General features: G+C 35.4%; 11 protein-coding genes, 1 long non-coding RNA gene and 1 pseudogene across 20 annotated transcripts in view; 6 read left to right on the top strand and 7 right to left on the bottom strand.

Annotated features, from left to right (window-relative positions):
• Positions 1-2,236, top strand: part of LOC109180496 (AP2-like ethylene-responsive transcription factor AIL6) — a 4,676-nt gene extending 2,440 nt beyond the window's left edge. The window contains exons 4-9 of the mRNA XM_019330118.1: positions 623-631; positions 744-832; positions 923-996; positions 1,087-1,137; positions 1,244-1,320; positions 1,392-2,236. Coding sequence (XP_019185663.1) covers positions 623-631; positions 744-832; positions 923-996; positions 1,087-1,137; positions 1,244-1,320; positions 1,392-1,837 — 746 coding nt within the window. The 3' untranslated portion in view covers positions 1,838-2,236. The remainder of the gene's footprint in view (positions 1-622; positions 632-743; positions 833-922; positions 997-1,086; positions 1,138-1,243; positions 1,321-1,391) is intronic.
• A 2,562-nt stretch (positions 2,237-4,798) lies between these two features.
• LOC109180497 (receptor-like cytosolic serine/threonine-protein kinase RBK1) lies at positions 4,799-8,952 on the bottom strand. The gene is made up of 8 exons (XM_019330119.1): positions 8,716-8,952; positions 8,143-8,640; positions 6,421-6,678; positions 6,104-6,258; positions 5,900-5,979; positions 5,685-5,820; positions 5,430-5,579; positions 4,799-5,193 (listed from the first exon to the last, which is right to left on the bottom strand). Exons 1-8 carry the CDS (start codon positions 8,729-8,731, stop codon positions 5,047-5,049), a joined length of 1,440 nt encoding a protein of 479 aa, XP_019185664.1. The 5' UTR covers positions 8,732-8,952; the 3' UTR covers positions 4,799-5,046.
• Positions 8,953-19,170: 10,218 nt separating this feature from the next.
• On the top strand, positions 19,171-31,936 carry LOC109180576. Its single transcript, XM_019330226.1, has 6 exons — positions 19,171-19,523; positions 19,663-19,748; positions 20,867-21,681; positions 22,210-22,345; positions 31,017-31,402; positions 31,527-31,936. Exons 1-6 carry the CDS (start codon positions 19,223-19,225, stop codon positions 31,642-31,644), a joined length of 1,842 nt encoding a protein of 613 aa, XP_019185771.1. The 5' UTR covers positions 19,171-19,222; the 3' UTR covers positions 31,645-31,936.
• A 7,467-nt stretch (positions 31,937-39,403) lies between these two features.
• On the bottom strand, positions 39,404-53,201 carry LOC109180628 (UDP-glycosyltransferase 91A1-like). Of its 2 annotated transcripts, XM_019330321.1 has the most exons (4): positions 51,805-53,201; positions 48,747-48,751; positions 46,965-46,982; positions 39,404-39,422 (listed from the first exon to the last, which is right to left on the bottom strand). In XM_019330321.1, the coding sequence occupies exons 1-3, from the start codon at positions 53,198-53,200 to the stop codon at positions 46,977-46,979; spliced, it is 1,407 nt and encodes a 468-aa protein (XP_019185866.1). In that variant the 5' UTR covers position 53,201; the 3' UTR covers positions 39,404-39,422; positions 46,965-46,976. The 2 variants fall into 2 exon arrangements, with proteins under 2 accessions (XP_019185866.1, XP_019185865.1); XM_019330320.1 differs by lacking the exons at positions 39,404-39,422; positions 46,965-46,982; positions 48,747-48,751 and having other exon boundaries at positions 51,549-53,201.
• LOC109180629 lies at positions 41,321-42,803 on the bottom strand (annotated as a pseudogene).
• A 10,237-nt stretch (positions 53,202-63,438) lies between the features above and the next one.
• Positions 63,439-68,847, top strand: LOC109180524 (KH domain-containing protein HEN4). 2 transcript variants are annotated; one of them, XM_019330149.1, is made up of 7 exons: positions 63,439-64,287; positions 65,429-65,851; positions 66,026-66,304; positions 66,792-67,019; positions 67,127-67,209; positions 68,037-68,157; positions 68,354-68,847. In XM_019330149.1, the coding sequence occupies exons 1-7, from the start codon at positions 63,748-63,750 to the stop codon at positions 68,480-68,482; spliced, it is 1,803 nt and encodes a 600-aa protein (XP_019185694.1). In that variant the 5' UTR covers positions 63,439-63,747; the 3' UTR covers positions 68,483-68,847. The 2 variants fall into 2 exon arrangements, with proteins under 2 accessions (XP_019185694.1, XP_019185695.1); XM_019330150.1 differs by having other exon boundaries at positions 68,049-68,157.
• A 150-nt stretch (positions 68,848-68,997) lies between these two features.
• On the bottom strand, positions 68,998-73,683 carry LOC109180525 (probable glycosyltransferase At5g03795). Its single transcript, XM_019330151.1, has 6 exons — positions 73,364-73,683; positions 72,950-73,282; positions 72,389-72,675; positions 70,960-71,192; positions 69,825-69,982; positions 68,998-69,480 (listed from the first exon to the last, which is right to left on the bottom strand). The coding sequence occupies exons 1-6, from the start codon at positions 73,541-73,543 to the stop codon at positions 69,379-69,381; spliced, it is 1,293 nt and encodes a 430-aa protein (XP_019185696.1). The 5' UTR covers positions 73,544-73,683; the 3' UTR covers positions 68,998-69,378.
• A 700-nt stretch (positions 73,684-74,383) lies between these two features.
• LOC109180179 (uncharacterized tRNA/rRNA methyltransferase YsgA) lies at positions 74,384-77,515 on the bottom strand. The gene is made up of 4 exons (XM_019329665.1): positions 77,079-77,515; positions 75,700-75,997; positions 75,147-75,197; positions 74,384-74,871 (listed from the first exon to the last, which is right to left on the bottom strand). The coding sequence occupies exons 1-4, from the start codon at positions 77,399-77,401 to the stop codon at positions 74,473-74,475; spliced, it is 1,071 nt and encodes a 356-aa protein (XP_019185210.1). The 5' UTR covers positions 77,402-77,515; the 3' UTR covers positions 74,384-74,472.
• Positions 77,516-79,702: 2,187 nt separating this feature from the next.
• LOC109180155 (kinesin-like protein KIN-14R) lies at positions 79,703-86,571 on the top strand. The gene is made up of 19 exons (XM_019329629.1): positions 79,703-80,169; positions 80,444-80,742; positions 80,838-81,009; positions 81,124-81,194; positions 81,271-81,454; positions 82,410-82,519; positions 82,614-82,713; positions 82,793-82,879; positions 82,989-83,159; positions 83,312-83,591; positions 83,886-84,047; positions 84,157-84,372; positions 84,450-84,487; positions 84,624-84,787; positions 84,893-85,144; positions 85,221-85,286; positions 85,391-85,465; positions 85,542-85,610; positions 85,702-86,571. The coding sequence occupies exons 1-19, from the start codon at positions 79,842-79,844 to the stop codon at positions 86,275-86,277; spliced, it is 3,420 nt and encodes a 1,139-aa protein (XP_019185174.1). The 5' UTR covers positions 79,703-79,841; the 3' UTR covers positions 86,278-86,571.
• A 7,617-nt stretch (positions 86,572-94,188) lies between these two features.
• Positions 94,189-116,526, top strand: LOC109180309. The gene is made up of 3 exons (XR_002054051.1): positions 94,189-94,199; positions 99,989-99,994; positions 116,332-116,526. It is a non-coding gene; the product is annotated as an uncharacterized LOC109180309 (long non-coding RNA).
• Positions 96,674-111,099, top strand: LOC109180301 (elongator complex protein 4). Of its 6 annotated transcripts, none has more exons than XM_019329794.1 (10): positions 96,674-96,687; positions 106,568-106,727; positions 106,918-107,144; positions 107,254-107,323; positions 108,985-109,141; positions 109,606-109,684; positions 109,935-110,094; positions 110,180-110,271; positions 110,543-110,788; positions 110,839-111,099. In XM_019329794.1, exons 2-9 carry the CDS (start codon positions 106,595-106,597, stop codon positions 110,708-110,710), a joined length of 1,086 nt encoding a protein of 361 aa, XP_019185339.1. In that variant the 5' UTR covers positions 96,674-96,687; positions 106,568-106,594; the 3' UTR covers positions 110,711-110,788; positions 110,839-111,099. The 6 variants fall into 6 exon arrangements, with proteins under 6 accessions (XP_019185339.1, XP_019185340.1, XP_019185341.1 ...); XM_019329795.1 differs by lacking the exon at positions 96,674-96,687 and adding an exon at positions 105,511-105,515 and having other exon boundaries at positions 106,570-106,727; XM_019329790.1 differs by lacking the exon at positions 96,674-96,687 and adding an exon at positions 106,095-106,241 and having other exon boundaries at positions 106,570-106,727.
• On the bottom strand, positions 112,267-114,850 carry LOC109180300 (8-hydroxygeraniol dehydrogenase-like). Of its 2 annotated transcripts, none has more exons than XM_019329788.1 (5): positions 114,453-114,850; positions 114,163-114,335; positions 113,330-113,859; positions 112,793-112,946; positions 112,267-112,710 (listed from the first exon to the last, which is right to left on the bottom strand). In XM_019329788.1, the coding sequence occupies exons 1-5, from the start codon at positions 114,707-114,709 to the stop codon at positions 112,508-112,510; spliced, it is 1,317 nt and encodes a 438-aa protein (XP_019185333.1). In that variant the 5' UTR covers positions 114,710-114,850; the 3' UTR covers positions 112,267-112,507. The 2 variants fall into 2 exon arrangements, with proteins under 2 accessions (XP_019185333.1, XP_019185334.1); XM_019329789.1 differs by having other exon boundaries at positions 113,330-113,837; positions 114,222-114,335; positions 114,453-114,842.
• Positions 116,527-116,618: 92 nt separating the features above from the next.
• LOC109180308 (8-hydroxygeraniol dehydrogenase-like) lies at positions 116,619-118,424 on the bottom strand. The gene is made up of 5 exons (XM_019329812.1): positions 118,105-118,424; positions 117,882-117,995; positions 117,296-117,797; positions 116,913-117,058; positions 116,619-116,818 (listed from the first exon to the last, which is right to left on the bottom strand). Exons 1-5 carry the CDS (start codon positions 118,203-118,205, stop codon positions 116,800-116,802), a joined length of 882 nt encoding a protein of 293 aa, XP_019185357.1. The 5' UTR covers positions 118,206-118,424; the 3' UTR covers positions 116,619-116,799.
• Between the last annotated feature and the right edge of the window lie 3,022 nt (positions 118,425-121,446).

A 121,446-nucleotide genomic window follows, 5' to 3' on the forward strand; every position in this document is an offset into this window, starting at 1 on the left:
CGATTTCAATTCAAATTTTATGATGTAGCTAGTGAATGTGAACTCTAGTTAGTGTGTTTCCAAGAATGGAAATGAAAGTGGGGAAGAAACATGCCTACATTTATTGTCATCTTATGATGTTCTGATCTGGTGGTCAAAATTTATACCACAAGTTGTAAATATTACAGCTCAAAAGTTGCTTCACACCTCAGCTTTTGACAACTAATTTGCTGTTTACTTGGTATAAAATAATTAGGGAAAAAACTTTGGTGTCACTTTTGCCAAAAAAGGAAATATGACATTTTTTGTTACATGTCACTTTTATTTTTTTTATTCCGTCTTTTTGGTTATATCAACTTGGTTAATATAACCAAAATTTCCCGACCACCCTTTCTATTTTTGGGTAGGTATGGGAGTAAGCAAACATCCAATTATTTTTTCAAAGTTAATAAGTGTTGAGCATATAACGCAATTAACTATCAACTTAGACTTTTAGTTGAAATGGAACATATGCTTCAATTTGGTATCAGAGCCAAGTTGTATATTTTGAGTGTCAATTACCATGCACTAATAACTGTTTCCCTTTTTGCATGAAATGCAATGGTGGTTTTTTGCTGGTATTCAAACTTTCGTTCGAATGAAGTGTATTTGGGTAAGTTGTTTCTGAACTCATGGAAAATACTAATTTTCTTTCACATGTGATTCATAAGATCCATGTAGTAGTAGTATTCTAGGATTATTTAATGTCGGACTGAAATATGTAGGTGGGTACGATAAGGAAGATAAGGCAGCACGAGCATATGATTTGGCAGCTCTCAAGTACTGGGGTCCCACTGCCACCACCAATTTTCCTGTAAAGATATCTATAATTCCTTGTGTTTTTAATTGGAACTTCTCCCCTATCTAGCACTCACTCGAGGCTGTTGGAATTCTTATCCATCAGGTTACGAATTATAGCAAAGAGCTGGAGGATATGAAGCATATGTCTAAGCAAGAATTCATTGCCTCGTTAAGGAGGTTTGTCTACTTAACCAATCTCGTTATTTTGGAGTGACAGAATATGATGTCTGGTCTGATTAATGCATATTTCATTATTGTGGGTACCAGGAAAAGTAGCGGTTTTTCACGAGGAGCTTCTATTTATCGTGGTGTGACAAGGTTTGAATTGAAGAACATTCTATTCCTTCCATGAAATTAATTAAGGATTGGATTGGGATTGTATAGTCAATTTGTGTTATACCCCCGAGGGCTGTTATTTTTGCAGGCATCATCAACAAGGACGTTGGCAAGCGAGAATTGGTCGTGTAGCTGGGAACAAAGATCTCTACCTTGGAACATTTGGTAAGTTTATCTAGTCGATTTAGACGATAATGGCGGTTTTTTTGTGGCAATTGCTAATACCGTGATGGCAGCTACCGAGGAGGAAGCAGCAGAAGCATATGACATAGCGGCAATAAAGTTCAGGGGAATAAACGCAGTGACCAACTTCGAAATGAACCGATACGACGTTGATGCCATAATGAACAGTTCACTCCCCATTGGCGGGGCAGCGAAGCGCCTAAAGCTTTCCCTCGAATCCGACCAGAAAACCTCCATGGCTGTTTCCCAGCACGAGCAAGTAGGCAACAACAACAATAACAGCAGCAGTAACATCAACTTTGGTGCTATCCAGCCGGTTTCCGCTATTCCCTGTGGCATTCCATTTGACACAACAACTCCATTCTACCATCACAGCCATCTTTTCCACCCCCTCCATCCCACCAACCCCGTCGGTGCTGATTCTTCCGGTGCAAACGCTATGGCGCCATTGCAGCAGCCAACATCTGCCGGGTTCTTCATTTGGCCTCAATCCTATTAATAAATTCCAATTCTCGGGTAACCTGTTCTGCTAATTAATATTGACCACCTTTAATTTTAGCTGTTATTTTTTTGTATTACTTGAAGCAAGCTGACATATCTGACCCACCCCGGTAAGCCACTAGCGCAGAACTTAACCAAGGCAGGCTGATCCAAAACTATGATGCCATAAGAATTCAAGGATATGATATGATATATATATATGTATAAAGGCTCTCTTAGAAGATGGAGTCTTTGTAATGTAGTGTAGTAGATATGGATAAGTTTTGAGGGGAGATCTCACTGTGGAAAATTTTTGTATGTTGCCCCGTTTCCCATCTTTTGGAGTTTCTCCCCTCATCGGTTTTATGCTCCCTTTTATCGAATTTCCAAAGTTTATATAACTTCTCATCTCTTGGCTCTTGCCTATCTTCTTGTTCAATTGCTTTGTGTTTTGCCCTATTGTTTATTGAATGATATTAGTATTTATGAATTATCAGATAAGAACTGGAATTAAGTCTTTTTAAGTAAAGGTTAGAGAGTGTACGTGAATGAAATAAACTAAGTAATAAGACTAGTGAGATTACGATTGTAGGGTTTTGTATCCCAAGGTGCAAGGATTAAGCAGTTGCTTAGGTCAAGAAACTGAATAAACAGTGAGTTTAACAATATGTAAAGAGCGGTAACATTTAAATAGGAAGTAGGAGTAAGATTCTTGTTTAGATTAAGTAATTCGGTAATAAATAGAAATAGAAAAAAAAATATGTGAAATTTTGAAAGCAACAATTATAGTTTTAAAATAAATAGTGGCACATTAAAAGGTTTCATTATGTTTGTTGTATTATTATGTACGAGGTTAAGCTTCTTGGAAGCTATTAATATGACATTTTTTTATGAGGAAAAATGAAGGGGAAATGAAGAGCCAAAGGAGAAGAAAAACGACATGCCATAGGTCTGCTTATTTGCTACAACTAGAGAGAGAGAGTAAAAAATAAGATTTTTTTTTTAATACCTTGCAATGTGTTATTTACTTGCTAGTTTTCTTTCTTTACTTGTCCAGTTGTCCTCTTTTCTTTTATATAAAATGTATTTCAAATAGGTTTAACTGTTTAAGCATATTTAATTTTTTAATTGGATTCTAATTTCTAAGGTCTACGCTAATCTCTTAAGCTAATGACTAGTTTGGGTTAGGTAGAGTGATTTGATATCTTATGTATATTAAGTATAATTTAAAAGTGATTTTTATCTCAGTACAAAGATAATTAATTAGGTAGTAACAAGATTAGTGAGAGTACAATTATAGGGTTTTGTATCCCAAGGTGCAAGGATTAAGCACTTGCTTATGTCAAGTAACTGAATAAACAATGAGTTTAACAATATGTAAAGAGGGGTAAAACGTTTTAAGTAGGAAGTATAAGAAAGATTCTTGCTTAGATTAAGTAATTCAGTAATAAATAGGAGCACTAATGCCAAGCATCGTGTGTTCAGATGACACTCGGGTTGGACTCCTATATGGAAGGTTGTAAGAAAATAGAAGTAGTTATGAACATATACTACATTGTAATAGAGTCAGTACCATTCCAAAAAATAAATAGGAGCACACATTTTTTTTTTTAATGAAATTTTGAAAGGAACAATTATAGTTAAAAAAAAGAAAAAATAGTGGCACATTAAAAGGTTTCATTATGCAATAGTTATGCTATGCAACCGAGTGCACCATGCATGGTGCACACGATTGCAAAACGACGTCGTTTTGACTAAAAACGCGCGTTCCATTTAAAAAAAAAAAAAACAGTTTCGATTCCCCTTAAAAGCATTATTGTGAATATATAGTTATGAATTTGTGGATATATAATTATGAATTTATGAATATTTAGTTCATTCATTCTGAATTTTGTGTTATTCATTCACTGTGGATATATAGTTATGAATTTGTGGATATATAATTCAAATTATGCACAAAAAAAACTATTGCCGAGAATCAAACATGAATTTTTTTTTTTTAAAGTGGGATGCACGTTTTTAATTAAAACGATGTCGTTCTTGCAACCGTGTGCACCATGCACAGCATAATTTGCGTCCATTATGAGAGAGAGCAGCCAACGGGCTAGAATATTTCAAAATCTGTGCTAAATAATACATTATGGGCCTAAACGAGCCATCCCTTGACGGGCCGTAGCCATGTCGGGTTCGATCTTCAGTGCGTGTTGAAAGGAGCTCCGAGCCTCTTCCTTCAGGCCCTCTATCTCGTAACAGCGGCCCAATAAGCAATAGGCGTTGGCATTATCCGGGCTCAGCTTCACGGCCTGCTCCAGGTCCGCCACCGCGGAGGCCACTCTCCTCCTCCGATTAAGCGCCACCTGCAACTCCGCCCGCTTGAACAAAGCGTCCCCTCTTTCCCTATCCGACAGCTCCTTCACGGCCGGCGGAGACAGTGCGGAATCCAGCGATTTCAGCGCGGCGGTCTTGTGGCCCATAAGGTCCAACGCAAGTGCCTTGAGAATGAGCGCGGCCGGGTCCCTGGGATCGAGTGCCAGCGCCTTGTCGGCCTCGCCGCCGGCGGCCTTGGCGAACTTGAAGGAGGTGGACTTGCTCCGGCTGGATCGGGCTCGTGATAGTAATTGCGCCCCCTGAATGAAGTGCTGGTGAGCTTGGTTGTCGGATCGGTCTTTGAATCGGATTCGGGTAAAAGCTCGTTTCGGAAGATTGTAAATGGCGTAGAATATTCCCAGCGTGAATACCAGAATCCCTAATTGAATTAGCATCTCCGTCGCCATATCCCATATGTAATGGAAACTGGGAAGTGACTGATACACTATACAACTTCAATATTATGTTTTTTCATACTGACATGTCTCATTGCTATTACGGTGATTATCAAATTGAAACATGTGTTTCATTTTATAGTTAGATTGTACATTAATAATTATATGCTCAATAAAAACGACTCGGGGTTAATATCTTCTATTGAGGAAAAAAATAAAAGGAATGACAAAACATTTTATTTGTAATATTTTTTCTTGATTTTTTAAAATAAAAATATTGAAAGTAACAAAGCATAAAATTGAAATGCAGTACATATTACATATAGAGACAAAAACCCAAAGCTTTTTTGTGCTTAGCTTAGCTAAGCTGCAACAATACTCTCACATATTGAAGCATCATATCATATGTACAACACAGGCAGAAGAAGGAGCCAAAAACAAACTGGGAGCAACGGCGTTTAAAAAATCATTCCATAACAAGCTGCTTATGGCGATTGAGATCTTGGAGATAAGTTGTGGTGGTGTTGTAGTCATCCATGCATTGAGATTCCGGGAACACTGCACTCGCAACCCTTGGCACCACTTCTTTCTCCCCTTTCAGCCTTCGAGTAACCTGCACATTTAACCAATTCACTATCATATCTCCGAAGTCTGAACTCTCATCTTTTCCGTAATCACTATCCGAGAGTATGACCCTAGCCGGCAAAGGATCACAAGAGAATAAACCAGCCTAGGTTACCCATAGTTGATCAGCTCAAACCAAAAGGACGAGGATTTGAACTCGTGACCTTATAGTTACCAGCGTGGATCTCTTGTCATCTTGTTTTTGGAGGTAGTAATCAATCCTACCTTAATCATGTTGGGGCGCTTGCTGGGTATGTGATTAATGCAGGTTGCAGCTGCAGTCATGACGCGTTTCATTTCATCCACATCATATTCATCTCCCAGACGGGGATCTGCTATTGCTTTAATGTCATCTTTCTCCAGAAGTGGTTTTGCCTGTATAGTTTCATTGGTCACTTTTCTAAGATATGCTGCACACACACACACACACACACACACAAAGACACAAGCTACAGGCCTTGAACTTAATGAGCAACATACCCACATCACAAGGCTTTGCATTGATGAATCAACTGCGCGGCGACCAGTTATAAGCTCCAGCAGCAAAACCCCAAAGGCAAACACATCGGTCTTCTCATTCATAATTCCATGCATAAAGTATTCTGGGGCCATATATCTGGTAACAACTGGTATTTCAGTGTACAGCAAATGAATTACACTTGAAGAATGCCATGCTTCAGATACTCTTTCCTTACCCGAAAGTGCCTTCTATTGGGGAAACTACATGGTTAACCCATTTTTCTGGAAGCCATTTTGCCAGCCCAAAATCTGATATCTGCACAATAGCTAAACACAAATGAGCTTTGCTGTGTTCTGAGTGAGAGAAAAGCTCATAAAAAAAGGGAAAGTAAATTCTAATTTATGATTTAGTTTCTTCGTCGAAAGGGTGCAATCAAAACCTGAGGCTCAAAATCATCTGTAAGCAAAATGTTTGAAGCAGTGATGTCTCTGTGGATTATGCGCCTCTGGCAATCAGAATGAAGGTACTGCAACCCTTCTGCTACCCCAATAGCCACTTTTAACCTTGCTTTCCATTCCAACCTCTCTTGTGAACCTGAACATGGAAGACTCAATTCAGTCTAAGAGTAAAACAATATATAATTACACCATTTTTGCTCCTAGATCAAATATCGGTCTAAAAAATTTGAGCATTTTTGTCTTAACTAAAACACATAAAAAAGGATGCAGTTAATTTGAAAATGATGAAGATCAACACCGTGTAAAGCAGTAGCGAGGCTGCCATTAGGGAGATACTGTAGAACAAGGTGCAAACCACTTTCAGCACTGAAACCAATTAACCTTGATGCATTTGGGTGATTGATATGAGCAATGATCCCCAGCTCAGACAAGAAGTCTCCAACTCTGTCCTCATCGTTTTTTTCATCTTTTGTTATCCTCTTCACTGCAACAGTTTGTCCATCAGCAATGCATCCCTTGTACACTTCTGCATGTCCACCTTTCCCAATCAAGTTATCTGCAATAAATCATTGCATGTAAATTATATTCTAATTCTAACTAGAAAATTTCTACAAGCTAATGTGATGTTAACCTTTTTCCACTTTAGCCCTGTATATGGTTGAATGTAGTATTCAATTCAGAGTAAGAAATCAACAAGATTGATGTGAAATTGCGGGAATGCCAACTCATTCATTTAACAACACCACTTTTGCAACCCTTGTTTGTGGACTTTTCCAAGTAAATGAAAACGACAGGTGATTGATACTTGAAGTTCATTGTAAATCAATGGACAAAAAGTGGCAGTGAATAAGTCGTACTGTGGAACAACCATGCTTTGATGTTCCAACTCAATTATCGAAGGGGACAAAGGTACAATATTAAGGCCCATAAACATTATGAAAAATTTAAGTTGGTTACACTATCAGGTGAGTGGAAACCTATAGTTCTGAACCCAATTTAAGTCTTTCTTTTTCAAGTGGACAGGGACACAAGGTATTCAATTTTCTCTTAAACATCCAGCTATTAAAGGGCATGTACCAGCAAACAGGACCTGAAAACCTTCTAATAATACTTCCAAAGAAAGAAAAAAAAAAGCCTTCAATAATACACAGACATGAGACTAAATCATGACAGCAGTGACAGACTATTTATCAGGACTAACATTATGCATGATCGTTTCATGTTCCAAAAACATACCAGACACATAAACTAGTTTAGGGTTGGTCCCCAGTTAACCAACTCCCATCTTCAATGGCTCAGTTACTACAAAGCTTCCTCGTGGACTACTCTATTCAGGACCATACGGTTACTTCCTCATCTTTACACATGATCAAAGGGTCCAAAGAGTATGGTCCCACAGCAGCTTAATAATCTCTATGGCCAAGAAAGTTTTATGGGTCAATGTTCTGCTGTACTAAAGAAAGTACTACATAGTAGCAATAAAGTGCAGGCACTTTTAACTGTTTGTTAGGAGTAGTTGATCTTTCCACCAAATGAAAAATCAATGAATTTATTCTGGCATTCACCGAGAAAGGCACAAACTACTCAGACAATGTCCCCTACCTTGGTTTCTGTTTGATAAGCAAAAGTGTAAAAAAACTGGAAAGAAGAAAAGAAAACTGGAGATTAACATTTAACATACATGAATTGTTGCACATACAAAGATGAGTCTTGTTATATAAACCTTATTATACAAAAATTGTATCAGGTAATTGTCAACCACCCACTTCATGTATAATATTAAGTCATTAGGATCTCTAATCCTGTGGTTATCCATCTCAAAGTCACATTAAAACAGGGAATTTTATCTAATGAATATGATACAAATTGAGAGGAAAAAGAAAAAAGAGAAAGCAGGATGATTACTATCAATCCCCAACCTGCTCAAACATATTAAAAAAATATTACTATGAATCACAATGATTTCTATTTTGATTTTAAAATATATATAATGATGTAGAATGTGAGTGGTAGATCTTACCAGGACTAAAATTATCAGTGGCTTCTGAAAGCTCTTGGAAGCTAAAATTCCTCCAAGAAGGCTTGGGAACCAAAAAATCACCACAATCCTCAGACTTGGATGGCAACAGCTTCTTCCTACTCTTCCTTGCGATCATCTCAACCCCTCCAAACAAGGGGATGATTGAGATGCTCCTGGCAGATTTCCTCTTAATCGAACTAAACAAACTCTTCCATTGGACCGAATTCGGGTCGAACAGCTGCTCCCTCAGGTTGTCGACCTGAGAGAAGACCGACAAATGCTTTTCGTCTCCTAAACCACCGCCGATGCCATTGCCGGTATCACATGTGCTCGTGATCTCCAGAACTCCCCTCGGCGATGGCTCATTGAATTCGCTGTATCCGTCTTTCTTCCCTTGATTGTCTCCAAAAATTAAATCCTCCTCGTCTTCCTCCTCCTCCTCCTTCTTTTCATTACCTTCTTGCCCAACACTTGGCGGATTTTCGACAACCACTTCATCTGCATAGGAATTCAAAGGCGAAAATTATAAATGTGTAAATACGAGGGGGGAAAAACTAAAAAGGAAAAGCTTACCGGTATCCATGGCCATTGTGATTAAAGAAAACACAATCCAAGAGCGAGCAAAAAGCAATACGTGAAAAATTTTCCAGGAAATTTCACATTTGGAGCACCTGGAAAATCTCCCTTCCCTGTTTTTGAAGCAAAACAGAGAAGCAGAGAAGGGATGGGGAGGTGCAAGAGAAAGGAGGTAGCTTTAGCGTCGTTATCGTTTGAAGAGAGAAAGAGAGAGAGGGAGAGAAAATCGGATTTGAATTGGAAGATGGATTGGAATTTATATGCGCCTGTACATCACCATAATGTGAGAATATGTGTGATCAACGGCTCAGAATCAGAGGGATAGGCTTTCATCAAATCCCATCCTTTAATTGTGAATTTTGGCGCAACTAACGCACAACAGGAATAATAACCAACCCAACTAACGTTTCTTATTTCTGGTTTCTGGATTTGGTCCTGCCTTTTTTGTTAATTTTGTACCCTTCTCCATGCTTACCACTTTCATGGCATTGCCATATTTTATTTTATTTTTTTGTTACTATTCCAAGAATGCACGGAGAGAATAATGTTTTGACACGCTTAGTTGAAAGTTGAAAAGTTAGTAGTTGAAGCTCAAAAACAAGTAGTTAATATGTTAATCGATTACAAAAATAATAATATTACCTATCTTAAAATAGGGAGTAAAAATTTTAGGCAAAAATTGAACCGAAAATGCACTGGAAGGATCAAATTTGCTAAGAGCATCTCCGACCCAGTTCACACCAAAACACTAAATTTCTCCACCAAATGTCACATCAGAAGAAATATTCTCAGCATATTTTCACATCAAAATTTATTTATCTCCAACCTATTTACACCAAAACACCAAATTTTTACACTAAAATAATTTGATTTCTCAATTATTAGTTTGAATTTAATTAGTTTAATATAATTTAGTTCGAACTTAATTAGTTTAATATAAAATATAACTTGTGATGTAAATAATAATTTTTATTAACATTAATTTTTTAAAAAAAATTGAATCTAACAACATTTTTGAAATTTTAATTTATTTCGCAATAATAATATAGTATAAAACATTTAGTACATTTAATTATGCCGTATGTATTTTAAATTTTATTATGTTCTTTGATGTATTTAATTTTTAATTAATATATATTCAATATTAATCTTGTTTCGTTTCAATAAGATCTTTAAAATAATATAATTTATATTTAATAATAAAAACTTTAAATATACTACGTAGGTATTTAACAAAATAATAAAATTTTATATAATTTTTATTATGTTCTAGTTATGTTTGATTATTTGAAATTTTAATTAATATATATTTAATATTAGTCTTGTTTCGATCGTCTCATTGAGATCTTTAAAATGGTATAATTTATATTTAATAATATGAACTTTAAATATTAAGTATTTAACAAAATAATAAAATTCGATATAAAACATATAAAGGATAAATTTAGAATTAAAAAAAAAAAAAGGACAAAATGGTCCATTTCTTTCCCTCTCACATTTGTCGTGGATGAACAGTGCCACGCCATACATGGCGCGGCACTGTTTATCAACGCCAAATAATTTGGCGATTTGCCGCGTTGATGGCACACCTTGGAGAAGTGAAATTTGCTGCGATGGTGGAATGGCGATGATTTTTGCCGTTTTGAAGACAAGTTGGAGTTGCTCTAAGAAAGCCAGACTCGTAGACCAATTCTACAAGTTTTAAAAGTGGTGGATCAAAGTTGTTAGTAGTGACACTATAGTCGTGAGATCAAAAGTGCAAAAAACTCGTTTTTTTCATACTTCATACTATATGTTGTGTTAAATTAAAAATATATAATATTATTTTGAATACTATTGACTCTATTACAAGGTAATATATATCTGGTCACCTGGTCACCGGGGTTTGATATTGTGACCTTTTTTTAAGCAGAGTCACATAGGTGTCGTTTGAGTACAAGATGTTTGGCAAAAATAAAGTATTATTGATCGAACTAATTGGTTTATGAGACGATTAGCATTGGCTTTATGAATGTTTCTGCCAATAATCTAAGCATGCATGCATGCATGCGCGTCAACAATTTAATTTACTATATATGCCCACCTGCAATTAATTAATAAGATTTATTATCTTCTCCATCCTATGATTCCTATCAATTGTATTTTTCTGTTTGACCAAATTAGGTTAGCCTCTAATCCACAATTTAAGGGAATATTACACGATGTGAGACATCACATCAACGACAACAAGTCAACAAACTCACCTCGCTAGCTCCTGTTTTTATATATAGTCTCCTACGTAATGTGTTTAATGAAAAGAATAACATGATTTTCATTTGTCATTTCATTATATAATTCAATCTTTTGACAATACATATGACATAATCACATATAATATATTTGTCTGATCTTAACTTATACTATATGTATATATTCTTATTCTACTCTTTTTTTGTTTGTGACGAGAAAAATTTATAAGCATTATTTATGACTTTCTAGTTATGAGAATCATGTTGCACTCACTCAACCGTCCGAGGCAACTACTTAATAAATTTGTAATATATTTGTCTTGACTTATACTACATGTATATATTCTTATTCTACTCTTTTTGTGACGAGAACAATTTATAAACATTATTTATGACTTTCTAGTTATTAGAATCATGTTGCACTCACTCAACCGCCCGAGGCAACTACTTAATAAATTTGAATTGTAATAATGATGCATATGTTGATTGGTTATTAGTTTTAAGAAACAACTCATTTATTCTCATTTTTTTTCCATTGTTTAATACATGTTACATAATAAATTATAAAAATAATACGGAGTTAGCATTTTTCATCTAGGAAATATATTCAAAATAGCCCGCCACTAAATTATAATTGAAAATGCATTTGTTTCATTCAATTACAAAAAAAAAAAAAAAAAACAAAAAAACAAAACAAAACAAAACAAAACAAAAAACAAAAAAACAAAAAACAAAAAAAAAAACAAAAAACAAAAACAAAAACAAAAAAAGCAATTGGTCCGATCCTTTGAAATACCTTTTCTCTTAAAAATCAATTTGGCATACGGATGCAAAAATGACGTCGTGCATACAAAAACGACGTTGGAATTTTAGTTCATATGTTGTTGCTGGGAATCGAACCTGAATTCTTTTTAAAGGGGAGACGCGCGTTTTTTAATAAAACGACGTCGTTTTGGTATCCGTATGCACCATGCATGGTGCATACGGATGCACAGCATAATGATTGAATACTTTGCCTCTTAATTATATTGGGTCGGTCAGGTACGAATGTGGATTAGTCTGAGTATGGTACGAGTTTAAAGGTGCCTCATGCAGTTAGCCAGTTAGAGTCTGCTCAGGATACCTCATGGCTTGACAAAAAAAATACCTTTTTTCTTTTTCTTTTTTAATATATATATATATATATATATATATATATATATATATATATTTGGGAAAAATATGTTCAATTTAGCCTAATTTAATTTTAGAAAAAAATAATTTCAAACATCTTAAATATCACGTTAGCTATTCTACCCATAATACCGATCAAATTGGTCTGATTGCAAGAATTTAACTTGTTTGAGAGATAAATTGTATTTAAAAAAAAAAAATGGATAAACCACTTACATTTTTGAGTATAATTGAGTCATGAGTGAATATTTTAAACTTTTTCCTTCTCTTTATTAATCCACAATTTGAGTCTTTTGACAATAAATTATTGAAAAAACAACTTAAACATATGCATTTAAGATAAAGACGGCAAATAATATTGGCCGCATGCAAACGTTAGGTTCTTCACTTGAAGTTAGCTATTAATTCTTTGACTGAAGCATCCCACTTCCCAAACTTAACCAATTCCCTTCTTCTCCCAACGGTTGAATCCCCGACCCCAAGAGTCCCTACACTCTGATTCGATAGAACATTTGAGATAATGTAAATCACGGTGACTCAGTGGCTCAGCAGACATGCCAAATGTCGGTCTCTACTTTGGACATAATCCCCACACTGTTGTTGTTGTCGAGGTTCGAACTTTGGTCTCTTCTTTCGAATATTGCCTACTGGATCATTATGTTAAACCTGTGGCAACTTAACCAATTTCCTAACAATATCTACTACGGATTATTTTGAAGGATTACTTCTTCTCTTGTCATTTTCACTTATAAAAGAATGATTATATTGAAATTAATTAAACCACAAGCTCTTAATTTACCAGGTGACATGCGTGCAATGCAATTTTACGAATACCTCATTTAATTACACGATTTTAACTTAAACAAAAACAAAAAAAAAAAAAAAAAAAAAAAGAAGAAAACAAAAACAAAAACAAAAACATTGGTAATAGCTGAAAACTCAAATGTTATGTTTTTTAACAATCACAAATTAATGAATTAGTTATGTGTGTGACTGTGCAGGGCAGATAGAAACGAAGACCAAAACTAAAAGCTGTTGAAACGGAGAGGATTTTTTGTATAGTGGGTGAACTAAACCTAGTATTTTTTATTATAGTTATATTAAAACAGAAATTCCATAGGCTCATCAGTCATCATCATCCACTGAAGTTCGTTTAACGGAATTCTCCTTGGCACTACTTGAAAGTCAAAAGAGCTGCTAAAAATTTCATCTAAAGATTTTGTTTGACATTATTATTATATATATTGTTCTTGATGGTATAGTACATGCATATAACATCAACTTAATTTGTGCGTGTGTTTTTTTTTTAAAAAGGAAATTCGTAGTTACCATCCAATGATATATACTGGATAAATCCTCGCTTCTATATAATAGTTCGTAAACCAAACAGGAGAGCGACAGTTCGATTGAAAGAGTGTTGACAATAATTAAATTTATAATAACTTTCTTGTACACACTAAGAATCATACTCTATCTACTTGGTCATCCTCATTTCTCCAATGAGTATAGTTTGAAAGAGTAAATTTCAATTTTTGTCCACTAACTATTGCACTTGTGTTAATTGCAACACTTGACTTTCAAAAATGTTAATTTAGTACCTTGACTATGCAATTCTTATCAATTTTGGTCACGCCGGCCAAATATGACCGGAATCTTTTAATTCATTTTAATTTTTTTTTTAATTTAAGGACAAATTAGTCATTTCCTTCTTCTTCCTTCTTCTCCACCTTTCTTCTTGGTTCTTCTTCTCCATTCTTGGTTCTTCTTCTCCTGATAAAAATGTCACCGGCCAAACTTGTTACTAATAATTACAATCGTGCCCACTACAAGAGATTAAGCGGCAGCGGCGGAGGGAAGCCGGGAGACTACCAGAAGAAGAAAGGGAGCGGATCACCAGTGAGCATAGACTCCGCCGCAGTCGACTCAGGGAGATTCCACAATTATATTTGAAATAAACTTTTGTTTTTAAAAAAATTAGTCTACAATTATTTTAAGCCGAATTTGATATCCATGTAGCAACCATGTGACAAAAGCAATATTGCATGTCATTTTTAATGTCACCAGCCAAATTACCTTGATGAGGCTTTGACATTGAAAATGACATGCAATGTTGCTTTTGTCACATGGCTGCTAACGGGAAATCAAATTCGGCTTAAAATAATTGTAGACTAATTTTTTGAAAAACAAAAGTTTATTTCAAATATAATTGTGGATTCTCCCTGAGTCGATTGCGGCAGAGTCTATGCTCACTGGCGGTCTGCTCCCTTTCTTTTTTCGGCACTCTCCCAGCTTCCCTCCGTCGCCGCCGCTACTTAATCTCTTGTAGTGGGCTCGATTGTAATTATCAGTAACAAGTTTGGCCAGTGATATTTTTATCAAGAGAAGAAGAACCAAGAAGAAGGATGGAGAAAAATGAAGTAGAAGGAAATGACTAATTCGTCCATACATTAAAAAAATTAAAAAAATTTCGGTTACATTTGGCCGGCGTGATCAAAATTGATAAGAATTGCATAGCCAAGGTACTAAATTAACATTTTTGAAAGTTAAATGTTGCAATTAACACAAGTGCAATAGTCAATGGATCAAAATTAAAATTTACTCCAGTTTGAAATCAATTTATTATTCACCTATTATTCATTTTGAATATATAATATATTAAATTCATCATCTCAACTAGGAAAATCCAAATGCACTTTGATCCAATTCAAATCGAAATTAACTCTACACAAATTAATACCTCAAAATAACCCCTAAAATGCTATTTTTGCCAAATGTTCCAACAATTGCTCTGTCTTCTCAAGTCCAAGAGAGAAACCACCGTGGAGCCGACATGATATTGTATTGTATCCCTACAATGGTAATAAGCAAACTACCTACCATATATTTTCCAACAAAAAGAGCAGAACATGTGAAGGCATGTGCAAACACAACTGAGTTGTTTGTTTAACTTGAATTGGGGCAATCGACAAGCATGTTTCATATTTATGGCTATGTCTCAGAAAAAGATCAAACATATAGGGTTAGGTGTGCTTCTGGATAGCACTGCCCAGATTTATCAGCTGGCCGGGTTTTGAAAAACTAGCTAGCCATTGTTATTCTAGAGTTGATACTCTGGCCAATGCAAACATTCAGCTCCAAATAAAATCAAATGGTCATCAAAAATGGAAATTTCTATAAACTTGCTCATACCATTCCGGATGGATCAGTTTCACAAGACATTGTGAAATGGTATTTAAGCTCCACTCATGATCGAGTCAGATAGTTTTTTTTTTGGTGAAGTTAGGATTATCACTTGAGTGTCATATCATTTAGTGCTCTCATGTTTAATAAGGTTCAAAGGGAACCAAGACGAGTCAGGAACTTTATTATTATTTTTTTAAAAGTAAGTCAAACAATAAAATAAACTTATTTTTCTACCTAACAAAATAAGTTCATCCGTGTATATCCTCTTTTTTCTCTTATTTAATTTATTTATTTCTATGTAAGCACACAATTAAGTCTATTTCTCTACATATATAACAAAGGCAAATGTGAGTCATGTCTAACAGATGTGTGTAATATATATATGAATTTGTTTGCATTATTAAACAAGTTCAATTCACAATTTGAACGTAAATAAAACTAACATGAGTGCACCCTTTTAGAATCCCGCACAATAAGTAAGTACACACACAATAACAAATGTTTGCACATATGAAACCCAAAGACAAGAACAACATAACGACTTGACATAAATGACGACATGCACACTAACAAATCAACAGTGCACACAATGTCCGATTCAATGCACGCCACAACTAACATATTTGGATTAAATGAGCAAATTAAACTGAAATAGAATCACATACACAATCCTGAAATGCACATAACACTACAATGCACTAGACACATACCACATATCTTAGCCACCAGATGCACACATTTAAATTAAAAATGCACAAAAATCCATACTAGATTGCACACAATACAAATTTGACTAGACAATTGCACCTATCATTTTTTAGTAGAGGTTGAGTAAAAAGTGTCATATCCCAGATGTACTATTAGTACTGGTATTAACTGTAATTTTATTATCTAGCCTAAATATGTGATTATGAATCAATTAGAAATGAAAATAAAAGAAAATCATATCAATACCCAAGACAAGTAGAGAAAACTAATCAAAATTGAGGAATGCAACCAATAAACAAATAGTACTTGAATCTATGAATTCTCCTAGAGCCTCATTTACCAATAAATAATTTTCCAAAACAATTGTATATGTCTAAGACTGTCAGACCTCCTAATTTATGCTAATATCTTTTTTCAATAGTATTAACAACTAATCTCTAGATTGATTAATCAAAATCTCTTCTAAATTAACACCCTAAAAAAATTACATTAAAGATTTGACTCGAAAGCAGAGGATTGATGTTATCCTATCTCTAAACTAAGGTTGCAGTCCACTCATTCTAATCATGTTGGATCTATGCATACAAATGATACCTCTATCGCAAAATATATGCACCAAACATGAATTTAATAAGGAGGCAATTATTAATTCAAGAACGATTCAGAACATGATTGGATCAAAGGATAAACAATTATTTAAAGGCAATAAAACAATCAAGAACAATGTATCATCCTAGGGTACGGTTCATCATCAATTCAAGTAGTACTGAATTTAGCCTCTAAACATAGATGCTACTACACAAGAAATCAAATAAATGATAAAAGAATTGAATAACATAGAAAAGTCCCTTTAATCTACGAAAAAAAATCTTGGTTTTAAGCCTTCATGAGATGTAAAGATGCATTCTCAAAAGTGGTTGAAATCCTAAAAATATCTTGAAACGTTTATTGAAGTTTAGGGTCGAAAAGTCCTCCGATCCAAAAAGATCTAAAAATCAACATAAATACACATTCCTGAAAGTTGACATGACTTGCAACATAGATGTGTCACAGGCTATGTCATTGTTCGCATCCTACGACACCGTCCACGCGACACAGCTGTGTCATTGGACATGTCAAGTTTTATCCTCATTTTGCCTTATTTTGCTACAAATCTTGAAAAACTCTAAACATAAAAGTTGTAGTATATTGTATTCCCCCGTCCCATTTTATGTGTCTAGTTTAACTAATGATACTTGATTGAAGTTATTTTTAATTCAAATTTTCATAATATTAAGTTTAATATTAGTGTGTGTGTATATATATATATATATATATATATATATGTATATGTATATATAATTAGATTTATATTTATTTATTTATATTTAGTAACTACATTAAAAATATTATTAAACAAACAAAAACAAATTTAAAAATAATTAAAATTGCTAAATAAAATAAGCAAAACAAAATAATTAGTTTGACCAATGAATAGTAAACAATACAGGTAAATGAAACAGAGGGAGTATTAATTTTTCACGAGCACTTGGATAACCTTATGAAGGAGATATGACTAACACAGTAACACATTATCAATAAATCATCACATGATGGTATCCTTGGAGCATGTCAGATTCTTCTCAATTTTCTGGCATTGATTTGTTTCAAATCTTTGAAAGCTACCAACATAAAAGTTGTAGGGGACTTCTTTGAATTTTTATTGACACTTTAATCACTTCAATTGGACTTTGTACGATATAGTTATAACCAAAATGGTCACAACATGTTGCAGAGTATCTTATTTTATCATCCTTACTCATAAATCTATGATAATCAAATGTTAGTAAGCTAATCACCATATTCTATCAAGCTAAACAAAAAATGTCAACTTGATATAAAATAACTATTGAAAATAAGTGCATTTGAACACTTAACAACTAAAATTTTTCTAAAAGTTAGAATTAAGAAAAAATAACTTAAAATGTAAATTTATAGTGAAATATAGCCCGTGAAGACAGGGCCGGATTTTAGACTGTGCAAGTTGGGCTACCGCACAGGGCTCCCAATTTTAGAGGGGCCCCAAATTTTAGAGGCCAAATATTTAATATTTACCTAGCTAGTTTATAAATAAAAATTAAAATTTTTCAATTATACTTAAAAGGTTTCATGAAGAGATGGTAGTAATGTGTATTTATTATATTTTAACTTGGAGGTCAAAGGTTCAAAACTCGCAAATGTTAGTTTTAAAAATTATGATTTTGAAGGGTCTAAGTTATTTACCAGAACAGGGCCACAAAAACTTAAAATCCGGCCATGTGAAGTGACTATGTAACACAATAAAAAATTAGCATATTGATGCATGTTGATGCACTAGTTGCCTTATTCAATTTTGGTTGCAATTTGGAAGGGAGAGGTGCATGGCCACATGCATAGATGAGTAGCTACTTGTGCACCTCTTTCCAATGAGCTTTTGAAATCATCTTTATAGAACAATTGTGCACTATTCTTTAATGTATTCTCATCTAGAGTAAAAAGTTGAGCTTTACCTATGACTCACTTTGAGTAACGACGACATGCTTTTGTTTGTAAACCAAAGAAAATATTAAAATATGCATTAACAATAAGGTATCAAATTCCAAAGAGAGATATAAAAATAGAAAAATGATTACTAGCCATAACAATTAAATATCTTAAAATAAGTCGGCCTATTTCTTGACGAGCCTCAAAAATTTAAATCTATCTCAGTGTACGTGTTATAAAGTAGGATGAACTTAACTCGTTTTGACAACTATATCAATGATCACTAGTCAAAACAATTAAATATCTTTAATACTAAAATGGACTGGTCCACTTCTTAACGAGCTGTTTATTATCCTATATTACGGAACGAGCTTCAAATTTTAAATTTATCTCAGTGTACGTGTTACAAAGTAGGATGAACTTAACTCGTTTTGACAACTATATCAATGATCACTAGTCATAACAATTAAATACCTTTAATACTAAAATGGGCCGGCCCATTTCTTAACGAGCCGTCTATTATCCTATATTACGGAACGAGCCTCAAAAATTTAAATCTATCTCACTTACGTGTTATTGAGTAGGATAAACTTAACTCGTTTTGACAACTGTATCAGATTCAAGATTAGATATTTTTAACCAGTGAATAACGGCGCCGAGTCCGCCGAATTGTCGTGAATTAAGGTGTGATAGAGATCAGATAGCGACATATGGCTGCCTTACTCGGCGACGATGGACGGGGCTATGAGTTGGCCCGGAAGCTGGAAAGCCTCGGCGTTTGGCGTTCATGGCTCGGTGATTCACTTTACCCCCCTTTCGCTCGCTTCCTCTCTTCGCCCACCACATGGGAAGCCTTCATGCGAACCGACGACTCCAAGACTAGGGCTCAAATTCAGCTGCAGCTCCGTGTTCGAGCTCTTCTCTTCGACAAAGCTTCAATCGCTCTCAACCTTCGCTCTGATCAATCTTCTTCGTCTTCGTCATCTTTGGTTTCTAAGCTAAACCCTAATTGTACGCGCTCTCTATCTATATGTGTGTGCGCATTATTAAACGCCTCTAATTTAGTTCCGGGTTTCTAATGGGTCATCGTCTTGTTTTCTTTTACTCCTGTGAAGTTATTTTCAAATATAAACAATTGTTATTTTCCTAGATTTGCAATTACATGGTGATGATCTGTATTTCACTCTGGAGGATTCTTCTCAAGATGTTGCTGCTACAAACGCTATGTCATCAAAGGTTAGTTTTTGATGGTGTGTAGACAAATTGTTTAATTGGTTCCTTGTTCTTTGAAGCCATTTCTTGTGCAGTTAAGTGGGAAGAGAGTCTACAGAAGGTGAAGTTAATTGGGTAACATGAATTTGCTAGTAGCATTTTTTATGTTTCAAGCACTAAGATGTGGGTTTGCCACACTTTATGAACAATGGTTTTTTGTGAGATAGGAATTATAGCTGTACTTTGTTGTTTTGCTTTGGTGACATAGTCTTTTCGACTTTTCTTAACCAAAGTAATACTCCATGCTTTGTGTCTTGTCTTGAAGTGATAGAGAACTGGTAGATGAACTTGCCATAAATGTATTGCCTGTCAACTTTTATTAATAAGCTAATTGCTGTTTAAGTAGCTCCATAACATTTGGAACTTTATTATGGAGCTTTATTTATGCTCTGTAGGATTCATATTTCCCTGTTTTTCACATGTTATTAATGGAAATGTTCCATTAGGGGTGTGCACAGTTCGGTGAAAAATTGTTAACCGATTGAACCGAAAAATTTCAGCTAACCATTTTTTAACTGAAATATTTGGGTTCTGTGAGTTTTTTAAAATTTTGGTTATCGGTTAATTTGGTTCAAAAGTGTTAGTTAACTGAATTGTGTGTGTGTGTGTGTGTGGGTGTATGTTTTAATATTTTTTTAATAATTCATAAATCATACTACTAGACTAGTTTTTCAATTTTTTATCATTTATATATTGATGTAATGATTATTTTGTGTTGTGAAACTATAGATTGAAAATTTTTATTTATAAAATTTAAAGATTTTAAAATTTTACTAGAATATTTCAGTTAATTGGTTAACCACTGATTAATTGGAAAAAAATTTGGTTCGGTTAATTTGGAAATAGAAAGTTTGGTTCAGTTGACGGTTAAGACATTTTGCAAATTCGGTTAATACGGTTCGATAATAAACCAAATGAACACCCCTATGTTCTATGCGTCCCCTTTCTTGTCTTGTTATTTGAAAATAAAGTTTTGCTTCAGTTTCTTTTCACAAAGTGAATATAAATTTGGGATATCTATTCTGTTTGATTCTATGTCACAAAACATTGGTGCTTTAATGATTCTGCTGAAATGTTTTCAGGTTCAACCCAAGTCAAATTTTGGTGTTGGATCAAGGTACAGTGAGCCAGAAACTGATTTTGCATCGCAGCAGTTTAAGGTTGAAGATTTACCGACAAGTTGGTATGACCAATTCTTTGAGAAATTCAAAGCCAGTGAATCATACAAGAAGTCATTTGGGGATAGGGAAGCAGAAAAACGAACACCAGAGATGATGGCTGTTTATCTTAGAGTTCTTGAGAATCATAAGAGGAAGAGGGTACCTTTTAGGGGAGATCAGAGTTTTGGTTTTGGCATGTTGGATGATGGACCAACCAAGCAATCGAACATGGTTTTGGATGGCAGTAGTGTACTTGATCAAGAGACATTGTTTTTCCCTGAAATAATGTTTAGTTTGAATTGTGTCCCTGACAGTGCATTATTGCCATTAAGCCAAGGGGAAGAAACTCAGAGAGTGGAGTTTAAAGGGGTTCTGGATACTTTACCTCAGATAGCGACAAAGAGTCCTATTATGATTGAGAGGCTTGGCATCAGACCTGAGTACCTTAGCATGGAACAAGGAGGAAATCAAAGCCGTGGAAAGAATGGGTTTGAGGGGAGCAGGAAAGTTCTTGGTGCAGAGCAAGCATCAAAATTGTCAGAAAAAGTGGTAGCTCAGTTACTAACAAATATTGGATTTGAAGCTTCTTCAGAAGTTCCGTTAGAAGTTCTGGCTCAATTGCTGAGTTGCCATATTTGTAAATTGGGGCGTATCTTAAAACTCCTTTCTGATAGTTATAGAAAACAGTGTTCGGCCATTGAGCTACTGAAGATGTTCCTTCAAACAGCTGGACATAGGTTAGTGCACTGCATTGGTCACTAGTGCATGTTTAACTTATAAATTGCCATATTATAAAAGTAATTTTATACCTTTGTTTTGTTGGCTCTGAAAAAAAATTACCATTTGTGTTAAAAGTAATTTCATTGCTGATGCTTTTATTATTATTATTATTATTATTATTATTATTATTATTATTATTATTATTATTATTATTATCATCATCATCATCATCATTATTATTATTATTATTATTATCATCATTATATTATTATTATTATTATTATTATTTTGTTTAATACTTTTTATTTATTTATTTATTTTATTTTATTTTTATGTCTGAATGTATGTGAAGAATGAAGATAGTAATTTTTGAATTGGGATATTCATTTTGGTCTACTTTTTCTTCTATTTATTTATGTTTTGGTCTTCACAATTTAATGTTATTTGATCTGCTTTTTAATAGTACCTCACCAATATGAGAAGTGCAATAATAGTTTGTGTTTGCCGTTTCTTAGTATTTTGTCCATTTTCCCCTGCATTTTCAGTAATCTAGGAGCCTTGGCTGAGCTTGTGAAGGATAACAGTAGGAATATTACCCATCAAACTCCTCAGCAACAACAAGGATTTCAGCCACAGTTGCAGCAACCTCAGCACCAAGCTCCGATTCGGCAGCCCCAGCAGGTATTAGAGACTGAATAAGTTGACTTTGTTTTATTATTATAATTATTAGGCACAAGTGTCAAATAGGCCCATCTACCAGCTAAATTTGTTCGATTGACATTTTTTATAGGTTGCTAGTAGGTTGCCTATCTAATTATTAAAAATAAATAAATAAATAGAATAAAAAATTAAAAAAAAAGAAAGAATATCAGCTGTCCGGCGAGGACAGCCGGTGGCTGATAATCTTTTTTTTTTTTTTTTTTTTTTAAATTTTTTTTTAATTTTTAAAATTTTAAATTTTTATTCTATTTATTTATTTATTTTTAATAATTAGATAGGCAACCTGGTAAAAAATGCCAACCGAACAAATTTAGCTGGTAGATACGCTTATTTGACACTTAATTTAGTTCGTGGTGAGAATTGAGCACTTCGCAGTAGTAGATGTGTCTATTTGACACTTGTGCCTAATTATTATTATTATTAATTAAACAACTTTTAATTAATAGACATTAAAAATGACATAGTCTAGCATTCCTATTATCGTTTTTGAGACTTCATTTTATGACTTTCATAGTCTGAGACACATAATTTTAAGTTTATTACGATGGAAGGAATGGGATATGTGGTATTTCTTCTTGGTGTATCCAAGAAACATAGGAGTATTTCATAATTTTTGAACTTTTGTCTCAAGTTCAAAAAAGCTAGAAGACTGGTTCTTTAAGATTTGATCTCAAGAACACTTTCTTTATGGAAGGATTTTACTCAAGGTTCCCAAGTCTCTAAATGTATGATCATGGGCAAACGCACGCATCAAAGGGCGATTAACACTATTGCGGGTTGCCTATGTTGAGAGATGAATTGAGAGAACGAGGAAAGTAAGACAAATAGTTGTATGTAATGGAGAACAAAATACTAGGAAATGTTTACCGAGCTTTTCTCCTCTTTGTTTAACGTAACTTCTTGCTTGTTTTATTTACCTTCAAAATTCCCCTTTATGGACCTAGAAGTTACAAGCATGCAACTTTAATAAAAGGAAATGAATAGAAATTGCCACAACTCTTGAAAAATAAAATAAGCAACTACTAAAAGGAAAGAAAATAAATAAAATATTCAATCAAGAATACTCGGAATAAATCCTTCTCATTTCGGATCAATCTTCTTGATTTGTTGCCTTGTGATGGTAATACTTTCCTATGCATCATTACACCCCTCAAAGACTCCAATACATTAAGCTTGTCCTCAAGCTTGAAATTATGAAATTGGTGTTAGAAGTTGTGTAATGACTACCAACTACCAAGTGGCATGTCTAGTGAGAATCTTTTCTAGTGAGGTAGTAACTTTGAAGGTCCACGATTAAGATGCCCCTTTTTAATTTCCAGTGATCGTAAAACAAATCAATCATAGGCGAATGGTGGGAGAGCTAGGGCATTAGACTGAATCGTTCCCTTGAATTCCTTTAACTTTGAAACATTGAAATCAATAAGAAAATCTAACTTGGTGTGCTCGTTAGACACAATGGGCTTTGGTATACCATGAAGGTTGATGATGTTGCTGTAGAAAGTGATGGCTAAGAAAATAGCAAAGTATAGATGCGCTAGAGCCATGAAATACACATATTTAGATAGTCGATCAACAACTATCAAGAGAGTGGATTTGCCACTTTAGGAAGTCCTTCAACGACATCTATGGAGATATAGTTGCAAAAGTCTTACCGGTGTGTGCTCCCCCATTTGTTTTTTGTTTTTTGTTTTTTTTTTTTTTTTTTTTTGGTAGGTTGCACAATTGGTGACAAATTGCTAACGGAGGAGTGCATGCATGGCCACCAATAAAACTCCCTTTTTATCCTATTTATTGTCTTTTGAATCTCTTAATGGGAAGAATTGTGGATGTTAGCTCATACCATTGGTATAATAGTCAAGGTAGGAAATAAATATTATCCCATTATTTCGGAACAAGAGTTCACCCAAAACAACCCATTGTCCATTCATCATATTGATATTGGCCAACATTTAATGTTTATAACCTTCTTAGGAGTCACACAACTTGGTGCAAATAGCATTCAATAATTCCAAAAATTGCATGGTGATGAAAAAAATAGTGCTTTGGTCTTTGTTTTGGTGAGACAGAGCATCTAGTGTTGTTGTGGGGATGTTGTGAGGGGCTGTAGGAGATACTTAAGGCTCTAATGGTCGGTTTTGATGGTGAAGGAACGACAACATAGTTAGTGTTGCTAATGCCAAATGGTTTGGGTCAACCCGATCAATTAAGTAGAATTCGTAGGTCAAAAGCTTAAATGTGTTTACTTTTTATTGAAGAAGGTAACATGTTGGCCATTCTTATTGTAATATTGTGCCTAGTCTAATCCCATAAATGTTGCATTCCACTATGAAAGTAACATTAAAGTTAGGAAGTTGAAGTACTAGGTTGTTGATAATGGTTGTTTTAGTTTAGTGAAAGCTTTCTTGATCTTAGAATTCCACAAGAAGGAATTCTTTTTAATAAGTTAGTTAATTTAGTAGCTATAATCCATATTCCTTGATAAAATTGCACTAGAAACTTGCTAAGCTAAGGAATTCCTGCAATTCGGTTACAAAGTTTGGTTGTGGCTAGTCCACAATAGCTTTTATTTTGCTATCATTTGTGGCCACCCCTTTGTCCTTGATAATATGACCAAGGTAACTTGTGAGTTTCCTATAATGCACTTGGAATGTTTGATACAGAGTGCAATCATAATAATACAAGTGGTGAAAATGTTCGGACAAACTTGCATAAATATTGCCTGAGTACCTTATTCATGAGTGCTTGGAACGTGAATCGAACATTGGATGGACCAAATGACATAACAAAGGGCTCAAAATACCCATGACGCGTTTAGAAAGCCCTTTTTTCCATGTCTTCAAGATGTATCCAATTCTGATGATAGTTGAAGTGTTAATTAAGCTTGGAAAATATTTTAGTATTGCGTAGTTCATTGAGTCGTTCATCAATCATCGTAATGGAAAATTGTCCTTCATTGTCCAAAGTTTAATTCTCTACAATCCATGTAGAAATGCCATGTGTCTTACTTCCTAACCAACAATACCGACGATGGAAACAGAGACTGTCCCGGGCGGTTGTGAAGCATTTCATTGCACTCTCTCAGTATTTCATCTTTCAACATTTGATTTTAGGACATCTATAAATCCTAACTGCCATTGGCATAGTTATCAATAATAGCCCATGTTAAGGCACTAGGCCCTGCTTAAGAGGGCGCCTAGGATGAAAAAAATAGTGAAACCAAACCAATGAACAATTTTGCACTGCCACATATCACATAATTCATAATTAATCATTTAATTGATTTAATAATTTTAATTCAATCTCCACATCCTCCACATACATTGCGTCATTGAGGGGAATGATGGCTTAAAGCATTACAACCCACAAGTCACACGTCCACAACCATTCAAGTCAGAAAAAAATTGAAGTGAAGAACTTGGCGATGACTATGAGCTTGTTGCGGTGACTTGGCGAAGTACTAGTGCGATAACTACGTGTCGGGTTTTGTTCGATTCAATACTAAACTAATTGACTAGTTTCGAAGCTTACTACCAATGGCAGATGGGGTGACAAGTGAGAGTTGAGAGGAGTTGATGATCATCGATTGGGCACGATGATGAGTTGCCAAGTTGGGGCGATGAGTTGGTGGTCACTGATTGGTTTGTGGGAGCCAAAGACGATGACGAGTTGCGGGCTAAGGTTGTGAGGGGCAATGTTTGTTAGCTGACGATCTGAGGTGCAATTGATCTCTTTCTTCTCTTCTCCACAATAATTTGCTTAGTTATTTGGGGTTAGTTTTGAACGAAATAACCCACTTAAACAAAAAATGAAATTGGCTTATTTGGCCTCGTTGGCTACCTAGTCTAACGGCCGCCTACCAGACACCTAACATGGAAATCCCCTCAGCGTAGAGGTGTAGGGCTTAGGCGGCTCCTAGGCCAATTTTTGCAATATTGATACTAGCAAGATCTTGTGATGACACGGCCGTGGGAGAGGAAACATCATGAAAGATATCCCTCAAAATTGGTTAGCGTTGCTTCCAAGTTCCCCATTCTTGGTTGCACATTGTGCATGGATGAAAGTTGCATCAAGGAATCCCCCATCCATGATATGCGTTGGCCATTCCATAAAAATGACATCTACAATGTCTCACAATCCAAATAATCAAGGTTTAAAAAGGCGGAGGCGTGCCTCAAGGCGTTTTGTAATGCTGAGGCAAGGCGTTTTGAGACATACGCCTCAATTTTTATCAAAAGATATTAATATTGTTATGTTCTCCTGTCATGGGTAATAAAAATAAGGAAAAATGAACAAAGAATAATAGTTGGAAAGGAAAAGAAGAAAACATTGGGTTTGCTTGAGACCCAAAAATCTCTTAGACTCTTTTTGCGATTGAATTTCTACTTCCCTTTCATTGAAATTGGTTCCCTTTTTACAGGGTAAAATACAACTCATAGAATGTCTAAACAAGCTAAGTAATCTATTGAAATCTTCCAATTTACTTTTAAATAATTAAACTACCTAAATTAATTTGAAGACTAAGAATAATAAGTTAAATAACTATTTAGTAATTTCTAAATAACTATTTAGTAATTTATTAATATCTAAACAATGTAATATAATAAAATAAGACTTCCAAAAAATCATGCCCCTAGCATGTTTCAAATAACCTTCTTGCTGCACCCTCCTTGATAACCTTCTCACGGTAATTTTATAACATATTTATAGTTTTTTTTTTTTTTTTTTGACTTTTTGACTTTCATGCCATGCTTATCACGGCATTGCCTAGGCGTCTTGTCGGTGGAGACAAGACTCCTGGAGGCTTCGCCTCGCTTGAAAATGGCGAGGCGAGCTCCAGCGTCGCCTGAAAATATATATTGTATTTTTTAACTTGTCGCCTAGGTGACAAGGCGGTCGGGGGGCACCTCGACTTAACAGGGTGCTGTGATAAGCTTGCTTCATGCACTTCATAGTAAGCGTCTTCGGTCTTTGCACTTTGAGTCGCGAACAAGATTCTTTGGTCTTCACAAGTTGATTTCTTCCCAGTTCATTTTTCTTTTCTTCTAATTAAGGTCGGGTCGGGTCTTATTGGACTCTAGGAAAATAAATTGAGCCTAAATCAACTAAATTTATAGGCACTTCATAGTAAGCTTCTTCGGTCTTTGCACTTTGAGTCGCGAACAAGTTTCTTCGGTCTTCACAAGTTGATTTCTGCCCGATTTCTTCCCAGTTCATTTTTCTTTTCTTCCCATTAGGGTTGGGTTAGGTTGGGTCATCTCTTATTCGACTCTAGGAAGATAAATTGAGCCTAAATCAACTAAATTTATAGGCACGCCTGAAACACGTGTTGAGGCACATGAATGGCGTACGCCTCTACTTCTGCCTAAGAGGCGTATGCCTCAGCACCTTTCCTGTACACCTCGGTGTTCACACTGAGGTGATCCTCAAAACCGTCTTTTTAAATATAGGGCCTATCACACACAACTATTTAATGCCAAAAAAGCTTGATGCCCACTAATGAAAGGATAAACAGATTTGTAGCAAATGAAATTCCCTCGTGTTGTAAGGTGACACCTTCCCCAATGCCTGTGCTGGTAATTCTTTCACCATTCATTTATAGGTACTTGTAGTTCAGCATGCTTAAAAGCAGGAATTTCGAGATGTCACATGGTATCTTTATTGATAAAGTTGTGTGTGTTGATCGTGACACCTGCTATTTTGGCTCGGAGTCTCATCATTTGGGAGGGATATCTTTGGTTCTTTAGAATCACCCTCATCGTCTTCTTCATCCTCTTCAAAGCCAAGTATATATAGTTGTCCTTTGTATCGATAGCGTCAAACCCATGTCTCATCACAATTGTAGTGTTTTCCCAACCTCTGTCATTCCATCATTTCTTTCAGCAAGAGCCGCTCAATACAATTGGGTTGGAACATAGATTGCTGTGTTACTATAATGGAGTTGTTGGGTTGAAGCTAGTGTCATGGTGTTTATGTGCTAAACGATTGCGTTTTTCTAGCGTAATCCTAGGCCATATAAATTGCTTCATTCAAGCATGATGGTATGTTTCTTTTGACATCAATATGGAGGAATTGATCTAAGCTTGTTGGAAATAATACACCTGTTGGTCGTTATGGGCTTTATCTGTGCAAGCATTGTTTGGTATTCGTCAATGTAGTTGTCGAGATGCTTGTTGATTTCTTTTAGTTTTGCCATTTCCCCTAGAGGGATTAAGGCTACTGGGAAGTCCAAAACAAAACAGTACATGAATCTCTGAAGGTTTGCCATGAGAGTTGCTGGCCATTTCAACCCGTTTGGAGTAACAAAGTTTGCATGTCTCAGTCAGGTGGTAAGCTGTTGTGTCCACTTTCTCTTGCTTTGATGTATATGCGCCTGGCGAAATAGAGTTTGCAGTGGTGGAGCTAAACTAGGGTGTTTTCTTTGCCCAAGAAATTTGGGAACTCCCACTTAGTTTTGCGAGTTTATGGCGAAGTCTAGGGTTGGTGTGAGGAGATGGATGTGGTTTGAGTCAATGGTAAAATGATGGTTGATGTTTTTGAAGAACACGGTGGGTTGATCTGTTTGGTTAACCGAGATTCCACCATCTTGCCCAAGTTATCAATTGTGCTGACAGAGTTTGGATTGAGTCTGCTACGACCTCCATTTTTAGATGGTTGTATGGATTGCACTAAAGTTTGGAGAGCCCTGACCTTGGCTTGCACTGTTTTGATATTGTCCATGTCGATGCCCAGCAACAAAACCAAAATGTTATGATTGTAGGCAAACTCACACACGTCATAGAGTGATTAACACTACTGGAGGATGTTTATGGGTTGCCTGTGTTTGAGAGTTGAATCGAGTGGATGAGGTAAGGAAGGCAAATAGCTGAATGTAGTGGAGAACAAGATACTGGGAAATGTTTTAGAGAGTATTCTTCATCTTTGTTTGACTTAACTTGTTTTATTAGCTTTCAGAATTTCCCTTGTAGACCCAGGGGTTACAACTTACAAGCATGGAACTTTTATAAAAGGAAATGAGTAGAAGCCATAACTCCAGGAATAAAATAAGTAACAACTAACAAGTAAAAGGAAATAAAAGAAAATATAATCTACAATTAAGGATGCTTGGAATCAATCCTTCTCATTTGCGATCAATTCTCTTGATTTGTTGTGATTTTCTACCTTGCATGGTAATACTTTCCTATGAATTCATCTCCAAACGACTTTGTGAATGCTGTTGAAAACTAAAGAGTTAGGTTTATCTATAGGGTTGTGTCTGTTTATGAATAGGTGTCAGTTATGGGTAGTTACGGGTAGTTACTTAAAGTTATGTATTTGTGTATATATATGTACTGTGTTTCTGTATTAGAAACAGAGAGAATATACCAATATAATTTCAGTTTTATATTCATTTCCTAGTCTTGATTCTTTATATTGTTTCCGCCTAACTGGCGGGTGGTATTATTCTCCACCCGCCAGGCCATTCCATCTTCCAAATTTAACATGGTATCAGAGCCTACTTTCTTAGGATATTTCAAACATCAAAATTGTATTTTTCCTTGTGATGTATTCTCCGGTGAAAATTCCAGATTGTTGTTTTGCCCTTGGACATTTTGGTGAAGTTTGAAGGCTTTTTGGGTTGGTTGCCAAACCTCTTTCCGGGGTGTTTTTGGTATAACCGTATTTGTTTCTTTATATTCGGTATACCATACTTAGTCCCTAGGGTTTTCATGTTTGGCACCTTGTTTATTTCCGGAAACTTCTTTTGTTATTCACTTATCCTATAAGAGGTATAAACAACAATCATGTGGTTTTCTCGGTATTCATACAACAATCTATGGGCTCTACTACATCCCCTTTGCTGCTCATGATTTGGTTGCTCTGCCGTTCTTGATGGAGATTGTTGATTGGCAAATCCTAGAATGCTTATGTTGTTGTGAGGGTGTTCGTGTTAATCTTCGCCCTTTTTGACTTCATTCCCAAGGTTGTTTGTGACAAGCTTCGCCCTGGTGCCTTCATTCCCAAGGGTTGTTTATAGCATTGTTCCTCCGAAGCCATCCAACACTGTTATTCTCTAGCTGCTTTTAATCTTCATTTGTAATGTAGAGTGTATGTTTTAATCCAAGCTTGGAACTTCTAGATGTTCCAGCTTGAGGGGGAGTGTTGAAAACTAAAGAGTTAGGTTTATCTATAGGGTTGTGTCTATTTATGAATAGGTGTCAGTTATGGGTAGTTACGGGTAGTTACTTAAAGTTATGTATTTGTGTATATATATGTACTGTGTTTCTGTATTAGAAACAGAGAGAATATACCAATATAATTTCAGTTTTATATTCATTTCCTAGTCTTGATTCTTTATATTGCTTCCGCCTAACTGGCGGGTGGTATTATTCTCCACCCGCCAGGCCATTCCATCTTCCAAATTCAACAAATGCCATTATAGGCAAAAGTGAGTGAATATTGGTACTGGGCCAAACCTGAGGGGACTACTGCCCCATTTCTTTGTGCCTGTTATTTAGATTTATATTCCTATTGCCTTCCACATTCTACCATGAACGGTTTAACCATTTTGTTGGAGTACAGGTTTTTCTACACTGTTTTGCTACTTATTCTGTTCTTTTATAGATTAATAATTAATTTCTTTGCCACTTTGCAGATCCTAAGGCAAATGCATCCTCAGATGCCGCAGATGATTAATCCTCAAAATGTGTCAATACAGCAACAGCAGCAGCAGCAATGGGAAAGAATGCGTAGACGCCAGCAACAATCAACCCCTCGCCCTGGTGGTATGGGTGCAAACATGAATGTGAACGTGAATATTGAGAAGGACAGGCCACTGGTTGAAGTAAAGCTTGAAAATCCTAGTGAATTTCCAATAGACAATACAAGTAATGCTATTAGTGCAATGAATGCCAGAAATAGCCAGTTAATTCAAATGCAGCTTCGTCAGCAACAATTTGCAGCAATGCAAGCTAGCCATCCTCAAAGTGGAAACCAGTTTAGGCCAATGGCTAGTCCTCAAATTCCTCAAGTTCACTCACCGTAAGAGATCTTTCTGTCTCTCTGTGTCTCTTTTGATCTCTATAATGAACACTCCCTAACAGCTGCTGAGATATTATTTATTATATATGCTGGATATTGAATGCTCCAAGTTCATGTGTTTCAGGAATATGGGAATGGTTAGGGCGCCACCGGTAAAGGTTGAAGGTTTTCAGGAGTTGATGGGCGGGGATCCTACAATGAAGCATGATTCTGAAGAAAATAAGCTAACTTCACCAAAATAGTATTGCACCAAACAACCAATTCAATTAGGCACAAGAGTTGAGTCAGTCGGGTATCTGTAGGTTATATGTATTGTCTGTACTGTAGCATACTTTGTTCTGCATTATATAATATAATTTATATAGAAAGAGATACATGCATGTATGTATATCTTCTTTACTTTTAACTGTATAAATTATGTGGACAGAAGCACAGTAGAGATATTGTGACAACAATAGAACCGTTGGATATCAATGTCTAATAATAACCTTGCATTAATGCAGATGGCCCAGGTTTCTCACACCTTTTTTTTTTTTTTTTTTTTTCTTAAATAATAATACACAGCTGCCTTTGTTTTTGCTGTTTTGGATTATTCCTCTGCTGGCATGGTGAGCTTGTTTTGATTTGGTTTATAGTGAGAACAAATTGCATCTTTTAGTAGTGATTAAAATTGCCAACTTGAAGTTTGTTTCTTATACTCTGATCCATACTCTTTATATATGCATGTTTAAAGGCTCGCTGTGTTTGCTCCTCAAGGATCGGATATATAAGATAGTCCTTAGCTTGATGTGGGTGCTGGTATTGGCCGGAATTCTTTAACGCCCGTTTGGTTCGAAAAAAATATTTGAAGGGAAATGAAATTTAAATTCTACGATGGGATGGATGTGGTTGAAATATCAATGGAAATGATTTATTTGTACTTGAATTTGTACATGATGGGATGGATGTGGTTGAAATATCAATGGATATCCATATTACATGTGAGGAGCTTGATCAAAATCTTTTTTGGACTCATCTCAAACTGTGTTTAGTCACTTTTCAGCATGCACTCATTTGGGCTCAATCTATCATGGGAGCTTTTAATCGCATGGTATCTTAAAGTTCTATCGTTTCAGGTAGTGTTTTAAGGCAAAAATCATATATGCATCTGAGATTAAATACGTCCTATTCTTCTTGCAGGCATAGATATAGGGATGAAAGTCGTAGACATAGATCTAAATCCTATGACAGAGATAGAGAGGAAAGACGAAGACACAGGTCCAAGTCCCATGACAAAGATAGAGAGGGAAAGGCATAGCCATAGATCTCACTCAAGGGGAAGATCTGGGCATAGGTCAAAATCAAGGTCTCCATCACTTACTCAATCTCGGTCCCCATCTCGCTCTAAAAGGTAAGTTGCTTATTAGGATTAGGAACTTTTTGGTGGCCATATCTGTGCTCTCAATCTTTGTGTTTTTGTGTTTAAAACTACAAATTGGAGTATAGATTTAGCCCCTTGGATATTACAAACGTGATTGCTGAGATATCATGTCATTAGTTGTGGCTTTAATTTCTTTTGAATAGTGTTTCTTTTGTAGTATGATGCCAGTTTTCAGCTTAGTATTTCTAAAGCTAAAGCTTGCAGTTTAGTTTAGATGCATAAGTATGTTCAAGAATTTATATACCCTTCTGGTTATTTATTGAATTTGCTAAAATTTTTATAGGCTACTAGACACATGCATGGCGAGTGTATGTTGGTGGACCTTCCTCCATCTCCAAGTGCTAATGAACAGGTAATTTGATGGATAATTGCCATTATGTTTTCTTTGGCTTTATTTTGTTGCAATGAATATAATTGGTTTCAATTTCTTTGGTTGTCCGAGAATTCTTTAACCGTGTCATGTCTATCATTGGAGGAAACACTCCAGGTTAGTTGTATTAATATATTTTGTATAATAATTTTTCAATACCCAATTCTACAAGATCAAGCTTTAGCTATTTTATTTCCAGGTGATGCAGCAGTCGATGTTTATATTAATCATGAGAAAAAGTTTGCATTTGTTGAGATGAGATCAGTTGAAGAGGCTAACAATGCCATGGCATTATCTTTGAGGTACCTCTGGATTATTAATATGTTGTTTTCTCATGCTTGCTAATTGTGAATGTATTTGAAGACTCATATATGTCAAGTTAATGTCAGTATTCCGTCCAATGTATGTTGCTACTTGATTACTGAGCTTTTTAAATTATGCGATTTTATTATGCATTTAGAAAGTATAGTTTGAGAATGGATTTAGTTCCTTATTAAGTTGAAATACACTTAGTTGCTGTAGTGTCTGAATTTAAGCACGTTTAGCCCGATAATTTAACCATAGGTGAACTCTCCTTTTTGGTTTAGAATCAATCAAACTGCTATACATTGAATGTGAGAAAGCATTAACCAGGGAAAATTTCTTGGGAAGCAAACTAGAATAGCCAATACGCGGCAAGTTCCCTTAACCCTGGCCTACTCTGTCTAAGGAGTTGATTTTTAACGAGACTTTGTTCCAACAAACTTTTCTCGGAGTATACTTATGATGAATTGTCTATTACATGCCAGAATAGTTTGTTTGTTAGGTTTTAAATTTTCCTTTTGCGAAGTGATTACAATTTTAAACTAATATTTAACCATAAATCGTAAATTTTAAACCCTAACCCTAAATCGTAAACCTTAAACCCTAAAAAAAAATCCCTAAATCATAAACCCTAAACCCTAAATCCTAACCCTTAAATTGTAAACTTTAAATCCTAAAAAAAAAAAAACCCCTAAACCCTAAACCTAATTAAATTGAAAACCCTAAGCCCTAACCCTTAAATTGTAAACCCTACACTAAATCTTAAACCCTAAATTGTAAACCCTTAACCCTAACCCTAAATCCAAAATTGTAAACCTTAAACTCGTGACCCTAAACAATTGTAAACCCTAAACCTAAACCCTAAAACACTAATCATTTAATCTTGAACCCTAAACCCCAACCCTAGATGTTCAACCTAAACCCTTAACCCTAAATTATAAACCCTAAACCCTAACCCTAAACTGTAAACCCTAAACCATAGCTCTAAACCCTAAAATCCAAAAAAAAAAAAACCCTACTATATAATTCTCAACCCTACCCCCAACCTTAAACCCTAGACATTCAATCTAAACTTTAAACCACCTTAGATATTTAACCTTAAACCCTAAACCCTAAATTGTAAATCGTAAACCTAAACTGAAGGTGGACAAAATTTGGTTGGAGATTGATGGAGAAGAATGAAAAGGTTTTTGGCAACAAATTGATTATGAATTTATGCAAAAATTCTGTACTGGATGTCGATGGATTGGACACTCTTCGATCGAATGTAGAAGGGGTGAAGTAGTAGAGTGACGAAGAAGATTGAGAAGGGGATGGATTTGGCGATGGAAGGTGCCACAACGACGAATGTGGTGGTGGAAGAAGAGGTTCGCCGGAACGTGTCTCAGACGGCTGAGGTTGAGGCGGTGGTCCGACTGCAGATGAGACGGTTGAGGAGGAAGGTTCTAGACTTAGACTCGGTCGGGGCATGGCGCCCGGGTCTGGAATGGCAGAATGTAAAACATTATCTACTCCTATCTCTGTTTCGAAATTTATCCCCTTCAGTGCAGATTTATGTGAAGATCTTACGCAGTACAAAAGTCTGGCAGGAGCACTACAGTATCTAAGCATCACTCGCCCAGATCTATCGTTTGCATCAATCAGTTGTGTCAACACATGCATGATCCTATAGTATCACTTGAGGTATGTATTCTCAAGAAAGTTAGTATCAAAAGAACTCTATGCATTATTTGATTCTGATTGGGCTGGATGTCTTGATGACCGCAAATCCACGAGTGGTTTTGCTGTGTTTCTTGGATCTAATCTTGTCTCTTGGGTCTGTAAGAAACAAAGAATTGTTGCTAGATCTTCTATTGGGGCAGAATACAAAGCTCTAGTAGATGTCTGTGCTGAAGTAACGTGGATAGTCTCTTTGCTGCGTGAGATTAAAGTGTCAGGTATATCTGTTCCAAAATTATGGTGTGATAATCTTAGTGCTACTTATATGTGTACAAACCTCATCTTCGATGCCCGTACCAAGCACGTGGAAATTGACTATCACTTCGTTCGAGATAAAGTTGCTTCTGGAGACATCCAAGTTAATTTCATCTTTACAAAATATCAATTTGCAGACATATTTACTAAAGCTTTACATAGTCCTAGATTTTTTTTCTTAAGGACAAGCTACATAGTACTAAACACTGTATAGTTGTAATTATTGTTCATTCAATACAGTTTATACTGTTCTCATCATATGTGTATATTTTGGAAATCTATTTTGAGAAAAAAAAAATTATATAAGTATGATATCGGTAATATGTTACTTTGAGAATGATATGATATTTTGATAGCCTAACGGCAAAGACTATTGAAGTATACCTAATCTATTTTGGAAATGTTATGATTGAGAAAATCTTTTTTTTTTTTTGAGAAGTATGTTATTATGATTATTATTATTATTACTATTTTGGGAGGATATTTGTATAAAAATGTATTATTTTGGAGGATTTATGATTTGTGGGCTAAAACTCTATGTTGGAATTATATCCGGTAGAAAACATCCTGGATAATTGTTTAATGGGTAACCTGGTAAAAAATATCCTGGGTTATTAGGGTTGATTTACCACCCATTGGGTTTGGAATCCTAATTAGGGGGTGTGTACACTTAAGGTAGTTGTCTTGTTTCCATCTGTGGTAAATTGTGAGTTTGTGGTGTGTTCAGTATGGAATTACTATTCACCTAGGACTTGGTTGCGATGATTATCCTACTCCACTATTGAGATTTGGATTCCTCTATATGTATATATGATATTGGTTATGCTTTGAGAATATATTTGGAATTCCTTCCCATTTGTATCTATATGAGTATATACTTATGTATGACTATTTTATGAATAATATTTGAGATTCCTATCTTAAACTTATCTATGTTTATTATAGAAAGAAAGGAGGTTTTGAAAATGATTATATCTATTAATATGCTCATATGGTGTGAGTTGCTATTCTTTTTAAGTAAATGTATCTCTTTGAATTGTTAAATAATGTTTCGTTCAGGCTAATGTTTTAAACTCTTTGGGGAGAGTGTGAGTATATAAGTGCTTAACTGTGAAACTTGTGATTTTGAAATGAAAAGCCTCTTATTTTTAAAGTATAAAAATGTACCTATTTTACGAGGAAGAGGGTTCTTATTTAATATTTTTATGCTAACTGTTATTTCTTTGTGTTTTGAACTTATCCCTTTTCAAGTCAGGAGTAATACATGCCTTGAGAGCACGTTTTAGTAGTTGAACCTTCTATTTGATTTCCTCTCCTTTAGATTTGATCCCTTTGGTTTAGATGAGACTGTGATGTTACATTTTGAAACATGTGTAGACGTTGTGACTATAGACATTTGTTGTTCCTCTTTAGCTGCTAGCACTTGGGTTGTGTATGATGCATATGACATTGGGTCTTGTAGAACCCGTGTTTTTGAATTATGTTATTTTTAGTGGTAGCCTTGCATCTATCCGTAAGTCTAGTTGCGGCGGTAACACTCCCTTGACTTTTAAGGAGTTTAAATATTATCCTAGTGATGAAATTTTAAGAGTACTTATATTGTTTAAGTATATAATTTCCTTGTGAGTTTGCATTAGAATATGAGGGTGTTATTAGCCATGGCTTTGGTGATGATTTTGTAGCTTACTATACATTACATAAGCTAATGGGCCGAGTCAAGTGAAACACTCTTTCCTTAAAATCTTATTTGCTACCTTCCAAAGGTGCTAGAAGTGTTGTAGGCTTGTAGCCTAAGTTTTCCAAGATAAAATGTACTACGATTCTATTTTGAGCATTCAAACAAAAGAATCCAACGAACTAGAACATGACTTTGAACACAGAAATGAGGAGGTTGGTTTTAATATCCATACTATAACCTCTAACAAAATTAATATGGAGATTAATTATAAATTTAAAATTGGATTTGATTTGCACCTTGATTGCGCGACAGAGCCTCTATTTTATACATTCAACATCCCTCTTAAAGGGTCTGGTATATATACTAGTGGTGGACGTTTCGGGTTTCAGTTTCGGTTTTAAAAAATTAAACCATTCGGTTTTACAATAGAGTTCGGTTCGATTTTGGTTTTGGTTTCGGTTCGGTTTTGGTGGAAGTCCACTATTTGAACGTTTCCTTTTTTGCTTGCCCAAGTTGTTCAGTTGGCTCACTTGGAGTGCTACTTGAAGTGTTTTGTTGATGAAAATATGAAGAATCATCCATCTACATAGTTAATATTTGAAAAATAAGAATTATTAAAACACCGACTTAGAGTTGAGGTTGAGGAGTTGAAATTATTAATTATTATAATATTTATATATAATACTAGCATTTTGTACGCGTGATGCAAGAAAATTTATGCCCAACATTAAAAAATTGATAAACGCAAATAATTACAAGTTATAGTTCAAATTATATTTCACAATTACTTAAAGTAGTAAATTTTAATCATCGTATTTGAAAAATATAGAGATAAACAAAATTTATATTTTGTTTATTAATAATGCAAACAATTTTGATATAATTTATACTTTATTTTTACAATAAATAATATATAATAGTAATCTAGTACCTGGTCACATATATTGGTGCGTGTGCGTGCCTATATATATATACACACACATATATGATTTATCATTCATAGAAATTTAATTAAAATATAATCAACAATTAAAGTAATTATATAATGATTTTAATAAAATAATAATTAAAGAATAGGAAAAAGATATCATAGATATAGGTGTATGATAATAATGGTAGAGTTATGAAAGTTAGAATTAAATAGTAACGGTGTTATGACGGTGTAAGGGTACTTTTGTCTAACAATAATGTAGTAGGTGTAATTTTGTCCATTATAATTGAAGTGTACAACAATTAATGAAAAATGTATACCTTTATTAGCATACAAATGTAAGCATTGAGACAAATATGCTTATAGCTTAATGGGTAAAGCTCTTACTTTTTGACTTGATGGTCAAGTGTTCAAACATCACCTTGAATATTTAGTAGATTATACTATATATCTATTTAAAAAAAAAAAAACCTTATCGGTTTTTTGGTTCGGTTCGAAAAACTCGAATCGATCGGGTTCCTTAAACTGATGAGTATCGATCGGTACTTTGGTTTAAGACCGAACCGGTTCAGGGAACCCGAACCGAAATGCTCAGTCCTAATATATACTAGTGCAAATCCCCTTCTTCTTCCAATGTGGGACAAGTGCTTTTTACAAGTCTTTCCACCTTTCATTTTCCAACTTAAAATAGGTCTACTTAGATAATCAATTTTCCATTCACCGATTACTTATTTTGAGCATACAATATATCAATGTAATATACTACGAATAACCCAAATATGTATTGACCCGACCCAAATCGAAAGTGGACGCACATATATTTGTACCACAAAATAACCAATTACAAAGTCATTTATATATATATATATATATATATATATATATATATATATATATATATATATATATATAGGGTTCCAATGAGAACACTTGCTTAGGTGAGAACGTGAGAACAAATCATGTGCATTCATCTAATACTTTTTAATGGTCTAGATTAGATTCAGTGTGTGCGGACGTGAATTAAATGTGTGCAAACACACTTAATCGCGTTCGCACACACTTAATCTAATCTAGACCATTAAAAAATATTAGATGGATGCACAGGATTTGTTCACACGTTCTCAGCTAAGTAAGTGTTCTCATATGATTATATATATATATATATATATATATATATATATATATATATATATATATATATATATATGTGTGTGTGTGTGTGTGTGTACATTTTATTTAATCAAATTAATTAAACTACCAGCGGACAAGTGGAGCAATATTATAATATATATGCCCATTTTATTCAATCAAATGGAAGGCTTAGTTTGGGTGCCATATTTTATGCTTACGAGTTACGATTTGCAAAGATTCAGCCATTTTTAGAGATTATCTAAAGCGTTCTACTACATAGACTATCAAATCATACTTCTTAAATTTTATTTTCTAATGTAACGAATATTAATAAATTACTTTTTTATGTGAATCTTAATATAAGTGTTTATATCAAAATTTTATGTATAAAAATAAAAGTTAAAAGTGAAAAATAAAAGTACATCTAGTATTTTCCTTATTTGGTTGCCATATTTTATTCTTCTTTTGCTTTTTATGGCAGTGAAGTGTAATAAATGGTCCACCCATTTGCATTTATTATTCATTCAATCAATTATGATGGCCCATTTACTAACAACCCCATGTAGTCAACAACAATATTGTTTCTGGTTGTCTTCGGTGCATCCATAATAGTGGAGATGGTGCATCCATAATAGTGGAGATATTTTATGGTTTTTGAGAAATTTTTATAAATATAATTAGGAAAGAGAATATGGACGTGGAGAAAGCACCAACTAGGATGGTTCACGTCTAGTCCTGTTGTGACCGTTGATTTTAATTCAGCTATTACGGAATTAATTTTGAATTAATTTCTATTTTAAATTTTAAATTAAAACTCAATGTTATGGCTGCTGTTGTTACAGGAGTTATATGCGTGCTTTTGAATGCCACAATGAATGCTATTAAACCCTCTATTCCCTATATAAGAGTGTTGTAGGAGTAGCAGGCTTACTACGAACAAGGAACACTCTCACACACAAAGAAATTATGGTTTTCTTCTCAAAACTCTGCTCCTACTACTTTCTTGCAACTGTGTTCTGCGTGTGGTCTAGTTCGCTGGGTTCATTCGTTTTGGTGCCAAACGTTGAACTGTAGTACGTTTTATCCTGGGAAACCTAGGCTACAACGTTCATAGCGCTTTTCAAATGTAGCAAATAAGGTTTTAAAGAAAGAGTATTTCGCTTGACTCGTACTAACCACTCTTCTTCATCTCTTTTCTTTTGGTATATATATATATATATATATATATATATATATATATATATATATATATATATATATATATATATATAGAGGGCCGTTCCGATAAAAATAGAGGTCCTGTACGACATCGTAATTTGGGTCTCTTTTCAAGTATTTCATACATATAAATAATAGTTGTTCAATTGTATACATACGTTGCACTACTGTAAAGGAATCCCTTGTTTTGCCACAACTATTTGCAATCTCATGCACACAAAGTCAAGTTAAGACTGTGACTACCACTACGAGTATAAAATGCTCTACAATTTACATCCAAAGAGTCTTTTTTTGTACACCTTGAACCACTCCTCCAGACCCTAATTAAACTACCTAATGAAGAACTTGAGTCTTCAAAATTCAGAACTTGTATACATTATACTACCGGCCGACGACCTCCACTCAGACCACTTCTAAAAAATCAAAGAATCTAAGCCCCCACAACAGGGATTCAAACCTATGAACATCCATTTAGAATGGTAACTGGATTGAAAATCCTAATAATATATATATATATATATATATATATATATATATATATATTTTCGTGTAAATATATATATTATATTATTTTTGGTAAATAGACATGGTTCAATATTTCCCTACAATTGACTTGCTGAAATAAGTTAAATTCGTATAATTAGATTAAAAGTGACTGGTACTCCAAATAAAGTGATGATGTAGCCATAAAATTTTAAATTAAGAATGTAAAAACTAAAAAGGAAAAAAAAATCCACTCAACCCCGGCACCTCATTCATCTTTGGGTTAAAGATTGAGAGAAATTATTACTCAACTTGCAAATTGCATATATAGAACAATACAAAGGAGTTGGAACTTCCAGCAGACAAGTGGAGCAATATTATATTACAATAATATATTTAATAAAATTAATGCATGGCTTACGATTTGCGGAGATTGGATGAATGCATGTAGGTAGCTAGCTAGGCATATCCGTGGAGATCAGATTCTTTATTTTATGCTTTTATGGCACTGAATATAATGTAATAAAGTGTCCACATAACCATCTTGCCTTGTCTGGTCACAGAACAATCCCTTCATTTCTTTAATTTTTTGCCTGTAAATATTCCCTTCTTTTTCGACCACCACTAACCTCAATGACTCGGCCACTGCCTCTCTCGTGAACCGCCCGTCTCGTTCGTCTCGCGGCACAGAGTAGCCAATTTTCTTCTCCTCCAAAACCCTAGCGTTTAGCCCCTGGTCTGCCAAGAAGGTTAGCAGAACTAATGGCTTCTCGAACTGTATGGCCTCTACGACTGAGCTCCAACCGGAGTGAGTCAAGAACCCGCCCACTGACTCGTGGCTCAGTATCTTGAGTTGCGGTGCCCAACTCGTGCACACAATGCCGCGCCCTTTGGTGCGCTCTTCAAAGCCTTCTGGGAGGTGGATCAACTCGGGATCGGCATCTCCGCGTCTGGTTCTTAGAACCCAGAAGAAGGGGAAACCGGAGAACTCTAATCCGAGTGCGATCTCGGTGAGTTCAGTTTGACTCGGTTTGGCCTCGCTGCCGAATGCAACGTAGATAACTGTTCCGGTTGCTTGTTTGTCAAGCCACGCTTTGATATCCTTCCAAGAATCATCGGTGGGTTCATGGCCGGCGTCGTAAGCCGTCGTGGGAAGCTGCCCGACGGGGAAGACCGGTTTCTGGTGAATATTCTCCAGGAGCTTTAACCATTCGGAATCGAACTCCGAGCAGCCCCTCACGGCCACAATATCGCACCGTTCTATGCTCGAAACCAATCGGAAACTATCCGAAACGTTGTCGTCTTCCTCCGTCACGGCGTCGACGATTCTTAAAATCTCGTAAAGCCGAAAGGCAACGGTTGTTTTGAACGGGACCCACTTCGGCGGAACGTACGGTGTAATCTTCCGGTTTCGTCCGCTCGGCAAAATCAACTAATCGCCCGAAGAAAGCCAACATCGGGGGAGTGAAGATACTAAAAAAAACCGTCGAAACACCGTGCTTTGATGCAACAGGAGCCAACCAGTAAGAGTCGAAATCGTGTAAAATCCAATCCGGGGAAGACTCTTCGAGAAACTTAGCCATGGTTTCCTGAAGAGCATCACGAGCTAGCTTAAGGTACTTCACTTTATCATACGGCAAGTCGATGGTTGCCTCTGCATTTTCCGGCAAGTTTTGGTGGGGCGGCAAAGGGAGCTTGACGAAGTTGATAAGGGAAGCGAGATTTGGTGGGAGTTTGGGGAGGCGGTCGATGTTTGTGGGAGTAGAAACAAAAGAGACTTTGTGACCTCTTGAAGCAATATGCTTGGAGAGCTCTAAATATGGAATCATGTGGCCAAAGGCCAGCCATGGGAACATCATAATGTGAAGCTTGCTACCCTCGTTATCCGCCATGGCTCAAGCCTCAAGCTCTCAAATTTCTGCCTTTTAATTTGAAGTGGAATGCCTATTTCTATATCTATATATATTAAAGCAAAATGATCATCCAAAATATAAAAGTATTTATTGTATTCATACTAATTTATAAGAGTAAATACCAAAATGATCCATCGACTATAGCTAAATTCATAAATTGGTTTTCGACTTTTAATTTCAACCAATTAAGTCCTTAACTTTGCAATTTTAACACAATTTGGTCATTTTTCTATTTGACCGTTTGTTTATTGCGCTTTTTTAGGATATATATGTAATTTCATAGTCCATCGTCGGTTTTTTAAGGTTTCGGTTGCATTTCTAGACCGCACTGTTACATTTGAATCCACTGTCGGCACTGCACCCCATGCCGGAGAAATTATAGCTTTTGATAGATAGATCGCCGAAGTCCCTGGAGTGTCTCTTCGAGAAAGCCGTGACTCCAAGCGATGTAGGCAAGCTGAACCAGCTCGAGAGCACCAAGTAGCAAGCGGAGAAGCACTTCCCCCCTTCAAAATGGCGCTGTCACCTCCAAGAGCGTTCTCTAAGCTGAACCGGCTCGTGAACTCCAAGCAGCAAGCGGAGAAGCACTTCCCCCTCCGAAACAACGATGTCACCTCCAAGAGCGTTCTCTTGAGTTTTGCACGTGAAACTACATATATATCCTCAATGATCGCGGTCAACAAACGGTCAAATAGATGGAGGACCAAATCGGGTCAAAATTGCAAAGTTAAGGACTTAATTGGTTGAAATTGAAAGTCGAGGACCAATTTGTGAATTTAGCTATAGTCGAGGGACCATTTTGAGTATTTACTCAATTTATAAATTCATGTAATTTTAGTTACAAATCAAATCAACATCAACATAATTATTAAATTAGTCATATCATTAATTTATAAAATATTATATATATTATATATTATATATTATTATATCTCTATCTGTTCTCTTCTTTTCCCTTCTCTTCTCTTCTCTTCTCTTCTCTTTTCTATCTCTATCTCTATCTCTTCTCTATCTCTATATATATTAAAGCAAAATGATTAGGGGAAAAATCTTTATCTCTATATATATTAAAGTAAAATGATTAGGGAAAAATTTTCCCTAATCATAGTCATCATAAATAATTTTTAAAAAAATGAAAAGAAAATCAAAGTGAATAATAAGCAAAAAGATTTTAGTAGATATGAGAGTAATTCACAAAATTAATTTGAATAATAATTGTTGATTCATAATTAGCACGCCTCCTATAGTCATAAAGCCAAAAGTGTAATTTGCTTATTTGTTAAATTAATAATAGTCGGTACATCGCACGAAACACTTACTAGTCTATACTACTATTAAAAATAAAATCCTCCTTTGTATTTTTTCCGCCAAACACTTACACCCAATAATAATTAATTAATTAAAAATTAATAATAATAATAATAATTTAATAATAATAATTTAATAATAATAATAATAATAATAATAATAATAAAATTTTAAAATACATCTATAATTTACTTATAATATTAGGAGTAAAAAAGAAAAAATGGAAGAAGAAGAAGAAGAAGAAGAAGAAGAAGAAGAAGAAGAAGAAGAAAATCGAAAAGGACATGAAATTCAATTAATAATAACCACCACCACCACCACCACAATAACAACAATAACAACAATAATAATAATGATAATAAATGCGATAGAGTGAAAATGCATATACTTATAGTATATTAGTATAATTCTCTACTAATTATTATGATAATTAAGCTAAACATGACCATTATATTTATTTTATAATAATTATAATTAAATTATTTATCGTTTTACCCATATTAATTTTAGTAATAATATAATTATATAAATCATATTACATATATATAGTTTTTTTCTTAAAGATAATTGTAGACAAATGACTCCTATATATATTATTCAATCAATTGAGTGATACTTTTACACTAATCTTATAATCAAATAAATGTACACTTTCAAATATTAGTATTGTTTATAATTTTCATCTTTAATTTTATTATCTAAATATATAATAAAAATTTTTATCCGCGGATCACATTAGTAATTGGATAATTATTTGCTCGAATTCAAGCAAGGATAAAATCAAAAAATCTAATCAATCCAACCTATTTCATGAATTGCACTATATAATATTCGTTGTTATAATTTATATAATTGTATATCGATCAAAATATTCGTAAAATATTATAACAAATCCTTTCCGTGCAATGCACAGGTGAAAATACCAGTATATATAACAACAGAACCTTACTATATTAATAGGGTCATCAGGTCCTTACTATAGAACTTTGTTTAATTTAACCCTTTTAGTAAGATTCTAATCAATTTAGTCCTTTATACTTTTTTTTAAGCAACCAAGGGAATTATCATTAATAAATAGAAAACTATCTTACCACAGAAATTGCATTATTCTAACACATAAACTACATTATACATTATGTTAACTTATAAAATATTATATTAACGACGTCTATTTAGACCATGATCCACATAGTTGTGTAAACCACGTTGATGGGATATATACCTCGAAGATTGGACGGCCGATACGATCGATCGGATTAGATATGGACGAAGGCGAGTGTCGAAGAAGAAGAAGAGATATGTATTACCAAGATCGAAGATGGTTAATACTGATCTTGCTAGAATCATCAACTCCGGAAGAAGTCGTCTGGTCGCCGACTCAGCGAGCCGACTATAGGAAGTCGGAGGTATAAAATAATCAGGAGTCCACCAAGTAAGGAAGGAAGGCATTTTGACACTGAGCAGAAAGCCGAGGAAGAATGGAAAGATGAGACGATGGTGAGTGATGAAGGAAGTCGGCAGAGAGCCGTTGGGAGGTGAAAAGTCTAAGTGATCATTTGAGACTAGTTAAAATACCTAATTAATGAAGAAATAAATGCCATTATGAGGCACGTCGTGGAGGGCAGCGACCGGTGATGATTAACGACATTTAAAGCATTAATTATCTATTATCAGCTTATTAAATGTACTTACGTTGAATCCGAGTCCAACGATCACTCATATTCCTATAAGAGCATCTACATCAGAGGAGAAATAGGAGAGAATTCACTACTTTTGAGGTCAAAATGCCATGGTGGCAGAGAGAGAATCAAGAGAGAGAAGGGGTGGGGAGCATCAATGATGGAGGAAAAAGAACCAATAGAGAAATGACATGCTTATTTTTTATATATTTTTTTATAAAATCAGTTTTGATTTTTTTTTCCTCCCCTCCCACATTATTCTCTTTCCTACTCACTCTTACATTCTCCCCATAATATCTCCAACTGATATGGATGCTGTAAACAACCTTGTAAGACATTACAAAAGGGGTTAAGCATTTTCAATATACACAAAAATTGTTTGAGAGAACATCTAGAATATTAAATACACCTTTTCCGGTGAGCAGTCATTTTTTCCGACGAACATATTTTCCATATCCACATGTCTTTCAACTACTTGCAGGATCTTTGGATCGTACCCACAAAACCATTAGAAAACAATTCAATTAAGTTTACCCACATCAATCAATTATTAAAATTTAAAAACCAATCATTGCATTTGAAGCACGGGTCCTGGCGAATGGCTAATTGCGAAGGAAAATGTTATTAGGAAAATGTTATTGGCTCATTTTTTACTTGCACACATAAAATTTTGATGTAAACAATTGTATTAGGACACACATGAAAAAAATAGTTTATCAGAGCTAGCCACATTATCAAGAAGTAAGATTTGAAAGTACATGTAATATAACTCTTTATAATTATAGTTGGTGATTATAAACTCTCAATCTGGTCTAAGAGTGTGGTCTCATTCTCTTCCCGTGTGTATTAGTACTTTGGTCCTGCCTCTTTAATAAGAATCAAATTAACTATTGAACTACATATAAAAGTGCAATTATAATATCGAACTTTTAAAAAAAATGCAATTGGCTTGCTGATATTAGGACTTTATGTATTTGAGTCAGTTTATAACGCCTTATCCTAGTCATCATGTGACTCTTCCCTGCATATATTAATTACCACATTAAATACAATTGTTACAGTTCTCATCGCTGAACAAGTCAAATTTGTGTAATTAGACCAAAAGTGACGGGTACTCCAAGTAAAGTAATGAGATAGTGATAAAATCGTATAAATTTTTTATTTATTTATTTAATTTTAACAATTTTACATTAAGAATGTAAAAACTGAAAAAAAAAAAAAAAAAAAAAAACACCCAACCCTCATTCATCTTTGTGTTAAAGATTTAGAGAAATTATTAATCAACTTGCGCGAACTTACAAAAGAGTCGGAACTTCCAGCAGACAAGTGGAGTAATATTAGAGCATCCACATTAGTTGGAGAGATTTGGGAGATAATGTAAGAGTGATTAGGAAAGAGAATGTGGTAGGGAGAGAAAAAGAAAGAAAAAAAATAACAAAACAAAAATTAAAAAATAATAATAAAAAAAAATCTGCCGCGTCAGGCGCGCTACACGGGCGCGTGCATTGCACGCGCCTGTGTAGACATGGCTGTGCGCAAACGCGCACAGCCAGTGTTCTTTTTTATTTTTTATTTTTATTTTTTCTTTTTTTCTGACATTATGCTTGAATTTGCAGAACAATTATTTTCACAAATAACCCCACCCCACATTTGTTATTATCCCCACCCAAGTTAATAGATCTGACATTATCTCCTCTTTCACCATTGATGTGGATGTATATATATACACACACACACACACACATTTTATTTAGACCCTAATAGCTTATCAGTCAATTTTGATCACTATAACCGTTTGACTTGATTAAACAATAGTGTTTGATTAATTAGTCTTTTGTAACAATTTATTGTTTATTAATTCCAACAATAGTCCTCCGACTATTGTGATTTTCCAAATTTAGTCCTCGTCTTTTAATTTGGACGAAATAAATTCTTGACTATCAAAATTGTTCCACCATTGGTCCTTCCGTTAACCAACAGTTAAATAAATGTTAGTGTAGGGTTAAAATGGTAATTTTCTATGCTGGGTTTCTTCTTCCTGCACGTATACAATCAATTTGGAATTCTTTTCTCTTGCCGATGAGACCCCATGTCGAAGATGAAGCATTTACTCTGGAAACTTCACAACGGCGGGAACCGATCACCATCATCACTCGCACTACCGCCCACCACCAATTGATCTGCCGCCGTTTCTGGAATCGGTCTCTGCATTGATTCCGGCTTCGTCCTCTTCTGAAACGATGCCGTCTTCGTCCGCGATTCCCAATTGGCGTTAGCTATCAGCGTTTCCGACCCGGATTCCCATGAAGACCCGGAAACGACTCAGATCAAGGCTGCAGAGCATGTTAGCTTGGGATGTTCGCCTTCCAATACCGTCGTCAAGTTTCTGTCACTCCGTTACTGGGGTATCTATCACAATTTTCTTTCTATTTTCAGTTCTTAACTTAACTATTTTATTGAGGAATTTGTTTGAATTTTTGCATTCAGTGTAAAGAGTTTCAAAAATTATCTAATTATTGGCTCATAGGAGATTATTAGTAGTGTAGAGTGACTACACTGCTTCTTAAGTTATTTCAAATTGCTAATTGAATTAATAAATTTAATGCTTAAAGTTTTGCCAAGAGTTTGATTTTTCTAATTCTGTATTATTTATTCATTTTGGTTGATCAGTATTATTTATTCATTCTGTATATATCTCATAGATCACCCCACCTCTCAGCTATTGGAAAATGTGAATTAACAAGTTTGAGTGCACAGTATGGTGTGGATGCCTTTTCCACTGCATATACTGGTTATCTGTATACTTAGTTCCCTGTGGTCTGTTCTTCATCTGTTGAATCATTAGAAGCCTTATTGAATCTTTGTACATGGAACTGGTGCACTGGATAATACTAATCCCCAAGTTTGGTTCTGCGGAAACTGAGGTTGGATTTTTCTTGCTCTCAACTGCAAGTCAGCGCTATAAAAAGTACTCTTTTACCAGGTGGAACAATTTCTAATAGTCAAGGAGAAGAAGAGACCTAGTTATGGAAAATACCCTTTTACCCCTTAACTTAACGTCTGTCTAACTGTTGGTTAACGGAAGGACCAATGGTGGAACAATTTTGATACTCAAGGGTTTATTTCGTCCAAATTAAAAGACAAGGACCAAATTTGGAAAATCACAATAGTCGGAGGACTATTGCTGGAATTAACTCTTTTAAAATGCTAAAATTCAAAAAACTGTTCGAAATAGCTTTTTTTTTATCAACTTTTTGATAAAGTAATTTTGCATAGTGTTATACATTTGTTATCAGAGCCTTTATAATCTATGCCTGGTTGATTGTTTTGCCTAAAACAATATTAAATAGTAGTATACGAGAAACCTGACCTCGTATAAGCGGAAGCAATAGTGTGTTAATTTCCAGCCACAGTTGATGTTCATGTTGTATTGCCTCTTGAACGGTAGACCGGCGTATTGGTGTCTACTGAGCAGTATGAGTATCGCATCTGTATGTGCTATATAATGAATATCCTGAAGCCGATTGATCCAGATTTATATTAGGCACAGAGTCTGGTTGAATAACAACTTCTAGTTATTCAGTCCAATCAGACCACTTAATAAGTCTAGTCAACTTGTCCCACTTAATTAATTCTCAATCGTTATGCCATGGAACCGTGTTCACCATTCATGGTGAACACGGTTCCAACGGTGTTAGTACACTGTTATCTTTTTTTTTTTTTTCTTAATTAATTGCGTGACTTTTCTTCTTCATTTTCACATTTCGCGGTTTCACTTTAATTTGAGGTGAGCAATGATTTCGGACATTCATAAATTATGAATTCATGCCTGCACATTCACTTTGGAACCATGCCTAAACATTCCCATCCGAAATCACGTACATTCATAAATTATGAATCCATGCCTGCACATTCACTTTGGAACCATGCCTACACATTCACTTTGGAACCATGAGATTATGAATTTTCTGTTATAAGATTATGAATTTTCAGTTATGAGATTATGAATTTTCTGTTATGAGATTATGAATTTTCTGTTATGAAATTATGAATTTTCTGTTATGAGATTATGAATATACATTACATTCATAATCTCATTCTCATAGCAGAAAATTCATAATCTCATAACAGAAAATTCATAATTTAATAAATATTTTACTTTTATGCGATTATGAATTTTCTGTTATGAGATTATCAATTTTCATTACATTCATAATCTCATAACAGAAAATTCATAATTTGATCAAACGGCGCCGTTAACTCCACATCCGCGATTTTTTTTTTTTTTTTTTTTTTTTTTTTGCGTAAAAACGAAGTGGTTTGGACTTGTGTTCACCATTCACGGTGAACACGTTTCCAGGGCATAATTTGCGATTCATTAATGCCCAAATATATAATATACAATATATATTATTAGGGAAAATCTTACATTCTCCCACTTGGTGCAAGTACTATCACAACCATTATCAAAGAACAAAACACACGAATCATAGTGATATGTCCTCTATTTAATCAGAGTAGTATCCATTATGGTCACATGCATTTTAATTCTCTAACTTAGGTCCTTTATAAACAAACCCAATGTTTATTCTCGGTACATTAAGAGATGTTTCTCAAAATATACTATGTACACAACTTAAAAAAGAAACACATCCAAATTGTACAAAAGAATACACTGTATGATCTCTAAAACCTTACAAGCATGCCTTAAGTAGAGATCTCTTAATGTTAGCATAATGCTAACTATATTCTATGACTTCTTTATAAGTTAACATAAGGCACTAGGTATACCCCTAACAGCTAAGAGCTTGAAGTTGACACGTCTGCCACTCCCACCCATCAAAATAGCCAAAAGATAGTCAAGTGTTAGCTAATTTATCAAACATTTTTCTACAATCTGCTAATGTTAGCAACTAGTCAAACTCACTAACCCAATCAGTTAACATCTATTTACCAAACACACCCTTAATCAAATTAAAGGCTTACGATTTTCCACCCATTTATATTTATTATTCATTATTCATTCGATCTGTTATGTTGGCCCGTCAGAAGGTTTACCCCCAATTAGTCACCATACTGGTTCTGATGGCAAATTATGATGTGCATCCGTGTGCATCACACGGTTGCAAAAATGACGTCGTTTTGACTAAAAACGCACGTCTCACTTTAAAATAAAATTCAGTTTCGATTCCCAACAACATCATTATGTTGTGCATAATTTGAACTATATATCCAGAATGAATGTACTAAATATCCAGCATGAATGGAAAAAAAAAAAAAAAAAAAACCAGTTTCGATTTCCGTCTAAATATCCAAAATGAATAAACTAAAAATTCAGAATTATGCACTGACGAAAATCAGAACTGATTTTTTTTTTTTTTAAAGTGAAACGCGCATTTTTTAGTTAAAACAGTGTCATTTTTACAACCGTGTGCACCATGTGCTCAGCATAACAATTGGTTTCTGATTGTCTTTATTTAATCAAATTAAACTACCAGCAGACAAGTGGAGCAATATTATAATATATATGCCCATTTTATTCAATCAAATTAAAGGCTTAAATTGAGTGCCATATTTTATGCTTACGATTTGCAAAGATTTGGATCAATGCAGCCATCTCTAGAGATTCGTTGGGCGCCATATTTTATGTTTTTTTTTTTGCTTTTTTGAGGCAGTGAAGATAATGTAATAAACTAATTAATAAATTGTCCACATAACCATCTTGCCAAAAATTGGGGTTTAAAATAAGCACAATAATAGGGAAATTATTATTCAATTTGCACACTGCATATATAGAACAATACAAAGGAGTTGGAACTTCCAGCAGACAAGTGGAGCAATGCATAATATATATGCCCATTTTAATCAAATTAATGGCTTACAATTTTCAGAGATGAATGCAACTAGTCATTTGCATGATTAAAAAAATAGCTAGGCGCTACTCAGATGCTCGAAGCTCTGGAGTGGAGATTGTTTGGGTGCCATATTTTATGCTTTTGTGGCAGTGAAGATAATGTAATAAAGTGTCCACATAACCATCTTGCCTGGTCTGGTCACAGAACAATCCCTTCATTTCTTTGATTTTTTCCCTGTAAATATTCCCTTCTTTTTCGACCACCACTAACCTCAATGACTCGGCCACTGCCTCTCTCGTGAACCGCCCGTCTCGTTCGTCTCGCGGCACAGAGTAGCCAATTTTCTTCTCCTCCAAAACCCTAGCGTTTAGCCCCTGGTCTGCCAAGAAGGTTAGCAGAACTAATGGCTTCTCGAACTGTATGGCCTCTACGACTGAGCTCCAACCGGAGTGAGTCAAGAACCCGCCCACTGACTCGTGGCTCAGTATCTTGAGTTGCGGTGCCCAACTCGTGCACACAATGCCGCGCCCTTTGGTGCGCTCTTCAAAGCCTTCTGGGAGGTGGATCAACTCGGGATCGGCTTCTCCGCGTCTGGCTCTTAAAACCCAGAAGAAGGGAAACCCGGAGAGCTCTAATCCGAGTGCGATCTCAGTGAGTTCAGTTTGACTCGGTTTGGCCTCGCTGCCGAATGCAACGTAGATAACTTTACCGGTTTCTTGTTTGTCAAGCCACGCTTTGATATCCTTCCATGAATCACCTGTGGGTTCATGGCCACCGCCAGCGTCGTAAGCCGTCGTGGGAAGCTGCCCGACGGGGAAAACCGGCTTCTGGTGAATATTCTCCAGGAGCTTTAACCATTCGGAATCGAACTCCGAGCAGCCCCTCACGGCCACAATATCGCACCGTTCTACGCCCGAAATCAATCGGAAAATATCGGAAACGTTGTCGTCTTCCTCCGTCACGGCGTCGATGATGCGTAAAATCTCGTAAAGCCGGAAGGCAACGGTTGTTTTGAACGGGATCCACTTGGGCGGAACGGTGTAATCTTCCGCTTTCGTCCGCTCTGCAAAATCAACTAATCGCCCGAAGAAAGCCACCGTCGGGGGAGTGAAGATGCTAAATAAAGCCGTGGAAACACCGAGCTTTGATGCAACGGGAGCCAACCAGTAAGAGTCGAAATCATGTAAAATCCAATCCGGGGAAAACTCTTCAAGAAACTTAGCCATGGTTTCCTGAAGAGCATCACGAGCTAGCTTAAGGTACTTCACTTTATCATACGGCAAGTCGATGGTCGCCTCTGCATTTTCCGGCAAGTTTTGGTGGGGCGGCAAAGGGAGCTTGACAAAGTTGATACGGGAAGCGAGATTCGGTGGGAGTTTGGGGAGGCGGTCGATGTTTCTGGGAGTTGAAACAAAAGAGACTTTGTGACCTCTTGAAGCAATATGCTTGGAGAGCTCTAAATATGGAATCATGTGGCCAAAGGCCAGCCATGGGTACATCATAATGTGAAGCTTGCTACCCTCGTGATCCGCCATGGCTCAAGCCTCAAGCTCTCAAATTTCTGCCTTTCAATTTCATCTGGCATGCCCATATATATAACAACAGAACCTTACTATATTAATAGGGTCAGGTCCTTATTGCTAATTATTATGTGTACGATAATAAAAAAATATATTATTTATATATTAAATCTATATTATACAAAATAATATATTTTCAGTATTCAAATAAGATACTTTCTCTTAATATAATATAATATACATAGCTTTATGGACCAATAATGATTGGTCATACTATATAAGTTTAATTTAACCCCTTTATAAAATTCTAATCAATATAGTGTGTATATATATATATATATATATATATATATATATATATATATCACATCATTTTGTATATTATCAAATAATGTATATTTAATATACAAATAATATATTTTTAGTATATTAAAATCATTTTTTTATTTAGAGAAAAGTACATTTTTTTAATACTAAAAATATATTATTTTGTATAATGTATATTCACTATACAAATAATATACTTTTAGTATATTATTTTTATAGTCCACACAGCGTTGTGTGAATCATGGTCCGCATAAAAATTTGCTTAATATTAGGGCAAATTATATCGTGCGCCTTAAAAGTTATGTCTATTATGTTAAAAGTTTATGTGTATTATCTTAAGAGTTCATATGTATTATGTTAAGAGTTATGTGTATTATGTTAAGAATTTATGTGTATTATCTTAGACTATGCATATTATGTTAAGAGTTTATATGTATTCTACTATACAATTATGTACATACGAAACATGAAATTTTGAGAGTACACAATAAATTATGCGACATGGTGCACGATATAACAATTGTAATATAAGATGGTAGGCCTTTATTCCACTCCCCTAAGAATATTTGAGAGCCCGTAACCCAAGCCAACACATGTGCTACCTGAATTGTTTTTGTTCTAACATGGAAAAAACTCAATAGTTATTGCGTAGACACCACGTCTTTTCATTATAATTTTTTTTTTCTCTCCACCACTACATACAACATATATTTTTATAACTCATAATATACATTATTTTAAAACATAATATACATTATTCTAACTTATAAAATATATTATCTTACCCCATAAGTTTCATTATTCTAACACATGCATAATGTACATTATTTTAACATATAAAATACATTATTCTAATTTATAAAATTTAATGATGTCGCTTTGAACCATGGTCCACACACTTGTATGAATTGTAATTGGCCCCCAATACCTACCACATGTCTTTCAACTACTTGCAGGATCTTTGGATCGGACCTACAAACGTAGTACTTGAACCATTAGAAAACAATTCAAGTTGGAAAATACTTGGTGTACTCCCTTTTTAAACTCTCAACTTGTACTCCCTCTCACATGCTCTTGATATAGACATTTTCCTGTGGACCCACATGATAAAAATAACCAATCATGATTTGCCACCTCAGGGAGTATAAATGAGGGAGTATAATTTTGGAAGTCTATGTAGTAGAACTCATTCAAGTTTACCCCCAATTTGGAAAAAGAAAACAGTTAAAGTTTACTGTTTACCCACATTTTTTTTTTTGAGAACTAAAGTTTTACCCACATCTTTGCCTTCTTTGGATGGACGTCCTCTTGCATCTCATTTTTACGACAAGACGTACGTATTGTGATTCTCGTGAGACACAATGTACAGCTTGCATTGTAGTATATATTGTACACTATTACCCTTAGTGAGGATGCTCTTATTGTAAAAACAAAAATACTTTCTTGATATTGATATTTTTATTGTGACTCATAGAATGAAGATAACTACCAAAAACTGTCAGAGTAAAAATGAGAGAGTAAAAATATGAAATACATATAATAAAACTCTTGTAAAAATGACAAATTATATCGTAAATATATAGGGTCCACCATCTTATGTAGTGGACCTTGATTTAAAGTTACATTGTTTTATACAGAGTAATAAGTATTAATTAATGTGTCATGTTTAATAACATTATTTTGTACTCTGTTGATGTGAGCTTAATTGTGCATATTTGTAATTTTAGTTTGACTCTATTTTGTGGGGTTTAGTTCACTCAGTTGATACTTTCAGTGCATTTTCCTTTGCTTTCTCATTTAGATATGGTATTACACATGTTTTGAATGTTTAACGGTGTTTGTTAGTGTTTTGGAACCATTGTAGGTCAAGTGCAAAGGCAGGGAAAGTTCTAGGACAAGTTTGGAGCCAAAGTGGATCGAAAGGCGAGTACACAGAAGATTCGACGCGTCCAAAATTTCCAGAAGTTAAGATTTTTGAGTTCAGAGAACTCAACGCGTCGAGACGTCCAGCCTTGATTCCGGAAAAACGACGCCTCAAACTCGACGCGTCGAGTTGTCGATTTGGTAGGTTCCGATTTTGCGCGGTTATTTCCTATTTCGCCCCTGCTGTGCTCCCGGTATAAAATCCCCCCTTCCTTAACCCTAGAAAGAATCATGCTATGTTTTGGAGAAAGATGAGAATCAAGAGCTATAAGTTGTCTTTGGAACCAAGAAGAAAAGCTAGGAAGGTTTGGGAGAATCACTTGGTTTATTCTTTTACTTTCCTTGATTGCTTGTAAACTTTTTCTTATTGGAATGAGTTCTATATTAGCCATGTGTGGATAAGTTACTTTAGAGATTCTTGGGTAAAAGTATTTATGAACCTATGTGCCTAGTTCTCAGATTTCTTTAATATATTGATATTTGGGTTTGTAACTTGTGTTTCAGTTGTGATTTATAATGTTGATGCTTGTAATTAGTGACCATAGTTACTTATTTCATAGCTATCTTTATGTCATAATGGGAGTTAGGCATAATTTTGGACACACACAATTGCACTTAATTGTTGTACATTGGAAGATGGCATATTGGTTAAGGAGTTAATTATTGATTATTTCACATCGGGATCAGAGATGGTTTTAGTTATGAGTGTGAATTGAATGCTTGTCATTTCATTGTTGAGTGTTTATATCACGGGAGTGGATATTCACTTAAGTTAGAGATTACGGGAGTAACTCTTTCCACTGTTTGCATTCTCACACTTGTTTGAACACAGATTCAATATCGCACTTTAGATTGGCACTAGGTGATTAAATACTCGAATCCTAGGAATCTCACACTCTCTCTGTTGTTTTCAAAAACCTGTTGCTTTGCTATTTAATTTGGCTTTATAATTAATCAACCAACCATGATTTTCGTTAGGATTAGCTTCACAAGAATAAATTAGTAACTAGTGCTTTATACGTCTCGCTTCCCTGTGGATCGATAACCCGATATTCTGGATAATTATTTGTTTGAGAATTATACTACAATCATCTGTATTATATTTACAATAATATTTGTTCTATATGTTAATAAGCATAAATCTTAATGTACATAAACACTAATTAAACTAAATATATATCATATTTATTATCATTCTCGAGTCTATAGTGATTCTTTCTATGTGTTCATAAAACCAAAGGTTAATATACATAAACATTACAATACATGTGCATCGTGCATGTTTAATAACATTCATGGTGTATTATATTGTGTGTCTATGTTTACCATATTTGTTCTATAAGATAATAAATCTGATCTAAATTTTAATATACATAAACACTAAATTACAAGCACATCACATCTATTCCAATTCACTTTGTAGTAAGTTCATAATTATTTCTTTTATATATTTATAAAAACAAAGCTTAATGTCGATAAAATTGTAGGAAATAATGGTTGGTAAATGCCCAATAATAATCCTATGAAAAGGATTATAATTTTATAGAAAAAATTGGGAAGGAAAGGATGAAAGGAATATGGTTCGGGTTGGTGTAAGTGGTTAGCACTAGTCGAGCGAATCATTCTTTCCTTAAAACCTTATTCGCTACTTCTCAAAAGTGCTAGGAGCGTTGTAGCCTAGGTTTCTCAAGATAAAATGTACTACGGTTCAACGTTTGAGAACCCAAACGAATGAACCCAGTGAACTAGAGCAATGGCAAGAACACAATAAGCAAGAAAGGACTAGAAGCAGAATTTTTAGAGAGAAAATCATATTTTCGTTGTGTTTCAAAAATGACATGCTCTACCACTGTTTATATAGGAGTTTGAGGATATCACTAGCTTTTAATATGGAACTTAAAACTGATTGAAAACTAGATTGTAACTCCTGAAACAGCATGCCCATTATCTGAGACTTAAATTCGAATTTTAAAATTGAAATTAATTCAAAAATTAGTTCCGTAACTGATGAATTTAATCCCAGAACGGTCAAAACCATCAAGTCGTCCCGAACGACTCTGGTTGCAGATGGTAAGCCGAACTGACATGATTCGGCCTGATGGCTCGTGCTGTTCCGTGATTCGGCCTTCCAAGGCCAAATCCACCAGTTCAGTACGCTGATTCGGCCTTCCAAGGCCGAATCCACCAGTTCAGTACGCTGATTCGGCCTTCCAAGGCTGAATCCATGCTGCTGTTTAACTTCGGCCTCCAAGGCCGAATCCTCCATGGTGGCTCATGTTGATTCGGCCAGGCTGAACCATCAGCACGAGAACACGGCTCATGATGGTTCTGCCTTGGCCAAAGTTCAGTACGCTGATTCGGCTTTCCAAGGCTGAATCCATGCTGCTATTTAACACTTCGGCCTAACTAGTGGCTGTGCTGGAGAATGATACGAAAGTTTGCTGTTGTTTAACTTCGGCCTCCAAGTCGCGAACACGGCTCATGATGGTTTTGCCTTGGCCAAAGTTCAGTACGCTGATTCGGCGTTCCAAGGCTGAATCCATGCTGCTGTTTAACACTTCGTCCTGCTGCTGTTTAACACTTCGTCCTAACCAGTGGTTGTGCTGGAGAATGATACGGAAGTTTTCTGCTGTTTAACTTCAGCCTCCAAGTCGCCTTCCAAGGCTGAATCCATGCTGTTGTTTAACTTCGCCTTGCTGCTGTGAATCCATGCTGTTGTTTAACTTCGCCTTGCTGCTGTTTAACACTTCGTCCTAACCAGTGGCTGAACTTCAACCTCCAAGTCGCCTTCCAAGGCTGAATCCATGCTGTTGTTTAACTTCGCCTTGCTGCTGTGAATCCATGCTGTTGTTTAACTTCGCCTTGCTGCTGTTTAACACTTCGTTCTAACCAGTGGCTGTGCTGGAGAATGATACGGAAAACTTCGTCCTAACCAGTGGCCAATCCATGCTGCTGTTTAACTTCGCCTTACAAGACCTTGGCCTACCAATTTTCGGACGACATTCGTGCCGGCATACTCGTGTTTTGGGATTTGATTTGCACACCCCCTGCGCGTGAGAAAGAGCATATATGCTATACAATTAATAAACCTTATAAACACTCTTGTATAATTGTATAAATAGTGGTGCAAACCCACTTCCCAAACCAATGTGAGACAAAAGCTTCTACTTTTTCCTTTCATTTTTCCAACTCAAATGGGTCTACTTTAAGAATCAATTTCTCATTCATCCATTATCCATTTTGAGCGTACAATATATCAATGTCTTCGTCTTACTACGAAGAACCCGAATTCACCTTGACCCGACCCAAATTAGAAGTGGAGCCCACTAATAATTATACCACAAAATAGTCACTTATTATGATATTTTATGTCATTTTAAGCTAATTTTTCCAACAAAAATTACATTATACATGCATTCTGTTTCATAACATTTATCATATATATATATATATATATATATATATATATATTATGTTCATAATATTTATTCTATATGATGTTCAAAAACATAAACCTTAATGTATAAACACTAAACTGCGAACACACTATATCTTTTTCATTCACGTACTCTATATATAATGGATTCATAATGTTCCTTCTATATGTTCATAAATCAAAGTTAATTTAATTTACATATATAAACACTACACTAATTAAAGTAATTACTTTAATTATGTACCTATAGCTTTCTTTTTAAAAAAAATTAAATATATTAATATGGATGTCATTTAAAATATCTCAATTACATCTTTTTATAGGTATATTTTCTATACATTAATTTTATTTGTACAAATAATGTAGCAGCATGCATCTTGACCCACGATATATTGTGTTAAAACAAAATGTGTTGGTATATATCAAACAAGCTAAAAGTACAGTTCAGAAAATTGGGTGGGTGGGTGGGTGGGTGGGGGGGGGGTGCAACTCTAATTATATAGTGAGTACAGTACCTATACTAGGAATAGTCATGTAACCTAGGAGAAAATCGATCACGCTATAGAACGATCGTTCTTTAACTTGCTAATCTTTATACAACGTGCTTCAAAAGTTCAAGCTCCAAGCTAGCAATGAACACCCACAGAAATGCCTATTCATCATAGGCAAATTAAAACTCTTTTCTTTGCTATTTTTAACATCAAAACTATGCTTAATGGTCTTTATGAAAGTTGTAATCATTGAGTTGACTTTCCAATGGTGTAGTAATACTCAATTTGAACATTTTTGTGTTGAGGTGTAATTAAAATACTTTGCAGTTGTAATGTTAGACCAGAATTGCAACTTCTTAATTACTTTTTGATCCACTTTGGATCTCCACGTAGGGTAGGGAAAATGTTTTTATTGATTAGTTTTGAACGTATATCTATTACATGCTTATTAAACATTGATTTTCTTCTATATACAAGACCAGACGTTGTTAATGTTTTGGTCACGATGTTTGCTTCAATTATTTTCCTTAGTTGCTATTAATTATCGTATATTCAACGGATAAACACACACATATATAAACAATGCTAAATGTCTCTACAAAAATCACTTTTTCTTTTGCCAGATGTAATAATTTTAAATAAGTTAAAGATTTAAAAATTAAAAAAAAAAAAAAAAAAAAAAAAACTAATCACACAAATAATAGTCACATCATATAATACGAAAATTTATGTGGTTTTGTAGGGATGGAAAATTGATGCAATTCTTCTTATAGTTAAAAAAATAAAAAAATAAAAATAAAAATTATGAAGTCATTTTTTTTTTTTTTGGTATCTGGTGCATTAACGTTTAAAACATTTTATAATTTATTTAAGAATTGTTTGTAAAATTAACATTTTAATAAAAGAAGCTAAGTATTATTATTTTTTGAAAGCAAAGAAGCTAACTATATAAACCTTTTCAGTGTGTCAAGTGAAATAAATGTTATTATTTTGTGAGTGAAACATGGAAACATATACTTGCCCACAAGGAAAAGTGGTTTGTCTATTGAGTTCCTTTTAATGATTTGTCCAGTATATATGAGAGTTTTTTGCACTTTTGGTCCCACGACTATAGTGGCACTGGCAGAATTGATCCACGACTTTTGAACCTTGCAATTTTAGTCCACGATTATTGATTTTTTTGCAAAAATGGTCATTCCAGTCACTTTTCCGTCAAAATTTCACCGGGAAAAATTCTCCATTTTTAGCCGGGTTAAAATTGACATTTTACTTTTCCAATGTCTTCGGATGATCCGGCAGACGTGCTGAGCGCCTCCAATGCTGCTGCTGGATAACCCAACTAGCCCGGGGAACGCCACGGCCGCTCCGCCGCTTACTAACAGCCCTGCTTGCTCCAGGAACTCCGCCGTCTGGGGCAGTAGTATGTTGCCCAGTAATATTGTATGTAGTCAAATATCAATTTTTTTCTTTTAATTTTTTGAGATAAGTAAAATGTCAATTTTAACTCAGCTAAAAATGGAGAATTTTTCCGGTGAAATTTTGACGGAAAAGTATCCGGAAGGACCATTTTTGCAAAAAAAAAAAAAAAAATCAATAGTGGGAGGCTAAAATTGAAAGGTTCAAAAGTCGTGGATCAATTTTGCCAGTGCCACTATAGTCGTGGGACCAAAAGTGCAAAAAAACTCGTATATATGATTGTGGACTTTTGTGGACTTTGACTAATTTTTTTTGTTAAACTAATCAAAATGAGATCAATATCTTGAGCAAATATGATAGATTGATAGATAAATAATTACTTAGATTGATCAGGTACTATTAATTAACATAAATTACTAGCTACATCGCTCCCACTTCCCACTAGATTTATCCATTATTAATTCATTCTTTAACTCTATTCAAATTATTTTCAATATGTTTGATTATTTGAACAGTTCAATAAGGATCCACAAGTTAAATCCCATTTTTGAATTTGATTGTTACAAAAAATAGATGCTTAGAAAACACTATTTTTAATGACTTTATTCATTAATGAGATAATAATTTATTTTGATTTTAGACCTCAAACTCTACGAACTTAGGTTAAGATTATCCCTGCCAATTTAACATTGGTAGGATGACATGACAATTGTTATAAACATTTCTATTTTTCTTAGTGATGGGTTGGATTGCAAATTTATAATCCGTAGAAAGCTACCGCAGCAGCCGCTGCTGTGATATCTTTTGTACTTTTTTATTTTATTTTTAATTTTGTTTGTTTACTTATTTTGTTTTGTTTTTTTTTTTTTTTTGAAAGTTACTGGCTCTATTACATTGTAGTGTAGTATCTGTTCATATACTTTCTCAACCTACTGAAACACAAAGAATCAATAACGCCTCCACTGAGGCTTGAACTCATAATCTTCCAAATGGAAGTTCAACCCGGATACCATTAGACCACATAGTCCTGGTAAAATGATGTAATATCGGAGTCCATTTTCAAAAAATAGATTAAAAATTTGTAGGGATGTAGTGTAAATAGTAAAATTAAGTTACACTTAGGCTCTGTTTGGCAGAGTTTATTTAGGAACTTATAGCTTATTTTAAGCTACTAATAAGTTATAAGCTCTGTTTGGTAATATTCTCAAAATAAGCTTCTAGCTTAAAATAAGAGCTTATTTTGGAACGCTACCTAAGGTAGCGTTTCAAAATAAGCTCCTAACTTCCTAACTTTTTTTCCATCTTTATCCTTATTATTTTAAAGAAATGACATAATTCACTCTTTCCAATTAAAACCATTTTCTCTCTTCCTTTATCCGCAACATTCACCGCAAGTCCGCAAATATTATTATTATTATTATTATTATTATTATTATTATTATTATTATGAGATTTGCAACAATATTGTTACTTCATAAGATGCTAGATCATGATTATGCTAATAGTTTTATTTCAAAATGTTAATTTTTTTTAAAGATAAAATGTTAAATTTTAATATGTAAACAAACTAATTTAAATTTTGTGAAGATGACCTTTTTAGCTTTTTTACTTTTATCAACTTATCACAAAGTTAATTTTATCAAATACTTTCAATCATAACAGCTAGCTTTACAGTTCTCCAGTTTTCAGCTCCGAACTTATAACTTTTCAGCTTTCAGCTCCTAGCTTATAGCTTTTCAACTTTCAATTCCTAACTAATAGCTTTTGAGTTAGGTTTACCGAACAGAGCCTTAATATGATAAGTTGAATGGTCCACTCTAATTATTTGCTCTTTAAAAATGAGGGAGAAAAGGGTCAAATAGACCCCTAAACATTACCCTAAAGGTCAATTAGCCCCCTAAACTTTATAAAAGGTCAATTAAACACTCAAACATGCTAAATTTGGTCAATGAAGCCCAAAAACTGGTAAATGACCTGTTTTTACCAGTCATTTTAATTCCGGCGACGAAATCCGGCCACCGGCGAATTTTTCCGGCGGCCGGCGAATTAATTTTCCGGCCGTCCGGTCGTCTTCCACCGGAGAAGACGACCGGACGGCCGCCTTCTCCAGCCTTCTCCAATGGAGAAGGCGGCAGGCGACCGTCTGCCGCCTTCTCCAGTGGAGAAGACGACCAGATCTGGTCGTCTTCTCCAATGGAGAAGACGTCCGTCTGGTCGTCTTCTCCATTGGAGAAGATGACCAGATCTGGTCATCTTCTCCAATGGAGAAGACGACCAGATCTGGTCGTCTTCTCCACTGGAGAAGGCGGCAGACGGCCGCCTGCCGCCTTCTCCATTGGAGAAGGCAGCCGTCCGGTCGTCTTCTCCGGTGGAAGACGACCGGACGGCCAGAAAATTAATTCGTCGGCCGCCGGAAAAATTCGCCGGTGGCCGGAATTCGTCACCGGTGGCCGGATTTCGTCGCCGGAATTAAAATGACCGGTAAAAACAGGTCATTTACCGATTTTTGGGCTTCATTGACCAAATTTAGCATGTTTGAGTGTTTAATTGACATTTTTTAAAGTTTAGGGGGCTAATTGACCTTTAGGGTAATGTTTAGGGGTCTATTTGACCCTTTTCTCAAAATGAGGGAATAGTTTTTAGTACATAGGAATAAAGTCTAAGCTCAATTCCCAAGGAAATCTTGCGATTTTGCACTCTCTTCGACTCTTCCCTTCCAAAATCAGACAATGAAACAACCCTCCAAAGCGCGTCGCGTCTGACACGTCATTTACATTTACTCCGCCATCCTCCGCGCTCCACTTCCCGGCAAAATGCATCTCCGCCATCCAAAGCCACCTCTCCCCTCATACAAACCAATTCCTTAATAAGATTTCTCGTTTATATGTATATATATATATGCACACATATAGGGACTTGCTTTACTCTCATTCTCTCACTCGCTTCACTGGCGAAAAGGAAACAGTAAAATGAGCTATCAAAGCAACCTCCGCGGCTCCTTCAAGCGCGGAGGAGATCCATCGCTGGTGGCGGCGCAGCCGGGGCAGGTGAACTTCCGACTGCTCTGCCACATCAGCACGGCCGGCGGCGTCATCGGCAACAATGGAAGCATCGTCAAGAGCCTGGAGAACCAAACCGGCTGCAAAATCCGGTTCGAGGAGCCCCTTCCCAACTGCCACGAGCGAGTCATCAATATAACGGGCGATGCCGTTGTCGAGAACACGATCTCGATAGACCACGATACAGAGGAGGTGTATGTGCAGGTTTCGAAAGCTCAGGAGAGTTTGGTTAGGGTTTATGAGAAGATTTTGCAGGTGGAAGGGAATGGAGGCGAAGGTGCCGGGGCAATCGGTTGCAGGTTGCTTGCATGTTCCAATCAAATAGGGGCGCTTATGGGTAAAGGCGGGAAAATTGTTGATGCTATCAGGAAGAGTTCTGGGGCAAAGATAAAGGTTTCGAAGAAGGAGCAGAATCCAGCTTGTGCTGGCTCGGAAGAGGAGTTAATTCAGGTCGGTGCTTTCAACTTTCATGAGTTTGACTTGTAGTAGTGCAAAACTTCTGGTTTTCTATTTCTACAAAATTCTCTTCATCATCATTCATGCAGGATTGGTGTTCGATTTCTAACGGCAAACTGAATATCAGCTGCTTTGACTGATATTGACTTCAATGTCTATGGCAGTTTAACCAAAACTCTGAAACTTCTCTTTTTTAGAATGTAAATGTGGCATCAGGTTCCTTAAGGTAGACGAGGTCAGTGGCATATTTTGACATTTAGCTAAAGAATGGAAAGTTTAGCTCACAAGTGAGGAACTGATATAAGGTGCTTGATGCAACTGAAACTTGAATTTAGAATATTGCTGAATGTTTGATAATCAAATTTTAAAAGTTGTAACCAGCTTGGTTGGTGTGAGTGGTTGTGCACTCTTGTTCCTTATGAGAGGTTGGGAGTTTGAACCTCCTCTATTTTATGGAAAAATCAATATGCCTAGCACTTTGTCTCTTAATTGGGCCGGCCCGGTGTGAACGGGGATTAATCTGAGTATAGTACGGGCTTACAATTGTTATATCACAATGCATTGTGTGCCCTAAAAATCCCCTGTTTCGTACTGCATTGTGTGCCTGTGCATTGTGCGCCCTAAAAATCCCCTGTTTTGTACTGCATTGGTTGTGTGCCTGTGCATTGTCCGCCCCTGGTGCACGATATAATTTGCCACGGGCTCTGACTAAAAAAAAATTTCGACAGTTGTGGAGTAAAAGTATTTAATTGAATTCTACCAGTTGTAACATTATATTCCTTAATTGGAATGGAAATCTTCCCTTCTAATTTTGCAAGAAAGTATATGCATTAGAGGTTTATCCTGTGGATTTGGAACTTTATTGCTGACTACATGGCAGGAAAATGCATGGATGTTTATTAAGTTTATTCAACTTTCCTTTCCTTTCCTTCTATACATTTTGGCTTCATTAATCCCTTAACTGAAAAATGCCTACTTCCCCTGCTCAGAAATTTTCCATTAGCTAATAACTTGATCAGTAGGGTGAGCTTTTAATTTCACTGGGAGAGGTCTGGTCTGTTAATTATTCATTATTAGGAATATGTGAGTCTTTCATTTACTCTTCACCAAGAAACTATTTTTGAAATTGTTGCAGATAATGGGTGGAATTTTAGCTGTAAAGAAAGCACTAGTTCCTGTTTCTCGACGACTTCAAGATTGCACTACTGAAAGAACACCACAATACATGCATTCGAGAGTGGGATTCCATGAAAATTTGGCAGATTTCTCTTCTCATCCATCACCTGTAGTTCCACCTTTCCAGGGAAATGCTATTGATCATTCTTACAATGACCATTCATTGTCTGCAGAGGCTGACAGAGTCCTTAGCCTGGATGAAGATAATGGTCGACAAAAAGTAGTGTTTAGGTTACTTTGTTCTAATGTCTCAGCTGGGGGTGTAATTGGACGTGGTGCCACTATTGTCAAAGCTTTGGAGAAGGAAACAGGGGCCTCTATAAAGTTTTCACCTCCAGTACCTGGGTCAAAAGATCGCGTTGCCACCATATCTTCATTGGAGGTTTAATTGATATCTTGTTGAGCTTTTGTCACCCATTCATTTGTTACTTTGTTTTTTGTCCTGGCCACTGTTAGATGGTTGACCATCAAAGAATATCTCCTCTCACACTGCGTGTCTCCAGTCTCCTCATGTTTTTATGTGTCTTTACTCATGGGTGTTGGGAATCTTATGCAGAACAAGGATCCATTGTACTCATCTGCACAAATTGCCACTGTCCGAGTTTTCGAGAGATGCATGGAGGTTGGTGTTGACCAAGGGTTAATACCAGGTCTAGGCATGGGAGAAACTGTAACTGCCAAGATTTTAGTTGCGTTGGATGAACTCAATTGCCTTGTTGATGAAGAAGGAAATACTGGTTCTGGTATTTTAGTTTCAACCTCTGGTGTTGAAATACAGCTATTGCAAATGGACCTCCATCCCAGTTGTGCTACAGAGAATGATAGGGTAGTTGAGGTGTGTGTGTATGATACAACTTTAATGTCCATCTTTACAATTATTTGAAAGCTCTGGCCTCTGCTAATGCAACTCCCTTTACACTTAAGAGTTAAATATGTTAGTAGTCATTTGTTCACCTCTAGTTGTTGTTTGAAAAGAATGTAGTTATTTACTGTTCCTTGAGGTGCTGCTTCTGTCTTTGCATTTTTCTTCTTTTCTGGTGGTGGAAAATATTGGCTAGGAGTTTAAGTAACTTGAAATTGGTCTGTTTGGGTGAGTTTGAAATGATTTGCTTGTAGCCTTGTAGGTTAGAATTTCCGTATTATCATGACGACATGAGAAACTTAAGATGATGCACATCTTTAATGAGTTTGGAGTTTCCTGTTGACGTATAAAATGTTATTCTATTTTATGGTGTGGTGCTAGCAGTCTGTTGTATTCCATTTTATGACTTGGAAAGTTTTCAGTTTATCAGATGCTGAAAGATAACTTTAACTTCCTACAGATTGTTGGAGAGTATGTAAATGTAAAAAATGCTCTTTTTCAAGTTACTGGTAAGCTGAGGGAGAATCTCTTCTTCAGTTTGGCCTCTAAGGGTGTAGCACATAGGCATTATCCTTTCTCTTCAATGCCTGAAAGCAGCCTCGGTGAAATATGGAGAAATTCATCTGCTGTCCAAACAGATCTTGTGCCCAAGCCAGGTGGTCCTCATATATGGCTGCATAATAAACAGGTAGAACACATCTTTTTAGTTGGCTTTGTGGAGTTGTCTCTGCTTCGATCTTTTTAACTAGTGTATATTATCCTACAAGGACTTTAATAGGAGGTTTTAATCTGCAGGTTAAGAACACGGTGAATGACACGACAAATAAATATGGTTCAGGAGGCTGGAATAATTCGCGCGGTGCACTTGAACATGGAAGGTTCGTATTGCACCATATGCTTATTAATGCTTGCCATCTTTCTCTATCCTGTTTCTTTCCTGTGGGTGGGCCTTGGGTTGGGGGGGGGGGGGGGGGTCTGAAATGAGTCCAAATACAATTACAAAGGAAATAAACAACAGCTTCCTATATGCTCTATGAAATAAATTAGTTACACTAATATGTACCATTAAGTTTGTTGCTACATCTGTACAAACTAGTCAATACCATTGCCACTCAGCACTATCCACTGGTATGTTTTTTATGAAGAAAAAAAATTGAATTTAAATTAACTATACATATATATAAATTAAATTTGGACATGTTTTCTAGTTTTCTATCTCAAAAGCTTATGTTTCTTTCTTTCCCATGAGTGCGCGCATCTTTATGTAAAACTCTGGGACCAAGCTGCATACTAAGTAAAACTTGGGACCAAATTGCTTGGTGAGAGGTACTGTGATTCAAACATGATGCCAATCTTGTTTTGTTTGTTTGACGATGATGATGCTCTTTTAGTTTCATATTCTATTTAAATGAGATTCTGGATTTTAATGGGCTGTTTGATGAATTAAAGTCCGTTCTCTATGATTTCTATCACTTGACTTATTTTCTCATTTGTGCACCCATAAATTGTCGGTCCTGTCTGCATATGGTGAAGATTTACTATGCTCAAGAACTAGCTTTCTTTAAGTGCAGTCAAAGTCCAATATTTAAAATGTTTAATAGCATATTCTCCTGGCTATACAGGTGAAACTTATTCAAGACAGTAAAACTTAACAGTAGTATAGAACACGCAACAAATTTCCTTGTCAGCTTTCTAACTCTTTCAGTCTCCATGACAGTTTAGATGCAAATGGAGTAGCTGACATAACTGTGGAAATCATGGTTCCAGGACAAAAATTTGGTAGCATCTACGGTGAAGACGGTACTAATCTCAATCGATTGAAAGAGGTAAAAGACTACAAGCCCAATTCCATTCCTGCTAAATGGAATAAAAATATCATAGAATGGAAGAAGAGAATGAAACTAAATGAATTTCAGTTTAACTGTCAAGGGAGATAATCTTTTAGTGTTCACTGTTATGTTGTTTTCCTATAATTTATAAGTTTCTCTTATTGGCATTTGTTTTGCAATTATTATAATTTAGATCTCGGGTACAAAGGTCACACTTGAAGATCCACATCCTGGTGAGAACAATGGAAAGGTGATCATAACAGGGACACCTGACCGAATACAAATTGCACGGAGTCTTCTACAAGCCTTCATCCGTGTTTAACCATCACCAATAAATTGAACCATTATAATGCATTCCGTCACCTGTAAGTATATGTGTCATGTGTCAATATGGATTGGTCATCCACTTGTTTACTATAGACTTTGTTTTGGGGGCAAATTCATCTTGCAGATGTTACCCCCTTCGGTGATCTCAGTTTAGCACTCCGGAGTTTCCACCAAATCTTTTGTTTGAGCTATAGTTACAAGCAGGAGAACGTAGTGTCTAGGAAAAGATTAACCTTTTTGCCCCTAGTCCTCTGCAATAGGGTAATGCTGGGTTTGTATGCAATATTTTCAGTTTGACATGTTACATTTTAAGCTGAAAGAAAATATATTTCAATGGTGCTAGATCTGCCCTCATTCTCACTGTTTCCCATTTTATGAATGCTTCTCATGTTCGTCACTGTCATTTGTTGTTTGTGAATAATATCATCGAGTATACTGTATACTCTAACTGATCAACCTGGCTCTTCCCAAGACAAAGATATCCCATCACAACATATCATTTACAATCCATAAACCACAACCCACTGGGAAAAGTAATTGAAAGAAATAATTGGCAACATAGTACAATATAACTGCAGCGGCTTACATTGTAAGATGCTACTTGCTGGGTTCACAAAGAACTCATATAAACAACTTGCTGGGTTCACAAAGAACTCATAAACATACAGACAACAGATAATCATGCCCTCAACAGTTTTATCTCTGGTTCTTCACAGGTCAAAAAAGGAACCAATTCAAAACCTATCTAAGGGGGGAATAAATTTAAAGAATAGAGAGCAGATGAAAGAAGGAACTGTTATGAGGTTATATACAATTTATAAACTGATCCAGCAACCTCCTGATTCCTGAGTATATGTGAGTCAAGTTTATGATGAAAAATTGCGGTTGCAGTTAATACTTGAGCACGCGGTGGCGCAACCACAGTTCATACATGACCATATGAAAAGCATCGTATTTGACAGGAGGTGAATTCCACTGGTAATGTTTCTGGATCTGAAGCAAGAAACAATTGAAAATTGTCAGTCATTAGGTCATTGGTCCAAACGTTTAACCAAATTTTCAATTGAAGTTCCAATTTGATCCTTGGTTAAAACCAATGGTCATACATTCAAAGATCAAATTAAAACTACTCAGTAAAACAAATAGGCCCGCATTGAAACTTCATTTGTGGGACGAAAAGAAATTTTAATTGATGATTATTAAAATTGTAGTGATATTTGTTACTAATATTTGTGCATTACAGGATTCCCCCACAGGAATACATTCCCTACTCCAAGTCCCAGCACATGCAATGCAAGGCAAATTATGAGGCTAAACACACTGAAAGTAGTACCTACCTTGACTAAATTGTAATGTAAAGTCACAAACTCTTCTTGAGTTATGCTCTTGAGAATTTTCTTAAGCTCATATACATCCTTCTCCCTGACTATGACGGCAAATTTATGCCAATCGAGAATGTCATTGAATGGCAAGTCATAATAATTAGAGAGTATCACTGCAAGAAAGCCCCCAATAATTTGGATATTAGAAGCAATCATGATATGGATTATACACTTAAAACAACCATACAGAATGGCAAATTGTGAAATTTTTTCTCTAAACCCAAGTAACAATAGGCAACAGGAATGTAATCAAAATTCTAAAATTGGTTAACCTATCTTGACTCTTGAGTTTCATAGCACAATCACACTAGATATACTCTGATCTGTTAAGAATTAAGATGGAGCTCTAAATCAAGCAAATAGCACAAGTAGAATTTCAGATCCAGGAAAGCTGAATTTCTTCTCCACGTAAAACCATCTAAAGGTGTTTTAGGAGGCGAAAACCAACATTTTTTTGGACATAAAATGGCAGGGAGGAGATATTTCCTTCAAATGCACCAAGGCACCAATAGCAAGGCCGGGGCTGCCAATAGAGGCGCACTCATAGGTCACTAATCCCCAATGACAATAACCAACAAGTATGAACCCACTGTAAAACTTCAAGGCATGGATACAAATTCTAAATTAGCTTTCAGAACAGTCAACAAGCCTTTCCCAGCAGAGAAAGCACAATGTGAATTTTACATTCATGCAATCATGAGCTATGGACCTTGGAATATATTACCAATAGTCTGAGACTCTAGCTAGGAGGTCTCAAGTTCAACCCCCATCTCTCTTGTATGTAACCCAATAAATAAATACACAAAATGACACGAATAATTGGACTGTTAGAAATAGACAAGTGTGCAAAGCTAGCTAATATATTGTGAAATCCCGCACTCTCCCTAGACCATCATACAGGAAATGTGGAGTCAACATGTCATGCATTCATCCTCTGATTTCAACTAAAATTCCTATTACTGATGGACTTTATTGTGCAATTGACATATGGTGACAGAGAACAGAAGAAACTGACTCATAACTGGTTCCAACTGAAAAAAAAATAATAATAAATAAATAAAAGAAGAAGAAGAAAGAATCAGCCTTTTACCAGGAATACATCCATAGTGTATGGAATCTGCTATGCGTGCACTATTGACCTGAGAGCCACCAGGGCATATGCAGAACTTATTCCTGTAAAATCTCTTTTGATAGAGTAGATGTCCAGTAGCCCTGTTTATTCTGTTGTTAGAGATATCAAGTTCTGTATCATTCTCCCATACACGGGCCAAGATGACCCTGATTTTAGAATTCCTATGGCCTGCCCAAAATCCCAGAGATGTCCTGCAAAAGAAGATGACTATTCTTAATTTCACCCAAGGCTAAACTGTTGAATGGATATCTATTTATTTCAAAAGAAATGTTTTTAGATAAATGACTCTTTAAAAAACATATCCTGTATAGTGTATACATGGAGAATATTTGGGCTCCTAGAAAGAATTTCATATTTAAGGATACACTAAAATGCTACAACTTAGTCCAATTTAGCATGAAAGATAGTATTAGAAAAGTGTTGTACATTCATTTGAAATCACATTAGTATTTTGTAACTTTTGTGAAATAAGTTATCTAGAAAACAACAACAACAACAACAACAACACCAATAATAATAATAATAATAATAATAATAACAACAACAACATAATACTAGTGGAACAAGTTGTGCCCAAGAAAGTTCCTTAATTTGAGAAATATTTTCAAGTAGAATAAAGGTCATGCCAAAATGATTGGATGAAAATCCATAAAGTGAACTTTTATGATTAGCCAGATGAAGCATATGCTTTTAGACATTCTAGGGATTTACAGATTTTAAGGTGAAATAAAACCAAACTTATTTACAGGTATAAGAAATTCAAACAAAAAGAAACACAGATCATGAGATGTAATAATTTTCATTTTTCGCCATTTGTGTAGCATTGTAATTTTTTATTTTTTATTTTTTATTTTAAATGCAATTAAAAGGGTAACAAAATCAAGGCTGATAGTTAAGAACAGCTGACTATATTGTTCAAGTTAGAACTATAAAAAAAAAAGTGGGTGATATCAACTCCAAAAAGTGCAAGGGATGTCATTATCAATGTGATATGTTGATATCATGTTTTCTAGTGTAATACCATAAAATTTCCTAGGGGCTTATAAAGCTAATTATAAGTCTTTTAAGACAAGGCCACAAGGGAATGATCACACAATCTGCTAATCATCAGTCCATAGGTAAATACCTTACACATGTGAAATTAATGTAAAATTATAATGAAAAAAAGTTTATTGAAAAAAAAAAAAAAAAAAAAAGGAAGAAGAAGAAAGAAAGACAGAGGCAGAACCTAAAGCAAAGACCTATCTTCTTAGCATAACATTCAATGAATCAGGTTAACTTAATTGATATTAAGAATTATCCAAAGTGAAACAAGGAAGTGTATCAGATAATTAGATGAGCTTTCTGGTCTCTTTTTTCAGCATATGTTCAAAATTTACAGCAATACCTATTCTCCACATCATTTCCACCAGCTGGAAGGGCAAATGGTTGCAGAACTTGTGGGAGAGCAACATCTTTGTGTGGAATATATCCAACATCATAGCTTGGAGAGCACACAGCACGAATAGAGTTCTTTATGAGAAATGGAAGTCCTTCAGTAGCCCTCACACCAACATCATGGCAAGTAACAAAAAAGTGATCAGCTCCTAGAGTTCTATTCCAGTATGGGTACTTTGCTATTAAGCTCTCAACATAGTTCTGTACAATTATGGTCATGTTCTCATAGGATGTGCCCTGCATGTGATCAAGTTGGGCTGGATAAGTTCAGATGAGTATACTGTGACCCAGAATATTTACAACAGTAGAATTTGTATAGATAATTTCTCAAGAATACTGTTCCAAGTACAAATCTAAATTCCAGGAATTAAAAAAAAAAAAAATAAACTTATATAACTACTCATTATGACTGACAAGCCATTAGACTTAATAATCATAGTCACAATGCAATTATCCTGAGCATTCCAAACAATGATTATCCAAAGCAAATCACATTGCAGAAAAGATTTACCTTTCCTCTCATCTTATGGCAAGATATTGGAATGAAGAACAAGTGAGCCTGATCTGGATCGTCCGTAACAAATTTACTCTCCCTGATATTCTGGAAAAAATAACCCTCGCTGGCGTACTTCCCAGTCAGCTTCCTCGGCGTCTGGTAAAACGTTTTCGGATCGCCGTCTGGATATATATATACCTTGAACTTTTTCTCCATTTCTGCATAGTTCAATCTGAATACATCCGGCGAGTGATACACATCCGACAATTCCTCCTCAGATGATAACGACGCTACTGGTTCCTCAACGGATGTCGAAATTTCAGTGTCATTAACGGCCGAATTTATCACCTGAAAAGATAGGAGAACCTTTGGAAATTAGTGTTTGCTCTTATCTGAAGAAATCCAACAGGAAATGAAGTGAGATTTCACCAGTGGACGTTGAAAAGGAGAAGGATTGGTGGAGGATTCGAGAGACGGCGAATGGAGAGACTTTAGCGAGATGTAACTGAAGGAGACTAAAGTTAGAACGGCGAGAGTGAGGAGAGAGCCTTGGAGAGTGCAGACGGTGGCGAGAGATGTCGGTGACTGCGAGGCTTTCGCCGCCGACATTGCCGACGGAGGAGTGGTATCCGACGATTTTGATACAAGTTTGCTGTTTTCCCTGTCGTCGAGTGTTTTGGCTATAACTCGATTGCTTGGCTTTTGCGGAGCTGGAAGGAACGCTGAAACAAATCCCAGCTAATAAATATTCCGCATCTAACTAATTTCTTACCAAATTTCTAATAACTCTTCTTTTTTACTCGTATTTTATAAATTAGTCTAATACCCAATATATTATTATTATTATTTTTATTTTATTATGCTTACATTATTTCATAAGATTTTTATTATATTTGAACAATAATATTTTCAATTATATTATAGAATATAATACCATACATAATATCAGAAGCCACTAGACATTAGTTGGACGCTCAGAGACATCTAAATACTACCGTGAATATAGAAGAGAAGCAACCGAACAGACAAAAAAAATCATTTGACCGAGTTTGGTGTCGACTTAACTTAGTTGGACACCAACTAGGCAAGTTAGACGCCCAACTCGGCGCCTGGGGTGCCTAGTGCCGACTTAGCCTAGTTGGACACCAACTAGGCGAGTTAGGCACCTAACTCAGCGCCTGAGGCGTCTAGTCTACTGATTACTCGACCAGTCAACTAAAAACCGTCTAAGACTGAAATTGCATCAGCCTAGTTGATGCCTAAACAGATTTTTACAATATTGTGTATTATTAAATTAGTGTTTTAAAATTTATCAAATATCATATATTCTAGTAAAACACAATTTATAATTTTATAAAACAAACAATATTGTGACCCACAACATCGTCCTAAAAAAATAATATCTTAATCAATTGAAAATGAAATTAATGAAGATGAACTTTAATAATGAACATGCAATATAATAAACATACTGATATTATTACTATGTGCCAATTATAGTTAAAACAATACACGCATTGGCTTCTTCACATCAAATCCTAGAATATATGATTCTCAGGTTGTAACATGTACAACAATATTCCACCTGCAACCGAAACATTAAGAGACTCGAATTCTCCTGCCATTGGAATACTAACAAGCTCACATACTTCCTTGGATTTCTCCGAAAGCCCCCCTCCTTCACTACCCAAAACCAGGCACAATGGCTGATCTGCTAAAGAATCGGCGAAGCCTTGACAAAGCCAACTCACCGGCTTCAACCTTCCACCGTTTGCAGGATGGCCGGCTAACATCTTCATCTTGAAACTTTCTCCGAGTGTTTGCAATTGCGTCCACCCACCAGAAACTAACGGGAGCTGAAAGCAAGCTCCTCGGCTAGCTCGGAGTGCTTTCTCGTTGAATGGGTCACAGCAGCCAGGAAGTAGAAACACGCCATTCTGTTGAGAAATGGAAGGAGTGCCAGTTTCTAAGTTTTTCTAATATAAGCAGTGTTGCAAAAATCCCGCCCAGGCGTTCTAGGCGCCCTAGGCGGTCCCCAGGCGCCTAGAGGGCGCCTAGCGATTTTTTCAACATTGAATATAAGTAACACTCTAAACCAAAGATTGTTGCAGAAATATAAGATTTAAAGGACATTAACCAGAAGTAAAATGTCATAATACAATTGCACCAGAAATAAGAGGCAAGAAAAATGGAAATAGTTGAATTTCATTACCCATCTAAATGCCAATGCTGATCTAAGCAGCGTGCCAAGGTTTCCTGGATCCTGCACCAACATTCCCATGATTATATAAACTGAATCTGGAATTCTAGAAAGATCATACTGAAACACAATATATGGATATATATATATATATGATGCTATCTTATTCTTAGTGCTCCAGAACATATAAAAGGGTTTCTGCAAAGTGGCAAGGAAATTTGATGATAAAATTAGGTAATGAGATGTGAAACAATTTTCAATATTTCTTTAAGTTAGGCCTATATCAACCGTTAGGTTTTCAGTTCTAATTCACTGACACAACTAACAGAGTGAACATGATTATTTGGGGAGCTTTACAGTTGCCTTCAGTGACCAAGTCAATAGCATTTCAGAGTTCATGGCTTTATTAGAATAACTGTCTTGTTTATCTGTGATTGTAGTATGTTATATGGAGAAAATATCATTCCATATGACAGCCAGCATCAAGACCGCACTAATGGAATTGTGTAACTATTTCACAGGAAAAGAAAATTGCCAAACACTTCCAGTATGAAAAGAGAACAACCTGAATACCATCAAGAACTAGAATTCGATTCGCAGATGGGAACCATCTACTACAATCATCCTCTCTAAAGTCATCACCAACACTATGAAAAGTTGAGGGAATCCTGAATAGAGCAATCATTTGAATTGAATCAATTGATTGTACGCCTGAAAGTTTTTTCATCACTATTGAGCTGACATGGACAACACGAGTAGAACGAATATCTAGCTCTTCAGGGATTTGGGTATCATCAAGTACAAGCAAGCATTCTATTTTGATAGGCGTCTCGGACATTGTTTCTTGAAATTTACATATTTCCCTGGTAGAAGTCACATCATGATGTAACAGACATCAATACTCATAGTTTCAACATTGTCATTTCAGTTAGTCTTAAAAGTTCAAATTTTGGTTAGCTTCAAAATTTCAAGGAAAGCACTTCTCATTCAAGTTCACACACAAGACTGTCAAAGAATACAAATTCCTGCAAAGTTCTTTTGATCAATAAAAGATCAGCAGTAGATGATATGTGAAAGAAACAAGCAACTGATACAAATCATGCCAAATAAAATGAAAAGTTAAAAGTCAAAAAAAAAAAAAAAAAAAAAAAAAAAAAAAGGTAATGGTAATTGGAATATAACCACGCTGCTAAAGAAAATGAAATTAATGCACACTATTAAATTTACACATTTAAAGAGGAAAGAGGTCAAAATTGCCTCTTAAAACCAGAATTCCAGAAAGATCAGAGGTTGGATAGCTCTAAAGTTTAACATTGCACATGAGATTATGATGAGAAGTGGATTTCCATTATGACCAACTTCATTTTCTACCTGTGGGAGTAGGCTAATTATGAACCTTAAGATTCAGTTCAAGAAGTGCATGTGAGTCAAAGGTCACTCCATCTCATTTTTCAGTGGGTAATTCTTACAAACACCTTGAATATTATCATTGATCAATAAATTATGTAAAGAAGAGTTATTCTGGAGTAAACTAGCATTGGTATAGTAATCAGTTTCATTTAACTAAAATATCACCAAAAACAAAGATACAAGTTCCCCCACAAGAAATGCAGTTAGGGACGAAACAAAGAAACAAAATCGAGCTTGAAAATTTAATTGACCATAACCATCCTATATAATTGAACAACTCTCAACATATTTAGTTGCAGCAACAAGGAAATTGAGAGACTAATTCCTAAACTTTCACCCGAAACACAAAAAGTGCAAACATTTGACAAAGAACACAAAATAGGGTAACATCAAACTCAATCCCAAATTTACTAAAATAAAAAAGTAGCAAAACCCACTTTAACAATTGAATAGCACATACCATGGTTTCAAGTAAAAGCTGATAAAATCTGAAGAGTTAAAGTGAAAGTTTCAATTTTGGCCAAGAAAAGATACCTGATGGGAGTAGTGCCAACGACGAGAACTAAGCCATGAGAGTGGCGATAAGAGGAGCTACTACGAAGTTTAAGGCAGTGCTTCACAAATGGGTTTGAAGTGCTTGAGATGGCCGTCACATGATAAGGTAAAGCAATAGAATTCTGTAACACCTTAGAATTATCTCCATTGAAAATAGCAGCATTAACATGAGAATTTGAGGTACAACTACAAGATTGAGTCCGGGGTTTGAGTTGATAATGCGATGGTTTGGTATCTGTAGCGGAGGCTCTGATCAGCGGCAAGCGAAGATTGGATATGGATAGCGTATCTGCGCATTGCATTCTCGTAGGCAACTCAAAATTTCTTCTTGTTTACACTTCTTTCTTCGAGGAAATGGTTTTTAAATATAATCAAACAAATTAGAGGAAATTCCTCGTGCCTGTATTTGCATTAATTTTATCTCTGTAATAAGATTCATAAGGATACTATTGAACTGAGAAACAAACATTTCCTTGTATAATCACCTATTACTCATTTTAGGGAATTGAGGGGATTTTAAAATTTACTTTTTTCCAAAATTGAACCATTAACTAAGTATGTGAAAAGATGTAAATAAATTACGATAATTCAGTTGTAGACACAGAAAATTTGAACCCGACAAATGGACTGATGAAATTGTTATTGGGTCGATGTTGAGATTGTTATTGGGCCAATTTAATTAATTGGATCATAGAAATTAAATTGATTTAATTAGTCCAATTAAATTTGATTTTGGGCTATTGAATTAATTGATTAGTTGGCCCAAGCCCACTTCATATTTGAATTTAAATTATAATTATAATTTAAATATAATATTAATTTTATTATATTTGAATTAGATAATTATAATTTAATTTGAATATGAATTAGATTATACAATAATGAACCTGGACTTGATCTTAGACAAGGTTCATTTTCCTAATTAATTAATTAGTTAACTAAAAAGGGGAGTTGGTTGAGGAATTTTGGTTAAGCTTTTAGTATAAATAGGGTCTTCGTTTTCATTCCAAAACACACTTGAAAGCTTGAAGAACTTGAAAGCTTGAGGAACTTGAAGGCTTAGAGCTTGAAGGCATTGAACAACTTGAAGGCTTAAGGAGTTGAGAGCATTTGAAGAGCCTGAAGGCATTGAAGAACGCTTGAAGATTTGAAGGCATTTTTGTTGATTTTGCAGGCAATTTGAATCCATTGCAGGTACTTTGGAGCTTTGCAGAATTGATTGTCTCGAAGATCTTGACGTCTTTTGAAGGCATTTGAGGATCTTAAAGCAGCTTGAATCCATTGCATGTGTTTTGAAACTTTGCAGGGTTGATTATTTCTAAATTCTTGACGCTCGTTGTTGGAAGTTACGCCACTTAAATCCCGGAAGCTACGCCACTTGAATCCCGGAGGCACGCGCCAATTGAATCCCGGAGGCTACGCTAATTGAATCCCGGAGGCACTTCCATAGATAACGTTAGTGAAGAATCAGAGGATTAGACAGAGATTTTGTACCTGCATTGAATTATACACACACTGTACAAGGAATTTTGTGAATATATACAAAGTTTACTTTTTGTGTTTACATCAGTAACATTTTATTTTGAATATAACTTTCACACGGTCACTGTTGAGTTTTGAATTGTGATTTTTTTTTTCAAATATTATTTACTAAATCAATAAATTAAGCCGAACGTGAGTGACTTTTAAGATTTCTAGATGGTGACTTGCATGCTTACATAGTTACATTCTTATACATTTAACTTCTTCTTTTTTTTTTTTTTTTCGTGACCTAAAACCTACCATGAAACATAGGCAAAAAAAAAGAAGTTATACATTGATTAATTAGCAAGCATTGTATGCTCCATAGTATAGCAAAACCAATTGTTATACTATGGACCATTGCGGATTATAATCTAAAGATAATATGTTGTAATTAACATATTATGTGTTTTTAATTAATAAATTAATATGCTAATTGTATGTATATAATAGGTTAATGATGCAAGTAATACTTGTAATTAGTATATTATGTGCTTATAATTTATTTACATACATATTTTGTAATTGTATATATATATATATATATATATATATATATATATATAATATAGTAATTGTAGACACATAATCTGAATGTTATTTTGAACCATGATCCTACCGTGCAAGGATTGCAAAGTGGAACCCGCACGGGCTTAGCTCAATGGTTTAGTAGACAGTATTTGGGAGAAGAGACCAAAGTTCGAACCTCGGCGACGACAGTGTGTGAATTATGTCTTATTCCTTGTGCAAACTGGCATTTGATTCTGTTTGCTAAACCATTGAGTCACCGTGACTTACATTTTTCACATACTGTGTCGAGTCGGAGTGTGAATGGTCCTTAGAGTTGGGGATTCAACCTTTTGGGAGAAGGATTGCAAAGTGGATCCTAGTACATTGTATAATTTGCCTAGCAAAGCAGTAATGCTATATGGGCCTGAAGGTGAAGTATTAGGTTAATTATTAAGGGGCTAAGCTTGACAAATAATGGCCCAATACAGAAATCGACTATGGCCGGATAAAGATTTGATCATAACGGTCATGTCTTTAAACGGTCATCAGATTGAAATTTGAACTACTTTTTTCCAAACGAAGACACACACACCACTTTTATACAGGTCCGCTCGATTGTTGAGTACGACAACTAGCTCTCTCCTCTTCTATCTTCTCTCTCTGAGCGTCAAGAAATTCTCATTTTCCCAGAATCTCGTATCTCCGAATTCCATGGAAACCATGCTTCCGGACCCGTTTGAGAAAAACCCGGACATCCATTTCCCAGACCCGCTTGTTTCAGACTGGTCAAAACCCTTGGTCCAAGAACCGATCGGCGCACCCGCAACGGAGCAAGGCGAGAACCTGCAGTTCTTGCCGGAGCCGGTGGGCTGTGATTGGGGTGCAAGAGGAGTTGTCCCAAGCGGAACACTGGGTCAAGAAGCGGTTGGTGTGTCTGCAACTGAGCAAGGCGAAAATCAGATGTTCTTGGCCGAATCTATGATATGTGATTCGGGTTCAAGACTTTTCCCGAGAGGGTTTTGCAATCCCTGCTGTACAGGTTGGTTGAAATTCATAATTTCCTTATTTTTTGATTTTTGGTTTCCTGTTCTGAAGATTATTTGAGAACGTGTTCATTTAGAGGCAAATTGGGCAAAAACATCGAATAGTTTCTGATAAAATTGTTAGGAAACTTAATGAGACTACACAATCTTTGTAATCTGTATGCTGTATGCGATTCCCTCGCACTTTAATGAGCTATCTGGAAAAATATTAGAGAAGTTTAATAGAAGTCATATATACTGATTTCACTCTACTTTGCTGCCTTGGAATAGAGGACATTGTGTATTTTATTAATGCTGGTGCGGAGGCTTCAATCGAGTCCAATTCAAGTATTAGCTTTATGCCTGACAAATTTTTCCAAGGAGGAAATACATTTCAAACCGAAGAGTTCATTGCTGAGGGTGGAGATTGTCCCTTCATATATCAGTCAGCACGGTTAGGGAACTTTACTTACCATGTTCCCAATCTTCCTCATGGGGAATACTTTGTGGATCTTCACTTTGTAGAGATTATAAACATTAATGGGCCAAAAGGAATGAGAGTGTTCAACGTGTTCCTTCAGGATGAAAAGGTAAGTTGATAGGGAACCAAGTGTTGTATTAAGTCATAGAGCTTTATGCTAAAATTTGAGTTTTTTTATACTGGAGTTTATATTTTGAAATGCAGGTTCTTTCTGATTTTGACATCTTCTCTGTTGTTGGAGCCAATAAACCACTGCAATTAGTTGACTCTAGGGTTTCTATCAAAGATGACGGGGTGCTTGCTATAAAGTTTGAAGGGATTATTGGGAGTCCCGTAGTTAGTGGCATTTGCATAAGGAAAGCACCAGAATTGTCAGGTTACTCATCTTTTCATTAAGCAATTTTTAAAGATACATGTTAACTGCATTTGAAAAAAAAAAAAAAAAAGTTTTAGAAAAATAGTTTCTTGAGGTATCTTTACCTGATTACAGCTAGTCAGACAAAAGGCGAACATCTTATTTGTACAAACTGTGCTGCTGAGGTAGAATTTCCATTGGCTCAGGTAACTAAAGTAACTTTTGTTTTGTAAAATTTGGCATCTCTCATTACATTATCCTGAGTATCTGGAACTGATGCAGAAAAAAGCAATGCGAATGCAATCAACAGCCAAATATGAGAAGAAGATACAAGAGCTGAGTGAACTATTGCAGCGCAAGACAGATGAATGCTACCAGTCCTGGATGTCTGTCTCTGCAGCTAATCAGCATCTTGAGAAGGTTAGGATGGAGCTTGACAATAAGACATTTCAGACATATTCCTTGGGTAAGCAAAAAGAGTTCAATGAGCTTCATTAATTTGAAGAAGAGAATATATTTCATATTGCTATTTGCTATTAGGCATATGATGTAGATATAGATAAAAGGTTTTTGAGTTTTCCATTTGTTCTTAGCTTCTTTAAATGTGAACATTTTTTTGACTTCCAATAATTCTGTTTTTCATTTGTAATTACAATTTTTTTTTTTTTTTTTTTTTTTTTTTTGTGATTCTCCTTATTCTTTTTCCTGTTTCATATTTAAAATTGTTATTCCTGTCCTACTTATGATTGGAAAGCTTCAACTGAACTCTCAAAAAAAAAAACAAAACAAATGGTGTTGCTGCAGAACCTTTTGACTTAGCTGTAGTTTAGTGATGTAAAGTGAAAAAATATCCTGATTTCTTTTAAAACTAAAAAGTAGAAGATCACTTATTGCTGGAGTTGCTGGTTTAGTTTAGCTGGTTTTTAAAGGTTTGTATAGGTGCATTAAGTTTCTTTAGGGTCCAACAGTGACTTTGCCCCTCCCTGTAGAAGTAAGCAGGTTTAATATAGTGAATGTTGAATTATGCCCAGGCATTATTTCTGTTGCTTTGAGTAATTATTCCATTTCATTCATAATGTTTCTGAAAAATGTAAATCAGGCTTCTAATTTATGTTGATGTTTCTGAAAAAAGCTAAATCCTATTCCTAATTGCTGTACTTTTGACTTGCATGATTAACTATTACAATGTCTTTATTCACTTTGAAGAATAATTCCCGGATGAATCAAAATTCATTTAGGTCACTGGTCAGCTCAAGTAGAATAGTGTTGTGTTGTCTACTTTAAAAAAAAAATTCTTGCATGAAAACGAACAAGTTTTCACTGTTCATTTACTTTTCAGTCAAAGTGAGACCTTGACCTTCTGAACTTTAATTATATGCTATTCTTTTATTTGAAAATTTCAAGACTTTTCCATATTGTAGATCAAAATTTGGAGAAGCAAGCTTTGAAGCTGACAGAGATCTCAAGTAGGTATAAGCATGATAAACAAGTCTGGCGCGGGGCAATAAGTAATCTAGAGCAGAAAGTAAAGGTATTCCATGATTTCCATTACAACACGTTAGAAATCCGTTGAAAAGTTAAAACTTGAATGATCTCTTAAGAAATCTGTGTATGATACTTTGCAGATTATGAAACAAGAGCATTCTCAGCTTTCACGTGAAGCGCATGAGTGTGTTGATTCAATCCCTGACTTGAGTAAAATGGTCTTTGCAGTTCAATCACTTGGTTAGTTTTGACTATACTTAGTGTCATATAACCTTGCATATTTATTTTGCATTGAGTAACCTAAGTGGACCATATGCAGTTGAGCAATGCGAGGATCTTAAATTTAAGTACAATGAAGAGCAAGCAAAGAGAAGAAAGCTCTTTAATGAAGTTCAGGAGGCAAAAGGTGCATTAAATGTTATTTTGTTTATATGTGTCAGATATTGCATAAAGTGTGTGAATTAAGTTCATTTTCTTTTATTCAGTTACTTATAAACTGTCACTACAAATGTCAGGAAATATTAGGGTATTTTGTCGGTGCCGTCCATTGAACAAAGCAGAGGTCTCTGCAGGGTGTTCGATGGTTGTGGACTTTGATGCAGCTAAGGATGGAGAACTTGGAGTCATAAATGGTACCAAAAAGACCTTCAAGTTTGACCGTGTCTACACACCGAAAGATGATCAAGGTATGACATACTCACATATATTCTGCATCATCTTTGTGTATGCAGACATTTAAAAACAATAGGTGTTTTTGTGGTTACTAGAAGTGGAAAAGAGATTGTGTTTTATAATAGTTTGCACTGAATCTCATTCCTTTTTTTGTTGTTGTTAACAGTTGATGTCTATGCCGATGCCTCGCCTATGGTAATTTCAGTTTTAGATGGGTACAATGTTTGCATCTTTGCGTATGGGCAAACAGGAACTGGGAAAACATTCACAATGGAGGGTAATGAGGAGAACAGGGGAGTCAATTACCGCACCCTTGAAGAATTGTTTAAAATTTCCAAGGAGAGGGGTGATACTTTCACCTATGATCTATCTGTCAGTGTGCTTGAAGTCTATAATGAACAGATTAGGGACCTATTGTCTACATCATCGTCATCTTCATCAAAAAAGTAAATTCATTATCCTCTTTTTTCACATTACATTCTTGTAGACAACTAGCACTCTCTACTTACGAAAGAGCTGCTTTCTTCATTGTAAAATGTTGCCTTGCTCAAGTTTAGCAATTTTCATTATCATCAAGTGCCCTCTAACTGCCAAGCACCTTGTGCTCAGTTGGCACCTCTGTGGCTCTCCTTGAGGGAAGGTCACAGGGTCGAACAGATATTACCTTGTAATAGAGTTGATAGTACTCAAAAAAAAAAAAAAGTGCCCTCTAACTTTTTATCTTTCTGTGCTGTTATCAGATTGGAGATTAAACAAGCTTCTGAAGGGTTTCATCATATACCGGGAATAGTGGAAGCTAGAGTTGAGAATATTAATGAAGTATGGAGTGTGTTGCAGGCTGGAAGTAGTGCACGGGCTGTTGGATCCAACAATGTGAATGAACATAGTAGCCGTTCTCACTGGTAACACATATTTGAGATCCTTTATGCATCTTGGCGAATCACAGATTCTTACAAGTTCAATAAATCACTAAAGCATTTCTTATATTGCCCTTGTTTTCTTCTGTTTTAGCATGCTTTGCATAATGGTAAGAGCAAAGAACTTGATCACTGGCGAATGCACAAAGAGCAAGCTTTGGCTTGTTGATTTGGCAGGCAGTGAGAGACTTGCAAAGACGGATGTGCAAGGTGATCGCCTCAAGGAAGCTCAAAACATCAACAGATCACTTTCAGCTTTAGGAGATGTGATATCAGCTTTAGCAAATAAAAGCAGCCACATTCCTTACAGGTTTAGGAGATATATCATTTTTTAGTTTCTTGATTTTAAAGGTTCGTCTATGTATATTAACTTTATGTGGTCACTAGGAACTCCAAGCTGACACATCTACTCCAAGATTCATTAGGTAAGCATAGTAGCGGTTTGAGTTTATTGCTTTCTTAGATCGATTAAAATACAATTTGGCCCATTCATTTCACATCCTATCATTGGAATCAGTAACCTTCCTATGTTTTTCCTTTAACAAACTCAATTTTTTGCAGGTGGTGACTCCAAAACATTAATGTTTGTACAAATTAGTCCTTCCGACAAGGATGCAAGTGAAACTCTGAGCTCACTGAACTTTGCCACCAGGGTTCGAGGGATTGAGTTGGGCCCTGCAAGAAAACAAGTTGATACAAGTGAGCTCCAAAAATTGAAAATGATGGTATGTTCAGTGTTAAAGAAATGAGTTTGCTCATAAACACTTCCCTATCATTCTTCCCTTTTCTCTTTAACTTGTGTCAATCATTCTTCTTTCTGTTTCTGGCAGCTTGATAAGGCAAAGCATGAATCCAGATCTAAAGATGAGTCCCTAAAGAAACTTGAAGAGAGTCTGCGGAGTATAGAAAGTAAGGGCAGAGAGAAGGAGCAGGTTTCCAAAAGCCAACAAGATGAAATCAAGGAATTGAAAGCTCAGCTTGAATTGAAGGCATCATTGCATTGCCAGTCTGAAAAACAAATTTTGCATATTTCTGATAGATTGAAGGGGAGTGAAGAAACTTGTGCCACTCTTCAACAAAAGGTTGGCTTTCTAGTTTTGTGTGAGATTTAATAATTTTGTGATTCTGATCATTTCATCTTCTTGTCACTGCTTGAAGGTTGCTGATCTAGAGAAAAAGCTGAGAGAACAAGGGCAGTTTGAATATGAAAAATATAAAAATAAGGTTCTGTATTTAGGGAACATTTCTTCCTGAAAAATATGATGGAATTTTACTGTGTGTGCATTCTTTCTTTTGGAGATCTGATTTCATGGTGCTTGTAAAAGCAGGTCAAGGATGTCGAAAACAAGCTGAAGGAGCAATTACAAGAATCCGAGTCTCGTTCTATCATCCTTCAACTCAAGGTTTCTCTATAGCACCCCAACTTGACAATTTATTTTTTCCCAGAAAAATCATCTAACACCCGGAATTGCTTCCCAGGTTGAGGAGCTCGAGAAGAAACTGAAAGAACACGAGAAGAACGCAGAGTCTGCTTTACTGCATGAAAGGGTATTATTCTTTTCCATCCGCAACTTCAAATCTCACATGGTGGTATCATTATCTAATTGTATTCATTGATTGATTTACCCGTTTGTGTTAGATTAAGGAACTGGAAGAGAAGGTGAGGGAGAAAGAACAGCAGTTGGCAGTAGCAAACACATTGGTTCCAGGTTCTACCAAGCCCATCACCCCTCCTCATGAAGGCAAGTATCCTCCCTCCTGCAGGGATGAACCTATGAATGTAACCGAGGACCACCACATTCTAAGAAATTCAAATTCTCTCAACTTCCAATCCAGTCACCATGGGCTCCCAAAGCAGAAGGAACTGCAGGTGGTTCAAGAAGTTAGAAGGAAGCGCTTGTCCACAAACAGTGAACCAGAGAACAATAACCCCACTGTCATCCCGCCAACTTCATTAAGCAAAAGAAAGGAACACGAAACCACCCTCGTGCATGAAGTAAGGAGGAAGCGATTATCAAGAAATGAAGTTGAGAACAACGGTTTTGTGCCAATGGCGAGGGGCAGGAAATCCGATCCCCCTCCAAAGCCGTTTGTTGGGACTGTAAAACCCACCAAGCCAAGCTTAACTGCTGCAGCTCAGAGGCCTGTGGCGCGTAGAGATCCAGTTCAGGCAGTTAAAGACAGGGATTCCAAGAAAAGGATCTGGTCAAGATAAACAACAAATTTGAAGCCAACTTATATTTGTCTTCATCAGTGTGTTGTGTACTTGTGTGTATTGTCTTTGTCTTCATAACCCATTAACAACTATTACTGACTTGATGTATTTTTTTAAATGTGTAAACTAGACAGATAACTCGACTTTTAGGTTTACTATCTCGTAAAGAGTTATCCTGTAGTTTGTTATCACAGTCGAATGAAAGGCTGCTGCTTTATATATTAGGATTAGGATACAGTTTGGTGGTTTGATCGGTTGACGTGATTTGAAATATAACGACTAAACTTTTATTCATATTCCTGTATTTGTATGTGTCTTCTGAGGCCTAAGCCCATACTAGCATTTTAAAGTTTAATCCAGGCCCATAGTCACACTTATGAGGTGTACTACACATTTGTGTGGACCATGCATAGCCGCATATGGTATATTATTTAGAGAAAATAGTTAAATAGACCCTCAAACATTTATTAAAAAGTTAATTAGTCCTCCAACTTTTTAAAGGTACAATTACACCCATGAACAATGCATTTTGATGCAATGAAACTCAAATACAGGTAAATGACCTGATATCATATGCCATTGAAGATTCGGCGACTTTTCGACATGTTTTCAGGCAAAAAGTGACCGGTGAACGGTCGTTGGTCACGGAGAAGGCAACCAAGTGGTTGCCTTCTCCGTGATCGGCGATCGTTCGTCGGTCGCCGGTCACTTTTTTGCCTGAAAACACGTCGGAAAAGTCGTCGGGCGCTGCTCGTGTAAAATATGATACCTCACACTACCCACGGATTCCATAATAATATCAATCCACTTTTGATCAAATCCCATTTTCAACATTACCGCACGGAGAAAACGCCACTCAACCCTATCGTAAGCCTTGCTCATATCCACTTTTAGCGCAGACACCCCTTCCCTACCTTGAGTTTTACGTTTCAGGAAGTGATGAGCTTCATAGGCTTACATAATATTGTCGGTAATTAACCGACCCGGCACGAAAGCACTCTGGGCATTTGATATGAGGTCAGTAAATCAATTCAAGGTTTTACATAAGGTTCATTATTTTTATGCATAAAGACATAAATTACATTATTTATGTGAATGTGTTATGATGCATGGTCCACACAGATTGATGGATCATGGTCCACAGTTAAATTTGTTGACACTAAATTGATTTCTCGATTTAAAAAATAAAACTTAAATTGTCTAATGTCAAGAGTGATTTTATTATTATTAGGAAAAATGGTCAAATACAACTATGAATTTTATACAAAAAGTTAATTAAACCCCTAAACTTTTAAAAGTTGTAATTAAGCATATCAATATGTTATTTTAATGCATCAAAATTCAAAAATCAGTTGTGGCCTGCAATAGTAGGTCATTAAGGTTCAGGGAATGATCCGGCTAACTTTGGGGACAAAAATTGACAGTTGACGATTGATCCCTTGTTGCCTTCCTTATTAAAGAAGGTGACATGCTAATCGCCTTTTTCTCTAAAGACGACAACTCACGGAGTCACGGGTGCCTGCAATGGGAAAAAAGGCAATCAACAACCATTCGCTAGTTGTCGATTTTTGTCCTCAGACTTAGCCAAAACATGCATCGCCAGAACCTTAGGTAATGACTACTATTACATGTCAATATCCGATATTTAGGCTTCTATCTACTAAAATGACTTGTTGATGTACTTTATTATAACTTTTAAAAATTTAAGAGTCTAATTGACTTTTTATATAATGTTTTGCGGCTTATTTAATCATTTTCCATACTATTTTTATTTTTATTACATATTTTTAGTGTCCACTTGCATTGCATTTGTTTTTAGTAAACTAATGACGTTGTTTGGAGTGGCTTCAGGATACTTTTTCTTACTCACCGACCTACTTTATACTTTATAGTAATTAAGTGATTTATATATTTAGAATATCAAAATGTATGAGTCATTCTAATTTGTATTATCATTTATTGACGAGTGTCCTGCAGTTCTTAAAACCCCATAAATAAATAAATAAATAAATAAATAAATAAATAAATAAATAAAATGAGACAGTCATCTCCACCCTTCATTATGTATGGCTTTCTCCAATCCATTATGCCTCATGATAAACCGGACAACTACACTTAGCTTGAATTTGTAAAATTTTAATTTACAATTCTGAAGATTGAAGTAAAGAAACTTAGAATTTTAAAAATAATAAAAATAATTTTTTTTTTTTAACAAGCAGTTTGATTTTAAATATATTCTCAAATTGTAAATTGTTGGTTCAGAATTGAAACCAAATATTGGATTACTGATTCGAAACAACTAGAAACACTCAAACACCAATACAACAAATTAAAACTATTGATATAATTATTAAAACAAAAAAAAAACAAAAAACAATTCTCAATTTTCTAAATTTGGAAAAACTTAAGTGGTTAAAGTTGCAATTGAAAACGGAAAGGGAGTTTTGGTTTCGTTGCAATCGCAACCTGGTGATTGGTGACACTCTTAGCTAATTGTTATATCATGAAGTAGGGTTCATATTATATTGTGATTCTTAATTCAAAAGTTATATGTCAATAGTTAATATGTTATGTATCTTTAATTAATAAATTATGATGTTGTAAATAAATTAAAGACACATAATATGTTAACTATACCCATATACAAATGTTAACGACATATTATATGTCTTCAGTTAATATATTATGCATGTGCATTCAATTTATTTACATGCATTCAGATACATAATTTGAAGAGTTAATTCTATTTTTTGTCATGAATTTATAGGTATCATTCCACATTTAGTCATTTTTCTTTCATAAGATCCCATGTTGGTACTAGTATTATTGTGACATCCATTTTTGGTCAATCCATCAACAAACCTATTTAAATGATGTTAAATACGAGGGCATTTTGATCTTTTATACAAAGTGGATTGACCTACTATATATATATATATATATATATATATATATATATATATATATATATATATATATATATATATATATAGAGAGAGAGAGAGAGAGAGAGAGAGAGAGAGAGAGAGGAAGGTTCAAGTGCGGCAGTGCGCTTAGGTGCGGCGGTGCGGTTAAATGTAGGCCATTAGATTAGATAAATTCAACGAATCACATTCATCTAGGCTTTTTCGATATTTTCGCGCACGTTCTCACACTACGCGAACTGCAAGGTTAAAGTCGTCATTGGGCACCTGAATAGATCAAATCATAGTGTTGTGTGTTTTATGTTCGTTATTGGTGCATTATTAACCTTACTGTGGTGTATTTGAGGATTCGTGTTGGTGCCAAGTTTAGGTGCGCCCGCGCCTTCCCATGCGGTCAGTGCGGGTGCACTAATAGTTATACAAATATACACCATCCATGTTAGAAAATGCACACCAAAAAAATATGTCACAAATTAGATATGCATCACCAGAACACACCATTAGGTATGAATAAAAGCACCACACAGTGTTCAGAAATACATCATTGGGGTGGTGAGTTATATGGTGTATTTTTTGAGTGTGTTGTGTGTTTTTTGGTGTATTTGTGCATTTCATTGTGGTGCTTTTTCCTAACACTATTGGTGTCTTTTGTTAACACTGTTGGTGTATTCTGAGAAGCGGCCGATATAAATGACCACTACAATTACCATAACACCCCCCACTTATCAGGACGCGCTTAAATCTTTAAATCTTCAGAAATTAGCCGCTGCCGTTAGATTAAGCAAAATGGACGATGCTGATATAACCGCACCGCCGCACCTAAAGCCACTGCCGCATTTGAGCGCTAATATATATATATATATATATATATATATATATATATATATATATATATATTAAATCCTTAATTTACAGCTAGAGTCTCATGTCTTCTTCAATTGCAATTCGCATCTCCGCAGCAAATGGAATGGACACAAATCTAGAATTTAAAAAAAAAAAAAAAAGAAAAAGAAATTAACACTTAGAATTGAATAGACTGAAATGACCTCATATTTAACGTCATTTAAATAAGTTTGTGGGAAAATGGCACTTTTTCCCCCCAAGTTATATACTTATAGCACTTTTTCCCCCTCAATTATTTATGTAAGCACATTAGCCCCCTCAATTATTTTAAAAGTGGTGGTTTTTCCCCCTTGATATATTAAATTGACATTTCTACCCTTAAAGTAAACATTTTATTTATTTTATTTCTCCAACAAATTATTATGTATATGTAGCAATGACCACGGTTCGGTTCGAACTGAACCGGACACTATAGCAATCGAATTAAAAGTTTTCGGATATGATTCAGATCTAGAATCCAATATTTAGATTTCAATTTATTAAATTTATGAACCAAAAAAACTGGATCATGAACCGTGAACCGGCGGTTCCGGATCCGGTTCGCGATTTTGAACCGTCTTTATTTTAAATTTTATTTTAAAATAGTCTAAATTCAACAATAAATGTATTTTATTTTTTCAGTTCGGAACATGAACCGGCCATTTCGATTTGCGATTTTAATAAACTCTAAATATCGCGTTTTGATTCTAAATTGTAATTGGAATATTTTGGTTTGGTTGCTATAGTATCTGTTTGGTTTGAACCAAATTATAGTAATAATTTGTTGGAGAAGAAAAATAAATGAAATATTTATTTTAAATATTTATTTTAAGGGTAAATATGTCCATTTAACATTTTAGGGGGGAAAAGATCCACTTAAATAATTGAGGGGGAAAAAGTACTATAAGTATATAACTCAGGGGGAAAAAGTGCCATTTTCCCTAAGTTTGTTGATGGATGACCAAAAATGACTATGCCACAATAATACTAGGACCAACAATGAGTGTTTTGAAAGAAAAAAAAAAAAAAAATGAAATGTCACCTATAAATCTAGGAGCAAAAATGTAACTAACTCTAATCTAAATGTCATTTTGGACCAGAGTCCACAATGCCAATCATTTTACCATAGATTATTGACATAAGGTACATTTTTATTAAACTAAATATACATTTTTTTTAAAATACATTATTTAGAACGATATACTATCAAGTACCAATTACTAAACTTTCAGTACCTAAATAATATACATGCATTCAGTATATTAAAAAGTTACATTTATTAATGGACCATGAATCCATGATCCACAATTTAATTGCCTCACAATGGAAGATGAATTTTGATCCATCATATAATTTCCCCACTCCTAGGCATGTATGGCTTTGGCGATTATAAGAGCATCCGCACTAGTAGTTATTTAGGAGTTATTTCTACATGAATTCTCTCCACCCAAAGTTAATAGTTGATGTGGGGAGGAGTTATTTCAAAAATATTTCTCGTGCAAAGTATGGTATATTTGTGGGTCCAGTAGATAAGAGAAATAATTAAAATATAGTGGGTTAAATGGTGGGTCCATAAAAAACTGAGAAATAACTCAAAACTGATGCATGTGGAGAAGGGTTTTTTTTTTTTTTTTTTTTTTTTTTTTTTTTTTTGTGATTGAATGAAATGATGGAGGATGAGGTGGATGCTGGGACCCACAAATAACCGAGAAATAACCTCAACTGATAAGGATGCTCTAAAAATTGGTGGAAGTGTGAAAGCGGAACAAGGTAAATTATTGTGTGGACCATGATTCACATAGTGCTGTGTGAATTATAACAAATAGTATAATTTTTAATATACTAAAATTAGTACATTATTCGTGTATTGGTTGTACATTATATTATTCGTATATTAAATGTACATTCTACAAAATAATATATTTTCAGTACTCAAATAGTGTACTTTCTCTGAATATAACGTACATTTTTAATATACTAAAAATATATTATTTGTGTACTGAATGTACATTATTTGATAGTATAATCTATACAACTGTGTGGATCTAATGATTGGCGGAACAAACACCCCACTTGTAATAATGCATAAAAGGACCAATTCAAGTCTCTAATGATAGGGGGCGATGGATAATGTGACCAACATTATATATATTGGTTGCATATATGCATTTTTCTCGTTTCATCCAAAACCGCAAACTCTCATCACAACCAAACAAAACGCAACTCCACTACTCCGGCGGCCCCGCCCCGCCCCACCCCACCCAGGCCCACTACACTGCTCCACCGCAACGTACGTAACTCCCATAATCTCCCGCGTCAGGCCGCTATCATTGTTTTCTTCTGTCGTCTCTTATCACACTATGTATAAGATACGTTATGATTATACTAAAAATAATTATAATTCTGTATTTATTTATTTCTGTATGTAAAATGAGCCGTGATGGTATACGATGTCGTAGAAAATCTTCAATTGAGAAATAAGAGATGGGGAGAGGCCCGTGAGACGAAAACGAGGGGATGCGTAAATAACGTGAATTCAAGCTTCCAATGTATCTATGTATATACCCACCATAATTTAATTTGCCTCTTAATGTATGTAACCTTTGATTTTTTTTAATATATATATAAATTCAGACTGAGATTATAGGTAATATCTGTTTTTTTTTTTTTTTTTTTTTGAATGTTACTGACTCTGATCTGATCTATTACAATGTACTATCTGAACCCGGGTGACATTAGACCACAAAGTCTTACTATAAGTAATATCTATTATATACTTTTTTTAATCTTTTTTAGATTTCAAAGAATCACTGCACTTATTACCACTAAGGTTAATTCGATTATATGATCATCTATTTAGAATGCTAAGAGAGGTGTCATCACATATACTATATATAATAGTTGGCAAATATATATATATATATATATATATATATATATATATATATATATATATGATGTCATAAAATTAGAAGATGCAGTGAAGCACATGAGAATGCATGTTCTCATGGTTAACAGGTCGGCTACAGGCTAGAACTTATCCTTTCCAAGCCTACACATTGACTGCAACATATATCTACAAACTCCTATATATAATCGATCTCTTCCGATCCACAATTAATTGAAAAAACTAATATAATTATTATGGTGGGATTTTTTTAGGGGTTATGTATTTAACTAGCTAGTTTTAATTTCATCCTTAATTATATTTATAAAATTTTTAATGGGCATAAAGAATAAGGAACATTATACAAGTAGAAGTAGCAATCAAACAATAATGTGTTCACGTTAAAGTGGCAAACGTAACATCAAGGCCGGGGTGAGATGAGACAAAATAAAACTAACATCACAGCTTCCAATTCGTGACTAGGCCATCCTCTTCATTAATCTACTGTCCTTTGCTAATCAAACTCCCTCAATCATTGCTCTTTCATGCATTACATACATATCATGATAATGGACCCTCCAAATTACAATTGGTATACCCTGGATCACGTCCACCTTATGTTGTCGACCCTTATCAAAAAATTATTTGTCTTCAATTAATATATTTAGTTGTCAAAGACAATCTTATGATCAAGCGGCATGAAGTGACTTTCTCAAATGATAGGACGTCATTTTGAACGAAATCCTACCATGCAAGATGGACTCAGGTCCACGATCTCTCCATATTTTTTAAGGCATGACAATGCTGCTGGAATAGGAAACACCGAAATCCATATCTACTCTTTATTTCTTTCTCTTATAACTCATGTGTGTATATATATACACACACATATACAGACATATAATATAATGCTGCAACTAATTATTTATGGAAATTTATAAAACCCTAGACAGTGTGTGTTTGAGAGATGGAGACACAAAAGCATAAAGGCAAGCACAGCTAGCTAGCAAGGAATTGAAGAAGGCTAGGCTAGGCTTGGTTCAACAGTGTAGTAAATGGCAGTAATAACTAAAAAGGCAGATCAGACTTCAGAGCACAGGGACTTAGTCATCGATCAGTGCTATAGATACAGTACAGTACGTACTACACATATATATAAAGAGGAAATTTCAATTTTGATCCTATGACTATTGTGGTCTTGTTAATTTCAGTCCCTAATTTTTAAAAGTGTCAATTTAATACCTTAATTATGCAATTTTTGTCAATTTTGGTCACTCCGACCAAATTGCTGGCCAAATTTCGCCGAAAAATTTTAATAGTTAAAATAATGAGGGTATTTTTGTCATTTCACGTCTCTGTTCTTTTTCTTCGGCGAGTCCATCCCTTTCTCTCCCGTTTCTAGTGAATGCAATGAACTCCAAAAAGTATAAACTCCCGCTTGATGATATGAAAGATAGGGTTTGCACGGAGAAAGAACGCTGGAAACAGGAGAGAAAGGGATGGACTCGCCTAGGAAGAAGAAAAGAAACATGAAATGACCAAAATACCCTCATTATTTTAACTATTAAAAATTGCTGGCGAAATTTGGACGGCAATTTGGCCGGAGTGAACAAAATTGACAAAAATTGCATAGTTAAGGTACTAAATTGACACTTTTGAAAGTCAAGGACTGAAATTAACAAGATTCATATAGTCATAGGACCAAAATTAAAATTTCCTCAATATATACATATATAAGTCCATAATTAGGTTAAAACCAACATTAACCTGGGAAAGCGGATTAGTGAAGGATTGCACCGCAACTACTACATGATTGCACTGCTACGGCTCTTAGACATACCTGGAGGACCTTGAGGTGCAATTGTATCCGGGTACCATACAATTGTATCTGAGTACGATGCAATTATGTAATAAGTGCGGTGCAACCTGTTTATGGACCCCTCTCTCTCTCTCTCTATATATATATAGTGTCAGTAGCTGAGGAGACTGAAATAACAAACTCAGACAGTGAAACTACAGAACTGATGAAGAAGGGTACTGACTCAACATTTTATTTATACAAATTAAATAAATTACGTACTATTCCATTAATTATAATATATAACAGTACAGTAGATATTCCAAGTACAAGAAATTTTAATTTTTTTGTTTGTTTGTTTGTTTGTTTTTTTTTTTTTCATCTAGTTTGAGATAAATTTTTTCCTAATAATCATTACTAATAATGATTACACGAGATTATAATACATTTTTTTTTTCTTTTTTTTTTTTTTGCTATGATCACAATGTAATGCAGCTTTTTCACTTAGCACCTTTAATCTAACCGGGTGAAATTACTTAAACAACTGCACCATATCAAAACAAAGAACAAGGGGGAAGGGGGGGGGGGGGGAGGGGGGATGACAATATGGAATTAATTACAAGCAATTTTTTGAATTCAATGAAAGACATAATACATGCAGAAACAAACGATGGGGAACCATAATAATTGATGACTATTGAAAAGATTCAGTATTTTGCTTATCTTAATTACTGAATTGATGCAACTCAACGAGAAAAAAGGATTGAAAAATAACCTAATTACATTGTTCCTAGCGAGCTAATAGACTGATCTCACGAAACAAAGAACACAGCTATTGAAATGGAAGAAAGGAGGGATAAAAATTGAATTTTTTTTTCCAGGCCTGATTGAGATGCGGCCGGGCTTATGGCAAGGAACTATAGTGATTGATGTTGGATGAGGACCAAGCTTGAAACCCATTCCAATTGGTAGAGTTTTGGTTCCCATTTCCAGGTGCGGTGTTGTTTGTTGCACTGGGATTTACCTGTGCATAAGTGTTGTCAAACAGCCATTCAGTAGCTAAGCTTCCATTCCCACCATCATCACAGTCTTTGGCATCAAAAGCTTCGGGTTTAGAAATCTCCAGATTCTGGAACAAGATGGGCTGTGGTTTCTGAATCATGTGGCTCTCGTTAACTGGAATGGATGATGAGTTATTAGCGGTGCTGATTATCTCTTTCTGGTTTTCTCCACCGAAGAACATGGCCAGCCTTTGTTGCTGTAGTTTCCAGTGGAGTTCTTGGTTTATGGAACTCAATGACTCGATTGAAGAAGCCAGGTTGTTGTTGTTGTTGTTGTTATCTTGAGGATGATGAACAACGTTTGAGCTACCCATTTCTTGAAACCCCGGCGAGGTGTTTTCTCCTTGGCGTTTTAGGATCGAAGGGAAAGAAAAATTGAAACCCAGAAAGGAGGTTGCGGCGGCGGCGGCGGAGGTTCCCGGCGGGTCAAGATTGAAACAAGGGTTTGATGGGATAACCGGGGAAGAGGTGGAGTAGTGGTCGAAAAGGGCGGTGGTGGGAGGGTTGTTTAGGGTAGGGTAGTTAACCCCTCCAAGTTGAAAATCCATAGCGGGGGAGAGATTGTTAAAGAACTTAAACCCCCCGCCGCCGATACCTGAGGAGCCAGTGGAGTCACCGGAAAGCCTGGACGCCGATGAGGACGAGGAGGAAGACTTCATTTTCTTGTTTTTCCGGCAGCCGCCGCCGATGGGGACGCTGCGTAAAGCCCCCCCTCTTGTCCAGTACCTCCTACAAGTCTTGCAGAAATGCCTGGGTTGGGAAAGGCTATAATTGTTGTAATAGCAAAACTTCGTGTTGGGAGAATCACATCTGGGGCACTTCAACGCTTGTTCTTGCGGCCTAGCCGCCGCCGCCGCCGCCGCGGTGGCGGCGGCGGCGGGCTTGCGGCCACCGCTGCCAGAGCTTTGTTGGCTGTCATCTTTGGTAGGTGTCGGCTTTGAGTCCATTCTGTGCAGGCGGGGCAGAATTGATGAGAAAATAAAAAAAAAAAAAAAAAACAAAGCAATAACCCTAATAATGGGCAGACACAAAAAAAGATAGGAATAAATGAATATATAATAAGAAAAGAAGAGAGATGAGAGGTGGAGGGTTGTAAAGTTTCCTTTAGGAGAGGCAAAGGTTGTTTTGAATGTATAATTGAATGATTTCATGCATGGGATTGTAATATAAGAGGAGGATGTTGATGGGTTGTGATCTTGTGAACTTCATCAAGAAGCTCTTTCTCTGATCTCAACTTTTTGGGAAGAAACTAAAGATGGTTTTGAGGGGGTTAGATCTGATAGATAGATAGAATAAATAAAGCTGCATATGATGAGAGAGAGAGAGCAAGAAGAGAGAGAGAGGGGAAGCGAAAAGAACAGAACAGATCTCACTAGAAGGACTAGGTAGTGAATGTATGTATATACTCATGAGGAGGAGGTGGGGGTGGGTGGGTGAGGGTGGGGGGTGGGTGGGTAGGGAATTGAAGGAGTAGTAAACACTAAACAGATAAAAATGACAAAATTAAAGGAATTATGCAAGGTTAAATTTTGTTTTTTTTTTTTTTTCCAAGATCACAATTATTACATTGCATTATGTAAATTCTTTATTAACTCCGATTGATTTTGTGGAACTATAATATTATGAAAATAAAGGATTAGATTTTAAAAATATTAGGTAGATAATTCTTATACATCATATACTTATAAAATATTGAGTAATGCTCTTTCTCTTCAATCTTAAGTGCGGAGTATAATTTATCTTTTTATGTGATACTATTTAATTAATTCTTTTTATATTTAATTATTAAGTAAAATTTTTTAAATTCATAGTAGGAGTGAGTAAGACATGCCAATTCGATCATAAGCATCAATAGATATAAAGAGTTTTATTATTACATTATGAGGTGAATTTATTAATAGGACAAAATAATAACATTAAAAAAATATTTGATTGAACATAATCCATTAATTTGAAGGTAATATGTCAATGAACATGGAATGCCCCGACAGAACATTTGTGAGGATGTAAATCATGATAACTTCGTTGAACATAGAGGCTAGACCTTATAACTTAAGTTAATGCCGTTAAATATAGTGGTCGTGTTTGGTAAAATAGTTAGCCTATCAGCCAATTTTGATTTATTTGGTCACTATTAGTTGTTTGACTTTGTTAAATAATCAATATGCGTGTTTGATTAATTAGCTTTTTGTAACAACTTATTGTTCTAAAATGCTAAATTAAAAAAGATGCTCAAAGTAGCTTTCTCGACCAGCTTTTTGAGAAAGTCATTTTGTATGTAATCAGCTAATAGCTAACAATTAATTTATCAAATATTTTTCTACAATCAGCTAATGCTATCAACTAGTCAAACTCACTAACACAATAAGCTAATAGTCATTTACCAAACACCCAAATTCTCACTGGTTTTTTTTGAGAAAGTAAACTTAATTCATTATATCAGAAAGAAGAATGTGTTTACAAGAAAAGATGGAGGGGAGTCCAGCCACTCCCCGCAACCTGACTTAGAAAAGGCCTCCCTAGAAACACAGTGAGCGGCACGATTCGCAGATCGCTTAACAAAGTAGAATTTAACATCCTCAATTTCAGATGCCAAATCCTTTACATCATCTACCAAATTGCCAAAAGCTGAACCATAAGACACATAAAGAATAGCATTACATACCAGTTGTGAGTCCATCTCCACATCCACATCTCCTAGTCCCGTAGCCTTCAGCCAGCTGAGAGCCTCTCTTACACACAAGGCCTCGTCATTCTCACTGGTTTTACTCCTTTTTTTTTTTTTTCTTTTTTTTTTTCTTTTTTGGGTATAGATTTTCTATTATTTTTTAACTTCTTATAGTTTTACTATTTTTCATTGAATATTTATGTATCATGCAATATTTGACGGTAAATATGGAGGTAATCCAAAACCAATTTGATCAGACAGTTTGTTTGGTAATTATAAGATTTCAAGTTTGATTTCTTGTTAATGTTGTCTATTGGCCTTGTGCAACCTAACCTTGTTTGTCACAAGACGAATTTCACCCTTAATTATTTAAGAACATTGGGTTTTATAATAGAGAGAAGAATAAACTTTTCATTTAATGTCAAAGGTATGCATACCAAAACTCTTGTAAGTAAAAGCAGAAATTAAAGAATAATACTATTCATTCATCCAAGATTGAATGAATGAAATTGAAAGTCATTCTCATATACACTCTGGATGTGATGTGATCACAGAATGTATGCATGCTGCAAGTTGAAGTGAAATTAAATGTTATGCATATATACTCCCAATTTTTACTATCAAACTAAAAATTTTGATGTAAACACTTTTACTGAAACTTACATGAAAAACATAGTTTATCAGTATCTGTCATTGTTGGCCGCCGGCCAGATTGGCTGAGTTCAGCCCCTGTTTGATTCGAGACGTGGCGTTGTAGCTTGAGATATATGGTTAAACGGTTAATGCTCATCTATACAGAACTTTAGTTAATGTTTAAGTAGGATATGACAATCAGATACACACATAACTTTGATTAAGCGTGCTTGACTTAGAACTATGGGATAAGCAACTCGCTGGAAAGTAAGTAACCATAATGCAGCGCTGAGATCCATTAGTCATATCATGGAATAAGACAGAGAGTGGTATGGTGTGAAGAAAGTACATAAATAGAAGAGGAGGACGCAGTAGGTATAGGGTACGGTGAGAGAGAGAGAGAGATGAGATGAGATCAGAGGTGCAGTTGGAGAACAGAAGGTGTAAGACATACTGCCACTACAAAACTAACAGCCTTGTCCCTTCTTTCCTATGTAATGTCCCTTTTACCTCAATTAACCCCACCCCTCTCTTCCATAAACAACCTCACACGTGTACAAACCCCATCCCTCCACCATCTCCCTCCCTTTCAATGTTCAATTTCTTGGATTGGGCGTCTAATGTACGTACTACCTTCTCAATTTCATTTTAATTTGATCGATGGATTTGATATTTGGACTTGGAGGGAATATATTTTTAAATGAGTTTAGGATAATGTATGGTAGGATAAAAGTATATTAATTATAATGTCAAAGCCAAAGATCTCGTGGTCCAATAACACCAAGTTACTCAGTGAGAAGTTGTGGGATTGAATTTTAGTAAATGTGATATTGGCTCTTTATGCTTTAATTAGGTGAGAAACTAGTTAACACTTCTTTATATTAGATGCAAATAATATGAAATTAGCGTTTTATCAATTGTCTCAAACTATAGACTCCATTTAAACCAATTTTTAGAGATATATGAAGCATTGTACGGAAATGGATTTTGGAAGCTTGAAGGTGAAGTTACTATGATTTTCGTAATGAAGTTTGAAAAGTGGTGATGACAAGAGACTGAAGCAAATGTGAAAACTGATCTAAAGTTGTTGTCATATTCACCTGAGCTGTTAAGACACGAGATTTTTAATCCTAGTAGGGTTATGAATGTAAAGCCAGAGTTTTACCAGGACCACAATTTTATAAAAACAGTGAATGTAGAGTTAGTGCAAAATTAAGTGAAAAATAATTTACCAAGACTATATGGTCTAATGGTACTTGGGTTGGACATCCATTTAAAAGGTTGTGAGTTCAAGCCTCAGTGGCGGCGTTATAAAGTATATGAACAGTCAGTAACATTCAAAAAAAGTGACAAATAATTTAATTGGCCAATTTGTTAAATTATGATGATTTTTAAAAATTTTAGTTCTCAGTGTTGAACATATAACCATTAATGTGCAATCCAACTATCAGCTTACGCTTTTAGTTGAGATGGAGCACATGCTTCAAAAAAAATGCGTTAGCATTTTCGTAAATAATTGAACATCGAAGTGCAAGTAAATGTATTACAAGTGCAAGTAACACTTTCATATAGTGCACCTAAGTGCAAGTAAAGTGTATTACAAGTGCAAGTAAAATGTACACCTAACGTTATAACTAGTTGCACCTAACATTATAATTAGTTGCACCTAGGTGCACGAAAGTTAACAAGGTAAATTACTTGCACTTGTAAGTGAAAATAGGTGCACTTGTAAGTGATTTTACTTGCACTTTTTACTTGCAAAAGTGCACAAGCTACTTGCACTTATAACACATTTACTTGCACCAAAGTTTGAATTATTTACGAAAATACCACTGCGTCGATTTTTAAAATTACATTTGATTCGTTGATCTGAACATGCGAACAGTTGTAAATGATTCTTATTTCTCTCCTGGACACTTGTTCTCATCAGAGCGTGCCCTTATATATATGCGCGCGAACACACACGCATACATACATACATATCTATCTATGTATGTATATATGTATATGTATAAATCATAAATTACATTATTATACTAGTTTTTAAGTTGTTATAATGTATATATTGATGTAATAATTATTTTGTGATGTGAAAGTATTGATTGAAAATTATTATTTATACATTTTTAAGTATTTTTAAATTTTACTAAAATATTTCAATCTTAATCTTGTTTGGATTTTCATGTCTTAATTCGTTAATAATTTGATTAATTTAAGTCCTTAGGTCAGTCAATTGAAATGTTTCACGTTAACCAAGATTTATTTTCTTTTTACGAACTTTATGTGTAATAATTTAACTCTAGTTTGCAAGTTTTGACACCCCTTCTTTTTTGACAAGATTTTATTAAAAGATAAGTTAGGAATTTTGTGACTGGAAATAATTCTTGCTTGTGGAAGCCATGACTTTCTTTTCCACATTTTTCTTGTCCATTTGATGTGTGTATATGATTGTGTCTAACATTCTCAATTTTTACATGATTCGAACTTGCAAGTTTTGACACCCCTTCTTTCCTTGACAAGATTTTATTAAAAGATGATGAGAGATTTCGTGACAGTAAAAATTTATTGTTTGTGGTAGCTAGACACTTTTTTCTCTAGATTTTCCTTATTCTTTTGATGTGTGTATATGTCTATGTGTAACACTCTTAACTTTTACATGATTCAAATTTGCAAGTTTTGACACTTGTTCTTCCCGGCCTTAACAAGATTTTATTAAAAGATTAGTTAGGTATTTCGTGACAGCAAATAATTTCTGCTTGTGGTGGCCAGTGCTTTCTTTTTTCAGATTTTTCTCGTTCTTTTGATGTGTATGTATATGTGTCTGTCTTGTACATTCTCAACTTTTTAATATACCAAACATTGTCAGCTTTTACATGATTATAGTTTGCGAGTGCTGGGACCCTTATTTCCTTGATAAAATTTTAGTGCAAGATGAGTTGGAGATTCCGTGACAGCGAATAATTCCTATTTGTGGTAGTTAGTGCTTTCTTTACCGGATTTTCCTCGTCCCTCTTGTGTGTACAACGCAACATTCTCAAATTTTAAATATACACTCTCAACATTCACGTGATTTGAACTTGCGAGTGTTAGCACCTATTCTTTCCTTGATAAGATTTATTGAAAAATGAGTTAGGAATATAATTTCGTGACAACAACAAATTTTTGCCTGTGGTAATTAGTATTTTTTTTCAAAAATTTTCTCGCCCTTCTAATAGCTATGCTATGTTACACGAAAACTCCGTGAGAATAGAGCTGAGCTTCCTAATTCATCTCCAAAACACGCAGAAACTCGTCTTGAAAATGTTTTTGTGTCATTTCTTAATTAACCAAAAATTTTCAGAATGTTTTTGGTCCGTTTCTAATTAATAAAAAAATTTGAAAATGTGTTTCTGAGCCTTTTTTTTTAATAACTCAAATTAAAAACTGGAAATGTGGCTTATAGGCAAAAAGCAATGTGGATATGGTAAATATGAATTTGCAAACATATAATAACATTCCTCAGTTTGCCAACTTATCTTTAGATAAACTTGACCAAGCTAGAGTGTGTGATGTTAGCTTGGTTTATGAAATGAAATTTAAAGAAACTTGTATCCTATTATATGGATAATGGAATAAATAAAGAATAGAAGATTGTTTGGTTGGATTAAAGAATAAAAATGTAATAAACATTTAAAACAAAAAAAAATTACAATCCATACTAAGATATGTATGTATGTAAACACATAATTAAAGTTCAAAATTAATAGTCAAATTTCAAGTAAACGGAGATTATTATTGTCAATAAAACTACAATTCATTTGAAATAATTTAAATTTTATCAACACGACAGTATAATATAGTAGTGTATATTTGGTAAATAACTGTTAGCTGATTGAATTAGTATATTTGACTAGTTGATAGAATTAGCTGATTGTAGAAAGATGTTTGGTAAATTGGTTGTTAGTTGATAGCTGATTACATGCAAAATGATTTTTTTAAAAAGTTGTTCAAAATAACTGTTTTGAGTAGCTTTTTAATTAGAATTTTGAACATTTTAAAGCAATAAGCTATTACAAAAAGGTGAAAGAAATAATTAATCAAACACTCCGTTGTTTAACCAAGTCAAACAACTAACAGCGTTTTTGGTTCATGTAAAGGTCGGGAATGGAATACCATTTTCGAGAATAGACCTATTCCATTGTTTGGTTTGTCTTTTCATGACTGGGAATAGCATTCCCGGGAATGAGCTATTCCCTTTGCAGGAGGAATAGCCATTCCTAGGGGACCCCCCTGGTATTAGCTATTCCCAAGTATTTGGGAATAACTTTTGTACTCTAATACCGAAAATACCCCTTTTGTATATATATATATATATATATATATATATATATATATATATATATATATATATATATATATATATATATATATATAACCACCACCAACACCATCACCACCACCACTAGCACCACCAGCACTGTCGCTGCCACCGTCGTCGCCACCACTACCACTGCCACCACCACCGCCACCACCACCGCCACCGCTACCGCCGCCACATCCACCATCGCCGCCGCTACCACCACCACATATTTTTATAAGGGTATTTATGTCTTTTAAAACATATATCATTTCTATTCCTTAAATCAACCAAACACTGTAATATAATTCCTAAAGTCTATTCCTTCCGCGAACCAAACAATAAAATACAATTCCTATTCTATTCCATTCCTTATGGAATAGCATTTCTATTACCTCAAAATTCATTCTATGAACCAAACGTGCTGTAATAGTGATCAAATAAGTTAAAATTGACCTATAAGTTAACTATGTTACTAAACATAGCCATAAGCGAGTTAGCGTAGGCAACGCTGACAACTAAGAGAGCAGATGGGAAGGTTATAGAATGTGTTTTTTTTTTTCTTTTTTTTGAATACTATTGACTCTATTATTACAATGCAATATCTGTTCATAACTACTTTCTCAACTAATTGAAGCACAAAGGTTATAGCCTGTGTTGGGAAGTAGAGATGCGGGAGGGAGCCGTCAAAATGGAGGAAATTAAACGAGGGGAGAGAGGATCTTGTGAAGCACAGATGAGATAAGCTAAGGGATTCCCGTGAGACCAAAACCAGAAAACATAACTTAGATAACCACAAACATACGTACACCACCACTGCACTACATACTAATAATAATTAATGTCTTAGCTTGTTATATACTCCACTACTATACGTTACTGTATTGTATATCCTCACCACAGCGTAACGTTACATCCATCTCCTTCACTTCTCACGGGCCCTACCCCCCTAGCTTCCAAGTGCCTAATTTAGTCATTTCCACCTCTTGGGAGTGCTTAGAGGATTCTACAAGCTAAGTCATCAAGAAATATGATGCAATTAATTCAAAATAGATGATGACTCTCAAAACATCTTGAAACATATATACATCTGGAGGATCCACACACACACATATATATATGATGATCTCCTGTGAAACGTAATAGACATGGTAGGAATTAGGAAAATATACCTCAGACTCCTTATTGCATACATTCAATACCTGGTTGGATACGAGCACGGCCCTATTTTAAGTTTTTGTGGCACTATTCTAATAAATAAATGTAGCCCTACAAAATCACAATTTTAAAAATTAATACATGCAAGTTTTGAATCTTTGACCTCCAAGTTAAAATACAATAAATACACATTCTCACAATCTCTTCATAAAACCTTTTAAATTCAATTGAAAACTTTTAATTTTTATTTCTAAACTATGTAAAAATTAAATATTGGACCTCTAAAATTTGGACCCCCTCTATAATTAGGGACCCTGTGCGGTAGCCCAGCTTGCACAGCCTAAAATCCTACCCTGGATACGAGCATATATACTTTAGACCCGAGTTATTTCTTGACCTGAATTGACCCTAAACATTGTTAGACCGATCCTGACTTGGAGGCACTATCAATTTTGTAGCTCAGTTGGCTAACCGTCCGCACCTTGCGAGGTCGGGTTTGACCTACATGGTCAGATCCCGACCTTAGAAGCCCGACCATGAGTACCTTGCGTTCGAGCTAAGCCCGATTAGCAACTGACACCACCTACATCATTACACGTGTCTTCTCCTCCTCGGTCCCGGGTGCATGGGAGACACGTAGCGAGCATGTCGATCCCTCAGCATGTATCCCTCGAATTCTCTATAAATACATCGACATAATATTTATTTTTTTCAAAAAATAATATATTTGGTATATTGTATATAGAGTTAATTCCACCAAAGGTCCCTTGTCTTTGGTGGCAAATACAAATTTAATCCTAGACTATCGTTCATGATCACAATTCGTTCGTGAACAAGAAATAATCTACGTTCATATTCGCGAACATTATTAAACGAACACTAAACGAGCTTGTTCACGAACATTATTAAACGAACACAAACGAGCTTGTTCACGAACATTATTAAATGAACACAAACGAGCTTGTTCACGAACATTATTAAACGAACACAAACGAGCTTGTACACGATCTCTTAGCAAACGAGCATACAACTGTTCAAACTCTGTTCGTTTATTAACCGAGCTCTAATTTTTGTTTGTTAATGGTTCGTTTACCTTAACAAACGAACATAAACGAACGCTTACCGAACACGAACACGAGTAGTTTACCGAAAGCTCTGTTTGCTAACACTCTTACCTAAAACCTAACCCTAGCAATCTTCGGGTAATCGGACGGGTCGGATGGGAAAAAACCAAACCCCATCCGAACTCCTTTATCCGACGTTGTATGAGCTGCGGATCGGATATGGAATTTCGGATGGCGGTCGGGTCATATGCGTTGGTTTCGGATTTCGAATCGGCCGGATTCGTCGGGTTGGGTCGGTCCTAAAAAGAAGCGTTAATCCAAACCGTTACCATCATAACAAATAGTCAAATACTACTGCTTTTCTCAAGCTCCGTTTTAAGTCTCCAATTGAACGAACAAATAGTCTCCGTTTGTTTTTGACTTGTTTTCCTTTTTCACTTGTGTTTTGGTTGCTCCAAGCGCCCGCTGCTATCTGTCAAATTGTGGCAGAAACTAAGGCGACTGCTAAGTAGAATAGAACTATAGAAGTCGTGGTCTCTCTGGTAAACAGAAGGTTATTGTTTGAAAAATTCTTTTCCGCTGCACGCCAACTGTTCGATAAATTGTCTCTTAAAAAATTTGAAGCATATATGTGTGTGTGGGTGAATTGCGTAGCTGTTTTACAATCTTAACTATCTATGGAAGTATGGATACTGGAAACAACTTTCGTATTTGCTCTGTTTGATAAAATTGAAACTTGGAAACTGGAGCCTGAACACCGTGCATTGAATTTGTTTTGCCCTTTTTTACTGACTATGGAAGGGGATTTAATTTGTTTTAGTTTTCAGGGTGTTGAGTTAATGCTGCAAGTTACATTCTTTTTTACTTTTTATTTTTTTAAGGAAGAGCAGATATATCAACAATATTATGGCTGCAAACAGGCCTCGGACTAGCAGTTTCTCTCGTAACATTGCTGCTGCTCCCGTGTCCCAGATTCCTGGACTTAAGCATGGCCCAAATGGCACAATGTTTCTTTCATCTGGCATATCTGATCTTGACAGTAATTTCATGCCACTATTCTCCCTTTCTTTTCAAATTCAAAGTAACTATACACAGAAGAGAATGCTGCAGATGAATGTTGTTGGATCTATGAGTTTGATAATTTTACATTATTTGCCTTACAATATTACTCTAGTTGGTAGGAGAGTTGATAATTTGTGGCAATTTGCCTATTTTATGGTTACTTTTAGAGATTTTGGGTGGCGGATTCTCTTTGGGGAGTCTAGTCTTGGTGATGGAAGACCCTGAGGCACCTCATCATATGCTTTTGTTGAGAAATTTTATGTCTCAGGGGATTGTTCACAAACAGCCGCTGCTTTATGCCAGTCCTGAAAGGGATCACCGTAGTTTTCTTGGTATTTTGCCAAGTCTAATGTCTTCCAAGGATGACAAGTCTCGTGAGAGGGACACAGAACAGGTACCTGCCTTATTTTCTTTACACTACATGTACACACAAAAATGTTCATTCATGTCAGTTAAAGGAGTAGTAATTTCCTGAAATATTAATATATACTTGCAAATTACAGGACAAGGGTTTAAGAATTGCTTGGCAATATAAGAAGTATTTCGGGGAACAAAATTCAGAGGTTCAACGAGGTAAAATTACTTGAACAAAACTTTCTTGAGTTTCTTCCCTCTCCTTTTCAGCCTGTATGGTTTATCATGAGAAATCCTTTCCCCTTGAAGTTATTTCTGTTGAAAACTAAAGAGTTAGGTTTATCTATAGGGTTGTGTCTATTTATGAATAGGTGTCAGTTATGGGTAGTTACGGGTAGTTACTTACAGTTATGTATTTGTGTATATATATGTACTGTGTTTCTGTATTAGAAACAAGAGAGAATATACTAATATAATTTCAGTTTTATATTCATTTCCTAGTCTTGATTCTTTATATTGCTTCCGCCTAACTTGCGGGTGGTATTATTCTCCACCCGCCAGGCCATTCCATCTTCCAAATTCAACATGGTATCAGAGCCTACTTTCCTAGGGTATTTCAAACATCAAAATTGTATTTTTCCTTGTGGTGATGTATTCTCCGGTGAAAATTCCAGATTGTTGTTTTGCCCTTGGACCTTTTGGTGAAGTTTGAAGGCTTTTTGGGTTGGTTGCCAAACCTCTTTCCGGGGTGTTTTTGGTATAACCGTATTTGTTTCTTTATATTCGGTATACCATACTTAGTCCCTAGGGTTTTCATGTTTGGCACCTTGTTTATTTCCGGAAGCTTCTTTTGTTATTCACTTATCCTATAAGAGGTATAAACAACAATCATGTGGTTTTCTCGGTATTCATACAACAATCTATGGGCTCTACTACATCCCCTTTGCTGCTCATGATTTGGTTGCTCTTCCGTTCTTGATGGAGATTGTTGATTGGCAAATCCTAGAATGCTTATGTTACTGTGAGGGTGTTCGTGTTAATCTTCGCCCTTGGTGACTTCATTCCCAAGGTTGTTTGTGACAAGCTTCGCCCTGGTGCCTTCATTCCCAAGGGTTGTTTATAGCATTGTTCCTCCGAAGCCATCCAACACTGTTATTCTCTAGCTGCTTTTAATCTTCATTTGTAATGTAGAGTGTATGTTTTAATCCAAGCTTGGAACTTCTAGATGTTCCAGCTTGAGGGGGAGTGTTGAAAACTAAAGAGTTAGGTTTATCTATAGGGTTGTGTCTGTTTATGAATAGGTGTCAGTTATGGGTAGTTACGGGTAGTTACTTACAGTTATGTATTTGTGTATATATATGTATTGTGTTTCTGTATTAGAAACAAGAGAGAATATACTAATATAATTTCAGTTTTATATTCATTTCCTAGTCTTGATTCTTTATATTGCTTCCGCCTAACTGGCGGGTGGTATTATTCTCCACCCGCCAGGCCATTCCATCTTCCAAATTCAACAATTTCCATGTGGCAGTTGTCAGAAACTGAAATAACATTAAACAGTGGTTCTTCAGTGAAGCAACATTATGTAAGTTTTTGTATGTTAAAGTAATATACTAAAATTCAAATGATGCTACAATCTAATTACATAACTTAAATTTGGATTTTTATATGTATATTCGTTACTAACTTTGAGTGCTGAGGATAGAACTCTAAGTTTGAGTTTTCTTGCTTTCCAGGAGTTGTAATTTACCCATGTTATATTATCTTCACCGAACCATAAGCACATTCTTCCTGAGCTTTATCTTTTTCTTTATTGGTACCCATGCACCAAACATACTGTAGTTGTGTGTGAAGAGGAGCTCATCTATTGTGTCATGCAGGTGGAAAAGCTGAATATTGCAATGACTTTGACTTGCGGAAGCCATTAGAGCGGCATTTCCTTAGTGGACAACGCATTGATTGCATTAGTCTTCAGGATTTTCCCAATCTAGACCCTCTACGTCGGTGTTGCTCAACTTTCTTAGCCCAAATCCCAAGGTATTAACATACTCCATATATTTCTGGAGATAGGTGTTAATGATACTGCCGATGAATAATATGATGATGCCTAGGCTTAAATATTATTGAGCTTGTGAATGACTTATTTAATAAATGGACTGATAGGTCTGTGTTTGTTTACCTTCTAGTTGCTCAAATTTCTTAAGATCTGTTGAAAGTTTCAGAAACAATACACTATCAAGGATCTTTATGCTATCAAATGGAATGCTATACAAGGAATAAGATGAAAACTGAACTTGATTGAGGATTTAAACCATGGGCAGTCTAGGACAATACACACTCACATTAAGAGGACACAATTTTAGAAATGTTAGAAAATTGCATTTTGATTCCTAGAAGGTAACCAATATATATATTTCTAAGATTTATTTTGCCTGCTCAGGGTGGTAAATAGTTCTATATGATATATTATCAATTGTAATGTAAATCTTCTTTGTTGTCAGATGTGATGGTAACATGACTTGCACAGGCAGGATTGCCATTGAGTCACTATGTGCTCCTCAGTGCGACTTTTCCAACAACGTCAGTGGCAATGATCACTCTCAAATTTGATTTGTTACAGTTCTTGTTTGCATTTTTTTTAAGTATGCTTTTTGTTCAAACTTCAAAGTGTAAATTCGTTTTCAAATATTCATCTATGCTATAAAGATAGTGTGGCCAGAGTGCAATGGGGTTTGATGTTTATTCACAAAAGCTTTTTTAAAGTTCGGACACTGTAGAGATGAAACTGGTTGGCTCTGACTTCTGGTCTGCTGCTTATATCTCAATACAGGAGTGGGACATCCTTTCTTTCATCAGATCTTTGAAATGCATGATACGGTCCTCAAATGCAGTAGCAGTCATATCTTTTCCTTCATCTCTTATTTCCCCATCCTCCTTGAAGAGATGGCAGCATCTAGCAGACACATTAATCTCTGTTCAACCAATTCCAGGTTTGTAGTTCTTGCATTTTGCATATATAATAAAATTGTATATTGTTTTGTTAAAATATGATCCATAACTTGAAGCTTGGATCAGATGAGGACAAGGACTTGGCAAAGCTTCTCACAGGTTACCAGGACATGGTTGGTCTTCTCAATGTGCACAAAGTGGCACGTATTAATACACAGGTATATACTGTCTTTTTAACTAGCTCTTCATCCTTAATGCCTCTCACAGTTGTTGTTCAAATGCTTTAATTATCTCTGCCTCTGATATATATGTTGTTCCAAACATGAAAGTTTGGGGTCCGAAATTGAGCAAATGAGTAGTTGAGGTCCTAAAATGGCTTGACCATATAGTTGGGGGGACAAAAAATGTGTAGGTTAGGTTGAAGAGTTCATTGAGGTGTCTCAGTGTATTGCTTCTATCCGATTCTTAATTAACACAGCTTGTCAACAGGTTCCTGTAATTCTTGAAGCGACCACGTTTTCAATTAAACTCCACAAGCGACGATCATTAGTTCTAGAGTGTCTAAATCAAGCCCCTGTTGATGGTTCAAGTGGGGCTTCATATGGTTCCTCTGGTAATTGCTCCGGGAGTTCCAATACAGGGAACCTCGACTTTTAGTTGGCACCAGATTGCGGTTAACTGCAATCTTTCAGGATTGTACTCATATTTACTTGATCACATCCAGTCATGGTGAAGGTTTGGTTGACTTTTGACAGATGCATTATCATTCTCATCTGAGCTTGAAGCAAAAATGAGTTTGTGGGAAAAAAATGTGCATTGTACTTTGTAATGCTGTAATCTGTTAGCTGTATTGAGTCTGACATACCCAAAAGATGAAATCAGATTGAATATAACTTTGAAGATCAATATATAATAGGTATAGAGCTGGTTAGAGTAGATTATATAGACTAAACATAATGATCTTTGTTTTCACATAATCTATTTTTCTGAAGAGCTTATTGTGCACTTTGCTATTTTATAATGTCCAAGTAAAATGTTTCATTAAACCTTGTACCATATAATTTGTGACACATGGCCTTTCATATTCATGACATGTGATTTGCATTGCTTAAATGTTTTATATTTTTGAATCAAATGTTGCCGTTTTGTATGACATGTGATTTGCATTGTTTAAACGTTTTATATTTTAAAATCAAATGTTACCATTTTGTTTGTTTCACGAATTTGTTGTGTTGGGAGAGGGAAGTTTGTACTTTGTAGGATGGTGTTTGTAAGTCATTCTCGAATTGCTCCACAGAAAGTGTACAATAATGAGACAGACTTTGGTTTTCATCTTTTAGAAAGTATACATGAGCTGTGTCCACTCACGCTGGAGGTAAATAGAATCTCCACATTGATGTTGGAGAAAGACTTTAAAGTGATCGATCAAATCAATTGAGTTAGTCCACGGGACAGGAAGCAAATTTCAAAATTTTATAAATATTGTGAGTAAATGTGCGGTTTAAATACATGCTCTAATGAGATATGGACTTGGGCCTGAAAGACTGAGATTGGTAGGCATCGCAACGAAGAGGATGGATGAGGGAATTAGGCGGAGCATAGTAAAGGGCAAACAACCAAGTCAGTTGAAGGGACTCTGATGGGATATGGACTTAGGCCCAAAAGACTAGGTTGACAGGCAGCGCAACGAAGAGGACGAGTGAGGGAATTGGGCGGAACATAGTAAAGAATAAACAACTAAGAGGGAGTCGTAATGAGGGAAGCCGATCGACTTAGGGAGACAGTCAGCAATAGGTGAGCTGGGTGATGGAAGGAGCCGGCATGTTCGCCCCGGGTTGGATGATTGAATGGACCGGTCGGCATAGAGCCAAGTAGGACCAATTGCATAAAGGAGTGGAGCCGCCCGGAGAGGACAATGAGAAGAGTAATCTGAGCACTTGGTAGGAGCGGAGTATGAGAGCAATAAGTACAGAGTTAATATTAATGGCAATAATGAGGCCAATGGTTGTGGAATGCGGTTCGGAGGAGACGGAAAACCAGCATAAACTCTCATGATTAAGGCATTTAAAGCATTTATAGCATTGATGATAGGGTGAGCGGGTTAAGCAATTTTAGTATACACGAGAGTTGAGAGAAAATGAATTTTTTTAAAAGCAATTACTTTTCTGGTAGTATTGACCTGTTGATTAACTGCTTTGGTAGTCACGAAATCAACATACTCATAAGTCACAACAAGTGATTCATAACTTTATTCTTGTCAAACTTCAAGGGGTTACAATGATACATCATATTTAATAGGGCGATTAACCTCCCTACAACAAAAGGATGTGAACACACACAGCCACAACTCTGAGAATACAATACGCTAAACCTCTCTCTCACACTTAGTTTCTAGGAAAGCTTATAAGCTTCTATTATGACTTATGAGCTAACATGAAAACCAAATGGTGCACCTTAAGCGGCGTTTAATGTTTGTCCAATATCAATTACAAACCTATACTTAACATCGTTCTTCTTAAGGCGGTCTATGGCAGTGTTCACATAATCCATGGGAACAACCTCAACATCCGGCGTTATATTGTGCTTTGCAGAAAAATCAAGCATTTCCTGTGTCTCCTTCAATCCTCCAACGCTACTCCCACCCACCATCTTTCTACCTGTCATTTCACATCACAAATATTTCAGTTTTAAATTTACATCATATAATATAATGTTTAGTATGCAAAGAGATTTATTCACCTGTAATCAAGGGAGCAACTGGGAGTTCAAGTGGCTTGTCTGGTACACCCACCATCACATGCTTCCCGTTTGTCTTCAATAAACTTAGCAATGGCAGAACAGGATGGGAAGCAGAAACCGTGTCGAGTATACCATCCAACGTGCCCATTGCAGCCTAATATATATCACAAATCAAATCATCATCACTACAACATATAATCACAAATGAATTGATTTAGCCCGCATGGGCAGCTCAACAGGTCGCAGAGGTAAAATTTGTCACAAGAGACCAAAAATCGAGCAATTAACCTCTCAGATTGAGGGGGCTCAAAAGTCTAGTTTCTGTTGGTCAATTGAGTTACCATGATTTATTCCTCCACAAACTGTGGGATGTCTGGGGCTAGCGATTCCAGCTAGTTCTTGAGTGGGATTCGATTCCAGCTAGTTCTTGAGTGGTAAATTGTAGATAATGACAAGAAATTAATTGATTTATCTGACGAGACAGTTCAGTTAGTTCTTGAGTGGTAAATTATGGAGAACAGAATTGATTTATATTACCTCCATTTGTTGGGGGTCACGGCTAATCAAGAACGAGTCTGCACCCAGATGGTCAATAGCCTCTTGCTTCTTACTAGCAGAGGTGCTGATGACTGTGACCTTCATTCCAAAGGCCTTCCCGAACTTAACCGCCAAGTGACCCAGCCCTCCAAGACCCACAACGCCAATGCTCATCCCTGGCTTGTCAAGTCCGTAGTATTTCAAGGGACTGTAAGTGGTGACTCCGGCGCAAAGCAGCGGAGCAGCCTCCATGGGCAGGTTTTCCGGCCAACGGACGACGAAGCGCTCATCGGCAACCATGATGTCGGAGTAACCACCATATGTCACGGTGCCGTTAGTCTTGCCGTTGGCAGTTGTTACGTTTTTGGGGCAATAATTTTCTAGATCGTTTTCGCAGTTTTGGCATTTGCAGCAGGAGCCTACGATATAGCCAACTCCTACTTTGTCCCCAACCTTAAATTTCTCGACCTTACTCCCAACCTCAGTCACCACCCCATTAATTTCGTGTCTGCAATCACCACACAACATAAATACCAAAAACTAGGGTGTCAGGATCAAGCGCTTAATACTATGCAAAAGTTATAATCCTTCACACATTTTCAAAAGTCAATAAGTTGTTGGGCTTGACACTTTATCAGCATCTGCCCAACAATCCCTTAACCACATGGTACTGGCCGGACTTAGCCCTTACCAACCTCCACCTAATAACAAAAAATCAAGATATTATTGACAAAACGTTATAGTCCACTACATATTTGAGAGTCAGGTGTTGAATTTAGCTCTTTTAACCGCCTCCCCCTAATAATCTTTTAGTCACATGATACTAGACTTACTCTTACGAACTCTGTCAAAAAAATAAATACCAAAAACCAGAAATGCATGTATATTATACCCAGGTACAATTGGATAAGTGGTGTTTCCCCAGTCATTCTTGATCTGGTGAAGATCGGAGTGGCAGATGCCACAATACAGAACTTTGAACTGCACATCTTTTTCGCCCGTTTCTCTGTACCCATCAATTAATTCAACAAACATTATGAGATAGTAAAGTAAAAACAACAAAAGCATTTCTGAAACTTATGTACAGTTTGAATTGGTTTGGATATACATAATATATACATACCGTCTGGAAAACTTGAAAGGAGAGAGAAGGCCAGAGGTGTCAGTAGCTGCCCATCCAAAGGCCTTCACTGGGAACTCTTCCTCGTACGATTTAGGTGCTGCCATTTTAGTTGCTTCAGACAAGGATGATTTGATGAGAGTGGTCGGAGAAGAAGAGATGAGAATATGAGATCTTAATGGTAAAGCAGGAACGCATATATTGGTATGAAAGAGTAAAGGGCCTTGAAGAAAATGTGCAAGTGGCATTATTATTGGCATATCAGATATTATCACCTTGTGGTTATCCTGATATTTGTCATCCGCACATACAAAAATAATTGAGCTTTGGTTTATCTTATATACTATCTCACTTGTTATGAAACGTGAATAACGCTATGATATACTATAAGATATAATGTTTCAAGATAAAGAAAGTAGCTTCATATAAACTGCTTTACAGCTACACTTGGCCTTTTTCTTTTTGTTTTATCTACTATTCCAAAATAATTAAAAGTAAACTCAAAGTATCATTGTTAGAGTCTTCATTGTTATACTATAAGTATTTAATTGTTTGTGATACGATATTAGCAGTACTGTAACACTATTTTAGTTAGCATCAAATCTTTTTAAATCTCTCTTTTAACGGGTGTGTTTGCATAATATATCTATGTTTGAAGATTATGCTGTAATCAGTGAGTTTGATACCCATTTAAGTGCATGAAGGATATATATATATATATATATATATATATATATATATATATATATATATATATCTCGACTGCCTGCATGGACAACTCAGTTGGTCACAGGAGTAAAGCTTGAGAACAATGATTTGATAGTATGGAAACAACATCTTAAAGTGAGGAGGGCTCCTCGTGCAGTTTTGCACAGTAATCAAAAATCTAGACTCTGTATTAAGTTGAATTATCATGATTTACATCCTCACATATACCTTGTCCGGCTGGGGCGTGGGCGACCGTTAAAGGAAATATCTCAGCTCACAGAATTCCTTGGTTAGCATTGCATCTCTTAAAAATATCTCTTTTTGACTTTGTTGTCAAAGTCTTTCAATTATTGGGTTTTGAACCGGTCCTTTCACATAAAGATATCAAATGAAGTGGTCATGAAGATGAAGAATAAAGCAATTTTTTTTTTCATCCATTCATGATCCATAAATTAAAGGCAATTATTTCTAATTTCAAGAGAAGATCATTGCTAACAATTATTTCATTTATTTTTAAAAATGTGTTTTTTTTTTCTTTTTATATATTACCTTCGTCCCATTTTATGTGTCTGATTCGATTTACGTGACTTGACTGAAGTTATTTTTAATTCAATTTAATAATGTTAAGTCGTATTAATATATAAAATTTATATATTTAGAAATTACATTAAAAGTACCATTAAACACAAAAAATTTAATTTAAAAATAATTAAAAAAATACTAAACAAAATAAGTAAACAATAAGGAGTTGGTTTGACCAATAAATAGTAAGTAAAACAGGTAAAATGGGACAAAGGGAGTAGCATATAGCTTATTGTTTCAAAAAAAAAAAAAAAGAAAAAAAAAAGCATAGCTTATGTATGTAGTTCTTAAAAAAAATATAAAAAATTAATTATACTTTCTTACACATTATCTTTATTTATAGTTTATTTTTGTCATAGGTACTTTTTCTCACTTTCACATTCTATATCAACACGACTACACTAAATTGGAAAATGACTTTGAGATGTATGAATTGAAGTAAGTAGTAGTAATCTCTATTGCAATGATCCACTTATATTTTTGTATGGAACATAAATACAGAGTGTGTCCTACAAATAAAAAAAAATAATAATAATGGTTATAACCATCACGAAAAATAAAAATAAAAGAGAGGTAAAAGTAAAATATGAAGTGAATTGAAATTTCCTTGTGCAAGAGTCGACAAGGTCTGACGTACAGAGTACAACATGGACCAAGAAAATAGCAACGAAACAAAATTAAAGTAGCAGCTAGCGGCATGCATGCCACTGTACTACGTACTCTACTATTATTTCTTATTTTAAATCAAACCCTATTATTTCGTATGTTTAATCAAAATCACACCACAACATCTTGAGTACGTATTACAACAACACTAAAACCTCAAACCTCAAACCTCAAACCTCTCACGCATAGCATAGCTTAGCTTAGCAGCGTTAGTTTAATGTTTTCCCAACATCTATCACAAATCTGTACTTAACATCGTTTTTCATAAGGCGGTCCAGGGCGGTGTTCACATAATCCATTGGAACAATCTCAACGTCTGGCGTTATGTTGTGCTTTGCAGAAAAATTAACCATTTCTTGTGTCTCCTTCATTCCTCCGGTAGCACTCCCACCCACTACTTTCCTTCCTCCTGTTATTCAATATAATTTAATTTGCTGGTCAAAGCGATTAACATACACAATCTGTACGGTTATCAACTAACAGCTAATTGTAAAACAAGATTGAGCCAAGGGGAAAACTGGGAGTTCCAATGACTTAATAATTGCACCCACCAAGATAAGCTTCCCATTAGTCTTCAATAAACTCAGCAATGGCAAAATAGGATGGGCCACGGAAACAGTGTCAATTATACCATCCAATGTTCCCACTGCACCCTACTCATACATATTACAATACAAACCAATTCATCAAAGCATTAGTACAGCCTTGCTTGGACAATGTACTAGTGTGATAAAAGGTCAAGTCTAACAATTGGTATGTAATCTGTCTTTTAAAAATGTGGCGGTATATAAGAAAATAAAGTTAACATTTACTATAGTGAGCTATAAGTTACGAGTCAGGGATTCAAGAGTAAAAAGTGTATAAGATCGATGAAGGGTCAAGTTCAGTACCTCCATTTGCTTAGGGTCGTGACTGATCAAGAACGAGTCTGCACCATGACGCTCAATTGCCTCTTGTTTCTTGCCAACCGAGGTGCTGATCACGGTCACCTTGGTCCCAAAAGCCTTGGCGAACTTAACGGCCATATGGCCGAGGCCGCCGAGCCCCACCACGCCGATGTGCATTCCGGGCTTGTCCAGTCCGAAGTATCTCAAGGGGCTGTAAGTGGTGATTCCGGCGCAGAGCAGAGGAGCAGCCTCCATGGGCAAGTTTTCCGGCCAATGGACCACAAAGTGCTCGTCGGCGACCATGATGTTGGAGTAACCTCCATACGTCACTGTTCCAGGGTCGTTGTAAGTCACGAGTACTTTGTCGCAGTAAACTTCGAGATCGTTGGCGCAGTTTTCGCAACTCCGGCAGGAACCAATTATAGTTCCCACACCTACTTTGTCTCCGACCTTAAATTTCTCGACCTTGCTTCCGACCTCAGTCACCACACCAACAATCTCGTGTCTGTATCAAATCTCACAGTCCTCTCAATATCACAAATTAAAGAATTGAATACAAATTAAAATGGATTGAATTAAGCTTAATTACCCGGGTACAATTGGATAGGTAGTGTTGCCCCATTCATTCTTGATTTGGTGAATATCTGAGTGGCAAACGCCGCAATACAAAACCTTCAACTGCACGTCTTTTTCACCCGTTGCTCTGAACCCATCAATTAACAAACATATATATAATATTATGAGCCCACACAAACAACAAACAATATTATATATTATATATATGTGTCATGTGTGTGTGTTCCGATGATTACCGTCTGGAAAACTTGAAAGGCGAAAGGAGCCCAGAGGAATCCGTGGCTGCCCATCCAAAGGCCTTCACTGGGTGCTCTTCTTCGTATGATTTAGCTGCCATTTCTTTTGAGATTTTTCAGAAAAAAAGCTTAGAGCAGAGCAGAGTGATGATCAGAAACCTTAACTCTATCGAAGTGTGAAGAAGTTTGCTTAGTGATAACGCAGGCCAGGCATGGTTGTATATATAGATCAGAGCTATAGCCGTCAGTAGGTGGCCGCCATGAGCCCTGACGTAGCGGCTGACGCCGGAGGCATTCGGCAACATCGTCCCTGTTTAGCTTTCACTGTTTGTTGATTCAAAGTTTTCAATGATTCTTAACAGAAGTTGATGGGTTGATAGATGCAGAATGATGTTTGGGAAGAATGCATTTTTAATCCTTCAATTAGTTTTAAATTTTAACTAGTTGATTGTAGAAAAAGTATTTTGGTAAAATAAGTTAGTGTGATTACATGTAAAATGACTTTCTCAAAAAGCTAATCAAAAAAAGTAACTTTTTGAATTTTAACATTTTAAAGTGTTACAAAAAACTAATTAATCAAATATTCATATGAATTTTTTAAACAAGTCAAATAACTAATAGTGGTCAAATAAATTAAAATTGACTGATAGACTAACTATTTTACCAAAAGAAACCATATTTTTAACTTTTTAAAAACAAGTTACTGTTTTAATAGAGATGAACAAAATTATTAAATTTTATTAAAATTTTACTTAGTAATGAGCATTTTAAAATTTTATTATCTTTAATTCTTTATTCTTTATAACTTTTTTAGTTTTTGATATTTCATTCATATAAAAAGTAAAAAAAGAACAAAAAAAAAAAATCTTTTCCCACAAATTTTCCTTTTCAATTGTAGTACATAGTTCCTATTTTCCCTACCTATTCAAATCAAGTTTTTTTTTATTTATTTATTTTTTTTTATTTTTTTATTTTTTTAAGTTTCATAGCACGAGATACAAAAGCCTAAAACAACACATGTACATGCACCAGAGTTCCCAATGCATTGTGAATCCTAGTCCACAGTATAAGAATTGTCCAACAAGCTTTTCCTTCAATATGAATGGATAAAATTAAATCAGCTCTGTGCCCCGTAACTATAAATAAGATGGAATTGCACGCTCCAGACGCCCCTACATCTTGGCTCAATAGTTTGTGGAGGTGTCAACCATGATTGCTCATTGCGGACAAAGAGCTCCTTCATTTCCCTTGTTTGTGGAGGTGTTAATCATGCATGCTCATTGTGAGCCCCCATTGAAATCAACTTTGATTGGGATGGTGTTCGAACCTAAGACTTTTCTTATTGAAATCGATGAATAAGTTAACAAAGAATATAATTTTTATCAGAAAAGTTAACAGTGTGTGTGTATTTAAAAAAATAAAATCATATAATTAATGATAAATTTGAAAATCTCAATGAAAACTTAAAATTTGAACAATTTGAACCATTCATTTTATTTAATAATTTGACGGGCATTTTACCTCTCGGGCCCGATAGTTTATGGAGGTGTCAACCATGGTTGCTCACTGCGTACAAAGAGCCCCTTCATTTCCCTAGTTTGCGAAGGTGTTAATCATGATTGCTCACTACGCACGAGGAGCCCCCTCATTTCCCTTGTGGAGGGGTTAATCATGGTTGCTCACTGCGCACAAAGAGCCCTTAGTTTGTGAAGGTGTTAATCATGGTTTCTACCACTGCGCACAAGAAACCCCTCATTTCCGATGAGGGATTAATCATAGTTACTCACTACGCACAAGCTAAGGAGCCCCCTCGTTTCTCTCATTTTGAAATGTTGCTTCCACACTGTCGCTAGTGAGACTCAATCTTTAATTTCTTGTGACAAATTTTACCCACGTGACTAATTAAGCTATCCATACGAATCCATAAATATCTTTTTTCTTTCAAAAGGTTAAATCCGTAACTATCTTTCATGATAGGCTTAGAGGGGGAAAGAGAATCCGGTGGTGATGGCAGACATAATCAAGAATATAATGTAACTTTTATTCTACTTACAAAACAAATATCTTATTTCATAAGATACAAAAATTGCTCACAACAAAATATTGTTTTATTTTTTGACTGATTTTGCGAATTGGATCAATCATAAATCATTAATAATTTTTGTTTTGTTTTCTTTTAGGGTGAGAAGGAAAATCCGTGATCACTATCCAAATATGTGTATTAGGCAAATCTCGTCTTCAAACTCTAGCCAGTAAAGACCACAATGAGATAATAAACCAGCCTAAGTTGCTCATAGCTAATCGATTCAAATAAAGAAGATTGGAATTCGAACTCAATAATAGTACCAACAGATGAAGTTTATTTTCTATTTGTGTCATAATAGCTCATTATTTTAATTTATCTTAAAATCATATAAAAATCAATATACTCAAAAAAAATATATATATATATAAAAATCAATAATGTAATTAAGATTCTAATAATTTAGTGCAGTATTGGTGTAATAAAATATAGTTCCAACTTGCATATTTCATACTTTTTAATGTTGTTAAATAACATATTTAAATATAATAGTTTGTGGGACGTTAAAAGGGTGCATATCTTTAGGCCGGGAGCACCGGAGCATATTAGAATCATTGATCGACCTCTTGACTTGTGAGTCCCTTCATCAGGGTTTGAGATCTTTAGTGGCTTATCATTCTTTTTTCCATTGAAATTCAAACATGAGACATCTTATTTGAAGGGTCACAGTTATGCCTCTCAACTACAAGACCTTTGACAACTCATTATTCTTTTTTTCTATTTCAACGGTTTATTAAAAATCGCTTGGGAGTTTCAAGGGAGATGCTTTCTGGTGACGGATAATCAATTCTAACATTTATGGATGTGATTCCTCCCTTGATAAAATAATAATAATAATTTGTACATTATGTTCGTTTTTATTGTATACGGTGTTAAGCCAATATGTGGCTACATTGCTTTTAGTTGTTACTTGTTCTATTTGTGCTCCTATAGACTAGTTATATTTGGTTGCAACTTCCTACTATCTACACTCCTCCATGTACTATATATAGGTTGTAATTTACATCAGTTAATTCCTTCACATGGTATCAAGAGCCATATTCCCCTAAGATTTTTTTTTTCTCTTCTCTTTCACCATTCTTATATCCATGGCTACAACCACCACTGACATTGTCCACCCCAATGCTCCGTCTAATTTTCCTATCAAACTCACCCCCCTCAACTTTCCTGTCTGGAGACGCCAAGTTCAGTCCACCCTGATTGGCTTTAATCTCCGCGGATACATCGATGGTTCTATCAAAGAACCCGCAAAATTCAAT

Source organism: Ipomoea nil, unplaced genomic scaffold (genome assembly GCF_001879475.1).
Source record: "Ipomoea nil cultivar Tokyo-kokei standard unplaced genomic scaffold, Asagao_1.1 scaffold1026, whole genome shotgun sequence".
Lineage (NCBI taxonomy): Eukaryota > Viridiplantae > Streptophyta > Magnoliopsida > Solanales > Convolvulaceae > Ipomoea > Ipomoea nil.

Bases quoted from the DNA above. Each gene is read 5' to 3' on its own strand.
- LOC109180497 (XM_019330119.1), bottom strand. The intron at 5,821-5,899 runs GTAAGGAAAGAG...AGTTGTTACCAG, and splicing joins CCAATAGAAGGCACTTTCGG to ATATATGGCCCCAGAATACT. The intron at 5,194-5,429 runs GTAGGATTGATT...TTAAATGTGCAG, and splicing joins AGCGCCCCAACATGATTAAG to GTTACTCGAAGGCTGAAAGG.
- LOC109180576 (XM_019330226.1), top strand. From the start codon at position 19,223: ATGGCTGCCTTACTCGGCGACGATGGACGGGGCTATGAGTTGGCCCGG. The intron at 21,682-22,209 runs GTTAGTGCACTG...CTGCATTTTCAG, and splicing joins CTTCAAACAGCTGGACATAG to TAATCTAGGAGCCTTGGCTG. The intron at 22,346-31,016 runs GTATTAGAGACT...GCCACTTTGCAG, and splicing joins CGATTCGGCAGCCCCAGCAG to ATCCTAAGGCAAATGCATCC.
- LOC109180628 (XM_019330320.1), bottom strand. From the start codon at position 53,200: ATGGCGGATCACGAGGGTAGCAAGCTTCACATTATGATGTACCCATGG.
- LOC109180524 (XM_019330149.1), top strand. From the start codon at position 63,748: ATGAGCTATCAAAGCAACCTCCGCGGCTCCTTCAAGCGCGGAGGAGAT. The intron at 67,020-67,126 runs GTAGAACACATC...TTTAATCTGCAG, and splicing joins TATGGCTGCATAATAAACAG to GTTAAGAACACGGTGAATGA. The intron at 68,158-68,353 runs GTAAAAGACTAC...ATTATAATTTAG, and splicing joins ATCTCAATCGATTGAAAGAG to ATCTCGGGTACAAAGGTCAC.
- LOC109180525 (XM_019330151.1), bottom strand. From the start codon at position 73,543: ATGTCGGCGGCGAAAGCCTCGCAGTCACCGACATCTCTCGCCACCGTC. The intron at 69,983-70,959 runs GTAAAAGGCTGA...GCTTTCTTGCAG, and splicing joins ACACTATGGATGTATTCCTG to TGATACTCTCTAATTATTAT. The intron at 69,481-69,824 runs GTAGGTACTACT...TTCTTGCTTCAG, and splicing joins TACATTACAATTTAGTCAAG to ATCCAGAAACATTACCAGTG.
- LOC109180179 (XM_019329665.1), bottom strand. From the start codon at position 77,401: ATGCAATGCGCAGATACGCTATCCATATCCAATCTTCGCTTGCCGCTG. The intron at 75,198-75,699 runs GTTGTTCTCTTT...ATGTTGGTGCAG, and splicing joins TAGTTCTTGATGGTATTCAG to GATCCAGGAAACCTTGGCAC. The intron at 74,872-75,146 runs GTAATGAAATTC...ATTTCTCAACAG, and splicing joins CAGCATTGGCATTTAGATGG to AATGGCGTGTTTCTACTTCC.
- LOC109180155 (XM_019329629.1), top strand. From the start codon at position 79,842: ATGGAAACCATGCTTCCGGACCCGTTTGAGAAAAACCCGGACATCCAT. The intron at 82,520-82,613 runs GTATTCCATGAT...GATACTTTGCAG, and splicing joins ATCTAGAGCAGAAAGTAAAG to ATTATGAAACAAGAGCATTC. The intron at 85,145-85,220 runs GTTGGCTTTCTA...CACTGCTTGAAG, and splicing joins GTGCCACTCTTCAACAAAAG to GTTGCTGATCTAGAGAAAAA.
- LOC109180301 (XM_019329794.1), top strand. From the start codon at position 106,595: ATGGCTGCAAACAGGCCTCGGACTAGCAGTTTCTCTCGTAACATTGCT. The intron at 106,728-106,917 runs GTAATTTCATGC...GGTTACTTTTAG, and splicing joins TGGCATATCTGATCTTGACA to AGATTTTGGGTGGCGGATTC. The intron at 109,142-109,605 runs GTATTAACATAC...CTTTGTTGTCAG, and splicing joins TTCTTAGCCCAAATCCCAAG to ATGTGATGGTAACATGACTT.
- LOC109180300 (XM_019329788.1), bottom strand. From the start codon at position 114,709: ATGCCAATAATAATGCCACTTGCACATTTTCTTCAAGGCCCTTTACTC. The intron at 112,947-113,329 runs GTAATATAAATC...GATATATATTAG, and splicing joins GTGACCCCCAACAAATGGAG to GCTGCAATGGGCACGTTGGA. The intron at 112,711-112,792 runs GTGAATAAATCT...GTGAAATGACAG, and splicing joins AGTTGCTCCCTTGATTACAG to GTAGAAAGATGGTGGGTGGG.
- LOC109180308 (XM_019329812.1), bottom strand. From the start codon at position 118,205: ATGGCAGCTAAATCATACGAAGAAGAGCACCCAGTGAAGGCCTTTGGA. The intron at 117,996-118,104 runs GTAATCATCGGA...TGATGGGTTCAG, and splicing joins CCTTTCAAGTTTTCCAGACG to AGCAACGGGTGAAAAAGACG. The intron at 117,798-117,881 runs GTAATTAAGCTT...GATTTGATACAG, and splicing joins ACCTATCCAATTGTACCCGG to ACACGAGATTGTTGGTGTGG.